The sequence below is a fragment of the Myotis myotis genome, unplaced genomic scaffold, assembly GCF_014108235.1.
Source record: "Myotis myotis isolate mMyoMyo1 unplaced genomic scaffold, mMyoMyo1.p scaffold_m19_p_11, whole genome shotgun sequence".
NCBI lineage: Eukaryota > Metazoa > Chordata > Mammalia > Chiroptera > Vespertilionidae > Myotis > Myotis myotis.
The window spans coordinates 26,420,820-26,564,998 of record NW_023416315.1 but is presented as its reverse complement, the minus strand read 5'-3'; the positions used below and the strand labels follow the sequence as shown (position 1 = coordinate 26,564,998).

Below are 144,179 nucleotides of genomic sequence, written 5' to 3'. Positions count from 1 at the left end.
AGCTTAATTTTTTTGGTGCGATGGTAAACGGGATTGTTTTTATAATCTCTCTTTCTGAAAGTTCACTATTGGTGTATAGAAATGCCTCGGATTTCTTGGGGTTAATTTTGTATCCTGCTACATTGCCAAATTCATGTATTAAGTCCAGTAGCTTTTTGATGGAGTCTCTAGGGTTTTGTATGTATAATATCATGTCGTCTGCAAATAAGGACAGTTTTACTTCCTCTTTTCCAATTTGGATGCCTTTTATTTCTTCTTCTTGCCGAATTGCAATGGCTAACACTTCCAGTACTATGTTGAACAGGAGTGGTGAGAGGGGGCATCCCTGTCTTGTTCCTGTTCTTAGGGGAAATGGTGTTAGTTTTTGTCCATTGAGTATGATGTTGGCTGTGGGCCTGTCATATATGGCTTTTATTATGTTGAGGTATGATCCTTCTACTCCCACCTTGCTGAGAGCTTTTATCAAAAATGGGTGTTGAATTTTGTCAAATGCTTTTTCTGCATCAATTGATATGACCATGTGGTTTTTTTCTTTCAATTTGTTTATGTGATGTATCACGTTTATTGATTTGCGGATATTGTACCATCCTTGCATCCCTGGGATAAATCCTACTTGGTCATGGTGTATGATCTTTCTGATGTACTGCTGGATCCGATTTGCTAAGATTTTGTTGAGGATTTTGGTATCTATGTTCATAAGCGATATTGGCCTGTAATTCTCTTTCATTGTGTTGTCTTTACCGGGTTTTGGTATTAGGGTGATGCTGGCTTCATAGAATGAGCTTGGAAGTGTTCCTTCCTCTTGAATTTTTTGTAGTAGTCTGAGGAGAACAGGTTTTAGTTCTTCCTTGAATGTTTGGTAAAACTCCCCTGTGAAGCCGTCTGGTCCTGGGCTTTTGTTTGCTGGAAGCTTTTTGATGACTGCTTCAATTTCTTCCATAGTTATTGGCCTGTTGAGATTTTTAGATTCTTCCTGATTGAGTTTTGGAATGTTGTATTTTTCTAGGAATTTGTCCATTTCCTCCAGGTTGTCTAGTTTGTTGGAGTAGAGCTGTCCATAGTATTTTTTAACAATCATTTGTATTTCTGTGGGGTCTGTTGTTATTTCGCCTCTATCGTTTCTGATTTTGTTTATTTGGGTCCTCTCTCTTTGCTTCTTGGTGAGTCTGGCTAGAGGTTTGTCAATCTTGTTTATCCTTTCAAAGAACCAGCTCTTGGTTTCATTGATTTTCTGTATTGTTTTTTTGGTCTCTATGTCATTTATTTCTGCTCTAATCTTTATTATCTCCTTCCTTCTGCTCACTCTGGGGTTTTCTTGTTGCTCTCTTTCTAATTCTTTGAGTTGTAGAGTTAGATGATTTACTACCATTTTTTCTTGTTTGTTGAGATAGGCCTGTAGAGCTATAAACTTCCCTCTCAGGACTGCTTTCATTGTGTCCCATAGGTTTTGGATTGTTGTGTTTTCATTGTCATTAGTTTCCAGGATGTTTCGAATTTCTTCTTTGATTTCATTGGTAACCCAATCAATATTTAATAGCATGCTATTCAGCTTCCAGGTGTTTGAGTATTTTGGGTTGTTTTTATTGTAGTTTATTTCTAATATTATGCCATCGTGGTCTGCGAAGACGCTTTTTATGATTTCAATTTTCTTGAATTTGGGGATACTTTGCTTGTGACCCAATATATGGTCTATTTTTGAATATGTCCTATGAGCATTTGAGTAGAATGTATATTCCCTGGCTTTCGGGTGAAGTGTTCTGAAGATGTCTATTAAGTCCATCTGATCTAGTGAGTCATTTAGGATTGCTATATCTTTGCTGATTATTTGTCTAGAGGACTTATCCAGTGCTGTCAGTGGTGTATTAAAGTCCCCTACTATGATTGTATTGTTGTCGATGTCTCCTTTGATATCTTCCAGGAGTTTTTTTATGAATTTGGGTGCTCCTGCATTGGGTGCATATATGTTTACCAGGATTATATCTTCTTGTTGTATTGATCCCTTTAGTATTATGAAGTGGCCTTCCTTATCTCTTGTTATGGCCTTCACTTTGAGGTCTATTTTGTCCGATATAAGTATTGCTACCCCAGCTTTCTTTTCCTTTCCATTTGCCTGAAAGATATTTTTCCATCCTTTCACTTTCAGTCTGTGTGAGTCCCTTCTAATGAGGTGGGTTTCTTGTAGACAGCAGATGTATGGGTCATGTTTTTTTATCCATTCAGCCACTCGATGTCTTTTGTTTGGAGCATTTAGTCCGTTTACGTTTAAAGTTATTATTGAAAGGTAGTTGTTTGTAGGCATTTCTGTTTTTGTGTGGCTGTTTTCTTTCTGAGCTTTTTATTTCTTATTTTTATACCAGTCCCTTTAGCATTCCTTGCATTGCTGGCTTGGTGGTGATAAACTCCCTTAGCCTTTTTTTGTCTGTGAAGCTTCTTATTTCCCCTTCAAGTTTGAATGATAGCCTTGCTGGATAGAGTATTCTTGGATTCAGTCCTTTGCTTTGCATCACTTTGTAAATTTCCGTCCATTCTTTTCTGGCCTGATGTGTTTCTGTTGAGAAATCATTTGACAACCTAATGGGAGATCCCTTGTATGTAACTTTCCGTCTCTCTCTTGCAGCCTGTAAGATTCTCTCTTTGTCCTGAACATTTGCCATGGTAATTATGATGTGTCTTGGTGTGGGTCTTTTTGGGTTCACCTTGTTTGGGACTCTCTGGGCTTGTGTGACTTTTTTCTTCCCCACCTCAGGGAAGTTTTCTGATATTATTTCTTCTAATAGGTTTTCTAATCCTTGTTCATCCTTCTGTTGTTCTGGTACCCCTATTATTCGTATGTTGTTTCGTTTCATGTTGTCCCAAAGCTCCCTTAGGCTCTCCTCCTGTCTTTTCATTTTTTTCTCCAATTGCAGTACATTTTGGGTGTGTTTTGCTTCCTTGTCATCTAAATCACTAATTCGGTCCTCCGCTTCTCCTAGTCTACTGTTGATACTTTCAATGGAGTTTTTCATTGCAGCTATATCACTCTTCATATCTTCTTGGGTCTTACTTAAGTTGTTGATTTTTTCATCTGTTTCTTCTAGCTTCTTCCATATGTTATCGATTTTTTCATCTGTTTCTTCTAGCTTCTTCCATATGTTATCGATTTTTTCATCTGTTTCTTCTTGCTTCTTGCTGAGGTTGTCGATTTTTTCCTCCATCCGGTTTATGCACTCTAGGACCCTTATTCTGAATTCTTTTTCTGTCATGTTGCATGCCTCTGTATTACTTAGCTGCTTTTCTGGAGAGTCCTCCTTCTCTTTCCTTTGGGGGTTTCTTTGTCTACCCATGTTTGATCTCACTGACATATCTAGACGTTGAGTCGTTCAGTGGCTGCTCCCTTGGTGGCAGTGACTCCTTGGTCTGCGGTTCCTCTTCGGGCGGTTGCGGTAGCAGCTGCTCTTCAGTTGGCAGCAACTCCTCTGGTGGGTGCTGTTCACAGCTGTGGTGGCTCTTCTGGCTGGTGGGGCGAGGTTTCACGTACAGCTGCTGTTCCTCAGCAGAGGGTGTGGTGCTCAGGAGGTTGCTGTTGCTTGGATCTGCTGTGTTGATTTAAAGGCACAAAATACAACACAACAAGGCACCACGTACCAGGCACTATACACAAATATATTCACGATATTAATAACCCCAAATAAAGGTGACCACCTGAATTAAGAGAATTAGGGGATAAGGAAGAAGGAAGAGAAAAAGAGAAAAGAGAAAAAAGAAAAGAAAATTAGGGACCAAAAAAAGGAGTGCAAAAATGAAAGTGGGAAAAAGGAGGGGGGAAAGTAAAAGCGAGAAAAGAAAGGAAAAGAAAAAAAAAGAGCGAATAGAGAGAATGAAGTGGAAGAGGGGAAGAGACTTTTTATATGAGGAGAATACTCCTATAGAACAGCCATTAATCCCAACAAATTCCAGCAACAGCTCCCTGGAGATAAATGCAAACTAGAAACAACCAATAATATAACGATGAAAATAGAATGGAGAACACTAATCCCAAAATAAAATAAAGAGAAAATAAAATGGCACTTTAAAAAAAATGGTAAAATGGTAGCAGTAATAATACTGGTTAAAAATAAGAAGGTAGTAATTAAAAGGGTAAAATCAGATGATGGAAAAAAGAAGAAAAAAAAAAAGAAGAAGAGGAAAAGAAAAAAAAAAAAAAAGAAAAAAAATTGGTTTCTTAGTTAAAAGGTGAAAAAAGAAAAAAAAAAATATTGCAGTAGTGAAGGTCCTTCGGTTCTTCTATTCTTCAGTGTGGCTCGCCTTAGACCTGCCAGGTATTCAGGAGAGTGTTGAGTTTCCCTGCGATACACTGTTCCTCTGTGTTGTAAACCACAGTCCTTATTTTAAAGCAAGCCGCATTTGTTTCCCAGACTGCCTTATTTTGTGTTTAGCAAAGAGTCAGTTTGTGGGTCAGCCTCTGGGTGGCAGTGTTCTGGGGTTGGCCTCTGAGGTTACAGGGCCTCTCTGTCCAGTGGAAGTTCACTGCCCAGAGCTGGCTGCGTAAGAGTTACCAGTGCTGTGTTGTTGCTGGGATTGAAAATCCCTCTATAGGCCAGACCCTGTTAACTCCCAGGGACTGATCAGGTTATTTTAATCCTTGATCTCCTACAGGGTGGAATCTGGGTGTGGCTGTGCTCCTTGCCTGGGGGCTGGGGGGAGGAGTCTCTCTCCGGAGAGAATGGCTGCCTCAGACGTGGGCTCAGGGGTGGCTCAGCACTCAATTCGCTGCCACCTCTCCCGGCCCCCCTTCTCTCCTCAGTCTCTCCCCAGATTCCACTCCTCCGCACACTCTCCCTCTCTTCAGCACAGGTGAGTGTCTGTATCCGAAATGTCCCATGAACAGGGTTCAGTGAAAACAAACAAACAAACGCCGGCCGCGGAAACGGGGAAGGTTTGGTTTCTGTAAGCTTCTTCTCTTACCGGGACTGCATGGTCTGATCAGCTCTTCAGGCTGCCCCTTTAGGCTCAGTCCTCTGTGATCACAGACCGAGCTCTCAATTCCCTCGGCAGCGCCAGGGATCCCGCGGTTCTCCTTTCCCCTGTCAGGGGCTGTGCCTGTCCCAAGGGACGCGGCTGTCTGCCACGCGGTCTCCCTCCGACTCTCTGGGCTCAGAGGTCTGGCAAACTTTCCTGCCCAAATCCCTGGTTTTTTTACCTTTCCAGGGGAGTTCTGCTCTTCCCGGCTGTAAACCGTCTCGCCAGCTGAGGAATTTCGCCAATTCGGGGTGGATGTTACTAGTTTCAGCTGCTCACTCCATTTGCTCAGGGACACGACCTGGGACGCGTCTGCCTATACCGCCGCCATCTTCCTGCTCCTATGTATGGACATTTAGGTCATTTCCAATATTTTTATATTGCAAATAATGCTGCAGTGAATAACCGTGACCATATATTTTTGTATTTGGGGGGATGTTATCTGTAAAAATGGAATTTCTGGCCCTAGCCAGTTTGGCTCAGTGGATGGAGCGTGGGCCTGTGGACAGAAAGGTTCCAGGTTTGATTCCGGTCAAGGGCATGTACCTGGGTTGCAGGCACATCCCCAGTAGGAGGTATGCAGGAGGCAGCTGATCGATGTGTGTCTCTCATTGATGTTTCTAACTCTCTATCCCTCTTCCTCTCTGTAAAAAAATCAATAAAATGTATACATTTTTTTTAAAAAATTGAATTTCTGGACAAATTAATAAATATGAGCATCTTTACAAATGTTTAAGGGTCATTTGTGTATCTTTCCCTGTAAATTGTCTCTTCATGTTCTTTGCATATTTTTCTGATGGAATTTCGTCTTTTAATCTCCTGATTTATTAAGAGCTCTTTACTATTGAGAGTAGTTCTAAGAGTAAGTTTGTTACACACTGGTGTTTTGTAAAAAATGCTCAAGCACCATTATATTGACAATTAAAAACTGAAATTGGCAGATGATTTCCTTCTTTTAAAAAAGAAAAGCAAATCCCTAGAAAAATAATACTCTCTATTAACTGCTTTCCAATCTAGCTTATTGTATAGAAGAGAAAAATCAGGAGTCATCGGCCCTCGAGAGAATTGCACCCACCCACAGGTAAGCCTTTCTTGTATGATGAAAAACAAACATACAATTGAACAGTTCTGTTCAAAATAATCCATATGGAATTTTTAAATATGTTCATTTGTATTTGGTTTACGTAGAGTATAATTCTCTACATATCACGTGTAGACTGATTTTCATGGTCAAAGCAGTCCTCTGTGTCCACATTTGACCAGAACACTACCTCCCTACAAACTGTCTGTGGTACCTCATTAACAGTGTCGACTGCCTTCCATATCATTCCTCAGAGCACACCTCTCGCATTTTCCCACTTTAAGGAATACATAAGGAATACCTTGGGAATCTTTATTGCTATCAGCCCGTTATTCTAACTCATAATTATCTGGATCAGAATTATATTATAGGATGCCCTAAGTAATATGTTTTACGTATTTTTAGTAACATATAAGTAATATCAGATAGCTTCTTTCTCTATGACTCGTTCATTCTCACTTTTTTTCTTTCCTGTAACATGTCCTTATATGTGTACCTGAACCCAAGTTTATACTATGCAAGGCCTTTCCCCATCCTGACTTCCTCAATTCAAAGCTATTTTAGCATGGTATGTAGACATGTCTGATTGCAGATTAAACAGAAGGGCCTGCAACTTGATAATCAGGTGCCTCTGTTTCCATCTGACTCTCCTACTTACTAATATTTGCATTGTCTGTTACCACACATTAGGGGTTCCATGTTAAAGCCTAAATGTTTCTGTGTTTGTGTATTTTATTTTTCATTTTGGAATTGGCTGGTAGATAACTGCTGGTGAAAACACCCACTTAGAAAAAATAGAAATCAACCCAGCAAGGCCAAATATCACATGTTTATAAACTGTTATTTTCACACTTTAGCAATTTATTACCCCTGCTTAAGTATATTACACTATCCTGAAGCCTTTTAATTATTATTCCTTCCATTTCCCCTTTTGCTACTACTCAGATTCATCCCCATTCTGATTTATAATTGAATAAGTTGCTTCTAGACAAACATAATTCTCAAGTCTGCAACCTGAGACAGAATTTCTTTCAAGAGGAATCCGATTATCTCAACAAATGAGTCATTAAGTTTCATTTCTACTGCCAAGTGCACATTATCTTTTCTTCAACATGATATGCCGAACTCAGAAACTTCCCTCAATGCCAAAATGTCATTTCTCTCTCTCCACACTCTTCTCCAGGGATCCATGCGTTTCTGCTCACTCACCTCAGCCTGATCCACAGGCCTGCTCTTTCCATCGCGGCCATCCCTTCGAACTGCCAATCACCTGCGCTTGGCCAGAAGGCTTGGAGCTTTTGAGTTTGTCCAGCCGACTATCCAGAGGCTGGGTTCACTCCACCCAGCGCTTTTGGATTTGGATTTTGGCATTATTTTACACGCAGACTTCCAGAAAGGAACAGTTGCTTTACCAAATCCCCATGCCACCAGGCTCTTCCTACTTATTTATATTGCATTTCCCCAGCTACACCGTAGCAACCACTTGGGAGGAGGCAGCAGAGACTCTTGGGGGTACACGGAGTTTCCCCCCAACTGCTGCCCAACTGCTGCCCAGGGGCCTTATTTACTGAAAATGTCACAATTTTGTGTTTCCTTCTAAGCCACCTCAGCAAGAGCTTTTCTGTCTTTCTTTTTAAATGTGTCTCTGTTGTTGACAGTATTGGAGAGGTCCCATTCCTCCCTCCCTCTCCCCTCATTGGCTCTCTCCACCGCACTCCCACCCCCTCCCTGGAGCTTTTTTTAAATTTCAGTGGAGACGGATGCTAGAATGATGACAGGTTGGGTGATGCCACTTTCCCGTTTGAGTAGAAAGAAGTTAAAGGTTTTGGACAACATATCTGGAAATAGCTGCACACCATTAGCTTTGAGAATGCTGACTGGTTCAGTTGAGTGAGTCTACACCACTGAAAGTAGCCCATTTGCTTCTCACAGTGACATTCTTATTCTTCTCAAAATTTGGAGTGAAAAGTTTTTGGAATTAGTACATTTTATGTCTTATCACCTTGTGTTTGATAATGCTTATTGTTGGGATATAAAAATTTACAAATACAAATCAACTTGACCAAAAGGGTTAAAAATATCATTTCATCATAGACAATTCATTACTTGCACCTCGTGAATTAAAAAACACACATTACATTTCTTAAATCCATTTCCCTAAAATAAGGGATTTATTATTAATTAAAACTATGTTCTCCTGTTCCAAGAGGGTAGTTTTACTGCTATTTGTTAAAAACAGGTGTTTAAATCATCACAGAAGCCAGTCATCACAGCCGCGGACCATCCTTCTCATCCAAGCCGAGAAATCAGAATGGCTGCACCCTAACCCCCAGTGGCACGCATTCGACACCGTTTTCTCGTCTGTACCTGGACTGAAACGCACCCTGCATTTTCCTCGGGTGAACACAGGAAGGTAAGGCTGCAGGCACTATCATGAGGGTCTCCATGGTGTTTCTGAGCCTTAATGGAGTCACCATAGCGGCCTGGTATTCAGCTCTCAGCTTTCTTTGTGCACGATTTCAGTATCCCAGTTCTTCAGTAAGGTCTTGGGAAATTCATGAATCTGATCATATATGCATCAGGCAGGCATTTATAAAGCAAATTTCAGGAATATGTATTTATTTGGGAACATACCTGGCAGTAATAAAAAAGATCGCTACCTGCCCCAGAGGACTACTACAGTCACCTGAAAAAGGAAGGTGACAAGCCACTGTAAGCCTGCAATCAGGAGAACATTCACGTGTGCATCTGGATCTTGGGAGTCTCCCTCCCGGCCTGCCACCCAGAGCCAGGAGGGGTGCTGCTCAGGTGCAGGGCCCCGGCAGCTGGGCAGAGGAGGGGAGGAAGGGACAGATGGGAAGCCAAGGCTCCCCTGGTGTGCAGAGGTGGGGAGGGGGAGGGGGTTGGGGGTTGGGCCAGATCCCCCTTTTTGTCCCCCTGCTTTCTTCCTCTCTCATGCCCAGCCCCCATGGCCACCCCCGCCCTGCCCTGTTGGTGTGATTATTTCATCTGTTAGATGTGGCAGTTTTTGCATAGCATTGGGTGCCACCCCTGCCTCTACCCAATCCCTGTGTGCACCCCCCTCTGCAATGTATGCCCCTTGCCCCTGACCCACAGTAATAATTTATATATAGAAAAATATCTATATGGTGCTCTTTAAAAACATCCCAACCAAAACCAACCAAACAAAACATCCTCATAACTCCCTCCCCCCCCCCCCAAAAAAAAGCTTGCTTCTATATTAGATAACCAACTCTCAATATGAAAGTACTTAGATATGAAATTAGCAAGCAGCGGTGGTTTGGGGAGAGTAAGATCACACAGAAGGACTGGAGTGGGACTGAACGTGTCCTCACGCAGCCCTTTGAACAATGTTGCTCTATCGGTTACTTCTTTCTGAGGGCCGGTCCTGACACAGTCTCACTCACATGCCCTCTTGTTCTCTTACTCTTTCTCGCTCTCTTTCTCCTCCTCTTTCTTTGTACAAGGTTTCTGATAACCACCAGTACATTTTTTTTCCTGGCATGCTCTCTTTGTCTCATTCCGTTGTAACTGGCTTTCATTTCTGCTGCAATAGCACCTTTCTTAATTTCAGCATACGTTCATGCTGTGCTACAATTCACAAGGGGATAGATTTTTTTCCTTTACAATTGCCCAGTGAGGTTACTATTTCTCGTTTTTAAAAAGATTAATCCTATCAGTAAGCAATATCAAGATACTTGTTTTTTGTGGGTTTTTTTGTTTATTTTCTTTCTTTTTTTTTTTTGTTGTTGTTGTTGTGGATGATTTTGGAGAGGGAATCCCATCCATCCATTGTGTACACATGCTATTTAGCTTCTTTACAGTTGCTTACCTTTCCTTTGGGAATCCACCTTTTTCTGGACTTTAAGCCTTATATATCCCCTAAATATCCCTCCCCAAATGGTCTTTTACAAGAATGGTTGGAATTAGAAGTGCCATCTGCAGTGAAACTACATGGGAAAATCAATTGGCTTTAGCCACAACCAATGATTGCATCAAAGGAGGAATGTATTAGTGGGCAATGCTGCATGCAGGACAGAATCAGTTCTCTTGTGAGAGATTTGGATTTGAACTACAGCTCCACTGCTACTGCAGCTGTGGAGCCTCGCGTAGCTGTAGTTTTTGTATTTGTAAAATATAGAAAATCAATCCTTCTCCCACTCCAACCCACTCTATCCCACACCACCACTAGGGTTGCCGCAAAATTTCAATGAGACCTTTTATTCTTGGAATAGTTACAGTGGCTTTGTTTTCCTGACTGATCCCAGGCTGATAGAGCTGGCTGTGGTCAAGTTCAGGAAGTTTCCAGAGAGTGGAATTCACTTGGAAGAGGGCAACTATTCTGTCCTCCATTGAGAGGACTTATTTATAGATTATTTGCATAATATTGTTCTCCCCCACTACACTGTGGCACCAAGTCCAGTGCTTGGCACAAAGTAGTTACTCAAGTAACATCTGTTGAAAGCCAGCACGCATGTATGACTGCTTCTGTTTATTCCACTGCTCATTCCTCTTCTTAAATATATTCTCTCCACCCCTCCTACCACAGAATGGCTGGGCAAAAGCCACATTTTCTTATGGATCCTACTCTTCTGGTCACATTGCATTGTTCCAGGTCACATCTGGTTAATCAAATGTTTCTATAGAGTTTTTCAAGTGGAAACCAGCCGAAGGACCTCTTTCCGTATCGTAATAGCCTGGCAGCGCCCAGCAGCCATTGTTCCAACAGTGTGGGGGAAGTATCTGGAGGAATGGAATGAACGTGGAAATAGAAGGCACGTGAGATGGTGAGGGAATTCTGCCAGTAGTCAAATCTCCTAGTTGGAGTAGTCCCCAGTGGGCGGCGTATTCCTCACCATTACAGTTAGGTCGCAGAGGATGATATATCACCTTCTTGCCTAAGCAAGTTTGAGTTGAGTTTTTGTCATTGCACCAAAAGATATATCTGTTCATATACCAGTAACTTTTTAATGTTTATAAATGAATGCATTCTGTTCTAGCAAAAGGAACCAAGAGCTGGTGTCAGGACAACCATTTAGTTTCCCATTACATGATCCTCAGGATCCATGCTAACTCACAAGTGCATTGAATCACATGCTTGCAATGTTACGTCACGATTTATCTGCCTACTAGTCATTCTCCTTCATCAATCTGTAATCGACAGGAAAGCAGAGACCATCTGTTATCTGTCTGCACATTCCCAGCATCCAGCATATTGCTTACTCCACAGTAGGTGATCAGTAATTTTGTGTTGGATGAATGAAATGTATTTAGACAAAGTATATAAAAAACAATGTCTCTGTTTTGAAACTCTTTTAAAAAGCATCAATAGGTACATTCATTTAAAGAAATATTGTACTTATTGTAGTTAATTAATAAGAAATTTGGACAGCTTCTGAACATTTTGATTACCTGGGGGAAATACAAACACACACAATTATGCACCACTTTAAAGTGTTTTCTTGAATTCAGAGTTGAAAAAAAAAAAAAAACCACTGGAAATACTATGAGGTAATTCTTTAGTGTCTTATCCCTATCTCCCTTGCTCCCTTTCTTCTTTCTGTGTGCCCAGCCATATGCTATAAGAGCTGGGGATAGTTAGATGTGCAAGCAATCAGTCCTTCCTTAAGACAGATGGTGAAATCTAGTAATAGAAAGTAGAGATAGATACCCTGACTATCTACCTATCATCTATCTATCTATCATCATCTATCTAAAATGCTTAGACTTAGCAGAGAGAAATATTATTTTATAGCCAAATGACTAGTACAAGACCCAGTAGCAATAATCATTTTGTTTCTTAGAGTAAAAATTGCCTGTTTTTCATTACTTAAAATATTGAAAATTGCTTAAAAATTTTAACAACTTAAACAAAAGTGGAATAAATATATGGAAAAGAGTACCTAGAGTGACTGCTTTAGAAAAAGAATAATGATGATAATAATAATAATGTCTAATAGTTATAGTGCTAAGTACCATGAACTCTGATACATGTATTACATATGATATCCATATCAGTGTATTCCTACAAAATCATATGAGGTGGATATAAGTTACCAGGTGGGACAGCCAACATTCAAACCCACAGGCCTCTCTCTGCAGAGCCAGCGTTCTCCTGAATATAGCGAGGCAATGTCCAAAACACGCACATGACAAAGAGGAAAATCACAATGTTACCACTGACAATATGGAATGTGGGCCTTATGAAGCTGGTGGAACAGAGTCTAGCACAGGGGTGGGCAAACTTTTTGACTCGAGGGCCACAATGGGTTCTAAACTGGACCGGAGGGCCGGAACAAAAGCATGGATGGAGTGTTTGTGTGAACTAGTATAAATTCAAAGTAAACATCATTACATAAAAGGGTACGGTCTTTTTTTTCAATAGTTTTATTCATTTCAAATGGGCCGGATACGGCCTGCGGGCCGTAGTTTGCCCGCGGCTGGTCTAGCAGAAGCCTAGTGATGAAAACTATGCAGTTAGGGGAGTTGGGAATGAAATTTAAATAGTTTAGAGATGATCTTATCAGGTAAAGGCAAAGGTTTACAATGTCAGAGGTGGGAAAATACTTCAATACACATGTACATGAAATACAGCATAAAAACACTGCTATAGAACAGATGATGATCTTCAACAGGTCAGATCTCAGAATTACCAAAGGTTTGATAGAATATTCTTGTATCCACTTTGTAATGTTTACTCTACAAATGCTTAAGACTCTGGGTCAATAAAGCTAGAAATATACAGATTAGCAGCAAGGTGCTCCTAGATTGAGGGACTGAGTCTGGAAGAGGCAGTTCACGGAGGAAAATTGGAGTATTCTTGTAAAAGCAAATGACACCAGGCAGGAAAAATAAAAGCAGATATTTGCTTCATGTCGCATTTGAAATATCTCTGAAATCTGTCCAGTATATCCAGCTGGAGCTTTGCGTCCACCTGTGCTCCTCGAGCCTCGACTCCACTACTTTCCCTTTCTGCGCTTGGCTTTGCCTGTGCCCAATCGCTACTGGCCTTAGCCTCAGTCTCGCATACAGGAGGTGAGATATTATGGTGGAAAGAGTACCAGATTGAGAATCCCGAATTCCAGGCAGGACTCTATGAATTCCTCGATTAGGCTCCAGTTCTCCAAACCTCAACTGAACTTGTTCTAATTCAAAGGAGATGAGTGACCCTGAGAACCCATTCACTTCTAAAATTCTATTGCTGTTTGCTGCTCCTCAGCCCTGAAGGTATAAAATCCCTTTCCTGTAACCTTCCCTCCTCTCCCCGCAAGCATCCCGAGTTGGTACCTTCTCTTCCTGTACACATTAGCATAGGAACTTGTGATCTCTGCCAAACAGGTTTTGTCAAGGTTGGAACATTTATTGATTTGAACATTTATTGGTCAGCTCAGCTCTGAATTATTTTTTAAAGGGCTATATATTATATACTGTGACAAATACAAATTAAAGGCTCAATATATAGTTGTTTAGTTAACTAGAAGCCTCCAAGCCAATTCACTATCTCTACAATAAAAAAAAAAAAAGTAATCTCTCTCTAAGAATTGTTTTCATCATTAGGAATCAGTCTGTACTGTTTTATTTTACAGAGGTATAATTTAAAATGAGGCAAAGCCAAGATTCATATCTAGGTCATACCTCATGTTTTGTGATTTCAAATCACATTTTCTTCCTTCTATATCACATAACTATTTATATATGTGAAAGGCTAATATGCTAAGTGTCTGACTGTCCGACCGGTCTCTATGATGCGCACTGACTACCAGGGGGCAGATGCTCAACGCAGGAGTTGCCTAGCTGCAGTGACTTGGCAGCAGCGACTTGGCAGCAGCGATTCTCGGGTGACGCCCCCCAAAACCAGAGAGGAGGGAGCCCGATTCCTCGCGGGGCCACGCAATTCCACCTTCAGCCGTGGGTTATGTTGTTGCTGGGGCATTGTTAGCCCTGAATCTGGTTTACTGCACACTTGTGTTTGCGTTGCACACCCTGTATGACAGCAACTTTGCAGAGGGCCTTCTCCCACTCCGGAACCCCTCGGGGGATGTCAGAGAGCCAGTTTCAGCCCCATCCCTGCAGGCCAGGCCAAGGGACCCCACCTGCTGGAGGGACACCCCCCCCCCCCCCCTCACTCCGCAGATGCCAGGGGGCGGGGGAGAGGGGCGGGGAGGGACCGCGGGAGGTTGGCTCCAGGGCGTGTCCGGCCCATCTAGCCCAGTCTCCCCGTTCCAGCCACCTTCTAATTAATTTCCTTTCAATGTGCACGAATCCATGCACTGGGTCACTAGTCTGCTATAAAATGTATGTTTGTAATTAACAGTACAGCAAGCTGATTCTGCTTCCAAATGCTCATCCATTTTTTCAGTCAATGTACGTTTTGTACCTACTGTGTGTCAGGCCCTATGCTTGGCATGTGCAATAGAAAGAAAAGTAAGCCAGTGATTGCTGTAAATTGACTTATGGGGTGGTGGTGGGTACATGAAAGCAACAGAATGACAACAATCTAGTGTGAGGAGTAAAATGAAGGGCCAGGACACAATGTAGGGGCACCTCCTCCAGACTGAATGGGACAGGGAAGGTTTTCTGGAGCTAATGATAGCTACATTACATCTTGACAGGCAATAGAAATCAACCAGGCACAGAAGGAATGAATGAACATTTTAGGCAAATGAAGAGGTATACACAAAAGCAAAAGGAGATGAAGATGCCTCATACCTGGGCCCAGGGGCAAAGAGAAGACTCTACATATAAGAATTCTTTAGTAAAATAATTAAATGGGTTTATACTATACTTAAAAGGAACCTGTAATCCATCACAAAGTGAAAATAGTTTTTTTTTAAGGTGTGACAATAATATAAGGGCTGAAAGAACAAGACCAACCCCAGAAGGAAGGAAAATGAGACAGAGAAGCATGAAAATAGCTCGACCTTTGGTAGCTGGGACACAGATGAAGGTCTTTCTGTGGTCTCCCCAGCACAGATCAAGTCAGCCAAGGTGCAAGTCACCTGAAGAAACAGACATAAGTCACCATGTGCATTTATTTTCCCCACCACAATCCAGGAGGAGGACGAAATCAATTCAGATCTTGTGGCTTTGCCGGCGTGAGTGATAGCAGGTCGTTTTCAGTGGGCCAAGTCCAGCACAGTATTTATTCAGTGTTGAAATGTAGTGAGGGAACAGGGAATTGGTTGACTTCCAGAATTATGAAATAAAACATTTGGCCTCAAAATTAACCAAATGAACAAACGTCTTTTGAGGTCTGTTGTGGTAGCTGCATTTTGCATCAAGCCTACTTTGGGATGTATAGGATTTTCATCTTATACTACATCAGTTTGCCTCAGCCAATGAAAATCATCAATGTCAGAATACATATGATATTATGTATTACAAAATCCCCGGTCGTTTCCTTGAGCCCCAACAGAAATTGATACCTGAATCACTCTAAAGGCCGCTTGCTTTCAACACTGGCCATCTCACCAGGGAGGTAAGTTTCTAATTTTTTTAAAATTCCCCAAAGCCAATATTAACACAGACCCTGAGGTTCTATTCACTTAAATTCTGCCTGTTTCCTTTGTCAGCTGAGGTTGAAATTGGCTACCCAACCAGACTTAATTAGGTTGTATTCTATTAACTCTGGATTTTATTACTATTCAGTAAATGCCTAATAAAATGGGCTGGGCCCACCCAGTCTATCAGAATCTCCAAACTGGGAAGAAATACATCAAATTATTTTCTGTATTCCATTTTGAGTTCTAAAGCATGATTTTAAACACAGTTTTGAATAAGAGCTATAAATTACCATTTTGTAATAGCAAAAGAAACTTCTTGTTTTGGCATAATAGAAACATCGCTGTGTTTAGGGATTAGAAAGCCTGTTTTCCCCCCTAGATCTGGAACTAACTACACTCTTTATATTGAACAAGTCAAACCTCCTCATTCTTTAAATTCTTCCTATGTAACAAAGGATATGGACGAAATGGCCCCTATGATTCCTCCCTATGATTTGTTGACTGTTTAAACAAACATAGTTCATTCAAGGCTTCTATTAAAAGAAATCTAGAAGCAAAAGATATCTTACCATGAAGTCACACCATTAAATGATTTTTTGAATAGGTGATTATAAAGCCCAATAGTGATAGCTTCAACTATCATGATATAGCATTTATCAAATGTCTACATGTTCACGTCACCATGCTAGACGCTAAGATGTATCAAATAAACTAAACAGATGTGGTCCTGGCTGAACTCCTAGGAGCACAATAGATAAAAAGAGAAAATGGTTTCCCACATGAAACTGCTCCCTCAAAGGAACTATTCTTCAGGCTTTTCCTTCAGTGTGATTCATGATGTGTAGTATTCTGTTCACTTCCAGGTTAAGAAAGAACAACCAAGAACAGAACTGACAAATTAAGTCAGTCAGTGCCACCTGCAGTTGGAACATTGACACAAGTCCTACCACTTTTTACAAGGAAAATCTAATGGGAACTGTTCAGAAGAAAATCAATGAAGTCATCAAATATTGGGCACTGGTTACATAGAGTTTTCAGAGGGAGGGAGAAGGGAGTAGAAGATGAAAATCTATACCTTAGTGCATTCATACTCTAGGTAAGAAGGCAACAAGTACAATTACAAATTAAAATGGACTCCAGAGATTATTTGCCATTTCATTGATAGTTAAAGCTTGTAAGTACGGAAATACTTATGAGCAAATATAGGACCTGATGATTGTCATAAACAGAAAATCATCTATGAGCTGAACACAGAATGACTGCTGTGCTCTTTCTAAACTCATTTGTGACTTGAATGGGGCACAAACATGGGATAACTTTTCATTTATTTGTGTCATCTTTAAATTATTTATCTCATCAATGTCTTATAGTTTTCAGTGCACAGATCTTTCACCTTTTTTGTTAAATTTATGCCTGTTCTACTCTTTTTTGATGCTGTTGTAAATGGGATTGTTTTATTAATTTCCCTTTCAGATATTTCATTGGTAAGGTTTAAATATGCAACTGAATTTTGTGTACTGATTTTTGTTTGCTGCAATGTAAATGAATTTGTTTATTGGTTCTAATAGTTTTTTGGTGGTCTTTAGAATATTCTATTATACAACATTATGCCATCTACAGAGACAATTTTACTTCTTCCTTTCCAATTTGGATGCATTTTTTTTTCTTGCCTAATTGCTCTAGCAAGAACTTCCTGTTCATTTTGAATAAAATTTGCAGCCTTGTCTTGTTCCTGATCTTAAAGGAAAAGCTTACTTTCAGCATTTCAACACTTAGTGTGATGTTGGCTGTGGGCTTGCATTTGTGGCCTTTATTATGTTGAGGTATGTTCCCTCTATGCCCATTTTGTTGAGTTTGTATCATGAAAGGATGTTGAATTTCGTCAAATGCTTTTTCTGTACGTATTTGGTGCTTTTTTAAAAAATGTTTCATTTTGTTTTTATCTTCCATTTTGTTAAGGTGGTGTATTACATTTATTGATTTGCCTATGTTGAATTATTTAAGCCCAAGAATCAATCCAACTTGATCATGGTATATGATAAATTAATTTGCTACTGAATTTTGTTTGCTAATTTGTTGAGGATTGTTGCAAATATACTAATCAAGGATATTCACCTGTAATTTTCTTTTCTTGTAGTGTCAGGGTAATACTAGTTTCATAAAATGAGTTTGTTAATGTTCTCTCTCCTCTTCAATTTTTTTGGGGAGAGTTTGATAAGAATCAGTATTAATTCTTTTTTAAGTGTTTGATAGAATTTGTCAGTGAAGTCATCTGGTCCCAGACTTTTCTGTTGGATTTTTGATTACTGGTTCCCATCTCCTTACTTCTAATGTCTGCTTAGATTTTCTATTTCTTCATGATTCAGTCTTGATAGGTTGTGTGTTTCTAGGAATTTATCTCTCTCTTCTAGGTTATACAGTTTGTTGGGATGTAGTTATTTATAGTAGCCTCTTATAATCCTTTGTATTGGTATAAGTTGTAATGTTGCATCTTTGTTTATAATTTTTTTGAGTCTACTCACTTTCCTTGGTTAGTCTAAGGTGTATCAATTTTATCTTTTAAAAATCACTAGTTTAATTTTTTCTATTGTCCATCTAGTCTACTTCATTTATTTCACTCTAGTTTTTTATGTCCTTCCTTCTGCTAATATTGGGTTTCATTTGTTCTTTTTATAACTCCTTGGGGTATAAAGTTAGGTTATTTTTTTAAGAGAACTTTCTTTTTTCTTTCATTTAGGCATCTCACTATAAACTTGTCTTTTAGAAGTGCTTTTTCTGTACCCCAGAAAGCATGGTGTGTTGCATTCTCACTTCCATTTGTCTCAAGATACTTTCTGATTCCCTTTTTTTCTATGATCCATTGGTTATTCAGGAGTATGTTGTTTACTATTCATCTATTTGTGAATTTTAAAGTTCTAGTTTCATATCATTGTGATCAGAAAATATACTTCTTATTATTTCTTAAATGTGTTAGGACTTGCTTTGTGGCCTAATATATGCTCTATCCTGGAGAATGTTGTGTGCACTTGAGAAGAATGTATTTTGCTGTTGTTTGACAGCATGTTTTTTTTTTAATTTTTATTTATTTTGGAGAGGAAGGAAGAGGGAAAGAGAGAGATAGAAACATCAATGATGAGAATCATTGGTCAGCTGCCTCGTGCATCCACCCTACTGGGGATTGAGCCCACACCCTGGTATGTGCCCTGACATGGAATCGAACTGTGACTTCCTCAATGGTCCACACTCAACCATTGAGCTATGCCAGCCGAGTGGGATGACATATTTTATATTTGTCTGTTAGGTCCATTTGGTCTACATTATTGGAACATTATTCAGCCTTTTGAAAAAAAGAAATTCTGCCATTTGTGACAACATGGATGAACCTAGAGGACATTATGCTAAGCGAAATAAGGCAGACATGGAGGACAAATACCACATGACACCACTTATATCGGGAATCTAAAATAGTCAAGCTCATAGAAACAGTAGAATGAGGGATGTTGGGGACTGGGGCAAGGGAAAAATAGGAAATATTACTCAGAGTACATCAATTATGTAATATGAATAATTCCCAGAGTTCTACTGTATAGCATAGTGGTTGGCAAACTGCGGCTCGCGAGCCACATGCGGCTCTGTGGCCCCTTTAGTGTGGCTCTTCCACAAAATACCACATGTGGGCGCGCACGTAGAGTGTGATTGAAACTTCGTGGCCCATGTGCAGAAGTCAGTATTTTGTGGAAGAGCCACACTCAAGGGGCCAAACAGCCGCATGTGGCTCGAGAGCCGCAGTTTGCCGACCACTGAGCATGTTCCCTGTAACTAATGATACTGTATTATATATTTTTAAATTTGCTGAGAGTATATCTTATGTTAGGTGTTCTTACCATTAAAAAATTCTACATGCTGTGTGCTTCTATAAGGACAGTCTACAGACAGGGAAGAGATCAGTAGTTGTAAAGAGGGTTGATTGCAAAAGGCACAAGAGAATAATTGGTGGGAGAGAGGACACTGATCTGTATCTTTTATTTCCCCCCCCACCCCCACCCCACCCCACCCCCACATAAAGCTTTACTGTTCCCATCTGGTCTAATGCATGAGAGGGCTCTAGCTTGGTTAAAAGAATAGCTAGTGATTTCGGGGAGAGGCTCAGGCAAAAGCCAGACACCAGGGGAAGCAGAGGTGCCCCTCAAAGGCCTCTGGGCTCCAAAGGCTCCACTGTAAATAAAAACCAACTTTTATCTGTTCTTCTGTTGATGGACATTTAGGTTGCTTCTATGTGTTGGCTATTGTGAACAATGCTGCAATGAACATGGGAGTGCAGTTATCTCTTTAAGATCCTGTCATGTTTGAGGGTGAGCCGCTCGAAGAGATCCTTACCCAGCCCCACCTGGGTGCCAGCAGCCTGCCGAGGTGAGTCAGGTGTTGCCCACCTTTTTGATGAGTTTCACCTCCTCACCCAGGAAGTGGTTCTCCTGGAAGTCCCAGAGCTGAGCTCTGCTCAGGTAGACCCCAGGGCGTGCAGCTCCAAGAGGGCCTGGTTCGGGTTCCTCTCCCAGGGCCAGGGTGGCTTCTCTGGCGTCCTGAGTTTTGCCCACTCATCTTAGGAAGGCTTCAGCACATCCTGGAAGAGAACGTGGCCACCACGCTGGTTTTGCATCTTTAAGAGTCGCTTGGCACCCTCGGCCTTCTCCTCGGCCTTCTCCTCGGCCTTCTCACAGAAGTGGCCCACGCCCTCGACAGCCGCATTGTCACGCTGAAGTAGAAGCCCAGAGAGAGGTAGGTGTAGCGGGCCCCGCAGATGCAGGTTGGCCAGGCGGTTGACGGCAGACTCCACCTGGGTGGAATAATGCTGACTAATTTGGGAGCCCATGGTTGTTTGGCAATAAGGTAAAACAACAACAAAAAGCCCAGAAACCCCCTCCCTCCACCAAAAATCCCCACAAAAAACAGTGTTGGCTGGTCTCAGAGGCTGAGGATGGTTGAGGTGGTTCCGAAGGTGGTGATTGGAAAAGAGGTTGGTAAGTGTCAGAGGCTGGAAGAAGGGGCATCCCTGGGTCTGTTCCGTCCAAATACTGTTGAAGCAGAGACAGATCTGGGGGAGGGAGAGCACTTGTTCTATATCTTGATTGTGGTGGGAGTTAATATTGCTGTATATATTTGTCAATATTCATAGAACTGTATACCGAAAAGGGTGAATATTATTGTGTGTGTGTGTGTGTGTGTGTATATTATATTTCAATTAATTTGATTTAAATACATATGTATATTACATATATGGAAATGAAGAGGAAATCAAATGTTTTAGTTAAAAATTTTATCAAACACAAAAGAAGGCAGTATTGAAGGAGATGAAGAATAAAAAAGATATAAGACATATAGAAAACAAATAGCAAAATGGCAGAAGTAAGCCCTTCATTATCAGTAATCACTTTAAATGTAAATCAAGTAAACTCACCAGTCAAAAGATAAATATTTGCAGAATGGAAAACAAAACATGATTCAATGATATGCTACTTATAAAAGACTTATTATAGACCCAAAACACAAATAGATTGAAAGTGAAAGGATGGAAAAAGATATTCCATAGCAATAGTCACCAAAGGAGACCTAGTGTAACCACACTATTATCACACAAAATAGAGTTAAAGTAAAAAATGTTTGCAAGAGATAAAGAATGAAATTATATACTAATAGAAGATATAAAAATTATTATAAACAAATACACATCAAACAACAGGGCCCCAAGATATATAGAGCAAGCATTGACAGAATTGAATGGAGAAATAGGCAATTTTAGTCAGACTTCAATAATCCACTTTTAATAACGGATAGTACATTTAGATAGAAAATTAATAAATAAGAGTTTGAACAACACTCTAAAGCAACTAGCCCTAACAGAGATATATCACCTAACAGTCACATATATAAAAGATCTAACATATACATATATGACCAAACAGCCACATACAGAGCACTTTAACACTACAAAAACAGGTACACATGGAACATTCTCCAGGTAGAAGATATGTAAGGCCATAAGACAGTTCTCAATATATATGAAAATAATGAAATTATGTTACAGGTATTCCAATTACAATGTAAATGAAGCTGGAAATCAATAACAGAAGGGAAACTGGAAATTTTGCAAATACATGGACATGAATCAACACACTTAAATAACCAGTGAGTTGTAGAATAAATCATTAGGAAAATAAAAAAATGCTTGGATATAAATGAAAATTACCAAAACCTGGGATGGAGGAAAAATAATGCTTAGAGGGCAATTTGTAGCTATAAATGCCTACATTAACAAAAAAGGGTGATCTTAAATTAACAACTCAACTTATATGTTAAAGAATTACAGAAAGAAGGGGAAACTAAATCTTAAATCAGCAGAAGTAAATATAAAGATTAGAGGAGAATTAAATGAAATAAAAGAATAGAAAAACAATGGAGTTAATAAATCCAAAGTTGGTTGAAAAGATAAAATTGACAAACCCTTAGAAAAAACAGACATAACTCAAAAAAATCAGAAATGCAAATGGGGACATTACTTCTGACACTGCAAAATTAAAAGGATGATAAAAATATTATGAACAATTGTAGGCTAAAAAATATATGATATAGATGAACAGACAAATTTCTAGAAAAACACAAATCACCAAAACTGACTCAAGAAGAAATAAAAATCTCAGCAGACATATAATAATAAGCAAAGACATTGAATCTGTAACAAATCAAAAATCTTCAGACTTAACATAAAATTTCTGGTTCAAATGGTACATGTAAAAATTAACACCCTGTTAATTTTAAAAGGCTTTTAACCAAGATTTGCTTATAATTAACAGGTTTTTGTTATTAATTCCGTTTTTAAAAAATTTAGCGACTAGGCCATATGTTGAAAAAACACTACAGTAATTTTGCTGACATAATGTTTCATACCTACAACTGTAGTCTATATATTTAAATGCAAGAGTCACCACTCTTAAACAGTGTTCAGGGAATGACTAGCAGGTGATCACACTGCATCTCGTGGTAATTGGTTTTGCTGTCCTGAGGAGTGGCTTTCTGCAGCAGTTTTAATCTGTGGGGCTGACGTTCCGACGTGCACTAAGCCACACTTCATTTGTTTACTCACAGTGACTCATGAACACACCCATTCACTAGACCTACTCAGTATAAATTTAAAATTAGAGTAATACATATAGAAAATTTTCTGTGAAATTAAACTTTTCATACATAATTTTAATTAAACGCACGTGTCTATATAAGTAAAAACAGGTCATTGAACTATTTTGTCAATTGTTTTAACATAAGCATTTGGAAAACCTGCTTTATTATATAACAGGCTTTTGGCTTTAATGGACACCCTCACCTGAATTAGTCTGTTACATAAAGGTTTTGCTGTATATTCCTAAAAGAATTAAAATCAAGGACACAGACAGATTCTTTTTTTAAAAAATATATTTTATTGGTTTTTTTACAGAGAGGAAGGGAGAGGGATAGAGCATTAGAAACATGGATGAATCAGCTGCCTCCTGCACACTCCCTACTGGGTATGTGCCCGCAACCAAGGTACATGCCCTTGACCGGAATCGAACCTGGGACCCTTGAGTCCACAGGAAGATGCTCTATCCACTGAGCCAAACCGGTTAGGGCCAGACAGATTCTTGTATGCCAATGTTCATTGCAACATTTTTCTCAGTAGCTAAAAGGTGAAAACAATCCAAGTGCCCTTCATTGGATGAATGAATAAACAGACGGTGGTATATGCATACAATAAAAAGGAACCATAAAAAGGAACAATATTCTGATACATATGCTACAATATGCATGAATCTTGAAAACATTGTGCTAAGTTAAAAAAAAAAAAAGCCAGACACAAAAGGTCATATATTGCATGATGCCTTTCATGTGAAATATCCGTACTAGAGACAAATCCATAGAGACAGAAAGCAGGTTCATGGTTGTCCAGAGACAGAGGAAGTGGGGGGTGGGGAGTGATTATTTAATGAGCACAGGGTGTTCTGGAATGACAAAATAGTTTTGAAATGGAGATTGTAGTTGCCCAACATTTTAAATGCACTAATTGCCACTGAATTGAACACTTTAAAAGGTTAATTTTTTTATGTTATTTGAATTATTCAATAAAAAGTTGTTTAACAGTTATATACATGAGTTCTTACCACTCAGCAGTTATAATGGCTTTAAATGTCATCTTTCTCTTTCCAAATTGTCTTTCATTACTAACTTAATCTTGGCTCCATATATATGCACAGAATGAGGTGTGGAGCTAGGGGAAATGGCCTTTTTTCTTTTTTATTTGCTTCATTCAGTGATCATAAGTTGAAATACTTTGAAAAGATAGGTATGTCTGGTGAGTGTTCTGGAGCATTTTAGTCTAAGTTGTGTGTAACATTGAGACACTTCAATGGTCGAGCCGTGGTTGGCAAACTGCGGCTCGAGAGCCACATGAGGCTCTTTGGCCCCTTGAGTGTGGCTCTTAAGCCTTAGGAGTACCCTAATTAACTTAATAACAATGTACCTACCTATATAGTTTAAGTTTAAAAAATTTGGCTCTCAAAAGAAATTTCAGTCGTTGTACTGTTGATATTTGGCTCTGTTGACTAAAGAGTTTGCCGACCACTGGCCTAGAGGTCTGAGCTGTGAGCCACTGGCTACTATTTCAGCATGCTTTCTTCCTTCTCATGCATAATTGGCGTTTGTGTTAGGATTATATCTGTGTTGCTCCTAATAATAGATCCTGCTCTCAGTCTACTGAGTCACATACAGGGGACATCAGGCAGAGAAATGCCATGGGCGTGTAATTTCATGACTGTCGAGTCCATGAATTCTGCCCCAGTGGCCTGAGCTTCCAGGGAGACCATCTGCGCCTGCTCTGACTTAAAACAGCATTGAGTAACTGAGAGGAGATGACTTTTGCTATATCCCAGCTAGGAATTATTTATTGTCAGCAACAGACTTCGTTTTGGTAAGTCAGGTATTCAGCATGATGCTTCTAACGCAATTCAGTAGCACAGCCCCATTTTCAAAATAATGCAATATATTAAGAACTATTTCTCAACACAAAGTCTGCATTATTGCAATGAATACATATATATACATAATGTAAACAATCACCAAAATGGCAGAGTGTGCCAGGACCCCTGCCTTTGAAGAAGAAACGTACACAATATAAAGGAAATTAAATACTACTTTAAGACAATATACCATAACAGCTCCCCAGGATTGGAGATTGCTTTCTTCTATTGAGGGTCAAGTGAAATATTTCTGTTTAATATTTGTTCTTAATTATACCTAATATTTCAAATGAGTCCTATCAAGTTCAAAATTTTAGTGCCCCAAATTTCATCAACATATACTAAAACCCCATTTTACTATTTACCCACATAAGAGAATTAATCTAGTTGGGAATGCTCAGTATAAAAAGGCCCCATACTTAAAGCAATACTCCACCCTGTGGTAGAGTATAAAAACGCATAGAAATTCTTTCAATAACAAAGAAATGATTGCAAATTTAATGCCTCTGAAATAGGCTTTTTTTTTCCTGACTTGGAGATAATGCAAGATTTTTTTTTATATAATGACTTCTGAAATAATGATTCAAAAGTATAATTTCCATCTAATTAGGAGAAAATAGACCTTTGTGATAAATAAACATGCTCTCTGTGATATTATTGACTAATTTTAATGTGCATATATTGATAAAAAACACATTTTAAATTTAAAATAGAGGTGTTGGGTTAGTTTTCTTTAATAAAAAACACAGCAGAGACTTTCTAAATTAGAAAAGTCAAATATAAAACTAAAATTAATATATGCACATGTTACACATTCATAATATAGGTGATTTTATAAATCATGATTCCACCATAACATACTTGATAACAAAAGAATTATGTTATAGTGAAGAGAAGCCCAAAGCTTAAAAAAAAGAACTAAAAATCCCGCCTATTATTCAGAAATCTATATGGCCATTACGGTTTCTAATTTAAAATCTGATCTTAATCATTTTAAAGTTTAGTAGTAAAAGTGTTTTGAGATTCTTAAGGGTATATTTTTCTCTGTGGCATTTTTGTTTTTGCTTTTTCAGGAAGAACATCTCTAAAGTATGTTAATACATTTTGTAGGAACAAAGTTTTCTTAGAAAAACCTGTGCAAAGCAAGAATTGATGTTTTAAATAGTTACCATTAGTCGTGGGCAACCATAGCTAGCCAATGGATCAAGTCTTTTTCCTTCACTACCTTGAAACCTATAACATCCCTACATGACAAACCTTATTGTCCCTACTTGAGAGGAAATAGGTTTAGAGTTAAGTAATCTGCCCAAGGATTTGGAACCCTAATAATGCCAGGGTTCAAACCCTGCCACTCCATAAATACCCTTCTCCTTTCCAAGGCAAGGGCAAACGGGCTCATTTATGAAACAAATTTTACAAGTTATGTGAGGACTGGTTTTGTTTTTAAAATATATATATATATATTTTTTAATTTTTTTAAAAATATATATTTTTTATTGATTTTTTACAGAGAGGAAGGGAGAGAGATAGTTAGAAACATTGATGAGAGAGAAGTTATCAATCAGCTGCCTCCTGCACATCTCCCACTGGGGATGTGCCCGCAACCCAGGCACATGCCCCCAACCGGAATCGAACCTGGGACCTTTCAGTCCGCAGGCCGACACTCCATCCACTGAGCCAAACCAGTTTCGGCTAAAATATATTTTTTAAATAAATCTCTATTGTTCAGATTATTACAGATGTTCCTCTTCCCTGCCCCCCCCCCCAGCTCCCCTCCACCTGGTTCCCACCCCATCCCATGCCCTTACCCCCCTCCACTGTCCTCATCCATAGGTGTAAGATTTTTGTCCAATCTCTTCCCGCACCCCCCACACCCCCTTCCCCCCAAGAATTGTCAATCCACTCCCTTTCTATGCCCCTGCTTCTGTTATATTCACCAGTTTATTCTGACTTAATTTTTAGATTCACTTGACGATAGATATTTGTTGTCACTTTGTTGTACATAATTTTTATCTTTACCTTTTCTTCTCCCTCTTCTTAAAGAATATCCTTTAGCTTTTCATATAATCCTGGTTTGGTGGTGATGGACTCCTTTAGCTTTTTCTTGTCTGTGAAGCTCTTTATCTGACCTTCAATTCTACGTGCTAGCTTTGCTGTAATGATTTCACAGAGAGGGAAACATCCAAGATGAAAGAGAATCATTGAGCTCTAACCAGTTTGGTTCAGTGGATAGAGCATCAGCCTGTGGACTCAAGGGTCCCAGGTTCGATTCTGGTCAAGGGCATGTACCTAGGTTGCAGGCACATCCCCCGTAGGGAGTGTGCAGGAGGCAGCTGATCGATGTTTCTCTCTCATCGATGTTTCTAACTCTCTATCCCTCTCCCTTCCTCTCTGTAAAAAATCAATAAAATATATAAAAATAAAAATAAAAATCATCATTCTCCCCTTTAAAAAAAGAAAGAAAAAGAAAGAGAACCCTTGATTGGCTGCCTCCTGCATGCCCCACACTGAGGATCAAGCCTCGGGTATGTGCCCTGATTGGGAATCGAACCTTGATCTCTTCACTCATAGGTCGACGCTCAACTACAGAGTAACACTGGCCAGGGTGTTGTGGGTTTTTTGTTTTGTTTTGTTTTAACAAATGGGAAATAGTATTAAATTTATATAAAACCAATGATTAAAGATACATTGCTATTATCAAAAAAGTTTCAAAAGGTAAATGTCAGACAATGTGTGAATTTATTGTGTGTGAGTTAACAATACAAGAGTTAGAAGTTTCACCTGAGATCAGGATAAATTCGCCTTTTATTAAAATGTCAGGTCTGATTTTAAATATGATGAAAATACAGGTGAACGAATTGAGGAAGATCCAACAGGAGTTATTTACTGTTAGCACATCCTGAAGTAACCGGCAGTGCTCTCAGTTAACCTAAATGAAATATCTTAAAAGTACTTAAGAGGAAGAGCTGAAGGGCAGAAACATTACTTAGGGACTAGACTCAGGGGTGGGCAAACTTTTTGACTCGAGGGCCACAGTGGGTTCTTAAACTGGACCGGAGGGCCGGAACAAAAGCATGGATGGAGTGTTTGTGTGAACTAATATAAATTCAAAGTAAACATCATTACATAAAAGGGTACGGTCTTTTTTTTCAATAGTTTTATTCATTTCAAACAGGCCGGATCCGGCCCACGGGCCGTAGTTTGCCCACGGCTGGCTAGACAAAGAACATATTTATCAAAATTGCCAAACATGTCAAAAATATGATATGGGATGGAGTATATCTCTAAGAATTATGATTCCTTAATTTCCATAAAGTGATTACTTTTAGGGAAATGGAAAGAAATGTGCTTTGGAGATGTTCTCAAAAGTTTGCAAAAACCATCCAGATGTACTTGCATCTCTGCTTTTTAAAGGGGCTTTTATTATTATTATTATTATTTTTTATATATTTTATTGATTTTTTACAGAGAGGAAGGGAGAGAGATAGAGAGTTAGAAACATCGATGAGAGAGAAACATCGATCAGTTGCCTCCTGCACATCCCCCACTGGGGAAGTGCCCACAACCCAGGTACATGCCCTTGACCGGAATCGAACCCGGGACCTTTCAGTCCGCAGGCCGACGCTCTATCCACTGAGCCAAACCGGTTTCGGCTTAAAGGGGCTTTTAAAGGCAGGAAGAATTCTCTTAGAAATGAGAAAAACTACAATCAGCAATCTTGGGGTCTTATGGTCCTCACTCAAAGAGCTGGTATCCTAAGCCTTTCTTATTTAGCTTGTATTTATCTTTATTATTGAGAATATTACAGATGTCCCCCGTTTTCCCCCCATTGACCGCCTTCATCCTGTTCCCTCCCCACCCTGTTGTCTGTGTCCATGGACAATGCACATACGCATCTAAGTTCTTTGGTTACCAACGGTTCTCAACCTGTGGGTCGTGACCCCTTTGGTGGTCGAACTACCCTTTGACAGGGGTCGCCTAAGACCATCCTGCATATCAGATATTTACATTACGATTCATAACAGTAGCAACATTACAGTTATGAAGTAGCAACGAAAATAATTTTATGGTTGGGTCACATGAGGAACTGTATTTAAAGGGCCAGAAGGTTGAGAACCACTGGGTTAAACTCTGCCTGCCCCACTTCCTCTTCTGAGATGTCTGTGCCATGCTTCCATGCCTCTGAACCGCTTTTGTTCATCAGTTTTATTCATTAGATTCCACATGAGTGAAATCATGTGATACTTGTCTTTCTCTAACTGACCTATTTCACTTAGCATATTCTCCAGGTCCCTTCAAGCTGTCTCAAAGGGTAAGATAAGAGATCCTTCTTTTTCACTACTATGTAGTATTCCATGGTATAAATGTACCACAGCCTTTTTATCCACTCATCTACTGATGGGCACTTGGGCTGTTTCCAAATCTTAGCTATTGTACATTGTGCTGCTAATGAACATAGGGGTGCAAATATTTTTTCTGATTGGTGTTTCAGGTTTTTTAGGATATATTCCTAGAAGTGGAATCACTGGATTAAACAGTTCAATTTTTAATTTTTTGAGTCAACTCCATGCTGTTTTCCTTAGTGGTTGCACCAGTCTGCATTCCACTAGCAGTGCACTAGGGTTCCCTTTTCTCCCCATCCTTGCCAGCATTTGTTTGCTGATTTATTGATGGTAGCCATTCTGGCAGGTGTGATCTCATTGTCCTTTTAATTTGTGTCTCTCTGATAGTGACTTTGAGCACTTTTTCATGTCTCTTGGACATCTGTATGTCCTCTTTGGAGAAGTGTCTATTCAGGTCCTTTGTTCATTTTTAATTGGATTGTTTGTCTTCCTTTTATTGAGTTGTATGAGTTCTTCACATATTTTGGAAATTAACCCCTGATCAGATGTTTCATTAGCAAATATGGATTCCCTTCGCATTTTGAGGATAGTTTCTTTAGCTGTGCAGTAGCTTTTTAGTTTGATATAGTCCCATTTGTTTATTTTTTTCTTGTTTCTCTTGCCCTAAGCAATGAATGCATCTATGAAAATTCTGCTAAAGTGAGATAGCTAAGATTTTGCTACCCATGTTTTCTTCTAAGATTAATAATGCATTTTATATATAGTACAGATGACATTTTATTAGGAAAATCATCCATACCCACAAACCACTTCAATAGCAGAAAAATCAACCTTTAGAAGTCAAAATAAATATGTAAATGTTATTTTGTAAGAGTTCAAATTAGACATAAGGAATATTGAATTGTTTTGAAAACAATTGATTTCAGGGAGTAAGGGAGAGGGAGAGATAGAAACATCAACGATGAGAGAGTCATGGATTGGCTGCCTCCCACATGCCCCCTACTAGGAATCATGCCCACAGCAACCCTGTCATGTACCCTAACTGGGACTCAAACCATGATCACCTGGTTCATGGGTCTACAATTAACCACTGAGCCACACCAAATGGGCTTTTTTTTTTTTTTTTTTTTTAACTCGAGTAAAGTTTCTAATAGGAATACGTTTGAACTAGATTGCAGTAGTTAAGATGCTTGAAAGAACTGTGCTTGGATCACAGTTAATTTGCACACACTATTTTGTACAAAAAGTCAAAGGGTCACATGAACTGGAAGTTATAAAATTTTATACACAAATGTATATTCATTCGAGAATTTGAATGTCTTAAGACACTGCATGTATTTTTTCTTATTTAAAAGTGTGTGCCAAAAGAGAATAAAATGTATAAGAATATATTGCATTTTAAAGGCACTAAGATTTTTAAATTAAATACTATGAAACTGATACCACTGCCTATCCATAACAATGGCCAGAAAAAAAGGGGGGGGAGGGGAGCTGACAGTACTAATTGCTGGAGAGGATGCAGAGCAACAGGAACTCTTATTCATTGCTGATGTGAATGTAAACTGAGTCAGCTATTTTGGAAGGCAGTTTGGCATCTTATAAACAGTCCAGCAATTGCACTCAGGTATTTGCCGAACTGATCTGAAATATTATGGCAGCCTTCTTCATAACTGCCAACATGTAGAGGCAACAGAGAGGTCCTCTGAAGGGTGGACACAAACCACGACACAGCCATACACTGGATACTCTTCTGTAATAAAAGGGGATGAGCTCTCAAGCCATCGACAGAGAACATTAAATGCATGTAGCTAAATAAAAGAAGCCATCGTTGTGTAAGTTAGCTGTTCTTCCTTTCTTTATGTATGTCCGAGTGTCTGAACTATTTTTTGTCTCTTTGAGTAACTTATTTTTTTCTGTAAAAGAACATTTATTTGATAAATAGAGGTAGGAAGAGTAATTCCTAAAAGCAATGGGCTTAGGAACAAGTTATGGAGGTAAAGGGCCTTTAGAGCTAGGGAGTGAGCAAATGGTAAGGTGCCTGGGGTGGGGAGGGGCAGGTAGGGGGAAGAGAAAAGAAATGCACTGGGCCCTCCACACCTGGAAAACTGCTGAGCATTCTATCGAGATATTCCCCCGGGATCTCCCCAAATAGTTTAATGTGGTTTTTTTGTTGTTTTTTTTTTGCAAAGCCAGTGTACTGGCAATAAATTCCCCCAATTTTTGTTTGAGAACGTATTTATTTCTCCTTCACTTTTGAAGGGTAATTTCACATGGTACAGAATTTTAGGTTGGTGGTATTTTTCTCTTATTTACATGGTTCCACGGGAGAAGCCAATGTAATTCTTACACTTGTCCCTCCACAGGCAAGGTGTTTCCCCCCTGGGTTTTTCTTCGATTTACTATAATTGGAAAGTGATATGCCTAGGTGTTGTTTTTGGCACTTATTCTGTGTTCCGAGTTTCCTGGATCTGTGGCTTGGTATCTGGGCAAATTCTCAGTCGTTACTCTTTCAAATGTCACTTTGATCTCTGTCTCCGTCTGATATTCCTATTATGCGCATATTATGCCTTTTGTAGTTTCTCACAGCCCTTGGATATTGTTTTTGTTCTTTGCGTTTCAGTTTGGAGGTTTCTATTATTTCCTTAAGCTCAGAGATTCTTTCCTTGACTGTGTCTGGTCTAATAAGCTATCTAAGGTATTCATTTCTGTCACAGCGTTTGATGTCCAGCATTTCTTTTTGGTCCTTTCTTTGGATTCCTATCTCTCTGCTCATATCGTCCATCTCTGCTTGCATGCTACTTTATGTATTGAAACAGCAATATTAACATAACTTTATTTCCTAGTCAGGTAATTCGAACATCTCTGCTATGTCTGGTTCTGATGCCCGCTATTCCCTCAAATTGTGGGTTTTTTTTTTCCTTTCAGTATGCCTTGTCTATGTTTCGTGATAGTTGGACATGATGTACCAGTTTAAGTACATAGGCTGTTAGCAATGTGGTAATAGGTTGTGTGTGAAGGGGAAGCATTCTGTAGTCCTATGAGTAGGTAGGTCTGTTTTGGTGAGCCTGTGCCTCTCTAGACTGTGACCTTCACAAGTTTATTTTGTCCCTCCTCTTAGGTGGTCGATGGCCAGAGAGGGCCGGAGTTGGGTTCTTCCCTTCTCTCACAATGCAACCTAGACCTGAATAGTATTTTTCCTTCCCGAGCTGGTCAGGCTCAGGTGAACCAATTTCTGAGAATAGCTCTCCTTAAGAACAGAGGGCTCTGGCATATTTCAGTGGTTCCCTTCCCTCCCCTGGCCAGAAGTACAAGGGGATTTCCCTCCAATATTTACGATAACCTGGTCACCTGGACAAGCTCCTGGAGGTAAATCTCTCAATAGTGTGCCCGTCCCCCCTCCCCCCCCATGACTGGGTTCCCCTGGAGTTTTTAACATTTAGACTTGTCTTTACTGATCCAGCTGCAACTTGTCAATGACAGCCCAGGTTTTCCTTCTCTGGCCCTGGCTTCTGCTGGGGACAGCTGGGACTCCCTGTATTTGCCTCTCTCCAATCTGGGGGGAGTGGTTTGCCCTGTGACTTCTCCCTGTGGATCCAAGAAGAGTTAGTTTTCTCAGCTTCTTGTCTTTTCAGCTTCTTTCTGTTAGGATGGAGTGTTGACTTCTAGGCTCTTCTCCTATGTAAAACCGGAAACTGGAAGTCCTCCCATGTGTTTCTAACAAGTTTTTCATAATTTAGGTACATTTATGGGGAGTAAACTAATGGGGAGGATGCCATGAAACAAATACCTATACTGCACATTCAGTAACTGGAGGGGATTTGAAGGGCTCATCTACTCCACGAAGGATTATTTCCAGTATACGAAGGACTCAGCCAGGAGATGTGAAGGGAAATGGGGGGGTGGAGAAAAGAGTTTCAGTGGAAGGATATGAGAAAGTGAGAAGAGTCAACAGACAAAAGTGAGAAGGGAGTTGTTACTGTACCCTGGGAGCTGTGAAATTGGAATGTTTCTTTAAATGCTCTACAGAAGAAAAAATATTAAAAGTAATGAAATGCAATCTCTCAAGTGCAGACATGAGAAATTAAAGATCCCTATTAACGGTCTGTCATCTTCACCCCATAGTGCTGGGAGAACCCACACACACTCCTCTTTCCTTGACCTCATTCTGCTCACAGAAACCTCAGCTATTAGGACTTGTTTCCTGGCTACCTTCAAGAAAAATTATATGAGGTTTTAAGTTTTGTTTTTTTTTAACACAGTTGACTCTTCATGAATAAATTCACTTCTGGAAGAAAATTTTCAGTTAAAAATTTTCAGTTAAATTTATCACTTTTTACCTAATATCACATTTAAGTTTTTGTCCAATTTTATACTATTATAATCAACTTAACTTTTACATGTTCAAGTTATTTTAGTGATTACTTTGTCATGTAGTTAGCTATAATTAAGTGGTAAAATTGAGTTATTTTAATCTTGCATACATCTCTCCAGTCCTTAGTTATTTCTATTCTTCTCAAAATAACCTTCAATTTGTTAGCCAGATCCATGTCTTTTATATATAGCATTATACTTTATAATAACTGCTTGAAAGTTTTTAAGATCTTTTTCATATTGAACTTTAGGACTGGACAGTTTTCATTAGAAAAAAATATGTGGAAATTGCAAAAATATGTCAAAATATCTTCCCCTGCCCATTCATCTTATCAGATTTGCAACCTGAGCAACAAATTTAGGACTGAAATTTAGGACTGCCTTATAGTATAAATAAAAAGTGAGGATAATTACTATAAACATTGTTTTATCTTGAAACACATTTATCCCTCACTTCATTAAGCAAACAAATATTTCTACATTACTTACTGATCCAATAGTTGGCTGACTGATGATTAAAAACACTGTTAATTCCTCCCTCCCCCATACATGTTTTCTGTTTGGGGGTTTGGTTTTTTAAAGAGTAAACTATATCTTTTATAAAATAATGTTACCGTGACTTCCAGATTTACCCTATAAATCTTGCCCATTTTGTGAAAAAGGTGACAATCAGTTTTCTAACAATGGTCCTCCACCATAAGCAAACGTTAACTCATTCACATTATTTGGCCATCAGAAGTCTGAACTATACTGACACAATCCAAAACATGGAACACTGCATTTTAAAAGATTTTAGTTCAAAGGTTCCTCTATAGGGGAAGGAACAATGTGGATACCACCTGTCAGTCACACTTGTAGCCTTCTTTATCCTTAACATGAAACCTGCAAATAGTACGTTTTCAATACACTCTTTTTTTTTTAATCTCATCAATGTTCTTTATATACTTTGGTCACTCTTATAAAATTGGAGGGAGGTAGAAGGAAAATTACATTTTCAAAATACTGAAAAACACCCATTCACAAGCAAATAAAAGTAGTTATAAGTCTAGATAGTTCCTCCAAATAGCGAACATGCCACATGCTCTCAAGTGTAGCTCTACAGTGCCCAAATGCAGCAGGGTAGTCACTAAACAACTTTATTCAGATGAGGAAGGAGAAGAGAAATGCCGTATTTATTTCAGTAATGGATATCTATCCGAAATCCGAGCAACTTTCTATCACATTTAAAGTATATTTTAAATACTGCAATAAGCTTATATAATTAACATAAGTCAAAGCCTTACAGTAACCAGTCCCTAATAATAAATAGTAAAAGGTTCTTTGGTTCCAAGAAACAGAACTCCCTCAAAAGGATTCAAATTAAAAGGATGTTTATCATATCATAGAAAATACTCTCATGGAAGCCAAAAGCAGGAAATACAGCCAGGACTTACATGAGGTAGACATTTGGCTGGCAGCCAGCCTCTCCGACTATCCCTCTGGGTCGTACAATCTATCATCTTCTCACAGATAACAAGCTGTGTGTGCAAGGCCCTAATTTTTGCTTGTTAGTAATTTAGCTTGCACCAGAATCTAGCTGACATTATCTCTGTTCTTCATGAATTTACAACTCCAAAGTCCATATAATATGCTGGTTCAGTTTCTGTTTTTCTACCCCAACTTCTTCCGAAAGAGAGCATGACTGTTTCAGCTTGTGTCACCGTTAATCCCTGATAAAATCAGTGTGGCTAGAAAACTGTAGGTGTATGATACAAAGTCCCCTACTGGGACTGTGGGCTAGACTTGATTGGGTTAAAAGAGGGTGTGCAAGGAAGAGAGAACTTCATTTCTAGTCATATCTAAAGAGCATTTCTCTTACCACTTATTTGTGATGAGGATTTTAAATTGTATACTTCCTTATGCTATTAAGTCATGTGGTTTCATTGCAATAGTTATTTTTATAGACTTTTAAGTATTATATATACATGCAGTCCTCAGGCTACGTCGCCATCTCCATTTAGTAAAAAAAGTTCCATAATTTTGACGTATGTACATATGTGCTTTATGTTTTTTATTATTTATTTACCACAAATAAAGATCAGGAATTGTTATCCTTCTTTTAAATGATTTTTACTGTTTCACCTCATTACTGCTGTGTATGTGCTTATGTAGGTGGGTTCCGACTTAAGGCGAAAATCGCGTTATGTCGCACCGTAGGAACGGATCTCCGACATAACCTGAGGATCTACTGTATCTAAGCATATAAAAAAAGCATACCTGAATCAATAACTTAAGCTTACTGGAAGATAAAATAACATCTGAAACCTATCACATCATCTGTTAAACAGGAGTAATATAATTGATCTAATTATTACATACAGGTTGAAAACCATGAATGAATATATACATATATGTAAATTTGTAATTTGAAACCCAAACAGGTAAAACATATTTCATGTGACACATAACATTTTAATTCTTTTTTTTCCCCGATGACAGGTCTTTACTTATCCTTGATATAACTAATACTAAAACAATTATTGGGCAACACCATTAATTCCTTCAAAGTAGTTTCTTTAGATTATTGGTCAAGGTTAAATCATGTCAAAGATCAAGAAGATGTAACTTTATTTGAACTCATCATGTCTCATTTTTCTACCTTGCTCACTCTAGTTTAGCCACACAGTTATCCTTGATCAGGAAATACTTCAGAAATCTGAAACCCACACTTCTCCCATCTTTAGGCCTCCACTGAACTCTAAAATTCTCTACCTCTAGAATCGATCGCCTTAATTTACTATCCTATTAAAAACGGTAAACCTCCCCACACTAACGTCTTTTGCCTTATTTTTGTCTCGTAACATTTATCATCTGACATATTACCATGTACTTAAATTTTTGTCTGTGTCCTCCACTAAATAGGCAGTTTTGTCTCTTGTTTTCTGACATAATTCTAGTACCTAACATCTAAGTCTGGCACATAATAGGCATTCACCAAGTATTGGTTGCAGGAATGAATGGCTTAGCCCAGTGCTTGGCAAACTGCGGCTCGCGAGCCACATGCGGCTCTTTGGCCCCTTGAGTGTGGCTCTTCCACAAAATACCAACTTCTGCGCGTGGGCCATGAAGTTTCAATCGCACTGTATGTGCGCGCCCGCACGTGGTATTTTGTAGAAGAATCACACTCAAGGGGCCAAAGAGCCGCATGTGGCTCGCAAGTCGCAGTTTGCCAACCACGGGCTTAGAGGAAAAACCAGCAACTGTCTAAATGTAACAAAGCAACTGACCTTTTTAAGGTGTGGGTATATTCCAAGGGTGGGCAAACTTTTTGAATCGAGGGCCACAATGGGTTCTTAAACTGGACCGGAGGGCAGGAACAAAAGCATGGATGGAATGTTTGTGTGAACTAATATAAATTCAAAGTAAATATCATTACATAAAAGGGTACGTTCTTTTTTTTTTTTAGTTTTATTCATTTCAAACGGGCCGTAGTTTGCCCCCCCCCCCCCCCGGCAGGTATATTCACATTCTGCCTCACAAAATAACTGTAGGCCTTGTGGTACGCCAACATGTGATATCAAGTAGGTTATGTAGTCTGAAACCAAAATTGACAAAAAATGCAATGTTAGCCCTGGCCGGGTGGCTCAGTTTGTTGGAGCATCGTCCCATGCACCAAAACGTTGCAGGTGCCATTCCAAATCAGAGCACATACCTAGATTGTGGGTTTAATACCCAGTCGGGTCCAAACAGGAGGCAACTGAATGATGTTTCTCTCTCAAATCAATAAAAATAATTTCCTCAGAGGATTTTTTAAAATGCAATTTTAGTTTTAAAAAATCCATGTAAAACATTAAATGCAAAGCTTTTCAATTTTATTGGTATTATATATGTTTCCAAGACAAATTGATAGAAACTCCCCAGCTATGATTTCTGGAACCATCCTGATCTCTACTTGAAATTAGAGCTGTCACTTTTACGATCTGAGTTGTTTCGGTCTATAAACTCTATTTGGAAAAAATTCAAAGTCCTTTAAATGTAGGTGGAGGAGTATTACTTATTACTCCAATCTTCTCTTTCCTCTTTAAATCATAAGTGATGTTCTTAGAGCTGACAGAATAGAGAAATATGCATAGAAAATACATTTTAGAAACTTGTTTCACTACATAATTACTTTTAAGACATAAAAAAAAAAAAAGATGTCCAAAAACAAAGCTGGCCTTAGACTTTTTTTTCTTTTTTTTTTTGAGCTTTAGTCCCGTCTGGTCCAAAGTGTTCATTTTGGACATTTTAGAGACCAAGGAAGTTTTCACCATTTATTTTTAAATGTGTTGGCAGAACAGGTTTTCCATATTTTGAAATAAATAAAACTCAAATGCAGAGACAGTTAACAAAGGAACCCAAATCCAGGCTGTTCCCTCCCTGTCACATGTGGATTGGGAAAATATACAGAATCTCTAACGCTAGGCTGGATGAAAACAAGGCTGCTCTTGGCTTTCCTTTAATCTGCTGACTACACCCACAAAGGCACTTTGGCATTCCTCTTTCTGTTTTCATTTGTTTTTCTTGCACGGAGCAATAAACAGCATGCCAGCACCACAAGCCACAGCCTCCAGGGCAATGAATGTGGAATCAAACAATGAATGGCAAGACTGGAATAAACTATGCTGCCCCAGGCCTGGTTAAAACTAATGAGTGACCTAAAAAACAAATGGCTTCTTTCCCATTTATTTTAATTTATGATTTTTGAAAGGAGGAAATGAATGAGCCTAGGTATTTCACAGAAAAAAAAAAATACAAACTTCCAGAACTATAGCTTACTAAATTTATAAATGCCTCGCCTAATCCTCCCACCACTTATGACCCCTTTGTGATGACACAGGCATATTACCTCTGGGTTATAAAAACAGAACATACATCTTCTCAAGGCTGTATGTTCCCAACTAGGATGATTCATTTAGCAATAGCCTGAGGTTGCAATTTGCTGGTAGATTCAGATGTTAATAATGTATAATTAAGATGATTCTCCATGACTAAAATGTTGCTACTTCCATCTCATTACTTTTTCACTGAATAATAGAAGGTGCAACTCAGTCAAAACTCTACATAGAAAGAAAAAAAACAAAAAGTGTCACCATTTCAAAAATTATTTAATATGAAAATACTACATTTATTGAGTACCAAAATGTAGAAATCACCTTTTGGAGTATCTGCCAGAAAACAATGATTCCTTTTGGGGGGAAACTTATTTTAACAAGTCCTTACAAGTTATCATAAGTCTGAGTGCCAGGCTTATCTTGGTGCTACCAGGAATGCACAACATCCCTAAACTGGGCCAGATTCTTTCTGCTGAAAATTGGCCAGTGGGACTAACACTCTCCAAATGGTTGGGACTGCATGTCTGCAGGGAAAGCCTATGAGTGCTCAAGAAAAACTCAGCCCTTCCCAGTACCTTCTAATATTTCTTGAGGTCCAGCTGCATTCTTGTCCTGGAATCCCTATGGCAGCCCTGAATTTTTACAACCAACTCTTATTCCCACTTATGGTTTCCTTTGCTTGGAAAAAAATAATTCTAAATTATAACATGGGATTATGGGAAGATGACTCAATAAACTGAAATTCTGATGTGCTCCAACAGACAGATACAAAACGTCAATGCGATGGGTCAAGACAATGTAGCTTTGAAAAACAAAGCAAAACAAAAATGTTATTGGCATAAACTAACTCTAGAGAAGGTAAAGCTCCCCTTCAAACCATATTAGAATTAAGAAGTACTCTTCTCTTCTCTCTACAGGTGAATTACTCAGACCACTGGCCTGCACTCAAAAGGGAACAGAACAGGGATTCTGTCCAGTGCATCGCCTGGACTGAAGGATACACGTTCCATGACTGTCCTATATACTCTGCAATAATCGGTCTTAGAGGGTAAGAGGGTACAAGAAGAATTAGAGTGTTAATTGTTTTCATAACAATGCATCGTACCAGATGGGTACTTGAATTATCAGGGGTGAGGTGGGGGAGGAGAATCACTTTGTAAATAATGTAATTGACTTAACCATTATGGTATATACCTGAAACTAATAAAATAATGTCAACTGTAATTAAAATAAAATTTTTTAAATTGCCAAATATATCATTAAAAAAATAAAAGGGTTGATGTGGTTAAGGTTAGGGCCACCCAGATAATTTCTCTTTCTTAAAATCAACTGTGCCATGTAATTGTAATCATTGTAATTATATTATTATAATTATATTATAAAGAATATAAGTATATATAATAAATAAAATTCAGCATCTACAGTTATGAGAATAAGGGTGGGACATATCAGGGGCCACGTAAGAATTCTGCCTACCATATTAGAATAATAAATAGTACGGTCTTATAAAAGAATACATAAGTAAGTCTTCAAATCTGTAGAGAAAATATGGGTTAAATTAACAGTTTGGAAATGTGAACATTAGTTTGGGGAAAAAGTAAATTCCTGCATCAAACTACATACCAATCCAGATGGACTAAAATTTTTAAACGTATAAACATAAAAAGTATCTGCCCAGCCAGTGTGGTTCAGTGGTTGAGCATCAACCCATGAACAAATGGTTCAACTTTCGGTCAGGGCAGGTACCTGAGTTGCAGGCTTGATCCCCAATAGGGGGCATGCAGGAGGCAGCCAAGACAGATGATTCTCTCTTATCACTGATGTTTCTATCTCCTCCTTTCCCTCTGTGAAATCAATAAAAACGGTGTGGGTTTTTTTTAAAGAAAATATGAGTTATAATCTTGGGATGTCAATGCCTTTATAAGAAAAACAATGAAATAAAACTCAAAAGAGATCATTGATTAAATAAATATCTGAACAGCAAATGATAATGCTAAAACAAATGACAAATTACAAAAATTGAACATATGCAGAAAAAAAACATCATCCCAATTATGGAGAGAGCTCTTGAAAAAGTTACAAATGGAAAAACACCACACAAAAATCAAAGGAACAAATGCATAGACAATAAGTGGTTCAAGCTCACTAAAAACCAAATCAGTATCAATTACACAGCATAATATTTTCACCTATCAGACTGTCAAGATTTACAATGACCGGTAATCTCCGTGTTGGCATGGCTGCCAACCACACACTGTTCATAGGATTGCAAACTGGTACAATGTCTTGGAGGACAATCTGACGATCTATATCAAAAACTGAAATTTATTCCTTTAATATAATTTCAGTTCTGGGCTTTTTATCAAATAAGGATGGATATACACGTATGCTCAATGTGTGTGTTTAAGAGAGAAAATAGAAACCTAAATGTTCACCATTAGGAAATGAAAAATTACATATGGAAATTCTGCCAACATTAAAAATAAGAATACCTTTATACATTCATATATCAAATGAAAACAGTAGGTTCAAATTCTATGAATATTTGAGTGCATTTATATTTTTAAATATTTTAAAGTCTAAAAACAAAATCTAAAACTGTATGTGAAACTGACAACAGTAGTTATTTCTGGGATATAGATTGTTACATGGGTATGTTGGGGTGGGGGGTTGTGGAGATCATAACTAGAAGAATGGGGAGCTACTTTTGCATTTGGAACTTTCATAAAGGTGGATACATACTAATTTTATAACACAGTGTGTCTTCTTTGTGGATGAAAAATGTCCAAGGATGATCCTAGTGGAATGCGTAAAGCAAGTGAGAGGCTCAATTTTGACCATTTGGAAGTTTTCCATCTAAGTTATCACTGACACACTGATGGGATAAAAAATAGTGGAAAACCACATCAGATATAGGCAAAGCACTTAATGAATTAATTGAAATAATGTGAAAACGTTAAAAATATCACATCAGAGGCAAGGTAATGCCATTTGAAACTGTGCTTTTCATTTTATCAATTTAAATGGACCCTAGTGCACGCACTGTTAATGGGAATGCAGACTGGTGTAGCCACCATGGAAAGCAGTATGAAGTATCCTCAAAACATTAAAAATGGAACTGCCTTTTGACCCAGCAATCCCACTTCTGGGAATGTATTCTAAGAATCCTGAAACACCAATTTGAAAGAATATATGCACCCCTATGTTCATAGCAGCAATATTTACAATAGCCAAGATCTAGAAATAGCCCAAGTGCCCATCAGTAGATGAGTGGATACAAACGTTGTGGTACATTTACATAATGGAATACTACACAGCCATAAAAAAGAAGGAACTCTTACCTTTTGTGGCAGCCTGGATGGGCTTGGAGATTATTAAGCTACGTGAAATGAGCCAGTCAGAGGAAAGCAAATACCATATGATCTCACTTACATGTGGAATCTAACAAAACAGGTCCAGAGGCATGGAACAGACTGACAACTGTCAGAGGGGAGGTGGGAGGAAGGGGATTGGATGAAAGAAGGTGAAAGGATTAGCCAAAGAACAAAAATACCAATTATTTTTAATTGTACAGAACATGAATGAGAAAAGCACCAACTGAAAATATACAAACATCATGTGGAAATTTGCTTATTTTGCTAAGCCACAATTTATTTTTCCATGAATAACAACAATTTGAAGCTTCCTTGGTATAAAGGGGAAATTGTTTCACAAAATTTAATTTTCTACATTAAGTCAGACATGATTTCAATTATGTATTCAAAAAATTTTAAGGAAGCATTTATAAAACATTTTCAGGGCATGCCACTATATTAAACCCTGAGAATATAGCTTGTTTTAACCCTTTTTCAACTCATCCTTCCTTTAAACCAGTGTTGTTTAAAACAAAGATAATGTGAGTCTCATATGTAATTTTCAGTTTTAGATCTTTTAGCAAAATAAAAAAAAAAACCAAAAAAAACCTGAAAAGGCTGAATTTTAACATTTTATTTAACCACCAAAAGTATTATAATTTCACCAACATACTAAATTGAGATATTTTATATTCTTTCTTTGTACATCTTCAAAACCTGGTATGCATCTTCTACTGACACCACATCTCAATTTGGACTACCCACATTTTAAGGCCTCCACACTCATGTGAAACTAAACTGTATGGGAAGACACTGGCTCGCACACCTTGCCACTGTCTGGCACATCTACCTGTAGACAAACATTGCAAACTCTGTATTCTATCATTACAGATTTGGATCAAGAAATACTATGAGCAGAATTTATACAATAACGGAAATTAAACAATGTGAGACCAGTACTATTTCTAATACTACATAAATGGCAACAAAAATGGCTGCCATTTGGAGTTCAACCCATTCACCCATGTACGCATGCTAACACAACCAACAGTGAGAGGAAAATTATTTTTCTTTGTAGCACTTACCAGTTACTAATTTTCTGTATGTGATCTTACTTTTATTGTATGGGCATCTGTTTCTCCTGATATTCTATGAGGGAAGGAGCTGCATCTGCCTTGCTTGCCATTATATTCCTGGACCTTAGTAGAATGTGTTGCACACAGTAGATGGTCCAGTACCTGTTAAGTGAGTGAAGACTGCCATGTATTGGTTATCAACCTGAACCGGCTGATCATTTCATCACTCAGTTATCCAATAGTTAAGGTCTTGGACATGTTAATGCTTGGCATGTTCTCAGTGAAAGCAATGAACAGCTGTTTGCTCTTCAGAACAATTTCTAGCAGTCTAACCCAATTATTAAAACGTAATTGGGAATTCCCCACTAAACAGAATCACGTTTTTCCTGTCTTCATCCAATTCTACTTCTCAACACACAACAAAAACAGAATGGTTGAGGCACAAATGAGTAGGTACCAGTGAACAACTCTCCACTAACCTCTGAGACTTAGATATAAAGAAAATGACACCACACATGCACCTGGAAGGAAAGAATAGTGAATACTGTTTCTACTAGTCCAGCTGTGGGCAAACTACGGCCCGCGGGGCCGGATCTGCCCGTTTGAAATGAATAAAACTAAAAAAAAAAGACCGTACCCTTTTATGTAATGATGTTTACTTTGAATTTGTATTAGTGCACACAAACACTCCATCCATGCTTTTGTTCCGGCCCTCCGGTCCAGTTTAAGAACCCATTGTGGCCCTCGAGTCAAAAAGTTTGCCCACCCCTGTTAACTAGTCAGTACTGACATGGCTCTCCTAGGAGTGCTGGAGATTGCAGGAGCTCCTGTGGCAAACCACTCCAAGTTAAACAACAGAAATACTGTACTGGCCATGATAAAGGGAAATCTGAAACTGGCAAATGCCTTGAATTTTTTAAAAAGCTGGTGATTTCATGATAAAGGTAAAATCCATTTTTAAAAAAAGAGCAGTATTTGACCCAGTGATCCCACTTCTAGAAATACATCGTTAAGAATCCCAAAATACCAACCAGAAAGAATATATGCACCCCTATGTTTATAGCAGCACAATGTATAATAGCTAAGATCTGGAAACAGCTCAAGTGCCCGTCAGTAGATGAATGGATAAAAAAAGATGTGGTACATTTACACAATGGAATAGTATACAGCAATAAAAAAGAAGGATCTCTTACCCTTTCAGACAGCCTGGGGGGACCTGAAAGTATTATGCTAAGTGAAATAAACCAGTTGGAGAAAGACAAGTATCACATTATATCACTTATATGTGAAATATAATGAATAAAATAAACTGAAAAAATAGATCCAGAGACATAGAAGCATGGAACATACTGAGAAATCTCAGAGGGGAAGGGGGGGGAGGGGCGGGCAAAAGAGATTAACCAAAGAGCTTATATGCACAACCCATGGACACAGACAATAGTGCAGTAGGCCTGGGGATGGGGATGGGGGGGGGGGGGAGGGGGAGAGGGGACATGGGGACATGTGCGGGGTTAAGGGAGTTAATGGGGGGGGGGAAGGGAGACATCTGTAATACTTTCAATAATATAAATTTTCTTAAAAAGCAATAAACCAAAAATCCAAGCTCAAATTGACTCTTTAATGATATAACACTGTATTATAAAGTCCTTTTGCTGGTATTGAGTTTATAGAAATAATTTTATTTAGAATGTAAAAACTGGAAAAATGCCAAAGTTAAGACTGAGAGATCTTACCTTTCACTCTGTATACAATAAAATGGCAGTTTAATAGTTTCCTGTTTTGAGAATTATTTCATATTATTCAAACATTTCATCTACTGTGTATAAATCGATCTTTTAAAACAATCGTATTTACAATGTACTAAAGAAAATCATCTTTTCCTTTTCTTTTTAGGAGAGTGTTCCAAAAGTGGGGCCAAGTCAGCCTCCTCACTGTGCTTTCTTTTCTTTTTCTTCTTTTTATGGTCACTTTGGTAACCACTGGAGTCACTGCCCAGAAAAACAGGGTCCTGGTTCTGATCTTCCTGGTGCTTCTTCTTTGGCTCTTCCTCCCAGAGGCCACTGTTCACATTATCAATCTGCAGGTCTGTCTCTTCCCTCAAGGCGACAGCTGGGACATCTGCTAGCTCGGTGATACCGCCCTCTACTTCATCTGGCTCTGGGTCTTTCTTCTTTTTCTTTTTCTTCTTCTTTGGTTCTTCCTCCCAGAGGCCATTCACATTCATGGTGTTATCCACCTGCAAGTCTGTCTCTTCCTGCATGGCGACTTCTGGGACAATAGCTAGCTCAGTGGTACCACCTTCTACTTCATCTGGCTCTGGGTCTTTCTTCTTTTTCTTCTTCTTCTTCTTCTTTGGCTCTTCCTCCCAGAGCCCATTCACATTATTATCTACCTGTAGGTCCGTCTCTTCCCTCCCGGTGACATCTGGGAGATCTGCTAGCTCTGTGGCACCACCCTCAACTTCATCTGGCTCTTTCTTTTTCTTTTTCTTCTTCTTTGGAAGTTTTTCAACAGCTTCTTCAGTCCCAGTTTCTGTTACTTCTTCGGAATTTGCAGGGCACTCGGTTTCTGAACTAGAAATGAACAGTTTAAAAGTTTGAAGAGCAACAAGCAAAAACAGAAGAACAAAGAGATCAAGAGTATCCCAACCTGCTATCATTTTCCTAAGCGACAGCGTAGGCTGCATCCTACAGTGTAAATTTCAAACGGTCTTTCCTATCATCCTTCAGCCCTTTGAAATGTTAAAATTACTGTTTCCCAAGAACTTCTCCCAGACTGCTTTCACACATGTGAACGACATGAAAAGGTTGTCAAAACATGGCTCCTAAATTCTGGTTTTGTTCACAAAAAGCTGGTCCCTAAATACTAAACATCACAATATCCAGGCTTATTAGCCAAATTAACATAAAATAGAGAGAAAACATACTTCTGTTACCTATCAAAATAATGGAGTTTCCTGTCTACTTTCTCAATCCTTGCTTCAGATAATTTCATTGTTCTTCCTAACCTCTGCTGAAGCACATTTCACAGTTGTGAATTATTTTATATCACTAAGATAAAAACAAGGCTCAATGAAGCCGCCTTCTTTCTAGAACTAGAGAGAGCACTAGCCACATATCTCACTGAAATTACTTAAATTTAAATAGTTATAACTTTTAAATTTAGCTCCTCAGTCACACTAGTCATTTTTCCAGTGCTCAATCGTGAGGCTACTGAATTGCACAAATACAGCACATCTCTATCATAATCACAGAAGTTCTATGGGACAGCTGCTCTAGAACTTGAATCCACACTCTGGTTCCTTATCAAAGCAGAATCTAGAAAATTGTTAAATTAATATTAGCAGTATTCCAAAAGTTTCCCCGCTCCCAAAGTGAGCTCCTATAGAGCCAAGCTCAAGATTCAAGATCAAAGTAATTCTTATAAGAATTTCAATAGAAATTAAATGGTCTACCTGGCATAATGACAATCAAATTATTTTTGTTTCAACCATGTACAAATGAAAGCAGGCTAATAGTTATACAATATGATTAAATTGTTAGTTTCAAGCTCAGGTATCAACTATTTTAAAAATTAACAACTAGAAACTATACAGTAAAATTGAGTTATTAAAATACAGACCATTTAGCTAGATGTAGAGCTTTAGAATATTTAATGCATTGTCTTAGCACTTAAGATAATGATTTACAATGACTTTCTGGTTTGAAAGCATAAATATTATAATAAACATTTTTAAAGAGGACGTATGGTCTCTAAATTCAGAATTAAATAGAAACATTTCAATATCAAAATGACAATAATGTGAGTAGGAACTGACCTGGTGATATTTAGTTTTCCCCGAATGCAGAATACTCCAGCAGCGTCTGAGTCTAAACGAAATACTTCAAATTCTAGTTCATCGCCCACATTTATCTCCAGGGTCTGCCACTGCTCAGTTGGCATCTGCTCAGGTTTAGGGATGGAGGCATTGAAACACCCATGTACTAAACAGCCAATGTGGCTGGAAGACACTTTATTAACTATACCCTAAGAAGAAAAAAGAAAAAAGAACATCAAGAAGGGACCCAAAGAGTTAACAGATAAATCAAACTTTATAAGCTTCAAACTGATCTTCAAAGTGAAAACATCAAAATAGTATAATTTGGTATGGAAAATATTTATCTCAAAATTTACATGTTATATTAAAGCATTGCTTTAGAACACTGTAGAAAGCTCAAACTTGGTTAAATAAGTAACTGAATAGCAACTGCCTAACTGGATAAACAATTACCCTCCCCTTTGCCCCCTGACAAACCCACCTTAGCTCCCATCTAAGATTCCAAGGGGAGTGGAGCACTCTGCAACCACACTGAACCAAGCAGAAACTACTCTTTGATATGACCTACATGTAAAAAGACCGCAAGGCAGGAAGCATATGCTTTTTATCACTAGGATCCACTGTATTTCTATAAACAGTCTGAACTTCAAAGCTTGAAGAGCATTCTTTAATGGCTAAATTGTGCATGATGTACTAGTAAGCAGTCCTATTAGAAGACAGCTTACCCTTTATATGTAAATCTTGAACAGTTGTTTGGACTAAATTACAAAAACACTAGAAGCTTAAAAACTAAGATAAAAGGATGTTACTATAGAATTTTAAGCTTGAAATAAAAATTTCCAAAAAACGTAGTTTTCTATTCTTCCTCTAGGAATCAATATAGGTAAGGTATATGAATAAAAACTCAAAATAGTTTAAAAATTCGTATTTTTTAATTATAGATTTTTAAATAATATTAACATGTATAATGTCAGCAACTCCTTATACATATGATAGAATAAAACTTCCTTTTCAGTCATTATCAGGAGGCAGGTGTCCACAATGGTACCTTCCGCAAGGTCTGGGAAAATATGGTACATCTGTAAAATGGAGTAATATTCAGAAATAAAATGAAATGAGCCAACAAGCCATGAGAAAATATGGAGAAATCTTAACTGCATAAATGGTAGGTGAAAGAAGACAATCTGAAAAGGCTACATATTGTATGATTCCAACTATATGACATCCTGACAAAGGAGAAACTATGGAGATAGTAAAAAGATCAGTAGCCCAGGGTTCCAAAGGGAGGGAGTATGGATGATTAGGTGAAGCACAGAGGATTTTTAGGGCAGTGACCAATTATTCTATAGGACACTCTAAGGGTGAATGCATGTCATTATACATTTGTCAAAACCCATAGAATATACAACACAAAGAATGAACTCTAATGTAAGGTGCATTATTGGTTCAACAGCTCTAACAAAATGTACCACACTAACACACAATGTCAATAACAGAAATAGTGTGTTTGTTCCCTTTTTTCTGTACCTCTAAAGCTGCTGTAAAAAATCAAGTCTATCAATTCAAAAATATCCAATAGGGAAAGGAAAATCTTTTCAATATGTGGGTCTGGAATAACTGAATAGCTAATGGGCAAGAAAATGGATCTCAAAGGCCTACCTTACACTATACACCAAAAATTAAAGCTTGAATATAGACCTAAATGGAAAGGCTAAAACTACAAAAATTATAGAAGCTTCTAGGAGTAGACAAGTTTCTTAGATAGGATCCAGAAAGCAATAACCATAAAAGTATACTATGCTGAATCGGACCTCACCAAAATTAAAAGCTCCTGGAAATGCTAATTAAAACCATTATGAGAAGCTACTATAAGTAAAAGACTGACAGCACCAAATGTTGGCAAAGATGCATAGCACCTGGAAGTGCTGTATGGGAAGTTAGCCTAACAGCAGGTTTTTCATAAAGTTAAACACACATCTACCCTGCAACCTAGCAATACTGCTTCTAGTTTTTTACCTAGAAGAAATGAAAATGTACGATCACAACAGCTTTATTCTAATAGCTCCGGACTGAAAACTACCCACATGTCCCTCAATGAAGATGGATAATCAAATTGTAATATCTATAATAATAAAAGCATAGTATGCTAATTAGACCAGACGTCCTTCGGACAAAGCCAGGGCTGCAAGGGAAGCCTGGGCCGGGGTGCCAGAGGGAAGCCGGTGCTGGCAGCTGGAGGAAGGGAAGGCCGACTCTTGCACGAATTTCATGCATCAGGCCTCTAGTATTCATATAACTGAATACCACGAGTGTTAAAAAAGAAACAACAATACACATAACAGTATGGACGAAACTCATGGTGAGCAGAAGAGGCTATTTTAGATTTTATAATGAAAAATCCCACTACTATGGAATTCTAGAACAGGCAAAACTAATTTATGGTCAATGAAATCACAACAGTGGTTGTATCTAGGATGAGAGAAAGGACTGACCAGGAAAGGGCATGAGGGTCATTTCTAAGGACACACAATGGTATATGCCTTTGTCAAAATTAATTTAGTTGCACACCATGATCTATACATTTTATTGCATGTAAATTATCTCATATTATTAAACATAAAGAAAACCTGGAAAAAGTTGATTGGTCAAGAGTATTTAAGGACTGGATATTGTTGTAGAAGATAGAGTAATAGGGATAATTTTACTTTTCATTTCATATTTTCTTTACAATTAGAATGTTATTTCCATGGACATGTTTGCGTTTGTGATAATTTAGACAAAACAGATGACAGTTGAATTGGGGGAATTTTTAACTACAAATCTACTGCCAACTTTAATAGTTGAAGGCTGGTTGTAGGATTCCAGTTTGGCAGTCCAAGTATACTATTTCTTCCAGTTTAATGGATACTGAAAAAAAAATTTTTAATTAGAAATGCCATGTAAATCTTGTCATAGTAAAATCTAAGCTATATTTTTATTAACAGTATCAAGGCTGAGTTATTGTCATTAGATTAAACAATTCCTCTAAAAAAATTTTAGGTAAGAAAAAATTATATACAAACATATATATATATATATATGTATACACACACACACACACACACACACACACACACATGAACATATACACACACAGAACTGCAAATGAAGAGGATAAATGGATATAATTCAGATTTCATGCCAATTTTTGCATTTCCAGCTTCTCAAGGCATAGTACAAGTAGTCTCACCACCCCCCATCCTGGACTCATTTTTATTACCTGCCTGGCCCCACAACCATTTGAATTTGCAACTCCTGTTTTATATACTACTATATGGTTTGAATCTTTTATAAAGAAACCATATTTATGTATAATTGGGAAATTTAAAAATAATAAAAATTGATTTTTTTTTTTTAAAGAATGTGTTCTTTTGTGGTTTTTTGTTTGTTTTGTCACTCCTCACTCGAGGATATTTTTCCATTCATTTTTAAGGAGAGTAGGAGAGAGAGGGAAAGACAGAGAGAAACATTGATGTGAGAGAAATACACTGATTGGTTGCCTCCTGCACAAGCCCCGACCAGGACGGAGCCTGCAACCAAGGTATGTGCCCTTGACCAAAACAGAGCCTGTTGGCCAAAACAGGCCAACACTCTATCCACTGAGCCAAACCAGCTAGGGCTGATTTTTTTTTTTTAATACCTTAAGTTCACTTTGGTGCTATATGAAAAGAATAAATTGGAGGGACACATACTCTACATGCATGTGAGTTTTAGGATGGTGACGTTTCAAAACGTACCTAGGTTGAAATGATGGAAATTAATTTCCTTTTATCTTTTAAAATAATTTTTAGTTACCCACAATAACAGTCCAAAAGTATATAGTTTCTTAAGTTTTCAAATTACATAATTATATAAAGAAAGCTACAAAAAAGAGACATACATACCATAAGCTTCTGCCCTGGTTCAGGACAGAAAATAATGAAATCGGCTTCAATATTAAGATGAATGTGTCCTTGATCATCATAAATATCTCCCAGTTCACCCACTACTTTAATGTTATCATATGCAATGGGGACACCTAGAAGGCTGTTAAAAAAAAAATAAAGAAAAGAAAAAATTGTATTTTTTTACCTTTTTTTAACTAGCATTGTCATACTGTTTAGAAATTCTGAGTCCAAAAAGTATATCTCCTAAATATAACCAACCAAACCAAAAATACCATATAGCATATTGGTTAGCCTGTAATAATTTTAGTAGTCCGATTTCACAATGTTCCCAATATATTGGCTAAGTTAAAACTGATTTAACCTAACTTTAAGATAGGTACCCAGTAATGTCCAATTATGCATGAGCAAAAAGTTGACCCTTCTTCTCTATTTGCTACTCATTTGGATTCTAGTCATGCTAGAATGACAGGAAAACCTGGCCGGTGTGGTTCAATGGTTGAGCATCTGCCCATGAACCAAAGGTCACTGGTTCGATTCCCAGTCAGGGCACATGCTCAGGTTGCAGGCTCGATCCCCACTAGGGGTCATGCAGGAGGCAGCTGATCAGTGGTGTTTCTCTGTCATTGATGCTTCTATCTCTCTATCCCTCTCCCTTTCTTAAAAAAAAAAAAAAAAATCAATAAACATATTTTTTAAAAATAGTAATGAAAGGAAAAAATAGGACTTGGCAAGAAAAAATGTATTTTTCTAAGTATGACTGAATCAAAGAAATTTTGGCATTATCCAGCATTACCAAATTTCTGTACTAGATGGCACATAGCAAGAGAAGTATTAAGGTTAAAGCTGAAGCCCCTGAACATTAAAGCCAATGACTTTTAGAGAAAAATTCCAAACTGCAACTATTGCTTAGTAATGCTAAGAAATACAACTATATTATTGCTGAGAATGACTGACATTTTAGTCTATACGCTTGACAATCAGGATTAGGGGGCAGCTACTACTGCAAAAAGTCATTTCCAGGTTCTTAAGGAATTATTACTAGAGAGGCAGACCTAGCGGCTTCCACTACCACACCCACAACTTGTTCCAGGAAAGTTTCCAGGCCGAAATCTATCACTCCTTTACTCCTATAGGAATCCATGCACAGCATGATCATGGTTCTTAATCTCATGTATTGAATCTATCTGTATATATGTTTGGATTCCACTAAGACCCCTTTCAGAGATGAGAACATTTTTGAACTCAATATTCTAGAGTAATCTATATATATAAAAGGCTAATACGCAGCATCCCCTCGGGAGTTTGACCGGGAGTTCGATTGCTCGCTACGACACACGCTGACCACCAGGGGGCAGCACAAAACAAAGGAAAGCCCCAACTGGTGGCCAGCAGCCCTGGAAGGGAGGCCCTGGCCAGCAGGTGGAAAGCCCCAATCTGCCCTGATCACCAGCCAGGCCTAGGGACCCTCCTATCCGTGCAAGAATTTAGTGCACCAGGCCTCTAGTTTATATAGAATAAGAGAAAGAATTTCTCCTAATAGCAGGTGTTTAAACAAAAACAGCCAGGAGCCACTGGAAAGGAACTTTAATAACTACTAAATTAGGGGGGGGGGAAACTCAGAGACTACTCCAGAAAGCACAATTTTGAGTTGTTAATTTCTGCATGTGGCTTTCCTGAGCAGGAACACCACCACTGAGACAGCATTAGGGGCACAGAAAACACAGAGTTAGAGAGCAAGGTGCTGAAGGGGAGTAGCTGCCATATTAGACAGAAAAACAAAATTAAGACTTTGTTTCCCCTAATCAATTATTAGAAGGTGAGTCTCTAGTGTGGGAGGAATACTGCTGTCCCTTAGGAGGCATTCGGGGATTTGTGGTACTGACCATGGTTGTGACAATCACTGGCTAAGGCCAGAGATATGAGACATTCTACCCTGTGCAAGACAGTTCTGTACAATGAAGAAATGTCCCTAGCTCTGCATAACTTTTGAATGAGGGGATAGATTGATTTATAAATAGCTGGGCATATAATCTAATTTAAAAAAAAAAAAACATTAACATTAAAGTAATTTTTGCATGGTTTTAATGTGCATTATAAATTCCAGGAATGTAGCTGGATAGATTTAAGGCTAGACTGTTTTGTGTGGAACTTTACTGAGAATTTCCCATTGTTTCAGAAAAGCATTAGACTACTGGAGACACTGTGTGTGTGAGGTGTCAACTCAAAACCCCTGCATCAATGTACGTTTGTAACTGACACACAATGATTCTAGGTGTAGGTGTGGGAGGCCTCTAACTACTTCATTCTTCCAGGTAATCATGCTTAAGCATTTCCACATTGAAATGCATTTTACTGTACGGTATTAGAGCACTGCATGTGTATTTCTTTGCAATTGTGTAGGTAGGTTATATTACCTTTTAATTTTCATTTCATTTCGGCACAGTAAAGAGTGTTTTCATTTCATTACAGTAGAACGGCAAACTATTACAAGGAGGTTATGGGGTTCTGCAGAATTCAGAACTATTGACTACGGAATGCAACCACAGAGCCTAAGCCCAAAAGGACTTGTATAAATCTATCCAACCTTTGGGAAAGCCAGCTCCCAGCAAGAAACTCACTAAAGTCATCAGATATACGATGACAAACCCCTTAACCATGTTATCACCTCTTTTACTTTTGTTTTCCAGATACCATCCTAAGTAGGTTACAGGTCTGGGTGGTAGCCTTAAGTTTAAATAGACGACAATTAAATCAAGTTTAAGGGCTGCTTAGACTGCACATTTAAGGCTTCTACAGAACTAGTGAGAAGGAACATTATTTACCACCTTCAACTAACTCAAGAGAGAAAGCGAGAGAAACATCGATGTGAGACACATGGATTGGCTGCCTCCAGCATGTGCTCCGACCAGGACGGGAATCGAACCTGCAATCCAGGTAGGTGCCCTTGACTGAAAATTGACTGGAAATTGAATCCGCAACCCTTTGGTGCGAGGGCTAACACTAACCACTGTGCACACCAGTCAGGGCAAGATTTTTTTCTTAATGGCCTCTCAAAGATATAACTTAGAAATTACGTGACTTAGAAAACTACTTTCTCTAAGTAAAATTTTCAAAATTGATATGAAATAGCTTTAAAAAAATCCTGTCACTGGGGAAAAGGGTGGAGTCTGTCAAATGGGGGATGCTGCTGAGATAACTTCGACACTACTGAGAGCCATTCTCAATTCCTTCCTTTCCCTCATTTGCTAAACAAAGAGAAGCAAGTCCTCTTGCCACTACATCAGCGGTTCTCAATCTTAGCTGCATATTAGAATCACCTGGGAATCTTGTTAAAATCCTGATTTCTGGGCCTCATCCTCCGGAAATTCTGTTTCTTTGTTATGGGGTGGGGCCACAACATTAGTAACAAAGAACCAGAATTTCCGGAGGATGAGGCCCAGAAATCAGGATTTTAACAAGATTCCCAGGTGATTCTAATGTGCAGCCAAGGTTGAGAACCACTGCTCCACAGGATGGCCCCAGTCGGGAGACAAACAACTACACCTGATGCATGGTTGACTGCTATTACAACTTCCTGCCTGTGCAATGTTTTGCCCCTCATTAGTAATGCACAGTTGAATGTGTGGTGCCTGACTGCCCTGAATACACTGGAGTCTTCAGCACATCCCGCAAGTAAGGTGTGTGTGTGGCAGGGTGAGGAGTGGGTGAGGTAGGGTGGGTGGGGAGCTGTTCAGAGCACAACCTGCTCTATAAACTGACATGGCAACACTGTCCAATTCATTTAAAGGAACTACCATCCAATCAGTTCCTAGTCTCTCTGGTGGAATGGCTCCTATTGGAGACATGTGGGTGTTTGCCCTGCCTAGCCTGTCAAGTTGAGACATTAATTGGTTTCAGAAAGTTGTAAAACACATCAAACAGTTGCCTATGTTTCCACATTTTCTGACCACCTTGTATGTCCATCTTCTCTGAACTGGTCTTCTGTCTACTGTGTCACCTCCCTGAAACCATCATCTAATACTACCAAATCATAACCAAACTTACAGTTTAAGAAATTTCCCATGTCAATTTTCTTTACGCCACAAAGATCAGGGATGTGTACTACTCTCTCAAGAGTGTGCCAAGTTTCAGAGTTAAGAGGATATTGTGCTATTCCTGGTTAAGCAAGAAGTAGAAAAAACACACACACAAACAAACAAAAACTGGCAAAGGCAGGAAAGAAGAGCAAAATGGCCATCCTCTCTGGGTTGTCTGTCCCCAGCCTGTCTTTGACCCACTGCCCTCCCCTCCAACTGTACCCATCGTCCTTCCCGACATAAACCTCACTCTGGCCACTTAATACGTACAATTCTCTGGTCAAAGCACCCCATTTCCCATCTACCATCCATTTGTTTATGCCACTCTTTCTGCCTGTAACGCTACCATCTCCTCCTCCTCCTGGTAAGTTGTTCTCAAAGGTCCTACGAAGGAATTCGCCACTCATTATAAATTAATAGACTTCTGCCAAATTTTAACACTTCGCTGCATTTGGCTTGCCTGTATACCTCTAATAGAGCTTAAACTTCCTTAAAACACAGATCTTGTTTTTTCTCTGGTTTTTATTTTCTTTCTGTTTTTACACCCCAACTCCCTACTATACAAAGTAGACATAAGGTGTGCTGGTGCTTGGAGGAAGCTGTATGTTCTATTTGACTCTTAGCCTGTGTTAAGGTTCAGGGTTCTTTGAGAAAGTGGAGAAACGTCTGGATACTTTGATGATGAAAAGTGACATGGGCAAGTCCTGCAATTTCCAGAGGCTCATGAAAGTCCTGAAGGGGGGCGAGCAATCGCGGGAGAATCCACTCGGCCGTTTTGGGACCCTTGCCTTGGAGCCCAAGCAGATTAGAAGAGCATTAGATCCACCTCCCACCCCTCCCTGACCTCTACCCCGGCAACTCAGCGTTTCCGTTACTCGTCAAGGCCTTAGTTCAAATGCATCAGCAGCGGCAGGTGTTTGGTGATTATATATATATTTCCTCTCAAGAGCAATAGGCGGGCCAGTTAGACGAAATAAACTGCTCTTCAAAATAAAACTAATAGTACTTCTCTCATCCCCGATCAGATCCACGGCCATGACAACAGCATAGCCCTTCACCGTTCACAAATAAAAACTGTACTAAGGCCTCAACTTTCTATAGAATGGGCGAGAATCCACTGAAGGGCCACCTGGGCCATAGGGGTCTCCAGGCCCCCGCTCCATTCTTAGCCCGACACCCGGCTTCTGGAGCGAGGTTCCCTCCGACCCTCCGCCGACACAACCCCGCCACCTTCACGCGGCCCTTCTGGCCGGGGACAGGGACCCGCACGCACCCCGCCCCGGAGGCACCGCCTTTCCCGACTGCAGGCGCCGGGGGCTCAGCGCACGAGGCCGGCGCGCTCTCCCCATGCGCCCCTCTCTCCCGCGCCATCAGCACCTCCACCCGCGGACCCCCCCCCCCCCCGGGGCCCAAAGGAACGAGGGTCCGCGAAGGAAGAGGCCGCGACCTTTCGGAATAGCGCAGCAGCTCCGCGTCCAGCTGCTCCCGGATCCCCGTGCGTTTCCGGTGCAGGTAGCGCGGCGACAGCGCGATGTGCCTGCGGTGCGGCCCCGCCACCAGGCAGGAGTAGCGGCTGCTCAGCAGCGCGCACGCGGCGGCGTAGGTCGGCAGCTCCAGGCAGGGCAGGACACCCGCGGGCCCCGCCACCGGCCCCTCCGAGGCCGCTTTGGCCCGCGGAGGCTCCGGACACCCGGCGGCCATGCGGCTGGTCAGGTTTCCCACGGCGCGCGCCACTGACGCACACGTACCCGCCTATTTCCGGTCGCCGGTGTGACGCAACCCACCAGCCGCCACGCCCCTTGTAAAGGGCTTTCCTTGAGCTGCAGTACCCAGCGCTGACCAGCAGGGGGCACCCGCCTTCGCTTCCTGGGACGACTCCTGGAGCTGCGTATTGAGCGTGCTAGAAGGCTGACTGACAACCACCAGGTTTCTCAAGGGCTGGCAGACCTGTGGATTTAGTATGTAGATTTAATAAGAGTTCGCACGTGGGTCATTTCCAATAGTAAGGTGGTTTGGTGGATTTTATAAGCATATGGAATACATCTACTAGTATAGGCAGCCTAGATGCCTCAAATGAAACAATCTGTAAAGCCCCCCCCCCCCCCCAGTCCCTCATTCTGTAATTGCTAATTCAGGAAATCTTACTGCTGGCTTTCCAAAGGGCTCATCCAGCTGTCCTCCCTGGGGGCGCCTCTCTTGTTCTGTTGTAGGCAGCAGAACGGCACCAGGGGTGAGGCCAGTGGGGTAAGATGGACCTGGGTTCAGCGACCTTGCACTTGAGTTCTGGCTAGGGAAGAATTCAGAGCCAAGACCCAAACTATAAGAGAACATGTATTTGGAAAATCACAGAGGTAGAAGAAGTAACTGATAGAAGAAATGGGCTTAGGGAATAAGTTATAGAGGTAAAGGCAGGGCCCTTGGAGCTTGGGAGTGAGGAAGCGAATGGTAATACCCTAAATAAGGGGAGAGAAAGGCACAGCCGTGGGCCGGGTCCTTTATCCTAAGGGTTTCAAGGGTGGAGATTTTAGGGGAGGTCCCAGGGAGAGATCCTAATAGAATATTCACAGCATTCCAGGTGTGTCCTTCCAGGGTCTGGGTCTCCACTGACGGATTGCTCAGCGCCAAGGCTGCGGGTCATTTTTCAATGCAGCTGGTCCTGAGGTCATCTGTGGCTGGTTTTGTTGCTTTTCTGGGGCAGCAGCTGACATACAACTTTGGCCTAGATGTTATCTCTAGGGAGGGAGGGTCAGGAGGGTCCAAACCGAATGACCAGTGATATTCTAGGGGAGGAAGGTCACCCTGGGGGCCCGGTCCCACCCTACAGTGTCCATTGCTAGGTATCTGGGGCTGTCCACTAATTGCCCACCACAGTCCTCCCAAACATCAAATCTGCCCCAAGGCCTGTGGGGACAAAACCAAAACGTCACTCTCTTGGGACACTTCTCTCCATTCTAGCTCTAAAACCACAGAACTGCATGTCGAAACTTATCCTAATGGCCAAGAGGGCGCTTTGGAGTAGCCAGATGTTCTCTGAAACAGATATGAACATGACTTTCCCCGTTTAAAGCCCCACACAGCTGCCCCATTTTCTTCAGCATAGTACCCACTCCTCAAGTGTCTATTATATGGCTCTTCAGTTACAGGGCCACTGTACGACCCACCCCCAGCAGTTTCATTTATCACACTTCATCTGCTAGCCAGCACCCATGCTTCTTGATCTGCTTTCATTCAGCTCTCTCTCCTTTCTCTCTTCTCTTCTCTTCTCTTCTCTCTCTTCTCTTCTCTTCTCTTCTCTTCTCTTCTCTTCTCTTCTCTTCTCTTCTCTCTCTCTCTCTCTCTCTCTCTCTCTCTCTCCCACTCCCTCCCCAGACTTATTATATTCCTTCTACCTGGGAATATGGAAGCTTCTCTCATATGGGGAAATTCTACTCCTGCATCAAATTTTAGCTTAAAAAATTTCTAAATACGTATTTTATTTCAGAGAAGAAGGGAGAGAGATAGAGTGAAACATCAATGTTGAGAGAGAATCATCAATTGGCTGTCTCCTGTATGCCCCTTACTAGGGGTTGAGCCCAAAATCAGGCATGTGCCCCACTGGGAATCAAACTGTGACCTGGTTCATAGGGTCCATGCTCAACCACTGAGCAACACTGGCTGGGCTAGCTTAAATGTTACATTCTTCTCTGCAGAGTTTACTACCACACTATCCTCTTCTCCCATGAAAATTGGGTAGTTTCCCATCTTTGCAAATTACCACCATCAAGAACTTGTTTTATGTTAATTTTATGTTAATTGCCTGTTTGCCGGTTCCTTCACAAGACTCCAAGTTAAGGCAGGGACCATATCTGTGTCCTTCACCACTGCAACCCCTTGTATGACTAAAAAAAAAACACCACCAAAAAACAAAACAAAAATATCTCTGTGATAAAGAAGTCACAGTCTAAGTGAGGAAATAGAAACTAAACTAAATATAAACACAGAACACAGATTACACTGTATAAGTGCCAAGAAAATTGTATAGCAATTAGTGGTGTGAGTACTAGCACACTTGTGCATCCCGTAGCTCCTGTAAAAAGGCTCCCACCTCTGTAAACCTGTTTTCACACTTGTTAAACAGGGACAATGATGCCGGCTCTCAGTTCTTGACTTCTTGCAGGAAAGATCTCACAACATGAGTCCAGGTGATTTTGAGAGTATGTTCATTAAAGTTGAACAAAGGAAGGTCTTAAGATAGAAGAGGCAAGGCATAGCAACAGCAGTGAGCCTAGGTGGAGCTGCCTTGGCCTTTTAGAAAGTCATAGAGGCAGAAGAAGTGAGCCATCTGGGCTGCGTGGACTCATGAACAAAGTTACTGAAGCAAAAGAAGGGTCCTTGAAGAAAGAAAACAAAGACCCGTGCCTTAGGAAAGAAGGGGGAAGGTGAAGAGTGGTCCAGAGAGAGAGAGAGCTGGAACTGGGTCCATTGCCTTAAGAGTTTTTAATGTTTTCTAAAGGCAGGAGTTTTAGGTGAGGTCTCAGGTGAGGATCGAAACAAAATATTCATCAGCTTTCCAGGTGTGGTAGGCAGTTAGACAGGAGCAGAGCAAGGACAATGGGCCAGATCAGAAGGTCACCAGGGTGGAAAGCCCTGGGTGCCTAGCAAACAACAATTGTAGGGTGGAACCTTGACTCCAGGGTGACTTTTGCTCCCCTAGGATATTGCTGGACATGAGGTTTGGATCCCCCTGACCTTTCCTCCCTAGAGAGAACATCTAGGCCTCAGTTGTATTTCAGCTGCAACACCAGCCACAGAGGACCTCAGGACCAGCTGCATTGAATAGTGACCCTCTGGTGCTGGCCAATCAATGAGTGGAGACCTCAACCCTGAGAGGACACACCTGGAAAACTGCTGACTATTCCAAGAGCTCTTCCCCTGGCACCTCCCCTGAAAGCTCCATCCTTAAAACCCTTAGGACCAGGATGCAGAGAGCTCTCACTCTTGGGAGCATGCCCTCCCCGTTCCTTTTCCCTTTCCTCTTCCACCTCCTCCTCTCCCCAGGTGTGTTACCACTAGTGTCCTCACTCCCAAGTTCCAAGGGCCCTTCCTTTCCTCTATAACTTGCTTCCTAAGCCCATTTCTTCTAGGAATTACTTCTTCTACTTGTAGGGTTTTGTAAATAAACTAGAGGCACAGTGCACAAAATTCATGCATGGTGGGGCGGGGGGCGTCCCTCAGCCCAGCCTGCACCCTCTCCAATCCAAGACCCCTTGGGGGATGTCCAACTGCTGGTTTAGGCTCGATTCCAGGATCAGGCCTAAACCAGCAGTCGGACATCCCTCTCACAATCCTGGACCACTGGCTCCTAATCGCTCACCTGCCTGCCTGCCTAATTACCCATCACTGCCCCCCCTGCCAGCCTAATTGCCCCCAATTGCCCCCCCCCCACCAGCCTGGTCACCCCTCATTTCCCCCCCTGCCGGCCTAATCGCCCCCAACGGCCCCTCTGCTGGCCTGGTTGCCCCCAACTTCCCCCCTGCCAGCCTGGTCACCCCTCACAGCTCCCCCACCAGCATGGTCACCCCATGCAGCCTGCTTGTTCAGTCGTTTGGTCGCCCCTCACTAACCCCCTTGCCGGCCTGGTCATAGGCAGCCATCTTGTGAGGGTGTGGTGGTCAATTTGCATATCACCTCTTTATCATATAAGATGTTCTCTTATTGTCTGAGCCTTGGTTCTGAATTCTTTCCCAGCCAGAACTCAAGTACCGAAGTTGCTGAACCCAGGTCTAGTGTGAACCACGGGTCTAACACCCAATGTCCTTTCAGGGTGGTGACCTCTACTGATTGGTCAGTGCTAGGTCAGGGGTCATTAATCCACGCAGCTGGTGTCGCTTGGTCTGGTTTTGCCACATTTCTGGGCCTGGAGCTGAAACACAACTGAGGCCTAGACATTAATTCTAGTTCAACCAAAACTCTATGTCTGTGGTCAATAGACCTTAGGCTTTATTCCTAAGACTTTCTGACGCTGACCAGAGCTCCTTGTCCTGAGGACTGAATGTTTAAAGGACTGGCAGTGCATGAGAGGAGGAGGCAGGTGAGTCAGGGTGCCGATGGGGCCAGTTTGAATGGGCCAGCTGTCTCACTTTCCCCATTCCACTTGCCAAGGACCTTTCCTAGGTTTTACTCTCCTGCCTCAATAATACTTGCCCTGGCTACTATAGAGAAGACAAGAGGTTCAAATAAGATAAGTAAAAAGCATTTGCTGTGGTATTCTTTAATTGACTTCAAATTCAGCACAAGATGGTAATGGGATATGACGGCTCCCAAAGCCTGGTGAGAAACATGTTAAGCTCATAAATGGGAAATGTACAAGCCTTTACCTTGATTTTTTGCAAAGTCCTGCAACAAACCTGTTGGAACTTTAAAAGCTAAGGAACTTTAAAATCTCCTGATGCCTTGATGGCACCCAAACCATCTAAATCTAAACCTCTTCTTGTAGTCAAGCCTCTAGAATACCTGTGAGTAATTTGAAATAAAATAAATTGTCCAAAAGCAATTAAGCAAAAACAACAATAACAACACAACACAAACAAAACCCCAAGCTTGGAAATCAAGATAATTCTGTTGAAACAAAACTTACCTGAAATTGCCCAGCTGGTATGGCTCAGTGGTTGAGCTTTGACCTATGAACCAGGAGGTCATGGTACATTTACCAGTGTGGGGCATGCAGGAGGCAGCAGGTCGATAATTTTCTCTCATCCTTAATGTTTCTGTCTCTCGCCTCTCCTTTCCTCTCTGAGATCAGCTAAAAAAAAAAAAAAAAAAAAAAAAAAAAAAAAAAAAAAAAAAAAAAAAATCTTAGCTGAAATCGATGATCCCAGTAATGATTTTCTGCAAATTGTAAATATGGAGTAGTTTGTAACGGTTTCTATGTTCATAAGCAATTTAGAAATTTGCCTGTTTTATTTTGAAAACTGTGTTTTAGTTTTCTTAACTCTGGCCTACTTGCTAGCCACTTTCCATACTCGGCATAATTTGGAAATGAAAAGGTAATTCAGCCTACATTCACCATTATGAACTTACTTTACCAAATTAACCGTTTCTACCTATCACCCAGGGGTGAAGATGGCAGAAGAACCATGAGATTTTTCCTACTAATCTCCCATTTCACAGACATACACAAAGTTTATTTGATCAAGGACCCATCACCCATCGTTGGACGGCACCATTCTCTTTTCTCCTAAAATTTAATCAGAGTGTCACATACAGTCAGGCATTGGTAGTCCTGTCTCTGGAAAACCCTGTCGAGCCAAAGGTAAGTAAATATATGTGAAGAAAATCTCCTTTCTCCAAGGTGAGGAGAGAAGGTTCAAAACAACTTTGACCCTGTGTCCACTGACCCCTGAGACAATGTTCCTGGAATACTCTGTATTATTATTTTTTAACCATTGACCTCTCCCTCTCCAACATGCACATAATTATGTTAGCATGTTTCTATTCCTCACAATCAAAGAATCTCTGGAATAACCACACGTGCAATGATTAGTAGTTTGCTGACATAAATTACAAAAGAGTTTGTGCTACATGCTCCAATTTTTACAGGTAATACACACACTCATATAATTAAAAAAGAATCTGGATGTATAAATCCCATGAATTCAACTTCCTAATCTGTAGTGTAGAGGTATGATGATAGGGAGAAGTTGTGAGGATTAAAGAAATAATGACAGTGCAATACTAAGCACAATGACTGGCCACTATTAAATGATCTATAAATGATCAATATAAATGATCATATATAAATAAATGATCAATAGTATATCCCTTTTTGAGTCCACGACCAGCACTTCAGTTATAATATGCATGATTCAGCCTAATTAAGGCTGTAAAAGCTAAACTTGGGAGCAGGAGCATATGACCTCCTTGAATAAATAGTAAGGTGGAGCCCTGGACTTAAGAGGAAATTTTTGGAAAAGAGTGAGTATGAATAAAATCTGCAGAATGCCTCGGCCCCATCTCTCGGAATGATGTTTTGTTTTGGTATTATTAGCATGATTAATTTCAACTCCACTTCAAGGTACTGTTATTATAAGCAATTGACACATATAAACATTTGATTCAGCTTAAAACACAGATTTCAATATAGTATCCTCTTAAAATATTTTATTGATAAAATTCACTGTATATGTGCAGTAGGTATACTGAGATACAAGTGTGCAATTTTATTTTTCAGTAGCAAGAATTAAAATAGGTTCAACACAAACTGGTTGTTTGAAGTAATTTGTAAAATAGAGTGCTTCTGGGGGAAACACACGTTTAAAATTTGCCTAATGGGTTTGGAAAATGAAAAAACAAACAAATATCTGAACACAACACAAATCAGTATCCACCAGCTATTGGTTGATGCAGACCCCTTGTAACTCACAAATACGCCAGCAGATGGCAAACATGAGCTATAAATTGGTAAATTTCACTTACCGGAAGTACTGTAGGAATGGCAAGAATTCAGGCAATTATTTACTGACGACTTGTTTTGAACTACAATCCTTCAAAAGAGGACTTAGAATCAACTTTTGACTCTGAAAACTCTTCTCACTTCCCCATTAGATTGTTGAACTTAGAGATGTACGCCATGCTCACAAATGTAGAAAAGAACTATTACATTTTATTAAACAGACTGTTACTGGAAACACACAGAAATGAAATAATTCACATGTATCTGTCTATAAGGTAAGACCCAAATCCTTTCATTAGGTTACGTTTTCTTGGTGGTGCTCAAAGTCAGGCCTCCGACCAGGGCCCTGGGTATCGCCAGGGAAGTGGTTAGAAATGCACATTGGCAGGCCCCTCCCAGGCTCACTGACCCAGCACCTGGGGTGGAGCCAGCACCCTGTTCACCAAGCCCTCCAGGCTATTATACTACCTGCTGAAGGGCGAGAACCAGCACCTAAAGAGTCCTGACTTATAGGACAGGGGCCCTGAGTTGATCGTTTTTATTCAGATTGATGTAAATGCAGTGATAATGAACAATACAGTTGATTATTTCTTTCATATAGTTCAGGGTGCCAACTCAGTAAATTTTGCAAAATAAGGAACATAAAACACCGCACAATTTATATAGAGTCAGAAAGGTAGAATGCTATTATGTAATTTCCACACATTTCTTATGCTGAATGAAGAATTTTACTTTGTATTTCCCTTTGGAGTACACAAAAAGGGACCACATTATGGTAAATTTTGCATTAAAACTTAATGAAACAAGTAAAACTGAAAAAAAAAATATGATTCTTTCCAAGGAGTACAGAACAATCTTCAGGAAGGAAAAGAATTCTCTATAAAACATGTGTTATTCTCATTTGTACTTGCACACATGAATGCTCTACTCTTTCTTAGGCATAGCCAAATTCTCCTGTAATTCTTCTGTCACTGAAATAAGACCAACGACTGTTTTCTATGAACAAAAAATGCTCAGGCCACATTTCGCTTGTAAATAAGAGAAGGTATACAACAACTGTTTACCTATGTGGTAACTTTATCCTAAACACTACTCTTTTTGCCTCAATTATCTTATTATTTAAAATTTCCTTTTTATTAATTCAGCATTTTTCAAGGAACACATAACCTACCAGTTCCCATCAAAGTGTTTATTCTTCTTCAATCCAGAAGCAACCTTTCCACTTGTCCATAATGTGTAAATACAATTTTTACACAGTTTTAATAAACAGGTTATTTGTGTATCACATTAGGGCAACGGTTCTCAACCTGTGGGTCGCGACCTCTTTGGGGATCAAACAACCCTTTCACAGGGGTAGCCTAAGGCCATCAGAAAACACATATATAATTACATATTGTTTTTGTGATTAATCACTATGCTTTAATTACGTTCAATTTGTAATAATGAAAATACATCCTGCATATCAGATATTTACATTACAATTCATAACAGTAGCAAAATTATAGTTATGAAGTAGCAACGAAAATAATTTTATGAGAGAGATATCAATTGGCTGCCCCCCACACAAAAGCCCCAACCAAGGCCAGAATTGAGCCTGCGACCGAGGTATGTGCTCTTGACCAGAATCAAACATGGGACCCTTCAGTCCACAGGCTGACGCTCTATCCACTGAGCCAAACAGGCTAGGGCTATGATGCCATATTTATGTAATTTACCAGTGGCCCAGTACATGAAATTCATGCACATTAAAAGGGAATTAATTAGAGGAAATATTTTAATATTGCTATTTGCCCTTTCTCTATAATAGAAGTGTCAGTGATGAAAGAAAATTAGTAAAATGTATATGAAAATTTCCCTCTTGTCAGAGACTGGGGCGTGCCACAGGACCCAGAGTCAAGTCCTCGCCCACCCGCGCGCGCATTGAAATCATGCGAGACCCAGACCCGGCTGGCCCCACCCCCATCAAGCCCCGCAGGGCAGGGGGTGCAGTCTCAGGTCCCCCATCAAGCCCTGCCAGGTGGGGGGTGCAGCCTCAGGTCCCCCAGCCCAGCCTCAGCTCCCCTGACCCGGCCTCAGGCCCCTCAGCCCCAGCGTGAGGGCTCGAGGGCATGATGGCACAAGGGCGTGATGAACATTTGCATATTAGCACTTCATTATATAGGATACTGTCCTTTTTAAAAACATATATTTTTTTGATTTTGGAGAGAAAAGGGAGAGGGAGAAAGAGATATAAACATCAATGATGAGAGAAAATCATTGATCAGCTGCCTCCTGCACATCCCCCACTGGGGATCCAGCCTGCAACCTGGGCGTGTGAGCCTGGCCAGAATCAAACCCAGGACCCTTCATCCACTGAGCCAAGCCAGCTAGGACCTATCCTGTCCTTTTATGAAAACTGGGGTCAGCATTTCTCATCAGGCCCTATTTCCTTCCCAATTAAATCTGACTGCAATGGAGTTTCAACACCCCTCTTTCAAGGTTTTCAAACTCCAGGAATCTGGCCAATAAAATTAACCATGGTGCTTTCAAGGGTGCCTATGAAAATTCTCATTTACTTCCATGTCTCTAGCTCAGTGCAGTACAAAAATAGAAAACCATTTTCTTTTTTATTTTTGGAATATTACTTTAAAGCTGGAGTTTAATAAGCCACCTGCTGGCTGCAGAGTTTGTGTGGGTGTAAACTCACAGGTCCTTGACATTAAATGTATTCCAAAGAACATGGTATGGGAAATTTGAGGGTGAAAAGTAGATATGAAATTTAGACACGGTGCATTCGGATATATAATTCATTCTCAAGTCATTAGACAAAATGCAAATTAATGGATCAAATTCTAGACTCCCTCATAAGAGTCCACAAGGTGTTCTTAATACTTCTGTGCTTTGGAAATTATTACAATAATGCATCTAACTTTATCCAGTAGCAAAGACTGGACCTTCCCAGCACAAAAGAATGCAACAGCCCATGCTGTGTGGCTCATTGGTTGGGCGTCGTTCTGCACACTGAAAGGTTGCCAGTTCAATTCAGGTCAAGGCACATGCCCAGGTTGCAGGCTCGATCCCAGGTTGGGAGTGTGCAGGCATCAGCTAATTGATGTTTCTCTCTCTCATGGATGTTTCTTCTCTCTCAAAATCAGTTTAAAACAAAATTATTTTTTTTTTAAAGAATGCAACAGCATGTAGAACTTGACCAGGGAAGACTAGATGAAAGCCACATTTGTCAGTAAAATAAAGGTCTAGACCAAGAGTCACGCTGAAAAAGGTATTCTGGGTGAGGAGGACCACTAATTAGTGAAAGCAACTCCCACTTTCCCTTGACATTTCTCACTGGGATCCCTGCTGTCTTGTACCATATCCATTTAGTGTGGTACTGAGAGTGTTATTCTGCTTGAATAAAACCTTTTCCTTTGATGTCTTTTATGCAGGTAGGAAGACTAAACTTGGCATTTCAATAAAAAGAGACAGGTATTATAAGGAGTAATCATATCTCACATACAAAGGAGGAATTTTGTTCATGACAAAATTAGTTTTCTCTATAGCTTACTGACCCGATTCCCTTCTGAAGCCCAGGGTAAAATGGTCTTGCCCCAGCTTCTAACTGACAGCTCCTGCCTATCACCAATGACCTCCTAGACTTTCCAACCTTTTTCTTTTTACACTAGAGCAGTGATGGTGAACCTTTTGAGCTTGGCGTGTCAGCATTTTGAAAAACCCTAACTTAACCCTGGTGCTATGTCACATATAGAAATTTTTTGATATTTGCAACCATAGTAAAACAAAGATTTATATTTTTGATATTTATTTTATATATTTAAATGCCATTTAACAAAGAAAAATCAACCAAAAAAATGAGTTCGCGTGTCACCTCTGACACACGTGTCATAGGTTCGCCATCACTGCACTTGAGGTATAGGAAGCTCAAGCTTTCTCTTTAGGTATCTGAGATCCTTCCTTTGAATTCCTATTTCCGATTTGAGTTCATGCCTGTTTGCAGGTGACCAGCATTGCTGGAACTGATTCTGTCACTGGGTGCTGCTGGCTTGGTGACCAAGGCTGGACTTCCCTGGCTGATGCAGGTGGAAGGCAGCTGTGAAAGTCCTGAGTGCCTGGAGGAAAATCAGTGGGTGTAGTGGTCAAAGCTTGGCAACTAGAGAGATAAAGTCTCAGGTTCAAGTTCCAGAGGCCAGAAACTGAAATCAAGACAGCACCACAGAACCAGAAACTTGGATGTAAGGTCAGAAGCAGCAGAACAAGCAAATAGGGGATGGAGTTGTGGTTTGTTTTTTTGGATACAAGTGTATACAGGTGCATGGTTCGGTTGAATGGCCTTAAAATACATGCCTACAGCCAGAAATTAGTTCACCTATTAGGTGAAATATTGATGTACTTACTTCATATTAAATAAATGTTATTACTATCATAAAGGGATACCTACACTTATAGACAGACAACATATGTTAAAATAGCACTTGATAAATGCTTATGCTTTATCTGCTGCACCACTGTCCCTTTTACTGATAGATAACAATAAGCTAAAAAATCCTATCTAATAAAAGAGAAACATGGTAATTGGCGTACGACCGCTACCTTCCCATTGGCTAATCAGGGCAATATGCAAATTAACTGCCAGCCAAGATGGCGGCCGGCAGCCAGGCAGCTTGAAACTAACATGAGGCTTGCTTGCTTCAGTGACAGAGGACTCCAACGTTCCCCGCCTGCCGCTGCAGGCCTCTGAGCTGCAACTCTAAGCAACTGTGTAACAAATATAGAAGCTAAACAAAACCCCAGAAACCTGCTTTAGTCTGCCAGGCTTCAGCCAGCAGGATCGCAACATTGTAAGCAAAGGCCAGAAACCTACTTTCAGCAGCGGAGGCCTAAGAGCTGGAGCCAAGCCTCAAAGCTAAAGCTGGCCCAGAATAAAAAAAGAAAAAAGAAAAAAAGGAGCGGTTGGGAGCTTCAGTCACCCTCAGCCTGAAAACAGCCCTCAGCCCCTCACCCAGACTGGCCAGGCACCCCAGTGGGGACCCCCACCCTGAAGGATGTGTGACCAGCTGCAAACAGCCATCATTCCCTCACCCAGGCTGGCCAGGCACCCCAGTGGGGACTCCCACCCTGATCCAGGACACCCTTGAGGGCAAACCAGCTGGCACCCACCCGTGCACCAGGCCTCTACCCTATATAGTAAAAGGGTAATATGCCTCCCAGCACTGGGATCAGCGGAGCCGCGAGGCCTCCCGGCACCAGGATCAGCATGACAGGGGGCAACGCCCAAACCCCCTGATCGCCCTGCGGCTGTGTGTGTGATAGGGGGTGGGGCCACAACCTCCCTATCCACCCTGCTCTGTTCATGACAGGGGAAGGCGCCCCAACCCCCTGATCAGCCCTGCTCTGTGCCTGATAGGGGGGAGCTCCCCAACCTCATGATCACCCTGCAGCTCTGTGTGTGACAGGGTGTGGCGCCCAAACCCCCTGATTGGCCCTGCTCTGTGTGTGACAGGGTGCAGCGCCCCAACCTCCCCCACCCACCCACAGGCCCTGCTCTGTGTGTGACGGGGTAGAGCCATAACCTCCCCATCATCCCTGCCCTGAGTGTGAGAGTGGCGGCGCCCCAACCCCCTGATGGGCCCTGCTCTGTGCGTGACAGGGGGCAGCGCCCCAACCCCCTGATTGGCCCTGCTCTGTGCGTGACAGGGTACAGAGCCCCAACCCCCCTGATGGGCCCTGCTCTGTGCGTGACAGGGGGTGGTGCTGCAACCTCCCCATCGACCCTGCCTTGAGTGTGACAGGGGACGGTGCCCCAACCCCCCAATCAGCCCTACCCTGAGCGTGACTGAGGGTGGCATCGCAACCTCCCGATCACCCTGCTCTGTGCATGACAGGGGGCGGCACCCCAACTCCATAATCGGCCCTGCTCTGAGCCCGACCAGGGGCTGCACCTAGGGATTAGGCCTGTCCTCTGCCACCCGGGAGCAGGCCTAAGCCAGCAGGTCGTTATCTCCCAAGGGGTTCCAGACTGCAAGATGTCACAGGCCGGACTGAGGGCCCCCCCCCGCCCCCCCCGAGTGCACAAATTTTTGTGCACCGGGCCTCTAGTATAAAAATAAAAAGGATAACAATAAGCTAAAATTACCACTATTCACTCTACCGTCACCTGGAAACTTGACTTTCTCTCCCAAAGTTTGCTTTATTTGAGAGAACATAGAGCCTTTATTTTATTTCATTTTTCTCTGAGGTTGATGTAAAAGTATTACTATACTTAGAAGGCAGAGAAGACAGAGAAGCTCAGATCTCAAAAGACTTTGAATTGTAATGAGGGCAGTGGACATCTAGACATCATAGGGCCTTTTGACTATCCTATATAATAAAGAGGTAATATGCAAATTAACCCTCATGCCCTCACAAGATGGCTTACTATGACCAGGCCAGCAGGGGGGTTAGTGAGGGATGACCAAACGACTGGACAGCAGACTGCGTGGGGCAACCAGGCCTGTGGGGGGCCATGAGGGGCAACCAGACTGGTGGGGGGGACAGTTGGGGCGACCAGGCCAGTGGGGGCGGGGGGAGGCAGTTGGGGATGATTAGGCTGGCAGGGGGGGCAATTAGGAGTGACCAGGTTGGCAGGGAGGGGGCCGTTGGGGGTGACCTGGCTGGCAGCAGGGGGCAGTTAGGGGCGGCCAGGAAGGCAGGCAGGTGAGAATTAGGAGCCAGGGGTCTAGGATTGTGAGAGTGATCCCAGAATGGAGAGGGTGCAGGCTGGGCTGAGGGAACCACCCCCGTCCCATGCACAAATTTCGTGCACTGGGCCTCTAGTGTTTATATGATAAGGTTGAATGTTACCTCTTTGCTTGGCTGATTTATTATGAAGGAAAGAGTGAGGGATAGTATTGGCTGGTAAAGCCAGCCACAAAGAAAAATGTAGCTTTAAAAAAAAATCTGGGCAGTGACCTTGGAGGGCCCAAGACATGCATTCCTTCCAGCCCTCCTTACCTCTGCCTGAGTAAGGTGGGGACCAATAGATTAATAAAACAAGGAACAGTCATGAGTCCTGATTCCTTGTGGTTAGAGAAAGGTTTTTTGCAAATTTGACAAGATTTTAGCTTCTTCTGTAAAGCTTCAGCCAAGATCTAGAGGCAATTTTCAGTAATATAGCACATTTTGAATTGTTGGGGTAGGGCTTGCAATATATTGTATGGCAAAAAAGCAGAACTTTTGGGTGTTAATGGATAAAATATTTTGAAATCAATAGTTTGTAGTTGATGTGAAATAAATAAATATGGATCCTGGTTCTTAAAGATTTCCAATTAAATAAGGGCTATCTGCCTATAATTAGTTGATATAGATAATATTTAACTGTTAAAATATTGAAATTTTTTTATTAGTTCTGGAATTTGACTTTTCAAAATATATTGCTTGGGAAAAACATTCTTGATAAAAAGACTCGTATTCAGTAAGCAATTTTGCTGGCAAAAGATTAAAAAAAAAAAATCCTTCTCTGTAATTTTATGAGGCATCTACATTTCCAAGCAATTTCTGAATTGGTTTCCTCTGCTATCACTAACCGACAACCTGTGATTTATGGATTTGGAATAATTGAATTTCTTGGCTGTCATATACTTTGAGTAAGAAATATTACATATGTTTCCAGAAAAAAATGATTTAAGGAAGAAAAGATTGAAGAGACGCCAAGTTCTGAAACTGCATTTGGAAACTGTGTTCTAACCAAATGGTACTTAAGATGCTCTCTCTGACTTTCTGACACATGTTTGCTAAATAATCTTTGAATAATTTTTGAAAGTAGGTTTGAACATAAGGTTTCTAAGCATGCTACTTTTGAGCTAAAATAAAGAGCAGAGAGCAGCATATTGTTGTTCTCACCTTTCCAAGCACAACAAATGCAGAATTTTTTTCATTGGCGCATGGAAATGGGCTGAATAAATTTCTTCAAAAATTGGAGCTACACATCTCTTTTTACCTGTCAAACACAAAATATTTAGTGATTTAGTGATAGCTTGCCATGAATAGAATTTTTTTAAAAAAAACATGAACCCTCTAATGCAACTTCTCAACTTTATTGTGGTTTTGGTCTAAACTTTATTTTTGTGAGCTCGGTCCATGGATTGAACTGGTCCATCGACTTCAAGTTCCATGGAGTATCTTTTCATACGTTCTATTATAAGAGTCATTGGTTGACAGTGGCAGAACCTGTCTAAGTCCTGAAGGTTAGGAAGCAGTTCCCCGCTAGTGTTTTTGACTAGCATTGTCCCATACGACTTTCTGAGATGATGGAAATCTGCTGTAACTGTTGTCCATATGTGGCTATTCAGCCCCAAGAATGTGGCTAGTTCAACTGAGAAACTGAATATTTGCTTTTATTTTAATTACTTTCTATTTAAATAATCACATGAGATAAGATAGTGGCTATTGTATCAGATAACATAGGCCAACCTTAGAACAGTGAGTTTACGACCCTGAGCAGTTCAAGTCTATATTTGTGGGTAGCGTTAACATTGGCCGCTCTGGGTAATGTTCAGAGGTTTACCTGGGTGATTCTAAATCATGGGGCAATGGTTCCCTATCAAAGAGATAGGTAAAAATTTGCTAGGATATTTTTGGTTGTTACAACTAAAGAATCCTCCTGGCATTAGAGGGTGGGGCCCAGAGGTGATTAATGGCCTGAAATATATAGGACAGTCTGCCAATGAATTACTGTCCACCTCAAATGCCAGTAGCAACCAATTTGACAAACCCAAACAGATTAGCAGAGTCCTCTAAATACAGATATTCCTTGACTTACGTTGGAGCTACATTACAATAAAACCCTCATAGGTTGAAAATATCATGTGAGAAATGCATTTAACATACATAACCTGCTGATTATCAGAGCCCTTAACCTACCCTACCTTAAATGTCCTCACAATACTTAGATTATCAGGACATAATCCCACCGTAAGTCAAGGAGCTGCTGTACTTGCCTTCCTCTTTCTTCTCACCAGAAGCAAGAGACACATTGGGCATTTTGTAAACATGATGGGATGAAAAACACAAAGCATAATATCTAAAAACACTGGCAATATAGTACTACACTGTAGAGTATTGGTTGTTTATCTTCAGAACCACCTGGCTGACAGGGAGATGAGGGTTACTGCTGCCCAGAATCTCCAGAGAGGATCTTCCTGCAGGAGAAGGGCAACATTCAAACCTCCAAGTACAGTTTCTAACGAACGCCTATAGCTTTTGCACCATCGGAAAGTTGAAAAACCCAAAGTCCAACCATTGAAAGTCAGGGACCATCTGTACTGTGGTTTCAGTTGTGAGCTCTCCTGTGATCTCAGTCCTACCTGCTGTCTCTTGTGATCCGATCTTGTTTTCTTCTGCCTCCTCAGGGACCTCACTTTCTAATTATGCTCATTTTGTCTTCTATATCCAACCACTCCCTCTCTATCTCTAGCACATTCTAATCTATCCTATCTCAAATAATATTTTTTCTTAATTCCATATACTCAGGCTGGGACCATCCCTGCCTTCTGTCCCCTGCCAACCTCAGAACAGAACATTTATTCACCTAGCTATCGGAGGAAATTACTCTTTTGTTGTTACTGTTAATCCTCACCAAGACGGTATTTGTTCCATTGACTTTTTGAGAGAGAGAGAGGAAGGGAAGAAGGGAGGGAGAGAGAGAAACATCTATGTGAGAGAGACACATTGATTGGTGCGTCCTGCACACTTGCCCTGATCAGGGTAGGGAACAAACCTGCAACCCAGGTACGTGCCCTTGACTGGGAATTGAACCCAGGACCCTTCTGTGAGCAGGCTAATGCTTTATCCACTGAGATAAACCAGCCAGGGGTAAGAAAATACTTTTTGTATTGTGATGAAAAGAAAATCCATACCATATGTAGTTTCAAAAGATGCCATTTTTATTACATAGACATATCAATAGAGTCATCATACCATATTCTACTTTTAAACAATTGTATATATTTGTGTGTAGGTGTGTACATACACACACATATATGGTTAAAAAATTTCAAGATGAGTCCACTTTTAATCTTCTATGCTTATAATAACTGCACCTTTTGCAGCTAGTCTCTACACCACCACACCAGTTTCACATATTCTTTTTCTATTTTAGGATCACATTACTTTTTCCCAAGGGTAGGCTCATAGTAAAGCTGTAATGCGGTCACTTAAAAATACTCTAGTTCATAGTTCATTGTATTGTGAAAATTAAATTTTCAAGTACTGCAACAATGTCTTCCTAATTTCCCCTATCTATCTCAAAAAGAATGACTACACGTCCCAAATATATCACTCTAAGAAACTGAGCCCTGAAAATGTTGGGTTAAAATAACTTACATTTAAAGATATAGCTCTACTTGGTTAAATACACTGTAGACTATTTGGAAAATTGTGATGATTGTATTTCTTCTTAACTCTATGTCAAAGCAGTGGGATGCCTACTTTTGTCCTTTAAGTGTGATTTCATAAATTATTTCAAAGGCAAGAAAAGATCTTACTGATGTATTATAACTGCGTATTGTGCAAACATGTCTATGAAGAAATGTAACCTAAAGTTGAGTTGGTGATTATTCTTTCAGTACAAGACTGCATCCTTGGATAAATTCAGTAGGACCACATTCACACAAAATATCTGCATTGTATAGTTTAGATTTCCAGAAACAAAGATCATGCCTGCTTGTGGCATCCAATGAACAGTGCTAATGTTGATTCACTATCTGAGGTTGCATTTATGGCAACTTCTATAATCTACTGGATAATGAAGTTATCCAAATGAGTTGGGAGACTTCAAAAACTACACTGAACAACCATAGTCCAGTTATTTCTTTTGACTGGATACAGCCAGACATTTTTAATGAGCTGATTTAAATATGGTAGGTCATAATTATGTTGCTCTAAAACTAAAAGACCCTCAGATTTCCATTAGCTGGAATTATTATTTTCTTAGCACAATTAAAACCCATATTTTGCTTTTAATTTATAATATGTTCTCATACTAGATATTAAAGGTGTTAATTTACCTAGGGTTCAGTAGGCAAGTCATTAAAAAATCAGTTGAAAATGTATTAGCTTTGGGGAAAATAAAAGTATGCAATACAGTGAGAGTTTTATATTTTAAAATATGAGTTCTTTATCTGCTGCCAGAGGTTATGTTCTCATAAATATTTTCAAAAACCATGCTATTTTCTTGCCTATACATATTGTCTCAGGTTGCTATTTTAACATTCCATCATGGAAATATTGAATCTTGCTATGTAAATGTGAGCCTATCCTCTTATTTTCTTCTACAGAGAAGTCTTTCAGGTTCTTTGTATATATGCATTCTTAAAAAAGATTTGTCTGTATTATTCTGGAATTATAAAGCAAACAAAATACTAAATTAAATTATAGCAAAGCTAATTGTAACTTCATCATTTGGGCATACTTCTCCCATCCTTTCATATAATTTAATTGGGCTGTAGAATGTTTAAAATGTAAATATCATGAATAATCAACAGTAATTATGTGGAAGTACATAATTTAAAGTTATGCTTATAAATCAGTATTAATAATTGTCATTACATAAATACCATAATAATAATAATAATAAAATAGCCAAATAACTAATAATTTATCTTTATATTACACTGTTCAGATCACTCAACTCTATAAATCTCAACCGCAATAATTTTTACAGCAGACATAATAAAAAGAATGAAAATGAACAAATTAAGTAGAAATTAAAATGTGATTTGGGGGTATAGAAAAGCCTTGAACAATTGCTTTCTCATCTCTGTGGGAATGGAATCTTGATAACACCCCACAATATTACAATTTCTTTTCTACTACCTACTTACATTCATGATGCTATACATATGTGCTGTATATATTTTCAATATTTACAGTATACAGTATATACGCACACACACACAGTTTGTTTTATTCTTAGGCTCATTCATGAACATGCAGATCAATCTGCACAGTATGATCAATACATGTTTATTTGCCTTAAATGATATTTATTCATTTACAACTTTTCACTCTTGTGCAAAAATGCAAAAATATCATACAGATTAGTGTTCTCTCTCTAAAAAAAATCTTTTTTTATGGTTTACGTTATTTTGTCATTTACAAATAAATTATGAAATATAGTACATTCACAAGTTGAAAATAATTACAATGTGTTTACAACAAGGCATTGCTGAGGTTTTGAATCATGGCTTTCTTGAAGCCACCGTCTTTCAAAACAAAGACATCAACAAGTTACTGTTATTTTTGATACTTGTACTTTTTGAATACTTATACGAAATAAGTGATAACAAATCTAACATGCTAGTCAAATAATGTTTGTATAGAAGAGGAATCTTTCAGTTTCATCTTTTCCTCTTTTTTCCCTCCCGAAAAGACTTTTTTAGAACCATCTGGAAAGTGTTGAAATTACTGTCCTAGAACATTTCTGGAAAGTTTTCACCTAATAAAAAAAGCTGAAGACACAAGTGAGGCAAAATAGAGAAATAATAATTGTAGTGGGTGCCAGGGAGAGATAACAGCAAATGCAAGAACTGTTTCAGTTTCATCTCCTAGTCCTTTGGTATTTCCTTGCCTCGTGAAAATCCTAAAAAATGTTCAGCTCTTTAAAACATTAATTATACTCTTCCGTTAAATATCAGAGGTGGTCCTCCATTGCTCATGTTGTCTGTCATTTCCTGTTAGGAGAACAACACGAATTAATTAACATTTCTTTCAGAGTCAGACATTGATTTGGCTAATGGGTTTGCAAAACAGACATTTCAAGCCATTGAAAAACTTGCTGAGTTCTGGGGAAGGTCAAGGGTTGATATTGGTGTTGCATTTGAGGAAATGAAATTTCATGGCATCTCGGGCACATGAAAATGCTGAAGTGACAGCCTCTGAGACCAAAGTCTTCTGCCCTCAAAAACAGTTCAGTCTCTCCCCAGCCCCGAGTTTCCCCGTTCGTTCCTTAACTCTCTTTTGGGAAGGCCTACCTAGAAAGAAGAAGATGGTTATATGCCCACATTTCTCCAGTGCAGGCTCCTTTGCTGAGCATGTCAACAAAGGGCCAACGAGGGTTACCTTCATTCTATAGAAAAGCCCGTGGCCTTTTTGCTAAGAACTGAGAAAGGCCCACGCGAGGATTGAAGCTTATTTGTAACTGTAAATCACAGGGGAAAGAGTATGTTCACAACACTGTTACTCATTCAGTTAAAAAAATAAAATTCTTAATATGTGTTTTTAGGGATCAATTATTAATAAGGAAAACTACATGGGAAGGCAATAACATTTAAATATAAAAGATGACTCAACATAATAAGTTCCATTTGCAGTGATAGAAAATATGTTCATTTGAGAAACATTTAGAAGCTTTCAATTTGTGTTTTATTAAACTCTTCCCTACACAATAAAAGGTAGTGAGGAGGTGTGAGGCCCATTCACATTTATAGTGGCTAATGCACCAGATTATAAAGAATATTTTGGCAAAACTATCTAAAAGTAGATGACGACATCTTCCCTCATTTGAACAAGCCTATTTGCAACAACGTGGTAAAGAATAATTCAAATGGAAATTATCTTCTCAATGATTTCAAGCCTATCAGTTATATCGACTTTGGTTTAGATGAATTAACAATTACAAAGTAAAGCGTTTGCTATTATAAACTTTAGAAATTCTTCCAAATATTGATTTGAAAATGACAAGTCATCCATACCTCATTTTTAGTCTTTATTTCTTTGAAAATTCAATACAGAAGGTAAAAGAGTGAACAGGCTTGCTTTTTTTGGATTGGGTGGTTTTGAAAGTTGCTTAGGAGGAGCAATGAGGGACTTGAAGTTAAGAATCGGTCTGGTGTTTGAATCTTACTTTTTAAAACTTTGCTGTCTTTTAGAGGATGGGTATAGAGTTTCTTCCAAGAAGATTGTGGGAAAGGAGACACTATGCATTGCAGTCCTTGCCTCTCACATCAAGACCTGTCTTTGCATGTAACATGCCCCGGCCCCTTCCAGGCTCTAGGGGGTTGGTTATCTTGTTCCTGGGCAGCCATTATGTCTCCCCCCATAACATGGCAAGAAATTACTAGAAAAAAAAAGCCTAAAAACTCAATCCCCTTTAGGATAAGGCTCTGATAGGAAGTAGAGAACATCACTCGAGCCAGCAGCTAGCCTCTATGGTCTGGTGATGGTTCAGCTAATTGAGGGGCCGGCTCTGTTAGTGATATATGAGGTGGAAGTAGGTCTAAAAATACACTGAGATTATTGAGCTGTGGTTAAGTTAGTGGATAAGAAACCTGATTTGAGGCTTCATTCAAGAACTCAGCGTTGGTGGCAAGATAAGTAGAACTAATCCCTACAAAACAAAACAATCTTTAATGAAATTTACTCATACACCTTTTTCTGCTTTTCCTACTAGAACAAAAATACAATTTCCTAATGAATTTATAAGAACTAAGTTCCTTAGATTTCCTATCTTCTCCTAAAATGAATTTGCATTAAAAATGTAGCTTCAAAACTATTTAAAAATTTAATCTAATTATAATCTTTTATTGCAGGATTTAAAAATCCAGTTTTTAGAAATATTACCCCCCCAAAAAATTTTCTTAACTAAATTCATCATACAGATACAATAAAATTATCGATAAAAAAATAACAGTGAAAATCAGTTTTTAACTGGATGAGTATCTTGAGCTTATTTGCAAGTAGGCACATCCAACTTAACAAGATTATACTCTAACTTTGGGCCTGGCCAAATGGGAGTATTTGCAAATGGACATACTTTCTGCAGTTGGACCACGGTAGCAATGTGACCTTCTGTAGTTCCAATTCTATTGTTTAACCAAACCAAGAAAGGCGACTGCTTTCAGCAATCCAAAATAAGGGAGCTAAATTTGAAATGCATCACAGCAGATAATTTTACAAGAAGAAAGTTTCCCTACAGAATGGTTACTGTCTTTGTGCCAGACTTATCTGCTCATGCAATGTTGGCAGGAGGCAGATGCAGTTTGTCTTGATCAGATCCGTCTATGATTAAAAACAAAACTCTGGTCTGTGAAGGATGAGACTGAGTTGGAATCATGATGTAGCAGAGAATAAAGGAGTCGGGAATCATCCAAGCAGCAAGGTGTTTGGATGCTTAGAGGAGGCTGAATATTTTAAATACTCAACCAAGTTTCAAGCTGCAAAATCTGCCATGTAGGTTATGGCAGGTCCTCAAAGTCGCTCTCATGAAAGCGGTACTTTGAGGCACCACATCCAGCATCAGTCGAGGCTGATCTGCTGACACCATGGCTTCCTGGAAGAGGCAGCACTTTGGGCAGTGACATTACAACATGGCAACTCCCTAGAAATTCGCGTACCTTGTAGGTAACTCTGGTGTCGGGGGCACCACCGGGCAGCTGGGCAAGTCGGTTATTTCAATAGCCCTCAATCTCTAATATAAATATAACAATTATACAGTAAATATTGCACACACATATACACAAAAAACTACATCACACTAGCATAAAAAATAGAGCAGGAGATAGCCACTATCCAAATCTATAGTAATAAAAGGATAATATGCTAATTAGACCAGGAGATCTTGGGGAGAGTGGCCAGGGAGGGCAATTGGGGGCCATGAGGCCAGCTGGGGAGGGCAGTTGGGGGCTATGAGACCGGTAGGGGAGGGTAGTTGGGGGCGAGAAGGCTGGTGGGGGCGGGGCAGTTAGGGGCGAGCAGGCCGGCAGGCAGAGTGGTTAGGGGTGATCGGGCAGGCAGGCAGGTGAGTGGTTAGGAACCAGTGGTCCCTGTGGGATCAGGCCTAAACCAGCAGTCGGACATCCCTCAAGGGGTCCCAGATTGGAGAGGGTGCAGGCTGGGCTGAGGGACACCCCTCCCCCGTGCACAAATTTTGTGCACCTGGCCACTAGTATAAAATAATAATCTACTTTGAACAACCCATTTCTGTACATGACCAGTCTCCCTATTAACTCTTTTTTGAAGGACACATGTAAATCTGTTTAAAACTGCTTTCTTGAAACAATTTAAGAGCATTTATTCAGCTTATCGGGATGTAAACAAAATATAAACACATAAAACTACAGAAGAAATACTTTTTCTTCAAAATAACATTATATAGAAATACCCAGCACTAATTGTTGCAATTCTTTCCTCTATTCTGTGGTCAAGCAGTTTTATTTCCCTGATATCAAGTAAAATATGATGTAGCCATTATCTTAGTGAGTTTATGTCACAGATACTTGACTTTTCCTTAATAAATCCAGTAGCAGGAAGTACATTTTAAAATATATGCAAATATAGTAGAAACACAGACAGCTCACTATATCATTTGTCCTTTTCTGTGGTAAATGTAACTTCCTGTTTGAATGGGTTTCATGAAACAATTATGCAAGGACCACTGTTTAAATTACAGGCAAAGCTACCCAAATATGCATGAAGTATAGATGAGAATTAAGTGAAGCTTTATGTGAATTGTAATTTCTGTACTGATAGGCAAGGCTTTTTGTTGCCTTATTAAAAGGCCCTTTTATGCTTGAAAGTCTAATTTACATAATCAAATGCATCTCCTTACAAGCACAAGGGTGGGCTAGAAAGGCGAATTCATCCGCTTTCTAAAACTGGCGTTATTGAGTTGAGAGTGTATTTAGTGTTTTTCCTCAGTACAACACATAAAAATCCATATTTATTAGGCATTGAATATTTTATGAAATCGTATTTTAGGAGCTGTGTTTTTTGTATAGAGAGGCTACAAAAGTAGGTTGAAAATAAGTGTATCCAGAATTGCAGAGAAAAAAAAGTAATAAATTCCTATCCTTAATCCAATGGGACCAACATTTCACAAAATCGAATTTCTCACTTTCTCATCTAAAGCAACCAGTTGGTTCACCTAGATTTGCCTGCGGTCTTCATCACATAGCAGCCGCGAGAGGAAAAGGTACGAGACTCACTTTCTCAGCCATCTCATGGGAGTGATGCAGGGAATGCTCCCTCTCCGAGAACATCCTCCTCTGTTCATAGCTGGCCAGGCGACAAGTGAGCCATGAAGAGAGGGTGCAGCCCCCAATCCCAATGCACGCAAGGGACATGGAGGCCAGATGCAGGGGGTAGAGGGGAGAGGTCTTCCTCGTCACAGCCCGAAGGAACTGAAAGTTCAGGATGCCCCCGATGAGGCCACAGATGCAGCAGGCGGAAAAGAGGATCATCTGGTGAGAAGAAGGGAGTGTTAACGTTGAGAAAGGACGGTTGAACTACAATAAAGATGTTTTTGGTGCTTCCAACAGGACAGGAGCTGTGCTTTCACCGAGATTCTATGTCATCGGACTGAATGGAGAGGGTATAGATCACAGTGTTCCCAGAATTAAGCACTGACCATACAGAAGCCAGGGACACATCTTATGAAAACTCTGAAGTAGCAGAACTTGTCTTCTAGGTAGATTCAGATTGAACTAATATCGATTTAATATCTACTATGTGCTACTATGCTAGGAACTTGAACAGATACCTCAATGAACCCATCCAGAAATCCTCTGAGAGAGGCAGGTAACAATCGTACTCAGGGACTGTGCCCATATTTTCTGACTCGAAATCCAGTTTCACTATGTGAAACCCCCTCGCCCCCAAAATATCTAAATACCTTTTCATTGAACTGCCATTAGTTCCACAGGCTTCAGATCTTTATACTTCTTTAGTTTTGTGATTTGAGGAAATTGAGTTGATTATTTCATTTATAAAAATTTTATTCTGTGTGTATTTATTTCCCCAACAGGAGCTTCAGGAACTCCCCATGAACTGACTCTTCATCTTACAAAACTTGTGTTACTATGTGGCACCTCAGTGAAGCCTACACAGTAGGTATTCCCACAATACACTTGGACGGGCTGCTTTGGAGAAACTCAGAATGTGGCTTTGCTTTTGATCCTCCTATTGGCTTGATGTGGGTCTCTATTAATAGAACCAAAGTGTTTTTTTTTATTCAAAGTAAATATCACAAGGTCTCTGGTAGAACTAAGTATAATGCCTGCTGTGTAGCAAATGTTTTGTGAATATTTAATAAATTTAATAGAATATTCTAATAGCTTGAATAATTTTATTTTATTTTGCACGAGTATCTAGGGTTTTCATGATACCTTACAGTATGATGCTAATTTAATTATCTAAACTTATTTCCATATTCTCCTGGCATAGCACCTGTTCCTGTCACCTCTCTTATCCATTGATGCAGCTTGTACATTCCTACCTCAACAATATGTTCATTTCCTGAAAATAACTTTGCTTTTTTCCCTTGGACTCTTAGATGGAAGGCCCAAATCCTGTCCTAACTTTCTCAGAACATTTCCATGACTTTACTGATCTCCTCCTTTGACATAAATCCTCAGAGCAAACAGCTAGACAACTGGCTTGAGCATTTAGTTCTACAATATCAGGTATTTTGGCTGCTGACAGTTGAATCTAGCGAGCACGTATTAAGTACCTAGCATCTGTCAGGTCTTGAGTGAGGTAGCAGTTGGCATTACAAAAAAGAACAGCTCACAGTCATTCCCCTTGAGTACATTGCAGTCTTGGAGAAGATCCAACATGTCCACATGGAGGTGAATGGGTTGCCCTCAGAGTAGGGAGCAGGGCAATTTAGCCCAACCGGTGGTTTTAGACAAGACTTCCTTGACCATATGTCATCTCAGCTAAGTGCATGTAGTTCCCAGTAAAGGGTAAGGCCATGGATGCATGAAATAGCACAGTAAAATAGCATGATAGGCAGAAGGAACTGCAAGTAGTTCCTTTTATTTCTCTAACTTAATTCAGCATTCTTTATTGTCTGTCTCCTGGTACTTATCACCAAGGCTAAAAATCTAGTGATGGATGAGTAAAATATTTTTATAGTGATTAATTGTAATACTGAGTATCAATTACCAAATAATTGAATCATCCCAAGTGGGAACCTATAGCTTCCAATTCAGGTAGAACCAATCAGTTATATTCCATTTTAAAGTATATTCAGGAAATGCAGTTTCTTGATAATATATTTTCATGTTTAGTCATTCTCAGAAAACATGAAAAGATATTAAATTTTACCTTTTTATGCAGTCATTACTGTTAATTAAGAAAAATGGCAAATTCAATTGTCTATTAGAGGAAAAGATATTTCTTCTGATGTTTTTCTTAGTAATTTTTTTAAAGGCACCAGACTTTATTAACAGGTGCAGATAGAGCATTCTCCTAGGAATTAAAATGTAAAAACTAAATCCAAATTTATGCACATTTGCATATAAATTATTTGGTTAATATCATCCTGTACCCCGCCCCCCTCTTTTTCTCTGAGATTCAACAGTCTGTTTCATGGATCTATTTTATTTGTCAGTATATATTGTTCAGAGCAGGGAGCAGGGGAATTTAGCCCAACCAGTGGTTTCAGACAAGACTTCCTTGACATGAATGAGATCATGTGATACTTGTCTTTCTCTGACTGGCTTATTTTACTTAACACAATACCACTCTTAAGGTCCCACATGTCTAAGCAATGGGGCCTTCATCCTTTTTGTCACAATAGATATTCTCACAGAGAAAGATGTGATTAGAAAAGGAGTTAAACAAAAAACTGCACTATTGCCCCTTCCCTGCCCTCCTCAGATAACTGGTCTCCGCTTGGAAACCCCATTTAGGCTCAAAGATCACTTCCTAGGGTCCATGTACAGTATTTGTTTCACCAAACTTTAAAGGTGTATTTTCCTATTGTTCTCAATAAAATAAACCATGCCTTTTCCTTCTTTCCAAACTCTCATAAAATGCTGTGGAAGGCAGCGGGGAAGCCACATTCGAGCACGCAGAAGCTGTCCTCCAGCCAGCATCGGAGTTAGCTGGGAGCGAGTTCCATACCCCGATGCCCAGGACACACCATAAAGCATCTGAAAACACTTACATTTGCATTCACAGTAATAAAAAAATAAAAGAAACATCTTTGTGAATTAACTGTCACTATAACAGCACAGCTGTTTTGCTGCTTTGTAAAATTAACTTGACAGTCAAACAAAGCCAGCAATGCTTAGGCCCAGTTCCATATTTAAACAGTTAAATTTCCCATGAACTCAAGTTATGTCTTTTTCAGTTTATGGAAGGATTCCTGCGAATGTTTAGGAGCCTATAAATTGGAAAAGTGGATACTGTCATCCACAGAAGTCATAAAGGCTGCATATTCATGCATTTAAAGAGTATATCAAAGCCTTTCTTTTTCTCTCTTTCTTTCCTTCTTTCTTTCTTTACTCATAATCTTTTTTTTAATCCTTACCCAACAATATTTTTCCATTGATCCCTAGATAGAGTGGAAGAGAGAGGGAAAGACAGATAGAAATATCGATGTGAGAGAAACACCTCAATTGGTTGCCTCTTGCACAAACCCCTACCAGGGCCTGGGCCTGGGGAGGAGCCTGCAACTGAACTACGTGCTCCCAACCGGAATCGAACCCGGGACCCTTTGGTCCGCAGACCAACGCTCTATCCACTGAGCAAACTGGCTTGGGCACTAGTAATCGTGATGTTTTTCTTTGAAAATAAAAAAGCCAGGATTTATTTGTCAGTCCTTTTTCTACCCTAAATGAGTCACATTCAACATATGAAAGTTGACTAGTCACCATTTCCATTTCTGAGTTCTGACATTTCAAATACTTCAATGCACAACGCAAACAAGGCAGAAACTTACGATAAGTCCAGACTTTTTTTTGGCGCACAATATTCCACATATGCCACAAAGAAGAAACTGAAAAGGAAAAGAACAACAATCATTTCACATCCAAAGGTAAAAGAACGCCCAGTTTTTAGCTTATAGTTCACTCATGACATTTGCTCCAGGGAAGCTGGAAAAATTTATGCTCCCATTTAAAGCTGAAAAGGAACACCCTCCATTCCAGAATAGGAAGGGATAAAAGTGTAAACGCAATGAAAGTTTGTTTTTGCCAAGTTGATATGGGTAATTGTGGGATCGAAGCAAAACTTGAGTCAGTTTTACGAACAGGCAAAATTAGGAAGTAAATGAACTTAGAGTCTGCTCCTCCTATTTCCATTCATTGTCTTATTGTCCTTTCCCACTTTCTCAGGGAGAGCAGAGGTGTGATACAATCATTCCCACTAAGCAATCAGAAAGCAATGGGCTATCCTACAGGTAGGGAATCTAGCACGAATGAAAAGATATGGCATCAGACAGGGACATGTTTTTCTACAGAGACATTCTTTATACCTCTCAAACTATGTCAGGTAAAATGGCTACCCCCTCCTTCTATCAGAAATACTGTCCTTGGAAATACGTCAGAAGAACACAGGGGATGAAGCTACAATAGTCCCCCCATCCACTGGGGACACATTCCAAGACCGCCAGTGGATGCCTGAAACCGCAGGGTTCCAAACCCTATATATACACTTTATTTTGTCCTATTCATACATACCCATAATAAAGTTTCACCTATAAATCAGGTGCAGTAATTTATAACTAATAATAAAAGAGAACAATTATAATAATACTACAGGCCCGGTGCACGAATTCATGCACTGGTGGGGTCCGGCCAGCCTGCCCCAATCGGGGCCAATCAGGCAGGGCTGGCCAGGGGGAGGGGCTGCAGGTGGTTGGCCAGCTGGCCTCACCCCCTGGTCAAACTCCTGGTTGAACTCCCAGTTGAGGGGACAATTTGCATATCAGGCTTTTATTATATAGGATACTGTAAAAATTATGCAAATGAAGTCTCTTTCTCACTCTCAAAATATCTTATTGTACTATACTCACCTTTTCACTTAAAGGAAGCACTTTATAGCTTCTCTTTGGCATATCCGAATTGCCAGCATCACTACTCTGGTGCTTTGGGGCCATTATAAAGTAAAAGAAGGGTTAGTTGAACCCAAACCTTTGATATCACAACAGTTAATGTTATTTCATCACTTTACTCAGAATGAGGTGTAGATTAAATTTATAATCTTTTTACTTTTGGAATTTTCCATTTAATATTTTCGTACAACAGTTTTCCACAGGTAACTGAAAGAGCAGAAAGCAAAACCATGGATAAGGGAGAATATTATATTGATGGCATCTAATTTCTTGTAAGAAAATACATGGCTGACCTATTTGCTTTGCAAAATTAACTGCATCAATTTACTGATCAATGACAGTTGTCAAAAAACAGTAAATTGTTTAAGTTAGATAGAAACAGGGCCATTTAAATTGCACATTTATGTATAATTCTGGTTGAGAGGAAACCATGTAAATAAAATAATCATTCGTTAATAAATAGTAAGCTTACTAAGGGCTTTCAGATTAGCAAAGAAAACTTTGAGTTGTTTTAAGACAGCTTATTGAATTTGTTCCCCACATAACGTTTACCCACCTCAGATGAAATAATTTTCACTGAAAATTACTTCTACAGAAATACACTCATTAGTGAATAGAAACGAGCTTACATTTTCCCCCTCAAGATAATGAGCTGAATCTCAAATGAACTTTAATTCTTTGATAATCTTTAAAGATTTTTATATGATTTTATCAAAACCAGTAAATTTTTTAAAAAGAAGCATTATGCTAAGCGAAATAAGCCAGTTAGAGAAAGATAAATATCACATGATCTCACTCATTTGTGGAATATAATGAACAACATAAACTGATGAACAAAAACAGATCCAGAGACAGAGAAGCATCGATCAGACAGTCAAACCTCAGAGGGAAGGCAGGGGAGGGTGGGGGGGAAAGGGGAGAGATCAACCAAAGGACTTGTATACATACATATAAGCCTAACCAATGGACACAGACACCAGGGGGGTGAGGGCATGAGTGGGGAGTGTGTGTGTGTGTGTGTGTGGGGGGGGTATTGAGGGGATAAGGACACATATGTAATACCTTAATCAATAAAGGGAAAAAAAGGTGTAGAAAAAATAATAGGAAAACACAGACAAATGTGAAATGTTGACTAATCGATACGGGAGAAATCTATCTCTGGTTCAATAGTGCATTTTCCTTGTGTCTGGATTAACAGTTTGGTGATTTACTTTGCTACCACCAATTCTTGAATGTTTTTATTCTACTTCAGTCACCGGTTAAAATGACAACTGGACTCTTTTAAAAGTGTTATTTTGTAGTTTAGTTCACAAAATGCCAGTGTGCTGAGCAATTTCTTCTTTCTTCCTCCTCCTCCTCCTCCTCCTCCTCCTCCTCCTCCTCCTCCTCCTCCTCCTCCTCCTTCTTCTTCTTCTTCTTCTTCTTCTTCTTCTTTTTTTTGATACTGTGCTGATGGGATTGTGATTTTCTTACAAGACACTCTGGCTAGACATCTAAGACCATCCTTTCTGCCATCGGCTTCCTTCCATTTGGGATCTCATGTCTCTAGGGATTCCAGTATAAATTATCTGTGTAAAATGGGGAAAGTTTATCAAGTTGGAAAGCCTGCCTGATGACAGTGATTCTTGGCTGCGTATTAGCTTTAAAAATTCCTGCTACCTTGACCAATTAAAAACCAGAATTTCCAGGTTGGGACTCAGGCATCAGTGTTTTTAAATCTCTCCAGTATTTTAAAACCTTCAGTGTGTTCTTAAAGTCCAGCACAGCATGCAGGGTGCTCGCCAGTGCTTTATCAGCAGAACTGCTCACTTCAGAGCTCACCGCTGAGGCATCGATGTTCCCCTTAATTACTCTCAGCCAGATATGTACCAACGCGAAGCTGCGTAAAGTGCTCTTCAAGGGAGAAACATCAAGTGCTTGTTTATGACATAAGGTCAGAGTGTCAGAACTGTTTGGTCTCTAATGGATCTTAAAAATAGAGATCCTTATTTCATTATCTTTTAACTTATTCTACCCAGTGCCTTTCTTTCATTATTGTAAACATGTTTTTCCCCTAGGCCCCCAATCTTTTCAAATTTTTCTTCAATATTTAGTTAGTTAGAGCTAGAATTGGGCAGGACACACTATTATGTGGAAGAATCTGACTAAATTTATATTGGGAATTGAGAAAGTAGGCATAAGAAGTCACATATACAAATAATCACCATTGTAAAAAGTATTGGAAAGGAATAGATTGAAATCAAGCAAGATCAACGACAAGGAAATAACAATTAAATTAAAATATGGGCAAAAGGTCTGAACAGACCTGACTAAAGAAGATCTGCCAATGTCAAATAGAAGTAAGAAAAAATATTCAACATCATTTGTCATGAAAAATTATGGAGTTAAACAACAATGAAGTGGTACCACACACCTATTAAATGGTTAGAATACAATAAAACAACAACAAACAAACTGGTGATATCAATTGCTGGTGGTGTAGAGCGACAGGAATTTTCATTCCTTTCTTGTAGGAATGGAAAATGGCACAGTTACTTTGGAAGTGAGAGTGGCAGTTTCTTACAAAGCCAAACACAGACTTTCCATATGACCCAACAATTGTGCTTTTCGGTATTTATCCAAAAGATATAGCTGCATGTCTGCAAAATGATCTGTGTTGGATTATTTATTTTAGCGTAGTTAGCAACAATGCAAGGGGAACAATCCCAAATGTCAATCAATAGACAATTGATTAAATTCAATGGATTTCTTTGTATCTATTAAAAAATGTGAGAAAGCTCTCTATACACTGATCTGGAAAGTTCTCCAACCTATCTGTTTAAGTGATAAAAATAAGCTGTAGAACTGTGTGCGTAGCAAGTGGACTTTTTGTGTAAAAATGCAAATATAATCTACATACATATTTGCTCTTACATGTATAAAGTAATTCTGGAAAAATATAAGAAACAATGAGCTGTGATTACCCTGTTTGGAGAAGTGCTGGAAGCTGAATGAAGGTAGCTAAATTTTCATCGAATACTTTCGGTAACTTATGTTTGAGCCATGTATAAGTGTTACAATTCAAAAAGTTCAAGAGTAGCCTTCTATTTGTTCAAAACAAAACTATTTTTGAGGTATTAGGAAACAATTGCCTGTCACGATTCATCCTTACTAGTGAATGACTCCCAACCTTGTGTATAGGCAGGCAAGAGAATGGCCTTAGGGCTGAGATTGAAGAAACACCAGCAGAACTCCTTGACTCCAAAGTACAGGCTACCGTCGTCCTGGACACATTCTGAAAAACGTATAGATTGGTGAATGACTCAAAGTTCCATACTCCTTGTGGGTATTTACAAAGAAAAAAACGAATGAAAATTCCCTACTCTATATGTTTTTATTTATTTTTTTAAAATATATTTTTATGGATTTTCGAGAGGAAGGGAGAGGGAAAGGGAGAGAGAAACATCAACAATGAGAGATAATAATTGTTCTGCTGCCACCTGCACATCTCACACGGGGATCGAGCCCAAACCCGGGCATGTGCCCTGACTGGGAAGTGAACCGTGTCCTCCTGGTTCATAGGTCAATGCTCAACCACTGAGCAGCACTGGCTGGGTATCTGTTTTTAGAATGTGTCTTTGGAAAGGAGGTTGGCCGGCCATATTTTGGCTGTCTAGGAGCTCTGATTAGTTTTCTTCAATCTCAACATGTAAGGCCATCACCTTGTCTGCTTTCACACAGGTTGGTTTTGCATGTTTAATGGAACTGAATTTGGAACCTGCTAGGGGCAGAGCTTTCAGGCACAAATCCAAAAGTGCCATAGAGTAGCTTACAGGAATTGAGGTCATCCTTCTGAAATACACAGAGCTTCTCATGGTGAATTGAGATTGAAAGCTGAATGTGGTTTATTCTGAGTTAAATATGACAAATCACAAACCACTACATAGTAAAGTAGATGTGGCTTCATCTTCCATGACCAACATACTTCATCTTTATTCAAAAGAGATTTTGTAGTTCTATATGTTCTTGATAGTAGCAGAAATAAAGCTTTTCTTGTCCAAAGCATTATAAGTCCCTCAACTCTCTGGAAAAACACAAATGGATTGAAAAAGGAAATTTTACTCCATGAGGGGCAAATCAACGAAGAAAATAAATTTTGGAGCAAAGAAACACTTTTGAACCTCACATTACACAGAAATACAATTGAATGTATTATTTCATTTGCCATAATTGGTACTGTTATGGTGAGAGAATTTCTATTTTAATATATAACTCTGCTACAGCTACTCAGACAAAGTTGTGCTGTTGAAATAAAGTTTCTAGATGACATAATGGAATTTGAAACTGAATGAATGAGTTAGTAGATGGATGGATGAATGTGTTTACAATATACGTGGGGAGGGAAAGAAATTAATCAAATTTAGCCAATTTCAAGATACATAACTGGCAGTAATTAGTCTTTTCACTGAATAAAATCCAATTAACTTCTTTTTTGTTTTTCTGAAGTACTCATGGTTGATCAGATTAAGCTAATTCTCTTCTCAATGGTAGCATTTTAAAATAATTTGAATGGTATTGACCTTTTAAATGTCACAATCATAGCTTTCTGGGTTTCAAAATTTCCTTCTCAAACCTCAGACGCTCTTTATATGTCAGCATTAGACCTTTGACACAAAAATCACTGACAAAGATCTTACCTTGGCACTGAGTGATCATTGCCACATTCTCTTTGAAGGTGAGAAGTCACTTCCCAAACTAGAAAAGGTTATGATCTTTTAAAAAAAATTTTAAAAATTTTTACTGAGGTATAATTGATATACAACATTATATTAGCTTGTGTTCTTAATTATGTGAAACAAGATGACTTGAGAAAGTTATCTATGGGTATATTTCCCAGCTGTTGATTCATTTTCTCTGAGAACACCAGGATTGGCTTCAGAATAGACACAAAATAGCCTTTTCCACTTCCTGAAAGTAGAAACTGGGCAGTGTCTCAGCAGCACCCTCCTCTGAATGCTACTGCCTCGCATTGGCTGTTCTGCAGCAACTGTGCTTAATGACTATAGTTCCATCTCCCCTATAATCAGCCTTTAACCTTGATGCACGCATTACATCCCAATCCCACTCAAAAATTTGATCTTGGAAGAAATTCAGATACTTTTTATTCAGTCAAGATCAAATAATGTAAAACCAATCACTAAAAGCTTTAGGGCGTTAAAATGTCAGAATACAAATTTTTAAAAATTGCTTTGTTACTTTGTGGGTGTTTTTCGTTTGTTTGTTTGTTTGTTTGTTTTTAGCCATTAGGTACTATACCTGGCAAATCAAACCTGTCTGAAAGCATAGGACTGACTTACTTTTCTAGTTTGGCTTAATGAGCTGGCCCCACCATAAGCTGCTGGAGGTGGGACCCACCACGGGAGCAGCAATGGACATTTGATATCAGACCTGAACACCAGGCTTAGCTGATGAACCCTGTGTTTTCTCTTTCCTGGAGCGTTTAAACTCTCATAGAGAACACTTATTTCTCCATCCCCAGGGACTAAGACAGTTAACAGAAGCACCCTAGCAGAAGTAAGAGTGTTTTGTTCATACATATTTCCATCAACTACAGGAGAGGAAGTTGATGTTAATTTTTCTGGATCCTATTGTAGACATTTTATGCCTTTGCCTGGCCAGTTTTACGTGGTTTATCTTTGACAGGTTCATTTTCCCATCATAGCACTGGGGGTATATTTGGACTTTAAAGATCCTTTAAGCATTTTTCCCCCTTTTGTTCCCATGAGGGTGAATCATTTTTGGTGGCCAGAACACCAAGATTTTTAAGTGAAGGTGGGGCTACCAGTATTCCATATGGAGCCTCCAAGGAATGAGAGAATTGCTTCTCTAAAGGGTGTTAACAAACGGGAAGTTTTCTTCCCCAAATGTTTCTTAGTCGTCTCTTTCTCTATCTGCCTCCCTCTATCTTGTAAGAAAGTCAGGACCAGTTGATTAGAGTCTTGCAAAATAAACACAGAAAATCTTTAACTGCACGGTGTGATTCAGCATTATAATTTATATTCTTTAGCTAGGCTTCCTCTGTCCCCAACAGTTCTTATAATAAATATTTTGGATCAGGTAGAACATTATAGTTTTCTTTTTGAATATATTTATGCCAGAGCCTGTCAGTAAACATAAAGGGACTGTGAAAACCAAGAGGTTGGAAAGAGTCAACCAGAATAAGGTGTTTCCAAACACCAGGGGTAACCAAAGAGTTGCAGAGCATTATTTATAACTCACCTGATATTTCCTAAGGGAAAAGTGTCCCTTCTCTCCACAAAGCTATTTAGTAGTAGTTAAGTTCAAATTGGTTTTAAACAAGGGCAAACATGCATTGCATCTTTCCCGTACCTGGTTCAGGTAGATTGCCTAAAAACTTGACAAGGCAAATAGAGACTTGTAAGTCAAATCTCAAAAAAGGTCATTGGAAAACTTATAAAAATTGAAACTGATCATAAATTTCTCATTGCCTTAGTAATCTGAAAATATCTTACAAGAACATGAATCAGGCTGTTAAAACAAGCGTATTCCGGGAAATGAATCTGGAGAGCGGTTTTTGAGGCCTAAGTTTTGGAAGCAATCATTGTAATTGAAGTGCCATAGTGGTGGGGAAGATTTATAAACGTAACCTGATAAAGGATCCAGGGGAGATGCCGAGTTTCTGAATTGTTCAGAATACCTCTGAATGGTGGTTTCTGAGCCTCATTGATTTGTGTTGTTCACACGATGGCTTTCAGCTTTCTCTGGATAAAGAGGACCATCATAAACAATTGGAACCCACCTTCCAGGCTTCCACTCATTCATTTCTTCATTACTCAGCAACTTCATTATGCCAGTGTAGCTGTACAGTCACGTATATGATTTGGTAGTATTATGAGGTGATACTACAGTGTATAAAAATAACGTCTACACACAAAAGAGCCAGACAACATGCTCTGGCACTTAAAGGAGCAAAAAGATTTAATCTGACAGGTTTCCTATTTCCTGGATTTAAGGTGTGCTTTTACTGAAAACCGCACAAAGATTTCAGGAAGAAATAATAACGTGGCAAAAAAAAAAAGAAAAGAAAAAAGAAAAAAAAAAGGAATTTTGGAGCATAAAGATACACTTCGGATATAGTCCGTGAAGGAAGTATGAAATGCTGCACTCTCCAGCACAAAGAGTATTTGCCTTCCTGGAAGAACATGCGCAGGAGGTCTTAGCAGATGGCCCTCTCCCTTCACCATCCAGTCCCTTTTTTGATTCTTATTTACTGTAAAAATGTGACTCTCTGCAATTTATCTCGGATGAAACAGAAGACATTTTAATTTGAGGCTCCTCGGTGTCCGGGGCTATTTTTCCAAACGGAAACACTTTCTTAAGTATTCTGTTGAGATCAATTCTCAAATTTCCGCAGTTTACTTTTGCAATAGTTTGTAACACTTATTATTTGGGTTATCCCTGTCAGTATTTCTGGGAAGGCTGGAAAAAAACACCCTCTTTAACATTTCCATTCTGTGGATATAGGAATGTGCCAAAAATCACACAGTACGTCAGTGGCCTAAGTTCAATGAGAACTGAAGATTGGGGTTCCCAAATTATTGCTTGTTTTGTGCTAACACCCTGTTTCACAACAGCTCTCCGTATATTAGAAACATCTCACCAAAAATATTCTTTTGATAGAGAAGACATAAAATGCTCCCAAGGAAATGCTTTGCGAGAAACCTTTCTGGAGAGAAGAACAGCTATACAAGCGTGCCTGTCACCTGAGTTTTAACCTTCCCCTTGAAATTCTGTCCTGTCTTTCCTCACAGTCACTCTCCTCCTATTCAGCCTCAGGTTATGGGCTGTATCTCCAGTTCCATTGTGGATAAAGCCTAACATTAAATAAATCCTTTTCTGTTTATCTCCTCAAGACAACTAAGATAAGCTGACATAAAAAAAAAACAAAAAAAAAAAAACGTGTAAGATGCAGGGCGATGGTCCCCTCCCTGCTGCACAACTCACCCAATATGCAGGCTGTGTTCTTACCACATCCTGTCTGAAGGACCCAGTACTGATGATTTCAAGAGGCTATCAAACCTGAGGAGACAAAGGGCCACAGGCCTCTTCCAGGATCACCTGCTTCCAACTGAAATCACCCTTTGGAGTATTCCATGAGTTGATTAAATGAAAATGGTGACCTCTTTGCTTTTCACACTGATCTCTATCCAGAGTTTTAAAAATTGAGTACCTCAAGGTTCTTTATTTTTATTGATTTTAAAGTGCTGAGAACATAAAAATCCCTGTCCATTTGATCACATGATTGGTCAAAGATAAGCTATGCAGAACAGGTTACCTTTTGTGCTGTAGCGTGTACCAATTCATAGGATGAAGGTAATAGTACCAAAAGTTGGGTTCTTTGGACTATCTGGGACATGGGGGTACTCTAGAATGTTGACAACTGTTCTTGGATTTATATTCTAGAACTAAGAATAATGCATATGAGTTACATGGAGGGAATTTTTCACTCGCTACCAGGAAAATTTTTCTAATGAATAGACCTGTCCACAAAGTAGCTTCGGGGGGCCTCATAAAATTAATGAAGTCCCTTTGGAGGTGTTCAGAGAGTGACCGAATGACCACCTCTTGGGGTACAGAAGACAGGTTGGTATAATTCTGATCCTGTGAACTATACTGACGTTCCGGTTGAGGGTAATATACCGCATGGCTAGATGATCAATTTTCAAAGAATTGGAGTTTAGTGACAAACATGTGACTCTATGCAATCCATCTCTGATGAAACAGAAGACATTTTAATTTTAGGCTCCTCAGTGTCCTGGGCTATTTATTTTTCTGACCATAAATTAGTCAAGACAATATATAAATGTATGGAAGTACTGCTTAATTGAGGCTGCTGAAAATAGAATGTCAGATAACACTTTACTATCACTGCAAAAATAGCCTCGCTATTTTTACCTTTCCTTTTACTTAAGGTTAATAATAGATGACACTTTATGGTTCCTAGTGTATAAAATTATAGTTGGCATCCATATATGGGTTTTATTTTGCAGGCAACTTTCCAAAGAATTAATTAATTCATATTCTTTAGAGCACAGTGTGAGTTAGGGGAACTAAAAGGGGATTTACTAGTAATTGCCTTGCCCAGAACCTCAGTAGAAAGTAACTACTGCCAGAACTGATTGAGAATGTAGAGGGTTTTTTTTTTTGTTCCTGTCTTCTCTCCTTAGTTCTTCTCTCTTTGGAATTAGAGAAATCATATAACATCCCTCTTACGGTTGGCAAAGTTTGCTGCTGTGTTTATTTTACTTCCTTAGCTCCTACCTCTTTAGGGTTCGGTTGGATTGTATTGACAATTATTGTATTTACAATAAATATTTAGGTTTAGGGAATGTAAATGTAGTGTAATAGGCATGGTAATAAGAATGGGCTAGCCTGGTGGGTGTGGCTCAGTGGTTGAACATCAACCTACCAATCAGGAAATCACAGTTCAATTCCCAGTCAGGGCACATGCCTGAGTTGTGGGTTTGACCCCCAGTAGGGGGAGTGCAGGAGGCAGCTGATGAATGATTCTCATCATCGATGTTTCTCTCTCTCTTCCTAGCCCTTCCTCTCTGAAGTTAATAAAACTATATTAAAGAAAAAAGAATGGCCTAATATTTACTGAGCACTTGCTAGAGACCAGGCCCTGGGCTAAACATGGTACATACATCATCTAATTTAATCCTCATATTCTACTTAGAAAATGGGTCCTGAGACCAATCGTTTCACATTATGCAGCTGATAAGCAGCAGACCAAGTATCCAAGCATTGGCCTTTCTAACTCTAGAGACTGAACTAAATTAGGATTTTCCAATCATTGTTTCATCTCCAAGTCTCTCAGCATTCATTGCAGTCACGTTGCTTTTTCCTTTCTGTACAAGAGGAAGCTCCTGAGACAAAGATCAAAATAAGCCTTAGATTTCCCTTTTGACAGGAGAATATTTTGGCAGCGTGGTAACAGAAACCAAAGACAGCTTTCCATTTAATGAAGATCACAGCTTGGGCGGATATGATGCAATGGGAAGAAATGGAATAAGGGTGGGTCCACCATGTAATCACTAAATTGTGACAAGGGAACTTTCCCCCCGAAAGGCTATGGATTCCAGTCTCTAAAAAAGCATTTTCCTACCACTTGGTGGCAGTAATTACCAATTAATATACAGGATTGTTTTTCAATTTACCACTAAAATACCGGTCTTTATCTCCAGCTGGGAGAGATTTTTAAAAAGATTTCTCCCTTCAATTAATCAACCCTTTAATGAACCGCATTTGCTTCTATGAGTTCCTCTCCCAAGCATATTTATAATGCCCTCCTGCCTCTCCTAAGTTAAAGTCCTCTGCTTCTCTTTAGAATAACGACCATACATAATTACAATAGAAAAGTTTCTGCCATTCAAACTTATAGCTTTAGAGGTGTTGATTGTGTGGCTGACCAAAACATGGTGATGAGAGATCTTGGGGAAAAGGGATAGGAGAGCTTATCAAGGCATAAATGGGAGGGAATTTACACTCATTGAGTACTAACTTATAAGTATTGGTTTATAATAACCAAGGAACTTCAAGAATGTTGTCTCAATCGATAAAACCAGTTCATTTTACAGAAGAGGAACTAAGGTTCAGAGAAAGGTAAATGATCTTGTCCAATCTATACTTGGATGGTGTTCATAAATGGCAGAATCAGAATTTAAATTCAGATCCGTCTGACTCTACAGCGTGTGCACTCTCTGCTGTCTCATGCTGACTCTCTAATAATGGTATTATCATGTCAAAGGAGAGAAGCAGTTAGGAAAGACATCTAATTTTCAAGCTCGAAAGGGAATATCAACATTCTAAGGATGCTCAACTCTCTAATGTAGAGACAAGAAGAAATGAGTTTATCTTGATAAAGAATACATTTTGTTTAGCTTTGAGGTAAGGTAGGAAGTTGGAGAGGTCTACTAAAATGAGAAAAAGCAAATATTTTTTTAGAAGGTATAGATTGTATGGAAGTATCCTGAAGAAGAAGGCTGGGCTAACTAACTAAAATTTAGTCTTTAAAATCATGTTTTCTTAGAATGTGTTAGGCTATGATAAAATGCTTATAACACTTATGTTATAAACACATTTTAATGCTTATAACACTTATGAACACATTTTAATTTTAACATAACAGAATACAAAATATTATGTACTTTTTTATATTGCAAAAATTATTATTTTCATACTAACAAAGCTAAGGCAATATATCACAACATAAACAGTGATTATCTCTGAGTAGTGGAGTGATTTCTGACTTTAACGTTATTTTTGCTCTTTTTTATTTTCCCAATTCTCTATAGTGAACTATATAAAATAACAGAATATTTCATTTACTATTTCGAGAACTCTGTTCTGGTTACATTATATAAACCAATGATTATGGCTTTAGCCTTTAGAGGAATTAATGAACATGCACAAGATGGAAAATAAGCCAGCAGAGACAACCCTTCTTAAAAACACAGAAGGACATAAAGTGTAATATGGAAAGAACTAATCAAATATTTCCCTCTCTGGTTTTAAGTTCCCACCATGTGAATATATTTTTGAATTAAGTCACAGAATCCCCAAAGGGCATTCACTTAAATTCCAACATATCACTTGGGTGGGTTCTACACACACAAAAATTAGTATCCATATAGGGGAAACAACATTTTCTTGTTTATATGTACGTCAGAACCTTGGTAGTCCTCCAGGGCAGTGCAAAATGTCCTAGAAACTTCTGTTTCTAATGAAAGAGAAGGTCAAGGGGTTTGGGGAGTTGGCTTTGTATTCATTAACCGCTCCTCCAGATTCCTCTCTTCCATTTATCTTCCTTCCTTTGTCCTACTCCCTGTTCCTGCTTCCAAATAAACAACATTCACAAACAATTCTCCTACTTAGTAAGCTAGGATGTCAGTGACTCATAATGTGACCAACATCACTATATTATTTGCATATACTTGACAAGATTCTGCAGTTTGGATCAATCTTGTCCATTAAGAAAGGCAGTCCTTTTCATCTTTAAGTAACTCTGATCATCAGAAAGTTCTTTCTTCTATTAAGCCGGAAGCCTTTATCTCTGTGTCTACCCATTGTCCACATTTTAAGGCAAGTACGCCTTAACCTGTGTTTTCTCTGGGGCAAACGTGCCCTGGTTTCTTGGCTATCTTCATAATCATTCCCGAATGTTCTGTTGTGTTTCTCCTTAAGAAAAAAGTAACTGTCTGGAAAGCAAATAAATAAATTGGCAGAACTTTTTCTTTCAACAAGATATTTCTTTTAGGCAAATTTCCAGATCATTGAGGTCCCTAATGATCACTATGTCTAGTCCATCATATTTACCCTCCTTATGGATATTTGTAGAATTAATACGTGTCCTAAACTAGTGGAACTTTGCTGGTGGCTAATAGATATTTTTAAGCAGTGGCCTTCTGTTGTTAGATATTCCAGGCCACTTTCTACTCCCAAATAGGACAACAGAGGTTAAAATATATGAGATCTACAATGCTTAGACCTTTATAAACAAATACCATCCATTATCCAATTCCCTTCCTTTACAGATTGTTCTATACTTTACAGAACTCAATCAAATTAATGTCATTCCCTCGGAAATAAAGTGAGGCTTGCACAATTTACACCCAAAATACAGCTTCAAAATCTCCAAAGGAGGAAACGTCATGTATTATATTATTTTAAATATTTGTTTTAAAGGTTACAGTTTCCCAAAGCTCATTTCCTTGAATAATGTTTTGTTTTCAAAGGTGTCTGAGAGACGTAACTCTAATACTTAGAACAAGGTGAGGAGAATGGTTAAACGTGCAACAAAATTTTAAGATTTACACTCATTTCTTGGGGAAAAATAGGAGGCATCTGAATAGAGAAAAACAACATCATCATTATTTTGGGGTTTAGGGTAGAACTAGGAAGAAGCAGGTTGGCATGTTTTTTCCTAATAAATCATATGAAGAGGAAACATAAATACTGGAAGGAACCATATAGCAGACAGATAGCATGGTGGTTGTGCACTGACTAGCAGATGAGATTACAATGGGAAGAAGGGGACTCTTGGCTTTTCAGGTAGAGCTGATGGCTACTCTGAAGCCTTAGAGGAGCCATGTTTATGCTTCAGGTCACTTCTCACCCTAAATAAAGGTCAATCTATGGGTGCTGTCCACTAAGGCCTGGGTTGTAGAGCCAGCACTGCCCTTCATAGACAGGATTTAAAAGAAATGAATCCCGCCCTAACCAGTTTGGCTCAATGGATAGAGCGTCAGCCTGCGGACTCAAGGGTCCTGGGTTCAATTCTGGTCAAGGGCATGTACCTTGGTCGCTGGCACATCCCCAGTGGGGAGTGTGCAGGAGGCAGCTGATCGATGTTTCTCTCTCATCAATGTTTCTAACTCTCTGTCCCTCTCTCCCTTCCTCTCTCTGTAAAAAAAAAAATCAATAAAATGTATTTTTTAAAAAAGAAATGGATCCCTATTAAAATACCAACAGCATATTTCACAGATCTAGAACAAATACTCCAAAAATTTATATGGAACCAAAAGAGACCCCAAATAGCCATAGCAATCTTGAGAAAGAAAAACAAGGTTGGAGGGATCACAATACCAGATATCAAGTTATACTACAAAGCCACTGTTAACAAAACAGCCTGGTACTGGTATAAGAAGAGGCATATAGATCAATGGAACAGAACAGAGACTTCAGAAATCAACCCAAACCATTATGCTCAATTAATATTTGACAAAGGAGACAAGAGCACATATTAGCAGTAAAGACAGTCTCTTCAATAAATGGCATTGGAAAAATTGGAGAGATACATGCAAAAAAATGAAACTAGATCACCAACTTTACACCATACACAAGAATAAAGTGAAAATGGATAAAAGACTCAAATGTAAGTCATGAAATCATAAAAATCCTAGAAGAAAACATAGGCAGCAAAATGTCAGACATCTCTCGTAGCAATATGTTTGCTGATACATCTCCTAGGACAAGGGAAACAAAGGAGAAAATAAACAAATGGGACCACATCAAAATAAAAAGCTTCTGCACAGCAAAAAACAACAACCCATCAACAAAATGAAAAGGGAGCCCACTGTATGGGAGAACATATTTGCCAATGATAGATTTCATAAGGAGCTAGTATCCAAAATATATAATGAACTCATACAACTGATTAAAAGGAAGACAAGCAATCTAATTAAAAAATGGGCAAAGGGCCTAAATAGACACTTCTCCAAAGTAGATGGCCTAGAGACATATGAAAAAATGCTCAAAGTTACTAATCATCAGAAAGATGCAAATTAAACGACAATGAGTTATCACCTCACACCTATCAGAATGGCTATCATCAAATCAACAAATGACAAGTGCTGGCAAAAATGTGGAGAAAAGGAAACCCTAGTACATTGCTGATGGGAATGCAGGCTGGTGCAGCCACTATGGAAAGCAGTATGGAGTTTCCTAAAAAAATTAAATATGGAACTCCCATTGGACCCAGTGATCCCACTTTTAGGAATATATCCTAAGAAACCCTAAACACCAATCAGAAAGTATATATGCACCCCTATGTTCATAGCAGCACTATTTATTATAGCTAAGATCTGGAAACAGCCCAAGTGCCCATCGGATGAGTGGGTAAAAAAGCTGTGGTACATTTACGCAATGGAATACTATGCAGCAGTGGCAGCAAAACAAACAAACAAACAAACAAACAAACAAACAAACAAACAAGGACCTCTTACACTTTGAGACAGCATAGCGACCTGGAGAGTATTATGCTAAGCGAAATAAGCCAGTCAGAGAGAGACAAGTATCACATGATCTCACTCACATGTGTAATCTCAAGAACAAAATAAACTGATGAACAAAATAGATCCAGAGGCATAGAAGTGTGGAACAAAGTGAGGAATCTCAGAGGGAAGTCGGGGTGAGTGGGTGGGTGGGTGGGAAGGGATTAACCGAAGATTGTATATGCATATATGCATAACCAATAGACACCAAAAATAGTGTGGGCAAGACCTGGGGCAGGGGGCAGGTGCAGGCTAGAAGGGGTCAAGGGGAAAAGGAAGGGGCTTCTGTAGTACTTTCAACAATAAATATAATTTTTTTAAAAAATATATTTTATTGATTTTTTTTTCAGAGAGGAAGGGGGAGGGATAGAGAGTTAGAAACATTGATTCAGCTGCCTCCTGCACACTCCCTACTGGGTAGGTGCCTGCAACCAAGGTACATGCCCTTGACCGGAATCGAACCTGGGACCCTTCAGTCTGCAGGCTGATGCTCTATCCACTGAACCAAACTGGCTAGGGCATAAAGATAAATTTTACAAAAAGAAATGGCTGGAGGACAGCATGACTGTAAAGAGTACAGACTTTGGAGTCAGGAAGGCACGGGCTTTAAATCTGGCTATGCAACATGTTAGTGGGGCCTCAAGCAGCTCCTTAAACTTCCCCATCGATAAAATGATACACTACAGGTATCCTAATACTTATAGTGCTATTAGAAGGATTGAGCTAATGCTCATGTTGAACTTGTTATGATTTCTAAATACCCAATAGAGCATACATAAATGAGTTACTCATAATTATAAAAACTGTATAATATTTTTGAGCATCTGATAGAGACAGACCAGTGTCTGAATTACTGAAAAATTAAAAAATATATTTTATACATCTTTTTTTTTCTTATTTATAGAGTCTTGCCTTATGCCAATCCGTGTGTATATTTGATTACATTGTCTCCTTCATGGAGTGGGTTGTTTGACATCAAATCAATATGTATCCAGGGATCTGGGTATTATAATTCCCTCCAGCTTCTTCTGGCCCTGCTATGCTGAGCTGCAATGATGAAGACTTTAAGGTTTACAAGTGGACTACATTCTAGAAAGTAATGATCAAATGTATTAATTTCCATTTGATACAAGGGAAACCTTTCAAGTGTTACTGATATTACTTGCCTCTGAATGTGATATTTCAAAGCAAAATGTCATGTGCAAAGTGGGTTCATGTTACAAGATACCAGAGAATGACACAGGATGTTGGTCATCATGAAAGCTTCGTCTATTTTTAGCTCAGCCTACAATCAGGCTGCAATTCAGTGTGCTCGAGCCAGAAGCTCAGCGTCACTGAATAGATCCACAGGGATTACTGTCAGTTCCAAACACTCAGAAAATACCTCTGAAATCTGCTTCTACTCATGACTTTTTATTACTCTTACTACTATTCTCTCAAAACCTCAGAGGCACTTTGGATTCTGCCCCCCTTTCCATAGCATTCCCATCAAATCAATGACGGTGTGCCATTAATTCTACATCCACAGCGACCCTGTTATTTCGTTCAGGCCCTCACCGGCCCTGGATTATTTTAGAGATTCTCCCTGGCCTCAGATGCCCCTTTGTCATTCTAAGTTCATTCTAAGCATGATTTTTCCTTCGTTCATTCTTTTCAATGTCTGTACACGCTTCTTGGCCTGTAATCAGGGCCCAGATGGCTGGGTCATAAACATTTTCCCTTTTTATTCCCATTCCCACTGGAGTTACCCTTCATTCTGATTCTAAATTTTAACATTAAAGATGCACATAAAACCCCCTGGCTCTAACTCTTTGCACTGCTGACTAGGCAATTATTCCTAAAATACTCATGTTACTCCTATCCGCAAAGCCTTTAAAACATGTTTAGTACCTGTCTATTTCTTTAAAAAATATATAATTCAAATTTCATAGCATAGAACTCAAGCTCCTCACAGGTCAAGCCTACCTCTCCGGGCTCTCTTCCTCCTACACATTCTGTGCTCAGAAACCGACATTCTCTTTACCATTCTCAAGCTTTCCGCGCACCATGCCTCCACCCACCTAAATGCCTTTCTCTCCTCACCTCCCATCAGTCCCTCTCTACTTCATTTTCCCAAGCTTACCCCCAAAGAGGCATCCTCCATGAAGCCATCTGTCCCCCTCTTCCCTTTCCTTTGTGCATCCATGGCATTAGCATACATGACGTTCTATATTTATTTGTTTTTATTTTCTTTATGCTAGTGATTAAGAGAGGCTGATCTAGAGTCAAAGTGGCTGGGTTTGAGTCATGGCTCCATCATTTTCCAGCTGTGTTACTTTGAGGACATTCTCAATTTATGGTATCATGGTGTTCTCTTTAATTAGGTGCATGAGAGTACATCTCTCATAGACTTGCTGTAAATATTAGAGAAAACAACAGATGTAAAGCACTTAGAAGAATTTACGTGCTTAATATGCAAGATCATTTCCCCCACCAGCTATAAAGACCTTAGAGTCAAATTCCAGGATATTATCTATCTTCACATTCTTAGCAAAGTGCTTCATTTAAAGTTTACCATCACTATCTCAATGAGATCAGTCCTGCTAAAGGAACCACTAGGTAGGAAAGCAATGAAAAGAGAGGGAAAAGCACCAGAATTTTTAAAAAGGGGAGATTATGTGATAAAAGTGTTAGTAATATTATAATTGTGACTCTAAACAGTAGGGCACAGAAAGGAATCTTGTACAAACCAGCTGACAAGGCTCTGGCTACACACTATTGAGAAAAAAGTTCTGCACTGTAGAGCGGAACCCCCAGGCTCCCATTCAGCCTGCCTTTGCCATTTACTTACATTAGGCCAGTCAATGGGCTTGATCTTTAAAAGGAGGGAGTTGGATGGATGGGGTTTGTGAGGTCCTCCCAGCCCTGACATTCTCTGATCACTGATCTCCATGGCCCTGTTTTCCTCCTACTCAGACATTTCTCTAGTGTCTCCCCTGACACATATCATAGCGCTGTGACACTAAATACATATTTATTCCTTTTATACAAATGAGGAGATTAATTCAAATACCACACGATTATAAATTTAAAAGAGGCAACCATGTGAGAGTGCTTAGCTTTGGCTGTGGGACATGGCAGCTGCCAATAAATGTTTACTTTTTCATTCCACTTGAAAATTCCTTTTTTTCCCTATTTTGAAAATTCTTTTTTAAACATCAATTTCCAGTGTAAATATTAACTTTTTTTGTGAAGTACTTTTCAACTTCACTATACATTCCTAGTCAAAACCTAACAAAGTATATGATACTCATGTCTGTTGCAACACTGATCATATTTTATGGTAATTATTCACTGTATATTTGTCACTCCACAAGGTTTTTTTTTTTTTTTTTTTTTACCTTTAGCACTAACACAGGACCTTGTATATATAAGAAGTTCAAATGAATATTTGTTGATAATCAGATAAATGAATGAATGAAGTTCAGGTTAGTAGGAGAAGTCGGGGGAAAAACCTTTCCTCTCCCAAAGCTTTTGGTACTTGCAAAAGGACAACTGAAATTCTGTTTTAAAAAGTCAAGCAAATGCCCTAGCCAGTTTGGCTCAGTGGATAGAGTGCTGGCCCTCAGACTGAAGGGTCCCAGGTTAGATTCCAGTCAAGGGCACATGTTCGGGTTGTGGGCTCGATCCCCAGTAGGATCGTGCAGGAGGCAGCCAATCAATGATTCTCTCTCATCATTGATGTTTCAGTCTCTCTCTCCCTCTTCCTTCCTCTCTGAAATCAATAAAAATATATTTTTTAAAAAGTCAAGCAAAGTGCAAACATCACATGATCTCACTTACTTGTGGAATCTAATGAACAAAATGAATTGACCAATACAATAAGACCCAAAGCAGGAAGACAAGGAACAGACTGACATACTTTGATGTGGGGTTGAGGGGAAGGACTTATATACCTACTAGAGGCCCAGTGCATGAAATTCATGCACTGGTAGGGTCCCTAGCAGCTGCTGGCTGGGTATTCCCTCTCTTCCCCCAGCCACCTGCCCCCGCCTCCACTCCCTGGTTGAACTCCCGGATGACCTCCTCATCTAGGGGACAATTTGCATACTACGCTTTTATTATATAGGATAGGCATAGCCCATGGACACAGGCAATAAAGTGGTGAAGATCTGGGGGGCTGGTTGGGGGAAGTAAAGGAGAGGTTAACGGGAAACAGCTGTAATACTATCAACAATAAAAAATATACCCCCCCCCCCCAAAAAAAAAGAATCTGTTTTTTAAGCCTTCCTGAATTTCCTTCAAAACCTAAATTGATCACTAGTTCTGTGGGTTTGGAAACATTAGCAAACTTTAAAAAATTAGCTTCAATTTCTTTGGAAAAGCACTGTGGAGAACACACGACTATTTTTGTAGAAAGTTGTTTCCTTGAAACGCCAACTGGAAGGAAACCCCTCAAATCTGTTAAAATGCTTATTAAATCTCTGTGATGGTTTAGCGGTGCCAGTAATTTGAGATCATCCGTATTCAGTTCAGGGCAGCAGCCAAATAACTGCATTTTCCTTTTGGCTGAGCACTTATTTTAAGGATCTGTAATATTTTGAGGCATCTGTGGAAATCGTGTTGGACCAGGACTTGGACTCGTCCCGGTGCTGTATCAGCTGTGCTAGTTTCTGGGCTCCAGTTTGCTTATCTGTGAAGTGATGAATTCGGAACAAATTATTCCTAGGTCACGATCCAGATTTATTGTGCAAATTATAATTCGCAACCGAACAGGGAAAGAAACATTTTAATGAGATTCTCCTCAAACCCGACTTCCATCTCTTCTTTGCCCTAGCTATCAGATCTCTGATGAGTCAGAAAACACAGGAGCCATCAGAAAGGCCTCTCACCACTCACCCTGAAGTGTGAAAAACTCCACATCTTCACTCATATTCATCTTGCTCTCTTTTTATTACAATAGAAAAAGATAAAACTTATCAACATGAAACCTCCACTTCAGCTCTAAATTCAATCACACTTCACCTACTCAGAGTTCCTCTCTCTTTGTGTTTTCACTTTCTACTCCATTATTCACCAGCATTCAAAAGTGTTCCAAAATCTCCCTTACGTAAAAACCTTTCTAGATTCCAAGTCTTTTTACAGCTGGTGCTCTGTTTCTCTGCACAGGCCCATCTTCCCTTCACCAGGAGGCGTCTACACTGAGCTATTTCCATGTTCTTATTCCCATTCTCCCTTTAGCAGTCTTCAGGCTGCTTACACACCCATTGTTTTATTGTAACTACTCATGCTAAGGTAGGCCATGACTTCCACCTTTCAGTCCTCATCTTACATGGAAGCCCTCTCCTTTGGGCTTCTTGACACCACCACACTCTCTTGGTCTTCAACGTATTTCTCTGGTCAAAAATTCCCAGTCTCTCTAGTATCTATATTCTCATCAAAACTTTTAAATAATATAGCAATGAAAGGCTTTGTCTTGGGTGGTTCAGTCAGTCACATGGTTCTAAATACATTTACATGGCCTGGCTGGTGTGGCTCAGTGGTTGAGCATTGACTCATGAACCCAAAGGTTACTGGTTTTATTCCCAGTCAGGGCACATGCCCAGGTTGCAAGCTCAATCCTCAGTGGGGGGCTTGCAGGAGGTAGCTGATGGATGACACTTTTTTCTTTCCCTCTCTCTCTAAATACCAAGAAAAACATTAAAAAATACATTTACATGTATTTAATGTATTTATACACTACTCCCATATTCCTATTTCCAGCATAATCCTGTCTTCTGAGCTCTGGACCCATCTAACAGTCCACAGCATCTCTCCATTTGGATATCTCACAGACACCTTTAACTTAACAGATCACAAATAGATCCTTGATATCTCCTCCCCTTATAGAGTTACCCCCATGCCCACTCCACACACACACACACACACACACACACACACACACACACACACACAGGAGTTTTCCCTTCTCTAAGCATCTAATTTTCAAAAGAGTAAGTGGGATCCTATCAGTTGCTGGGTCCCAAAATCTGAAACTCATTCTTTTCACTTTACAATGGCATCTAATCAAACACAGAGTCTTGTTAACTCTGTGCCTCAAATATCTGTGTTTTCTCTATTTTTATCTTATTCTCTCACTCTTATCCATGTAACCATTGTATCCTACATCCTAGTAGCCTCCTAACTAGACTTGTGACTTCTTAACTTGTCGGGCTCTAAAATGTTTTTCTAAGCGGCAGCCCCAAGTGGCTCCTATTATAATTAAGGGGAAAATGAAAGTGCGGTAGCAGGTGTCCTATTTGAGTGTTTCCCATGGGCCTCCCCACCTCCACTAGGGCCTTCTATATTTTCCTGCTTACTTGCCATGTTCTAGCCACCCTAGTCTTCTTTCAGTCTCTCAAACACACCAAGCTTTTTCTATCTCAGGGTCTTTACCCATGCTGTTCCCTTTGGTTACAGTGGTTCTCAACCTTCTGGCCCTTTAAATACAGTTCCTCATGTTGTGACCCAACCATAAAATTCTTTTCGTTGCTACTTCATAACTGTAATGTTGCTACTGTTATGAATCTTAATGTAAATATCTGATAGGCAGGATGGTCTTAGGTGACCCCTGTGAAAGGGTCGTTCGACTGCCAAAGGGGTCGCGACCCATAGGTTGAGAACCGCTGGTTTAGAACAAAGATCTTCCTCCTCCTCATCTGGGTAATGCCTCATTCTCCTTCAGAAAGTATCGTTTTCTTAGCAATGCTTCCCCTGCTCCTCTTATTATTAATACAGTTAAATTATTCATAAGCCTATATTTCTCTTGTTTTACAAGTCACAACCTGTACTTATTAATTTGTGCATTATTTGTTCATTGTTTATATTCTTTTTTAAATTAAGCTTAAGAACAGTGGTTCTCAACCTGTGGGACGCGACCTCTTTGGGGGTTGAACGACCCTTTCACAGGGGTCGCCTAAGACCATCGGAAAACACATAGATAATTACATATTGTTTTTGTGATTAATCACTATGCTTTAATTATGTTCAATTTGTAACAATGAAATTGGGGGTCACCACAACATGAGGAACTGTGTTAAAGGGTCGTGCGGCATTAGGACGGTTGAGAACCACTGCTTTAGAAGGTCAGGGATCACAGTTATTGTATTCACTGCTAGATCCTCCAAATCTAACCCAGAACATAGATTATATGCTCTGAGGAATAATATTTGTTGAATGTATTATGTCTTTAGTCTTAGCCCTGGAAGTCCTGGGTTCTGAGCTGCACTATCTCACAACTCAGCTCTTTGGACTTGCTCTGCCTTTGTTATATTTATTGTTCTCCTCAGTGGCCTCTGCTCTCTCCTAATTGGATCTCCTACCTCCAATTCTTCTGTCTTTTTAGCCTAGTGTTTATCTTAAAAAGAAGTAACTTTTCCTAAGTAGGCACTTCTCCAAAGAGGACATACTGATGGCCAAGAGACATATATATGAAAAAAATGCTCGACACCATTAATCATCAGAGAGATGAAAATTAAAATGACAATGAGGTATCACCTCACACCTGTCAGAATGGTTACCATCAATAAATCAACAAACAACCACTGCTGGTGAGAATGTAGAGAAAGAGGAACCAAAGTACACTGCTGGAGAGAATGCAAACTGGCACAACCACTGTGGAAGACAGTATGGAGTTTCTTCAAAAAATTAAAAATGGAACTGCCATTTGACACAGTGATCCCACTTTTAGGAATATATCCCAAAAAAACCAATCAGAAAGGATATATGCACCCCTATGTTCATAGCAGCATTATTTACAATAGCTAAGACCTGGAAGCACCCAAGAGCCCATCAGTACATGAATGGATAAAAAAAACAACTGTGGTACATTTTCACAATGGAATACTATGTAGCTTTAAAAAAGAAGGAATTCTTGCCATTTGAGACAGAATGGAAGGACCTGGAGAGTATTATGCTAAGTGAAATTAAGCTAGTCAGAGAAAGAGAAATACCACATGATTTCACTTATTTGTGGAATCTAATGAACAAAATAGGTCCAGAGACAGGGAAGCCTAGAGCAGACTGACAGAGGGAAGAGGGGAGGACTGACGGGTAGACATTAACTAAAGATCATATATGCATCTATGCATAACCCAAGGACACAGACAATAGTGTAGTGGGGTGGGGCACGAGTCAGGTGGAGGGGGTTATTGGGGAGGGTGGGAATGAGGAGCATCGGTAATACTCTCAACAAAGAAGATAAATTTTTTAAAAAGTCACTTTTCTATTTATATTTCTCTCTTTCCTTAGTCCATGGAAAACCCTGCTAATTATGCAGTGTTCATTTTTCCTCTTAAACTAGAACAATTTCTTGTTTTCTACCCCCAAAAAGAACATTGAAGTAAAGCAAGGCACATAGATCCATATACCATGTTTCTGCCACTCCAGAGAATTCTGAAAATTTCCAAAGTTTAACTGGAAAAGGGTAAATGTACATGTTTATCAATAGAGCCACAACATCTCACAAATACAATCACCTTCACAGAAAAATACCAAGAGGATAATATGTACAACAGATAAGTTTGTGTGATAAGCAGTCCTCCATTACTACCAGGCCATCTTGGTGCTATAGCAGATAGCATGGGCTCAAAGGCAACCACCGCAAACAAAGAAATTAAACCAAAAGTACTCAAGGGAGAGAAGGAAATAAAAACCCCACAGTGGTAAACGGATCACAGCAGGTACTGAGAGAACCCTTTTTAGAGACTGTAAAGTAACTGAATGAAACCAGCAACACACAAGAATGTATTTTAGAAGAAACTGTCAAACATGCCTGGCCATTTCGGAAAGCAGGCCAGTTATGGAAATGAGCTGCAGGTGATAGAGGGGCATGGCCTGTAGCTGATTGGCCTGCCAAGCTCTTCTAAATGAATCCAAGTTCAAAAATCTCAGGACCTTTTCCTCCCTCAAGACCCAGATCTTTCATTGCACAGAGAAAATCAGCCCTGATCCTCAGAATGCCTTTCCTTCACATGTCCCCCTCAGTGTTCATGGAACCCAACCTTTCTTGTAGTTAATTCATGATGCATTGTGCCCAGTTCAATTCTGGGTTACGATAGTTTTTCTTTTTAAAAAATAATCTGTTGAATATTTGAGTATGCTCACTAAATAGGTTCTTTGCTGTGAGAGCTGTGTCTGCTCCAACAGTAGCAAGGAAAATTACAACTAAACTTGTGAATTTGGGTCAGTGGGAGTTTGCATTTGAAGTATGTTTAAGTGTCAGTTGTCCAAATAAATCTTAGGTATAGTCATTGCTCATGTTAGTCCTTAAAACAAAACAAAATAAATGTCTCCTAGACAGCAGTAACAGAATCAGAAGAGTTTATCTCCTGAATCCCAATTTTTTGTTATTTTATTTTAATTATTGCCAAATACAATAATTAAATAAATTTAAAAATTCAAACTTACTTAAACATTTACTTTGAAAGGCAGTAAAGGAGGATGCAACCAATATGGAGCCTCCAGGTATAGATAATGTTGTCAATTACATTACCTTTACTGAAGTAACTTAAACATTTTATATACATTACACTCAGGACCTGTGTATGATATATTTCATAATTACAATTCAATATAAAATAGTTCTATATAACTTAAGGTAACTTTACAAATTATATTTTCCCAGTTTGCATGATTTTGTTTATATTTTTATGTTTAAGATTCCTTCATGTCATATATGAGTAAAATTAACTTAGATTTGTCATATATTTGGGTAACATTAAAAAATAACGCTGACAGCTTGGTACATGTGGAAAATATAACCAAGTTTACAATGTGGAAGATGGATTTGGTGAAGAGGATAGAAAAAAAATAACCTTTGGGCACATGCCAACTATGAGTATATGACTTGTGACTGGTCCTCCCAGAGTTGAAAATGGCCAGGGACTCCAGGGGACTAGAGGACAGAGCTTCTGCTCTCCCCAGGAATTGTCAACACCACAAATGAATGTCCATCCAGCATGCTTGGCCATTTCGGAAAGCAGGCCAGTTGTGGAAATGAGCTACAGTTGACAGAGGGGCCCGGCGTTGTGAACACGCCCCCAAGTCAGGGCACCAGCAACCTGAAGGCAGCTTATATTGCAGATGAGTGACAATTGTGAACTTCCTCCAACGAATTGCCTATCTCTTCATCTCCCCCTCACTTACACACATGTTTTTTTCCAGTGGTTTAGGTTCTTAGCCTACTCCTGTTGTCGATATCACTTTCAGATCTTAAGTCACTAAATCCTAAACCCTTTAGGTTCTCATCCCTCAGTGAGAACCTCATCTGCTGAAATAGCATGGCATAATGAAAGCAGATGAAATTCATAGAAAATGTAGTATGCCATTAACATAAGCTGCCATTTCTGTTATTATTGACATCATAATGATCACTATTATTTTAATTCCTCAGAGTAATTCATGCAGGAAAATACTTGGCAGGAAACAAGTTAGAGCAAGAACTAAGATATCCAACAGCCCAGCCAAAAATAAAGAGAAAATCAAGCACAAATCTCTATTTAGTAAACAATAATTATTCTTCTTTATCCCAATATTGACCTGGAAAATATCCCTGGAACACTAAATCGCAATTAACTACTAATTCCCCAAATTGGTTATGAAAAGTACATATTTTCTAAGAGAGAGTACATGACCTAAATGTTACCAAATCTTGAGTCTAAGGTCAATTTCATCAATGGTCTCACAATAAGCTTCCTTTTAGATATGTATACAAATAAAATGTCAATAATACAAAAATAGAAACCACATCCAGAAAATAGAGAAGTATGGCAAAAGCATGCAGTCATTGTTGTGGGCCACTCGTAGTTATTGAATACCTAACATATATAAAGCCCATATAAGTATTACACTTGATTTTTAGAACAACTCTGTGAGATAGGGAGTAGTATTGCTATCTTACAGATGAGTTAGCTGATTGCTCAGTGAGATAATGTAACTCACTTAAACTTAAAAAAACTAGGAAATTCTAGAGCTAGAATTTGAACCCAAGTCTTCATACCTCCACAACCTATTTTCATTTCTTTGTGTCATGCTGACACCTCCAGTGAAATAAATGTCTCTTATTTTCATACTAGAGATCTGGTGCATGAATTTGGGGCTGTCTCGCACAGTCCTAATTGGGGCTGATTGGGGGAGGGACCGCGGGAGGTTGGCTGTGGAGTGCACTGACCACCCAGCAGGCTTAGGGAGGAACTGTGGGAGGTTGGCCAGCCGTGGGAGATTGGCTGTGGGAGTGCACTGACCACCAGGGAGCAGCTTCTGTGTTGAGCGTCTGCCCACTGGTGGTCAGTGCACATCATAGCCACTGGTCAGTCATCCAGTCATAATGGTTGCTTAGGCTTTTATATATATATAGTTGTCAGGCAGCTATAAGAGTAACTGAACAAAAGGAACTTACGATCTTACAAATCCATTGTCAAACAAGGAAGTCACTTGAAGTTGGAGTTAGATTTATGATGGTAGATTTACGCTTCCCTCAAATTTCAAGATTTCCTTCAAGTAGTTCTTTTGATCCAGGATACACATCTTGGAACCAAAGGCTGGTGTTTTGCCTTAAAACTGAGCAGCAGTGCCTGGCTTAACTGCCTTCCCCTCATGATTATCAAGTTTTACCCAGCAGAGCTCACCAAGCTTAGTCGAGAATCAAGAGCATACTCTTTAGTTGTTGTTGTTAATCCTCATCTGAGGATACTTTTCCATTGATGTTTTTAGAGAGAGTGGAAAGGAGGGGGAGAAACAGAAAGAGAGAACAACGATGTGAGAGAGACAAGTAGATTGGTTGCCTCCCACACGCACCCCAACCGGGGCTGGAGCCCGAAACCGAGGCACATGCCCCTGACTGGAATCAAACTCTGGACACTTCAGTCTGCAGGCTGATGCTCTATCCACTGAGCTAAACTGGCTAGGGCTTTCTGGATACTTTTAAAGCTGGTCCCATTCTATTTAAATGAAGTAGAACCTTACCAGTTTTTATATAAACATGGCTTTGCCCTAACAAGTCCCGTCTCCTCAATTCCCCACAAACTATTTTGTTGTCCCTTCCATGATCTTACACATGGTGATAGCAATCTTAGTGCATCTTATCTCTTCTGCCCACTGGAAACCTTCCCTATCTCCAATGCCTGGAAAAAGTTCTCCCTGCATGAGGGAGTCATCTTTGACCGCCACTGATAACCTCTCATTTTGAATGAACTATGTTTAAATATGTTGTTTTGGCCCTGATCGGTTTGGCTCAGTGGATAGAGCGTCGCCCTGTGGGCTGAAGGGTCCCGGGTTCGATTCTGGCCAAGGGCATGTGCCTTAGTTGCGGGCACATCCCCAGTCGGGGGTATGCAAGAGGCAGATGATCGATGTTTCTCTCTCATCGATGTTTCTAACTCTCTATCCCCTTCCCTCCCTCTCTGTGAAAAATCAATAAAACATATTTTAAAAAAAATATGTTGTTTTGTGTCTTCCTGACTTGCCCTCATAATATTTAACAATTAGTTGAGATGTATACGTTAGTCTTATTTTTAAAGATAAAGCTTAAGCTTCAAAGGTAGGAACAATTTAGCTGAATATCTCACTCTCTTCTAAGAACAGGGGTTTGAGTTTGTTGATCAGCTGACTATGCCATTCTCTTCTGGAAAATGGATACAAACACTGATCAAGACCTGGCCTTTATGCCATCCTGCCTGACTCAGATACTCGGGAGTGGGAGGAAATAATGAGAATAATAGCTACATTTCCAGGCCTCAGCGAATGACTTTTCCTTAAAAATTTCCACACAATGCAAAAGAAAAAGCACATATTTTGAAATAAGACTGCCAGGCTATAAATACTAATTCAGCTGATTAAATAACAGTGGGCACTAGATAATTTCTTTTTTCTACCCAGACTTCATAAAAACTAGCTTCTTCACAAAGCGGGTAAGATTAGAAATAATAATGTATATGAAAGCATCTGAACCATAGCTAACTACTAATAAATCCTGCCTGCTATTATTTCTACAGGAAAAATAGCTCAAGCCACCCTGTTTCCCAAGGTGATCTACTTAATCACTAATATTTTCTTTTAGCTTTGACCACATAATTTTGTCCAATATTTAATGGACAAAGGGAACTTAAAATTGCTTCTCAGGAGTCTAATACCAGAGCTAAAGATCATGGACACTAATTAACATTATAAGAATCATTATTGAAATGTAGATACTTCATTGATATACCTGTTAATAATACAACATATAGTAGGCACTGCTTCAAAAGCTACATGGGTAGTTCAAGCAAAACTATACAATCCTCTAAGACAGGGGTCCTCAAACTACGGCCCGCGGGCAACATGCAAATACAAATATTGTATTTGCTCCCATTTTGTTTTTTTTATTTCAAAATAAGATATGTGCAGTGTGCATAGGAATTTGCTCATAGTTTTTTTTTTTTTAAACTAGTCCGGCCCTCCAACGGTCTGAGGGACAGTGAACTGGCCCCCTGTTTAAAAAGTTTGAGGACCCCTGCTCTAAGATATTAGGTATATTTATTAGAAGTATTAATTTGTACATTTATTTTAACATTATGACAAGATGTACACAGTGTTATATGTTTTTTGAGGACTTTGTTTTATGAAATAAATAGTAGTTATGATATCCCCAAGTTGGAGTTGCCTAACTTAGATAATTGGCTCATTTATCCAATTACTGAGTGTTTTTATGATAGAGTTTCTATCCCCCCTCCACTTCTAAAAAGAAAGCAGCTATTTGTCCATTCAGTTTTATCTGATGTAGATATTTTGGTACATTTTTGAAGTTGCTAATGCATTTACCTGAATTGAATCAAAAGTTAACTAGACAAATACTATACATGAAAAAAAAAAAAAAAAGGATGAGTCAAACTAGAGTTGATTCAGGGGGTTGGAGAAATGTTGAGAAGCAGTGCCCCACTGGTGTGCTGTGGGTTCCAGACAGTCATGGATCACATGAGGACAGGAGACAAAAAGAGCAGCTAATGCTCCCTCGCTCTGTGCCAGCGTGGTCCTGCCAGCTTTGTAAGCATTGCCTCAGCTTCACTGCAACTTCACAGCAGCCCATGAAATCATGCTGGTATTGCTCTCCTTGACTTAGTGAAGATACATAAATTACCCAGTGCCACAGTGACACTGAGAGAGATGTATGAATCCCAACTATCATTCAATTTGAATAAAGTGTTTGTACATTAGATCTGTATGCATGAGGACTGTATGGTTTCGAACATCACAGATTGAAGTAGTCACATAGTTTCTTCTCCTTGTCTGTCTCTCTCTTTCTCCCAGAAAGATGATCAATCAGAGATCTTATATACTATCATCTAATTATTCTGGCATTGTCTATTTGGTGTGTTGAAATACAGATCTATCTGCAGAGTGACCATCTGGCAATTTGACTAAATTACTAAGAAAATGAAGTATTTTGAACAATTCTGTATATATATATATATTAATAAAAGATAAACATGCAAGTTGGTGTCACTCTGCTACACCCACCAGCCAATCAGAGTGACTATGCAAATTAACCCAATGAAGATGGCGGTTAATTTGCATACACAGGCTCGGAGTGAAGACTGAAGGCTCCGGCCGGAATGAAGACTGAAGACTGAAGAGGCTTGGCTTCTCCACTGCAGCTGCAGTGGAGAAGCCAAGCCTCACTACGGCTGAAGGGGGAAAGCCTAGCCTTGAGGCTTGGCTTCTATGCTGCAGCCGGACCAAAACCGGTGCCAGCAGCCAGGGGAAGGAAGGCCTATTGCATGAATCTTCATGCAACAGGCTTCTAGCATATATATAAAAGCCTAAGTGACCATTACGACCTAACTACCAGAACAACCGGACGTCTGGCTGGTAGCTATGATGCACACTGACCCAGACCTTGCTGCTGGGGCCCTGACAGCCCCGAATCTGGTTCACCTGTACCCAGGACCCAGACGGGAGGGAGGAGGGAGCCTCATTACTCATGGAATCAGCCGTTGGTTAGCTTGCTGCAGTAGTAAAATAAAAGTTTGCTCACCTCAGAATTGAATGACCCAACATTATTTGAACATAACCTAGATTTTTTTTTTCCTGCTTTGGTGGGTGTATTCTAGTTTTTACTGAATTTTCAAAACAAGCACTTGAGCTGGGATGTCTGGGCTATGCTCTTACCTACCAATCAAATTAAGTATTATCTCAGGGCGAAGTAAATGTACAAAAAGTGAAATTGCTTGGCCATATTCAAAGCACATAATGGATAATCTGACTAATAATTAAGTCAATGCAGAGAGCCAGTTGAACATTTTACACAAAACCATCCACATGAAAGACTGGCTTTATTTAGATTGTTTGTATCAAACAAATTGTCAACAAGTAGAGGACTGAAGCTGACTGAGGTTCCTTGAATAATAACCACACTTCCTAGTAGTTTGGCTTGGCTAACTTATTTAATTGCCTATTATCTAATTTCCCTAACCTAACCCCAGTAGATAACAAGTAGCACTTGAGAAGAAGAGTGTATAACAGATGAGAAAGAGATTCTTTACCTGAGCTCAACAGTGTTTATAAATAGGCTTTATTATATCCAGAAAATTGATCAAATTGGTCCATATGTTCAAACAATACTATTTATGCATGGAGAAATATCTGTAAGATTATACACTAAATTTACAAGTGTGGCTAGTTTAGATAATATGATAGGAGAAAGAACTTCAGTTTTAATTCTTTCTAACCCTTTGAAATGAGAATTTATTTATTAATTACTTGCATAGTTAAAATTAATTTAAAACAAGGTATAAATATACAATTGTAATTTTTTCTCAGGATGGGATAGTGCTTTTATATATATTTTGACTCTGGCAAATGACGATCTATTATCTGGTCAGAGACACACTAGCTTCAAATTTTGTACATTTGAAGTAACTGAGGGATTTCTTTCACTTGATTGTTGTTTTTTTCCCCCTTAAACGAATTGGGCAGATTTAAATATTAAAAATAAGACTTTGAAGCATCTATAATTCATATATGGCACATCATCTGTATTGCTATGGTATGGATCAGAATGTACAGTAGATAAATTTTATCACAATCTTAAAATTGGTTGAGTTGTTGCCATGGTGAATCGGGAATCTACACAACAGGCATGTGCCTTGGTTATGTTATATATTTCACTCACCTAAATTATCAGATTTATTAAGCAGATAAAGTTATGATACACAAAGCAAGTATGCTCCAGAAAAATAAGCAATAAAAAGTACTCAAACTTTATATGATGTAGATAAAACATTTTGGATGTTATAAAAGACTATGTTTATATGTGGGGTGAACAGGGTTTAGAAAGTTCTTTTAATAGACTTAGTTTCTAGAATGATCATCAGATATACACAATGGAGTTTACCAGGGGACGTATCAACTACAACTCAGAATTTTGACAGGTTGTTCTGGGCACGGCCCTCTGAATCTCTAGATTTCCAACTGTCAACCTAGAGCAACAAAATAAAATTCTCTCGGACCCATGAATCTGTGTGCTAGTAAATACAGTCCACTCCCATCATAGATAATGCCCTGGAGACTGAGAAAAGTATCTATCAATCACACAACAGTGTGGACACATAGCCTTATCTATTCAATGCCCCACTACTATATCTTACACATAAATTCTATTTCACATGACAACGTCTTTTCCAAAGCAGTTCACTCAATGGGTCATTGTTATCTGACAGTTATGTCTTCTTTTATGCTTTTAATGAGGTGACTGTTTATCAGCTATAAAAAACAATCAAGAAGAAGCAACATACTACAAAGGCATTTAAAGCTTTCTTTCTCTAAGTCTAAATGATTTTTTTCCCCTTCCAAGTGCCCACATCTTTTAAACTGATCGCAGATGCACCCTTTGCCTGATTATAAAATAGTGACTGAAAATAGTCTGTATAAGTATCAGTTTCATTGATTTTATTAGTAAGTCCTTTATCTTGGTACTACTTTATTTTTAAGCCATATTTTATTTATTTATTTAACATTTTAGGGGCATATAATCAAAATAGTATCCGGATTCTTAGTGCATTTGACCTAGACAAAAAGCTTATGATGTTGGGTTCTCTATATAAGAAGCAATATTTTCATAGGACAGTTTTTATTTTCATTGACTTCCAAAACTTAAGTCAGAAGTCTTGTAATAATGGTATGAATGTGTGAAAAAACTTCATGGCACCAATCAAAACACACTCTGATTATAGACTATGGTTATCCTGACAGGTTATTATAAAATATCATCCTGTGCTCATAAATAATACAGCCTTTTAATTCATAAAAACCAGAGAGATTCATAAGTTTCTGTCTAGTTTTCCTTTGCATCTCCCTGGAATCTTTTTAGAAAGTAAGAATTGCTATTATTATTATTTTTTTTTAAATATTAAGAAATAAATTCATTGCCTTGAACTGGCGAACAACCTCCCATGATCTGGCCCCAACCACTCTTCCCAACCCTATCTCTCCCTCACAAACCTATGATCCAGAAAAACAGCGGAGCCTGTTCTTCCTGGGACATAACCCACCCCATCCCAAGGTTTTGCCTTCAGTCATGCTGCCTGAAAGGTTCTCCTTCCTCATGCTCTTCTCTGCCAGTCTGTGCACCCGGTATTAGCTGCTCACATCTATTCAGTGCTTACTACATGCTGTGCTTTTTACTAAGAGCCTTATTTCACTTGTGCCTCCTCACAACACGATTTTACAATGTCTGAGGAAACTTTGGCTAGTCAACCAGATAGTAAATGGCAGATCCGGGATCTGTACCCAGGTAGACACCAGCTTTCACACTGTGCTACATTACTCAACACTGTGATACATAATTACCAGTAAAGTTGTAAGATCAAGAGAAAAATAATCATTCTCCTATGGATGTTTCATTGGCCATCCCCAGCTCTCTTCCCTTTACCTGCCCCTGCATCTCTCTGAGGCCAAACTCTAATGTGTCACTAACAAAGTTAGTGATGTATCTGTCCATCATGTGTCCTTTACTAGGCATTCTGAGTCATCTCAATAGTCTTTGTGTTATATAGTAAAATGCCTTGCACACGGCAATCCCTCTATAAATGTTGGTTATATGAATTCATCATTGGCAGAATGAAGAGATAATTCAGACTGTATCAGAAATGACCTCTGAAAAATAATTTAGAAAATCAATTTAGCAAGCCTATAATTTGATAAACAACGATGACAACTTGCTATTGATTCCTTCACAAATTTGCTTTTTTAACTTGAGTTCATAAAAGTGACCAACTGTTTGGGCATTCTAGTTTCAAATCCATTCAATCACATGTATTTTTTAAATTTTTTTACTGAATCAGAGAATAGAATTCAAAACTATTGTTCTAGGATCATAGGTGAATTTTGGCTACTCTAAAGAACCAGTTAACATGGAAATAATTCTTTATGATAATGACTATGTATATACAACTGTTTTATTTGCTTTTCACTAATCTGATTCAAATTTTCATTTTCTGTATATACACATATATCAACTCATCTAGGTAACAGGAAATAGTTTGGGAAGAGGGATATAAATCATTTAATTATTTTTCTTACATGATGTCAAGTAAATGTAACTATTTTTTAATTCTTAAATACAAACAGGATACTTCAATACTATTTAGAGACAACTTAAGTTTGTTCACTCAATCTCTTACATGTCAAAGGGGAAGTGATTTGAAAAGTAGTTGAGGCTTCTCCCTCTTAAGCCATCAAATGATCACATTTTTTTCCTCTTGCTTTAAATGTTGACATTGCATTTCATTTTGAAAATTGTCTGATAGAAGTTTTAGAGTATGACTATTTCTGTCAATTATAATAACTGCAACTCTCAAAATAATCACTACTACATATAAGACATAATGTCAGATTTAAGATTTGCCTTTAGACTTTCATACTTAAACTTAAAATATGCATTGATAAACTTGTATAATAAAGAAAAAGGTAATTATTCAGAGGTTGGTAGTAAGTTATTATTGAGTTTAGAACAAGGATTTTTGGAGGAATTCACCGTTAGAATTGAACACTATTTTTCTTTTAACTCCTGCAATTTAAAAACATTCACTTCACTTTGAAAAATTACAATATTAAAACAAATTTTCTAAAGCAGAACGCTTCAAGAATGCTAGAATTTTAAGAATGCTAGCATTTCCCTCAAGAAATGAATTACTTTGGAAAAACTTATTTGAACTCATAAATGATCATCTTTTTCTCAGTAAATTAAAGCACAAGTAACTAAGCCATGATTGTTAATTATGCCCATGGATTATTAGGGGCAGAATAACATCCCATAAATTATCTAAAGTAAGATGGAGCTAGAGACCCCAAAGAATAGAGCAGCTTTATACATTAAAGGAGAAGAAAAGTTCATTTTCAAAATTAGGCCCATACTAGGAATAGTGCTAAGTTACTTTATTGATTCTTGGTCGAGGGATGGGTCTCCAAGGCTCTCCTGGAGACTCACCCAAAGTAAATAAATAACAAGCAGCGCTTTGGGTCAGCCATCTGACCTAGAGAAGATGATGACATTTTCTCTGAGCCTTAGGCACTCTTTGAGCTAAGTTATTCTCCAATTAGAATGCTGTTAAATGCCACACCATTTGTTGTTGAACTTATTGCCTAGAACTTGCAAGAGAGTTGTTAGAGATGAAGTACAGAAAGCTAGCATGGGGAAATTCAGAGCCGTGTTTTGTTTTTTGTTTTCTTTTTTGGGGTGGGGGTGGGGGTGGGGGGATAAAGTGCTCCTTTTACTCACACCACATTTCTCTTGTCAGACTGATGTTGCCTTTAGTGCACTCAGACATAAATGCACAAAGCCTACCCTTGCTTGTTCCTGGCACACAACAATGATGTAACACCTTCATTTTGATTTCCCTTGTCAACGAAACAATCTGCCCTGACAGGTGTGACCCCGAATCAGCACTACTGGGCAGTCTTCTGCAGACTCAGCTGGTGACAAGCCCCCCCTCCTCAACTTTAAACAAAGGCATTTAATTTGGTCTTGAGCCCAAGGTAAGGAAGACAAAAAAAAAAAAAAAAAAAAAAAAAAGGAAAAAGAAAACAATTGCTGGGCTAAATAAAAAGACAGCGTAAAGAGGCATAGCCCGCCAACATGAACCTACATGCAAGCCCGGGAGCTTTAGGATTTCCTTCCCCGGGGAGGAGGCGACTAACGCACGCACACTGACCATCACCTTACGGAGGTAAAGAGAGAGTGAAATGGCTCAACGTACACACACCCCGCTCCATACCGGGGACGAGTCTCCGAGCTGCGGCTTGTGCTGTCGGAGGGCCAGGCTGAAGCTGACCGCCCCCACGGCCACGCTGGACACCCCCAGCCCTATCTCCAGCACGGAGAGCACCAAGAGGCTCCCAATAATCTGGCCGCTGGTGCACATCCTTCCTCGGTCATCATTCCTTCCAGCTCAGCGTGGGAAACCGACCATCCACCTTCTTTCTTCCACTACTCCCTCCCCCTTCCTCCCCCTACCAGACCCCAAAACTTTTCCTTCTTCACCAGCGGAGCACTATCCACAAGGACTGGATGTCCAGGACCGGAGACCCGCTTCCTTGACCGGGCCAGAGGCAAGACCGCCGCTCCACTCCCGGCCGTTCGGACAGGGATAGCAGAAGGAAGGATCCGATCCGTGGTCGGAGTCCAGGAGGGGAGAGGAAACAGGTCGCAGGGTTTTTCCAAAAAGGAGCCGCCGGGAGCTCCCAGTGCCGCTGGCTAGGCGCTGTCCAGAGTTCTGCCGCGTCCTGGTCTCCGCAGGGAAGCCTGCTCCCTCCTTCGCCTCCAGACGGCCGGGCTCCCCTTCCCTTTCTTGCCAAGGAGATGAGCTTTGCTTCCCGGAGATGCAGAGCCAAACTGCTCGGAGCCTCTCTCTCTCCCTTGCCCGCCCGCCCCTCTCCTCGCCTTTGTTTTCGCGGTAACACCAAGTGCTCCTGCCAGTCCCAGTCCCGGGTTCCCCAGGCTGAGCGGGCGGAGGAGATTCAGCACCACGTGCCTCGCAGTGGCTGTGCGGCCAGAAAAGGCGACCTTGTCTGATGGCCTTTCCCAGTCTGGGCTGCTTCTCCCTCCTCCTCGTCCTCTCCTTCCCCCTCGCTCTGGATCTGCTTCTCTCTCATCGCAGTGACCTCATTGGGAGTGAAGGGGTTGATGCAGGAGGGAAACGCTTGGTCTGTTGGTGGGTGTATAGAACCAATACTCTTGGCTGGCCCTAAATTGGTCTCGTTCTGGGACCCTAAACTCAGGGACAGGAGGGATCCCCACCTCCGCATCTCCCCCACTCGCTCCCTTCTGGGCTTCTATCCAGATGGGATGGGAGGGGATGCATACGTCAGTGGGGCTCCTTCAGTGTAAAACACTTCTACGCCTACGCTGATGGAGGGTAGAGTGGGGGTGCAGTGGGCAAAGAGAGAGCACAGGGGATGGAGAAAGGCCAGACCCCTAAATTCAGTAGGACTCAGGACCCTCACCATGGAGCTCCTCTCTCTGGGAGAACTAGACTCAAGGAGCGTCCACTCCCTGTCACCTTTCTTGTCTGGGGGTGAGGGACATACAATTGGCCCGGCCACACTTCGGTGGGGATGTGGCCCGCAGACCCTTGCTGTCCCTGTCCCCTGTGAGCACTGCTACCGCTTCTAGGATGCGTTCCCTGATGGAGCAGGGTGGGCACTCTGTGGGCTCACTGGAATTTGAGAGATGTGTACATTTAAGTACTAATTATATTGGAAAGGATGCTGCTAAAAACAGACATCTGGCTAAATGGCAGACAACTGTTTGTCTGCCCTCCTGAGAAGCATGTGGGCAGGGGCTCACCTGCACCTGGGTATTTGTGTGATGTAGTCTGATGCATAGGGGACTCTAGAAGCCTGCAAATCACTGGGTCAGGAACCTGTTTTCCTGTCTCTGATTTTACCCCATGTAAATCACATGGTATTTCATCAAGGAGACCTAGGACAATGGAGGAATGAGAAGGTGTTTTGGGGTGTGGATCATCTTTCTCAAAAAGTGGGTGCCCCAGTGGGAAATGGATTGAAGGAACATAGTAGAAAGGAGGATTGATTTAGACACATTAGCAAGACCAGGGTAACTTAACCTCTGAATACATGCAGACCAGTGCAGTGCGGGCACCTTTCTCTGGAGCTTCTTTTTAAAAGCCCCAGTGGCGAGAACACTAAAGCTGAGTTATATACCATCTATAGCAGAAGCAGCAGCTTCTGTTCTCTTCCATTGGAATGCATCGGGGCTTCTTTCATATTTTAATTCAATTTTACACTATAATTTACTTTTCTTATGTGATGCTTATATTCCACATTTAAAAAACTGAGTTTTCTTCCCTTACAAATAAAATAGAAAGGATGGAAGAATTATGTTACTAGGCCTGAAAGTGTCTTCCGTTATTGTGATATTTGGAGAACAACTAATACATTGATGTTGACTAATTAGTGGATTCACTTTTTACTTCTTAACAACTAATTCCACCAAGCAGTCAATTGTTAGAATCCTTCAAGTGGTTTGTGACTTTAATGAAGCATATATTATTTTATTTAAATCTTGTAGAAGTCATCTAAATGATCCAATTTATATGTGCAAATCATGAAGCATCTCACTACCTAACTTTGCTTTGTCTTAAGTCATTGCTGTTCTTCTTCTTCTTTTTCTGTCTTCCCCATTAGGAAGAGAATAACAAGATATACTTATTATTAAAATAGAACACAGACATACAGAAATAAATATAACATATAAAGAGAAATGAATTTTGTAGAAAACATAGAGGTAGTGTTAACAATAGATGAATTTCAGAGAGAAAGAAATGAGCAAATCATGTATTATGGCTGAATTTTTGTCTCTGAATGTGATAGAGGGAATATATTTACTTAAATACCCCAAAGTCTAGTCATATGCTTCAATATAATCAATCTTGATTGATCCTTTATTATTGGTACAAAATGTAAACCTTTTGAAAATCGAATGTACATGAAAGAAATTAAATTCATCTTCATGTATTACTTACTACCAATATGTGACACTAAAATGAAAATATTCATAGGGATAAAATAAAAAACTATCACCCACAGAAGAAAGTACTGTTTTGTGTTTAAAAACATGAGGGTCAATGTTGTTAAAACTTTCAAAAGAATATGACATTGCCTGCTCTGGGAGACAAAGTATATGTTGCATGGTCTCTTAAACGATGTAAAGATTCCCCCTCCCACGGTAAATGCAAAAGCAGCTAAATTTAGCTCTTAATGATGGAAATCACAGCAAAAATAGGTTCAAACTGGCATCATACATGTCTCAAAACTATCTATTAGAGAAAGAATTATAGGATAAAATAGTAACTCAAGAAAAAACTAAATAAGTACATTGCTATCCAAATACCAGTGGCTCTACAATGAGAGGTTTTAAGTTTTCTTATGCTAGGGCACACTGAAAGAGCTATTCTTGAGACTCATTGACACATTGTTTAATGCATCTTCAACAAGAGCAATAGTACAAAAAATCTCAAGTTTGCCACCTGCTGGCTTATATATGACACAATGAATACAAATGTGTGGATAACTTCAAAGTAATTCTTATTAAACATAGCAGTTAACCAGAATAAAATCCTTCACAATTTCTCTCTTCAAGGACCTAAATTCTGCCAATAAATATTTAAGAATTCTGAGATCCTTCTGTACCCACTTTACCCAAATAAAATTTATAGACATTTTAACATATGAATAAAGGAAAATCTAAGATTTGATAAACAAATACCACCTGTCTTAATATAGTGAAGTAAATTGGTGAAATAATTCAATCACTAATACAGGATTAGTGACTGAGAAGGTCAACATTTGAAACTGATTAATTCTGAAATCTGAATTAGTGTTCAAGCTATTATAAACTAAATTTTTATGGTGACCATAAGCACTGGACTGAATGACCAAAGTAGTATTGAAGATTAAGGAAAAGAAAAATCACAAAATTGTTGCAAACCATTTAGCTCTTTATAAGTACTATAAATATATTTAATATTGTAATACTACTAGAGGCCCAGTGCACAAAAATTTGTGCACTCGGGGAGGTCCTTAAGCCCGGCCTGTGCCCTCTCGCAGTCTGGGACCCCTCGGGGGATGACCACCTGCTGGCTTAGGCCCGCTCCCCAGGGGATTGGGCCTAAGCTGGCAGTCAGACATCCTTCTGGCAGCCCAGGAGCCCTTGGGGGACGTCCACTTGCCAGCGGGAAGCAGGCCTAAGCTGCAGTCGGACATCCTTAGTGCTGCTGAGGAGGCGGGAGAGGCTCCCACCACTACCGCTGTACTGGCAGCCATCAGCCTTGCTTGTGGCTGAGCAGAGGTCCCCCTGTGGGAGTGCACTGACCACCAGGGGGCAGCTCCTGCATTGTGGGTCTGCCCCTGGTGGTCAGTGTGTGTCATAGTGACCAGTCATTCCCAATCATTCTGCTATTAGGGTCAATTTGCATATTACCCTTTTATTATATAGGTGGGGTCTGGCTGGTTTGCCCTGAAGGGTGTCCCGGATCAGGTGGAGGTCCCGCTTGGGTGCCTGGCCAGCTTGGATGAGGGGCTGAGGGTTGTTTTCAGACTGGCCACACCCCCTTCAGGGAGAGGGTCCCCGCTGGGCTGCCTGGCCAGCCTCGGTGAGGGGCTGAGGGCCGTTTTAAGATTGGCCACACCCCCTTCAGAGAGCAGGATCCTGCTGGGGGGCCTGGCCGGCCTGGGTGAGGGGCTTATGGCTGTTTGCAGGCTGGCCTACCCCCCCAGCAGGAACCCTCACCCCATGAGGGTGTGGCCATCCTGGGTGAGGGGCTGATGGCTGTTTTCAGGCTGGCCACGGCCCCCAGCCACCCAAGCTCCCAGTGGAGGCTAGCTGGAAGCAAGTATCTCGGATTTATTTATCTTCTATAATTGAAACTTTGTTGCCTTGAGTGAAGGCTACAGTCGGTCAAGGCAGGCAGGAAGCTTGGCTTCCTCCATCGCTGGGGCAACCAAGCCTCCTGCTTGCTCCAGCTCCGTGGCTGCCAGCCTCCATCTTGGTTGGGTTAATTTGAATATAGTTGCTCTGATTGGCTGGTAGGCATGGCTTGGGGCGTAGCGAAGGTACGGTCAATTGGCATGTTTCTTTTTTATTAGATTAGACTAGTAGCCCTGTGTATGAATCCATGTGCCAGTAGGTCGCTGCTGCCCTCCTGTAGCTCTCCACCTGTTGCCCCGCCTCCTGTAGCTCCCTCAGCCCCCCTCCCCGCCATAGCTTGCTGCCCTGCCCACTCCTGTAGCTCTCTGCAGCCCACTTGTACCTCACTGGCCCACCCTCCTCCTGATCTGTGATCTGGTCATGACAAGCTTGGTCGTTAAGCCTCAGGGCGTAATGGCTAATTAGCATATTCCTCTCTTATTATATAGGATTGTCACTGTGGTTAAAAATGATTGTACCCGCCCTGACCGGTTTGGCTCAGTGGATAGAGCGTCGGCCTGCGGACTCGAGAGTCCCAGGTTCGATTCCAGTCAAGGGCATGTACCTTGGTTGCGGGCACATCCCCAGTATGGAGTGTGCAGGAGGCAGCTGATCGATGTTTCTCTCTCATCGATGTTTCTGACTCTCTATCCCTCTCCCTTCCTCTCTGTAAACATCAATAAAATATATTTAAAAAAAAAATGATTGTACCCAAAGACTTATCTATGCTTTAATAAAGTGATTCAACCAAAAAGGGGAAAAAAAGAAAACAAAATATTGAGGATTTTTTTTCTTAATTAAAGATCAAGAAGCTGAGATAACAAAATCTGAATTTAGCTTCTGCCTTTTTTGTCTTGTAGTAATAATGTAGTTTAGAAGTTATTATCTAATAATAATATCAGTACTTATGAAAATAAGAGAAAGTAGAGTACTTGGTATTATAATTTTCCATTTATGTCTAAATATCTATTTTTATTATTAATAAATTTTAAACATGGAGAAAACTCAAATAATTTTAAAATTATTTCTCTTATTTAATGAAGACTGTGGATATTTCTACTCCTGGCCATTCTGGAGTAATTGGGATTGGATTTACTCTCCTACTATATACAACTAGAGGCCCGGTGCACAAAAATTTGTGCACAGGGGGGTGTCCCTCACCCCGACCTGTGCCCTCTCACAATCTGGGATCCCTTGGGAGATAACCACCTGCTGGCTTAGGTCTGCTCCGGGGTGGCAGATGGCAGGCCCAACCCTGTGGTGCCTGCCCCGCCTCCCCGGGTCACAGATGGCAGGCCCAGATCCCACGCTGGATCGCAGATGACAGGCCCGGATGGCTTTGGGGCGGGCGGTGGATCACCCTGCTGCCCGCGCCACCTGCAGTATGCAAATTTAATGGCCATCTTTGTTGGGTAAATTTGCATACTCTTCTGATTAGCTGATGGGTGTAGCAAAGGTACGGTCAATTAGCATCTTTGTCTTTTATCAGTGTAGATACTAGTATCCTATATCAGTGGTCGGCAAACTGCGGCTCACGAGCCACATGCGGCTCTTTGGCCACTTGAGTGTGGCTCTCCCACAAAATACCAACTTCTGCACATGGGCCATGAAGTTTCAATTGCACTGTACATACACACCCACACGTGGTATTTTGTGGAAGAGCCACACTCAAGAGGCCAAAGAGCCACATGTGGCTCATGAGCCGCAATTTGCCGACCATTGTCCTATATAATCCTATCTAATAAAGAGAGAATATGCTAATTGACCCTCACTCCATTGCAAAGATGGTGGCACCCATAGCCAATAAGGAGGGAATATGCTAACTGACTGCCCTGACCTCAAAGATGGTGGTGCCCACAGCCACAAGTTGGCAGCACCCACTCCCTTGCTGCTGAGGCAGCAGGTGCTCCGCATGCCTGCCTCTGGAGACCCCCAGTCCCCTCAGCTCTCCAGCTGCTCAGGGCCGACCCGAGGTGCAGGCAAGCCTCAGATGGTGGCTGCCCAGCCGCCCAGGGCCGCCCGAGGCTTGTGCTGCTGGCAGTGGCAGCAGCAGAGGTGTTATGGGGTGTCACCTTCCCCTGATCGCCAGGTTGCCTCCCGCCCCTGAAGGCTCCCAGACTGTGAGAGGGGGCAGGCCGGGCTGAGGGACCCCCATTCCAGTGCATGAATTTTCATGCACTGGGCCTCTAATGCTATATAATAAAGAGTTAATATGCAAATGGTCATCATACCCTTACACCCTCACACCCTCACACCAGAACTGCTCAGACACTCAACACTGGGGAGAGAGGCATGGGGACCAGCCAGGCACAAATGAGCTCATGAGAGAGGGATGGGGACCAGCCAGGCACAAATGAACTTACAAGAGAGGAATGGGGACCAGCCAGGCTGCGACCCAGGAGAGGGACAAGCCACCCGCACCTCAATCCCAGGTGCCAACGGCTGGAACTGCAGTCCGCCCCACGGTCTTGGGCGCTGGTGGCTGGGGCTGCAGCCTGGGAGAGGGACAAGCAGCCCACCCTGAGGTCCCAGACACCAGTGCCTGCAGCTGCGGCCCAGGAGAGGGGCAAGCCACCTGCCCCGTGGTCCCAGGTGCCTGCAGCTGTGGCCTGTGCAAAGCACCCACCCATGATCCCCTGCAGCTGCAGCCGGCCTGGGTGAAGCTGGCCCGGGTCCTGGGTGCCTGTGGCCAGCCAAAGGGAGGGAAGGCCAGGTCCTGGGTGCCTGTGACTGGCTGGAGGAGGGAATCCTGGATCCCAGGTGCAGGGTGAGGCAGAGGTGGATAGGGGCAGTCAGGCAGGCAGGCAGAGGGATTAGGGGTGATTAGGCAGGCAGGCGAGTGGTTAGGAGCCAGCAGTCCCAGATTGTGAGAGGCAGTCGGTCATCCCCTGAGGGGTCCCAGATTGGAGAGGGTGCAGGCCAGGCTGTGGGCCCCCCTGATGCACGAATTTTGTGCACCGGGCCTCTAGCACTTAAATAAACAGAGTTAAGAATCCTTGTTGAACACTCAGCCTTCAGTGGAGAACACAGGTAGGGCATACACAAGTAGTGGGGCTAAACCACATTTGGAGTAAAGACAACTCTGTATTGTACCTTCAAATGCTATAAAACAGATCCCTTAAGTATGAATTTTTCTTTAAGTAACTTATAAAGTCTAACAACTATATATTGAATACAAGATATATACTTTAAATAAAAATGCAGATAGAATTAAAAAATGGAAGGAAATAATATTTTATGCAAACAGTGGCTACATTAATAAAGGATAAAATATATTTCAAAACAGAAAGAAATGGACATAATAGGATAAAAGGGTTAATTCAACAAATAGATTGTGGTAGTTAGCTTCTGACCACAGTGATTCCTGCCTCCTGGTATTCATATTCTTGAATAACATCCTCCCCTTGATTTTGGTATAAGGGATGTATTTCACCTCTCTAAGTTACAAAAGACTGACTACCATCTTAAGCTCCTCTCTATTGCCACCTCTAATTGTGTGTTTTAAGAAAGCATGTTGATATGTTGTAAGGCCCACAAGACAAGGAACTGAGGGCAGCCTCAGACTAATAGTTAATGAGGAATTGACACCCTCTGCCCAACAACAGGATGAGGAACTGAATCCTGCCAATCATCACATGAGTTTGGAAGTAGGTCTTTGACCAGACAAGCCCTGAGATGACTGCCCATCTAGCCGACATCTGACTGCAAGAGAAGATCCACCTAAGCTGCACTTGCGTTTTTGACCCCCAGAAACAGAGAGATAACAAATGTTGTCTCAAGCTATTAAGTTTGGCATGATATGTTACAGACCAATGGGCTAATTAATACAAAGACATAACAATCATAAATGTGGAAACTCCCAACAACTATGTCAAAACTTGAGGCAAAAATTACTAGTGATAGAATTTAAAAGAGAACTGGCAAATTTCATAATCATACTTGGAGATGTTTAATACCCAACTTATAGACCAAATAGAGAAAAAATTGGCAAAGGTATGGAAGAAATAATCAACCCTACTAACCAGGGATAATAATGCCTACTGAGACTTGCTTTCTATGTTAAAAAGAATCTGCTGACTGGCTATTGAGGGTCAGTGAAATGCAGTGTTGTGCCTAAATTCTTGCCAGAAAGAGACAGTTTCACACCATTTCTGATTTCTGATACTCTCTTGAATACTTTTAAAAATGAGTGCTAAGTTATTTAATAATTATTTTGTTATGTATTAACTAACTGAGCAAACTTTTACAAAATTATTTCAGAGACAAAGAAATCAATGACAGAAAGCTATTAGGTTATATTAACAAATATGAAAAATAGATTAGCATAGAATAGTAAAAATGATAGGGTCATCAGAATGCCTCTTGTTAGATTTCATCCTATATCTATATTTAAAGTTCAACATTCCTGACCTCTTTCTCAACTCTTCCAGTAACCAGAAACACACTACATTAAACAAACACCTACATTTTTATAAATCCCATCCATTACACTCAGTTCTATCTTCTGAAACAACAGAAAACAAGTAAAAACTATTTTTGTCATCATAGTCATTCAAATATTTTATAATTTCCATGCCTTCTGTAGAGTCTGACGTGACAGGAGAAATTTCCCAGCCCCTTAGAGAGCATATCAACAGGTCCAGGTCATTGATACTAGTGAGTCTTAATTTGTCCCTGTTTCTCTAAAGCAGCGGTTCTCAACCTGTGGGTCGCGACCCCTTTGGGGGTCGAATGACCCTTTCACAGGGGTCGCCTAAGATCATCGGAAAACACATATATAATTACATATTGTTTTTGTGATTAAACACTATGCTTTAATTATGTTCAATTTGTAACAATGAAAATACATCCTGCATATCAGATATTTACATTATGATTCATAACAGTAGCAAAATTACAGTTATGAAGTAGCAACGAAAATAATTTTATGGTTGGGGGTCACCACAACATGAGGAACTGAATTAAAGGGTCGCAGCATGAGGAAGGTTGAGAACCACTGCTCTAAAGTAAAAACACAACTGTCAAGTACAACTGCTGTGTTCTGAGCAGAACCAAGTACTGGAGGATAATTCCTCTGTAAGTACATGTTTTTATAAAGGTGCCTTGTAGTGATGTGACCATTTTTGGCCACACTCTGAACCACCGATTCATGCTGAATTTTCAGTGAAAACCCAGAGTATTTTTCCTGGCTCCCCAATCTTGTACCTGTACAGATGATTTTCCCCCTGTATTAAATTTATTAGGATGACACTGGTTAATAGTACCATATAGGTTACAAGTGCACATTTCAATGTGCATGATCTGTATATTGTACTGTGTGCCCACCACCCAAAGTCAAACCATCTTCTGTCACCATATATTTGGCCCCCTTTACTCAGTACTACCTCTCCACCCCCTTCCCTCTGGTAACCACCATACCTTTGTCTGTATCTATGAGTTTCTTACATATGAGTGAAGCCAAATGGTTCTTAGCTTTTCCTGACTGACTTATTTCGCTTAGAATAATATTCTCAAGGTCCATCTAAGCTTTCACAAATGGCAGCATTTCATCTTTTCTTATGACTAAGTAGTATTCCATAGTATATATGTGCCATATCTATCAAAGGACACTAGTTGTCTCCACGTCTTGGTCACCATGAATAATGCTGCTATGAACATACGGGTGCATATATCGCTGCCAATAAATGTTTTTGAGTTTTTCGGGTAGATACCAATTTGGAAGGAGAAGTAAAAGTGTCACTTTTTTGCAGATGAGATGATTCTCTACATAGAAAACACTAAAGACTCCTACAAAAACTGATTAGAAACAATGAACAAATACAGTAAAGTTGCAGGAAACAGCTAATTTTTGTTTAACCTAAGGGCAGGTTGATTTATTGATCACTAATTTCATCTTGCTGGGTTTGACCCTTCATTTTTTCCTGTAGAGATCATTTTGAACCCCTTTTCTGTCATCTGATGCATTAGCTATTCTTTCCAAAATTATGTCATATGCCCTCAAGCAATGGGCCTATTCTGGCCTCATTCTTTTTGTTCTGAACATTTCTAAGCCTTGTCACTTCTACCATCTTTGGCATTTTTAACAAGCCTCTGCTCATTAATCCCTCTTGCATTTCTGTCTCTATTTCAGATTCCTGCCACTCCAGGGTTTTTCATCATGTCCCTGTCCCACCTTTCAGTTTTTCATATTTCCCTCAAAATACTGAAGTCGTTCCTGGGCAGGCACATGACTCAATGGTTTTTGTCTTATAATTTTCCCTCAGATGGCGAATTTATAGTTATAGTCAGAATTTTGGTTTCAAGAGATTTTCTATCCAATTCAGCTACCTTAAAACTAAACTATCTGGCCAGGAGCTTGTCTTCCATGATCTAGGGATTCGGTGACTATCTCAGTGTCAAAGCTGTTTTCCCTGTTTTGAGTCTACACTAACTTATAAACTCACTGAACAAATACTTAATAAATATCTGTCAAACAAATACATAAAAAGGTAAAAGAATTGATGAAAAACCAAGATATGGTGTTATGTTTCCAAGGTTTTATCTACTTCAATTTATTCAACTGCTTATATTTTATTACCAAAATCAAATCAGCATAGTGATTCCTCTCCTTACTACTCTCACTGATCCATTTAAAAATAAAATGAAAGAGGAAAAATATAAAGCACTTATGACAAAATGACAAAGTTTCTTTATTCATATATAAATAGCTATTTCAAACCAAAAAGAAAACAACTTGATTGAAAAGGTCACCCTCTATGAATAGGCAATTTTCGTACCCAAACAAAGTATTAGAAATGGCTAGCTAACATGTTAAAAGGTGTTCAGACTCAATAGCAAAATGTGAAATTGGTCATTAATTCTCACATTGGACTGACAAATATTTGTTTAAAAATGATCATTAGTATTCATAGGAAAATGCCTGTGAATCTCAATACCTCCAGAGACTACCATTATATTAAAATTTAATTTAATAATAATGTTTGGAAAATAAAGTTGTATTATGTTGACTATTCCCAGTTGAAGAAGCCAGGGGAATAAACCACAAGTTTTAAAATGACTTTTAAAATAAGAAATCTTTAAGCTTTAAAAAAATGAATTCTTCTGCCCTTTAGGAATGAAGGAAACATTGAAAATCCAATAATATAGAAGGATTTATCCCTCCAGTGATAAGTTATAACTATAGCAAATAAAATACCACAGGGGTTGAATAAGCATAAAGTTTCTGTGATTTCTTGGAAACCCTTTCTGCTCAGCCAACACTATATTCTCTCAGCATGGATGACAACTGATGGGAATAAATATAAAAACATCAGAAGTTCTTGCCGTAGCTGGTGTGGCTCTCACTTGGTTGGGCATTGTTTTCTGCTCTGAAAGGTTGCTGGTTCGATTCCAGGTCAGGGCACATGTCCGGGTTGCAGGCTCAGTCCCCAGTAGGGGGTGTGCAGGAGGCAGCCAATCAATGTTTTGCTCTCAAATCAAAGTTTTTGATAACTTAGGAATGGTTCTTAGTTCAGAACTCTATGTAGCCAATAGCAACAAAAACTTTTGGGTTTATTGATTGGACTATTGCATTGTCTGAAAAGAAGTTGGTCAAACTTTATTTTAAGGGGCTTGGATTAGGAAGAGATATAACATAACGTCAAAAAAGTTTGATTAAATTAACTTTTCTTCTCCTAATTAGTTTTCCTTCGCCCACACACCAGACCTTGACTTGGGGTTCTATGTATCGTCTCAGACCCTGGAACACTTTCTGAGCAGGGGGACAGGGTAATACTGATTTATAAGATAACATTAAGAATTAATAACAGCTAATATTTATGGAGTGTTTACTATGTACAAGACACTATTCTAGCCACTGGAGACACACCATAAATAAAGAATATTTTCTTTAAAACAGTTTACATCTGTGAGGGATTCATCAATAATAAAATCAACAAATAATTATATGATAAAATGTTAGATAGTGGAGTAAATTAAATCAAGGTATGGGAAGGACGTGATAAATGGGTATTTTACACAGTGTCCGGCAGGCAGCCTGAATGAGGTGAGTGTGTGAACCTGAGGAAGAACTGAAGAGAAAGCATAGCTGGCGAAGGGCAGAGATGAGCACTGCATGTTCCTAGAATGGTTAGAGCTTAGTGAGTTAGGGGGAAAATGGTTGGAAATGAGAGTGCAGAGATAGCCAGGGACTAGATTAGGTAAGGCTTCTTGACCATGGGAATATTTTTAATTTAATTCTAAGTGAATAGGTTAAAGGTTTTGAGAATGGAAGTGGCATGATATCCTTTACATTTTAATAAGTTTTCCAATCTGCTGACTCCAAATATAAACCACTGAAGGATGGGGTGAAGATAGAAGCAATAGGAGTCTATTACAATTAATTATAAATGAAGGCGTGGACGAGAGGGGTGATGTTGGAGGCGGTGAGAAGAACAATTTGACAATAGCATGCAAGAGAGAAATCTGAATAAAAAAAAAAAAAAGTAGAGCATTGAGCTGCAGGCTTATTTTGCAGTGCTGGATTGAGAAACTGAAACCAGGCCAGGGAACTGAAGAGGAGGCGATTAGGAGGAGTCACTCCTGTAAAATCGCCTAAGGCAGAGGTTGGTCCTGGTGTCCCACCACTTTGCAGCATGGTAAACGTGTTCCCACAGGTGCCAGGAAATATTTGTCTTCTGAGTCTTTAGAGTGGCTGGTGGGGTGGGGTGTTGGGTGGATGCAGCCCTTCCTCCTTACCCTCATCACCTCCCCCTACCACTGCTGGATACTTTTCGCTGTTAGATGAATCTGCAATCTGCAATTGCAAAGGCAGCGATGTGTTCAGTATCCTCCAGTACTTGCCAATGTGGTACTCTATCATTTGGGCATCTACTTCAGTCGCAGGTGCAAACATGCTTCATGGAAAACGTGAAGGAAACCTTATCCCCAGGTGCCTAAGGGTCACGGGAGCAGTACAAGGAGACAGAGTCAGGGAAAGGGAAATAAGTGGCCAGGTAGAAACTTCTGGAGGGTGCAGCTTTAGTAATAGTGTCTTCATGTTTCTGTGGGTCTTGTGCCCTTTTAAGAGCCCTGTAAGCCAGTTGCAAGCAGTTTTGAGATTCCTGATGATTATTAGAAAAGACTATATTAAAAAAAATTCACTTGAATGTGAAAAGCATTCACATTACTATAAGAAACTTTATCTTATTTTTATTACTATAAATTTTAAAAGTACAAAATTGCAAATTACAGAAAAGAAATAGCTTTTGGAATTTTTACATTTCAAATGTAATCACTTATGATGATTTATAGTAATGATATAAAATTATTATAAACTGCTGATCCAAATATAGTTTCTTGTCAAGAATTTGAAATATCATTTTAGCAAAGTTTTAATTGGGGATTATGTATCTATTTCATGGAAAAATAAACTTAATATAATCTTATTTTCCATAAAAAATTTTGTTAGATTATATTTGGAAATCTTATACAAATTCAAAAGGTAATATTTTTCTAGTACTTGATATATTTTAAAAAATAATTATGCTATATAATGAAACTGTAATGATTTTTAAAAACTAAAACCTCATAGATGTCCCTAATTTTCCCCAATGGGCCATACATTACCCATTATTTTCTCTATGTGCAACGAATTGAAGAAGGGCAGGAAGCTCAGGAAATACTGCAATACTGCACCTCAGGAAGGAACAGTTAAGAGTATAAAGCCAGTACAGATGTTCATGTTTAAATCGGCTGAGAAATGATCTTGCCCTGTTGCTTTTTAGGCTCTTCATGAAAAAATAGGAGGCAATTTCTCTTTCGTTTTTCAAGAGGGCAAATTGGTCATGAGACTTCCTTTGCTCTAGTAGAGAGCAGGAGGTTTTGTTTTGGTAGAGGGAGAACTGGAGGGCTCTTGGAAGGGTTGAAAGAGAGGTTGGGGAAGACTGGATTTCCTAGGATTAGGGGACAGTGGAGGCGGTAATTTCTCTGTGAGTGATGAAATCTGGCCTCTGGGAGCTAGAAGAACATTTTATAGAGCTACTGTGTTTGATTGCTGGTACAGGGTCCTTGGAGATGTTAGAAAGTCCCGGTGGCCTAGCGAGTAATGGGTGCTGTAAGTAGTCAAGGAATGGAATTAAAATGGACCACATGGATTCAGACCACCTCTTCCCAACCAGGTTCTAAAAAGAATTAAACTTACTAGGAAATGAACATTTTTCAGTTCTCCCAGGAATGGTTGATATGTAGTACAGGTAGAAGCATAAGAAAAAATTAATTTATTATAGACAATGAACGCCTTCAAGTTTTAGGGCTTAATTCTTACGGAATCCTTGATTGAGAAGTGCTTATTTGGACAATGACCTTCTCAGGGTGGACCATGATGGATCAAGGACAAAATAATTTTCCAACCTTTTGGATTGTGTAAAATCTTTTGAACATTTATATAACAACTAGAGGCTCAGTGCACGAAATTCGTGCACTTGGGGTGGGAGGTCCCCTCAGCCGGGATTACAAGACAGTGCAGGCCAGGCTGAGGAACCCCACCAGTGCACAATCGGGGTCAGGGAGGGATGCGGGAGGTTGGCCAGCCAGGGAGGGACCCCGGGAGGGCTCCAGGGTGTGTCGGGCTCACCTCGCTCAGTCCTGATCGGCCAGACCCCAGCAGCCAGCTAACCTACCAGTCGAAGAGTCTGCTCCCTTGGTGGTCAGTGGATGTCATAGAAAGCAGTTGAGCAGCCTTAGCTTATCATTAGCATATTATGTTTTGATTGGTTGAATGGCCAACTGGATGACCAGACACTTAGCATATTAGGCTTTTATTATACAGGATTCTTGGGTGGAAAACATGCCTCCCCAGTCCTCCATCATAATTACTTTTAGTAGAAACTCTGAAGATGGTGATTTAAGTCAAAGTATTTAAATTAAAAAATAGAGTGATGTTTCTCATATATAGCTTTTAAGGAAATTGTTTATGCCATTTTTATGTAATACACAATTTATAAGGCAGAAGAGAGCAAAGGGGTGAACAAATGTTGCTTTCATAGGAATCAATTATCCCATAAGATATAAATTGATCTTAGATTCTTACCATCATACTTTGTATTATATGGATAACATTCACATACAGAAGGAGACAGAAGAACCTGGCAAAACAGGTTTACTCTGTGGGGAAAAGTGGTATTCCAGCAAAATAGTAACTTTTTCACTTCATCTAGTACAGTTATCTTTATTGTTCTCTCTGGTCAATGATATTTAAAATATCACATGATCTCACTCATTTATGGAATATAATGAACAACATAAACTGATGAACAAAAACAGATCCAGAGACAGAGAAGCATCGATCAGACCGTCAAACCTCAGAGGTAAGGTAGGGGAGGGTGGAGGTAAGGGGTAGAGATCAACCAAAGGACTTGTATGCATGCATATAAGCCTAACCAATGGACACAGACACCAGGGGGGTGAGGGCATAAGTGGGGGGAGGTGAAATGGGGGGATAAGGACACATATGTAATACCTTAATCCAGTGGTCGGCAAACTGCGGCTCGCAAGCCACATGTGGCTCTTTGGCCCCTTGAGCATGGCCACGAAGTTTCAATCGCACTGTACGTGCACGCCCGCACGTGGTATTTTGTGGAAGAGCCACACTCAAGGGGCCGCAGTTTGCCAACTACTGCCTTAATCAATAAAGAAAAAAATAAAATAAAGATTTGTAAGTTGAACTTGGTATAGTCAGAAATTCTTATTGTAACTTAATTTGTACATAGGAAATCTAATACTGTATTATGCTTTGACCTTCAAAGAGCTTTAAGGAACAAGAAAAGATAAAATAACAGATTTCCAAATACATGGTGGGGCAAAAGTAGGCTTACAGTAGTGACTACACAAAACACAGTTTATTCTGGTATTGTTTATTAATTATTGTATTCCATAGAAACTGTAAACCTACTTTTGGCTCATCCTGTATATAAGGATTGAACACTGAACTTATTCCATAGCACTTAAATACACTACCAGAATCTGGTATTCAATATGGTACTGAAAATTGAATTTGGCATGGCATGATACTTTGTCCACTTTATATTTAAATACTGAGCATAATTTAGGTCTGTGTAGTTTCCTCTAAGTTCAATCTTTTCATCATTTATCTGAAAAATATTTACTGCTTGCCTGCTAGGCACTGTTTTATGAGCTGAGAGTAGAAGAGGAAAAACCTGCTTTTTTATGGGTCAAAACTTTTAAAATATCATTAGTTTTAATGACACCGCAGAGACACGTTCACATCTTCCATAAAATAGGTCTTTTCTCTTCCTTATCCACCCACTCAGAGACAATCAATAACAAGACAAGCTAAAAGGCAAAATATATACATCTCTGAAATTAGATATCTCTTGGTATATATTTAAGCGAGTCTAATTCCAGTATTTTAGATGCCAAATCAAACCAAATTCTTGTCAGCCAAGTACTGCTCCCCGTAACTCATCGTCTGGCTGCTTGGCCTGCTTGTGCTTGCACTGTCTTCAGAAATAGAGCTTACATTGCCTCTTCTAAACGAACATTCCATAGTCGAGCAGCTCTTACTCTTGGAAGGCGTTTCTTTCTGGAGTTTAACCTACATTGCTCTTTTAAAAATGATATCCTACATAGATCTACCTTCTTCCACTTGACGACAGCCATTTATCCTTCTCTTATTTTAGAATTGATTCCTTTCCCATATTTCTGAGCTATTATGTTCATTCTCGCTGACAAAGCAATACCAGATGCATTTTTAGCTCACCTTTTTTTCCCCTTACCGGCATGGAACTTCACAGATTCTTTATACCAACCACTCCCTAGGCTTCCCGCCACTTTCCCGGCTGCTGGAGGCTCCTTAGCTGCCACAAATTTTTTTAAAAAAAAGTTTTCCAGGTGCCATCTGAACACAGTGATGTTGACAGTGCTAATATTCCTCTCACTATGCCACTGCCTAAAATAGCGTTGGCACCCTCTGACACCGGGAGGAAGCAACTTTTATTTTGTCTTATTTCATTTTATATCCACTTGACAATCATGCCATGTGGCACAGGCTCATTAACACAGGAACCCCCTGGATGATTGAGCTTTAAATAATCATTCTCTGGATAAAGAATAAAGAAAGTAATGAAAAATGAATAATGTACCACTCATTGCTTCCCATGGGTGGTACTGGTAATTCAGCAGTCTGAAATCCATTGCATAGGCAAGTGTGGTTAATACTGGTAGAGGAATTTTTGGGGGGTGTGTGTGTGTGTGTGTGTGCGCGCACACACACGCGCATGCAATGCTTGCACATAATTTATTTTAGTGAATCCTCCCAATAATTCTGTTATATAATTTAAATGGGTGAACTCAGTTTCAGAAGTTAATTTGCTTGGGCTCTGACAGCTGTTATTGACAGCTTTTATAAATGCAGTGATCTTCACATGACATCCTAGTGTCCCTCTTATTTTCAACTACCTTTATGTTAAATAGAAATACACAACCAGAAAAGTGCACACAAATGTACAGACATATGGGGTTTTGCAAACCGAATACACTCATGTAACCGGCACCCAGACCAAGATCCTCAGAGCTGCCCACACATTTGGGCCTGCTTTTGTATTTGCTATCAGTGGAATTGTATTTATACTCCTTTGTATTTGGCTTCCTTAACATTTTGTATGTAAAATTCATCCATATTGTAATTCTCTATCCTTATTCTAATCGCTGCATACCATTTCATAAATTGTAAATATACCACAATTTATCTGTCCACTGTACTATTGATAGGCATTTGGATATTTCTAGTATGCGGATATTGCAAACAGAACTATTATGAGCATTCTAGTACATTCCATATGGTGAAATATATACACATTTCAGAAATACACATACACACACACCCACCTCCTGGAAATAGGATTGTTGAGGCAGAGGCTGCACAAATATTCTTTGGGAGACATCACCACTATCATTTTTGAGTAATAATTATGAGCCAGACACTGTACTAAGCACTATATATATAAAAAATTATAAATATGTAATTACATACTAGTATTTATATGTAATATAAAGTTAATGAATAATATACACACTATATAATAGGTTATATGTGAATATATTTTATCAATATAAATATTATACAAAAGCACTATATTATAGATACATATTATTATAAATATTATATATATATATATATATATATCTATATATATATATATAAGCCTAATATGCAAAGTGTCCCCTCTGGAAGTTGACCTAATGCGAGTTTGATCGCTCACTATGACGTGCGCTGACCACCAGGGGGCGGTGCAGAACGAAGGAAGGCCTGGCTGCCAGCAGGCAGTTGGGGAAAGGAGGCCCCAGCTGGCAGCTGGCAGCTGCTAGGGACCCTACCGGTGCATGAATTTCATGCACTGGGCCTCAAGTACATATATAATGTAAGAACTATATTATATATGTCATCTATAATATAAGCACTATATTATATGTGTACATATATACATATATTATGTATAGCAACTATAACAGAGTTATACTTCCTAAAGGTTGTAGTATATACTTTTTTTGAGGGTGGAGTATCTATATAAATTCTTTGAAATTATTCTGCATTAGAGACTTGTCTCTTTTCCCTGTTTATCTATTCCTCCATTCATCATCCAATCATTATTTAAAAAATGTTTTTATTGATTTGAGAGAGAGAGGAAGGGAGAGGGAGAGAGAGATAGAAACATCAATGGTGAGAGAGAATCATTGATCCATCAGCTGCCTCCCATACTCCCTCTACTGGGGATTGAGCCTGAAACCTGAGCATATGCCCTGACTAGGAATTGAACCACTGAGTCACACGGACAGGCTCAATCTTTCATTTATATCAGTATAAATGTATGGATATTTATTTTATACTTCAGGTTATAATACAATACTAATTTTTTTCTCAAATTGTTCTCATTTTGGCTCTTAAGAGCTCTTTCAATGGTTCCAGTCTCATTCCTAGAATCAGCAATTACCCACGACCCCTGGTTCTTTGGTTTGGAGTATGGTATTAGAAACCAAGTTCTGGATTCCTGGTGTGTTAGTTGCTACTGAGGTGTCATTGCTTGTAAGTCCTCTCAGCTGACAGAGCAAATAAACAAACCAGGTTTATTCCAAACTGTGTATATACACATCTATAATATTTCTATATGTAACTTCCAATATCCAAGTTAACACAAACATAACTTTATATTGATATTTAACTCTAATCCATTTCCATATGGATCATTTTTCCATAAATTCCTTATCCATAAATTCCTATAACAGTGAAAAATACAACTGAAAAACATTATTCCCACCATTCTTTTACTTCATTGTTCAGTTCTAGTATATATAGTATGTACAACAGTATCAGAATTGCTAACCAGTATTGCTGGGGGAATAAACTTTATCAACTAAAGTGCTTACTTGCATTTCCTTTTGCCATTATTCTTACAGAATTCACTTGCTTTTAAGGTTACTTAGGTGAGCACCTTTTCCCCCCACTCAGTGAAGTTGGTTCCTACATTTGTGATACAGTTAGATGTCTTGTCACAATTGGCATTCGTTCCTGGGATCCCTAGCCTCCGAAATGATTTTTATAATGCTCACAAACAATGTTAGCTCTTTGCTGTTATGCTCTATTTATTTTGACAAATCCAAAATGTTATGTATTTACCATCAGAGTAACATACTGAATAGCTCTACTATTCCTAACAAACGCCCAGGTTTCACCTATTCAATTCTCCCCCCAAACCCTTAGGTACCACTGATCTATTCACTGACGCTACAGTTTTGCCTTTTCTAGAATGACATATAATTGTAATTATATAATCATATAGCCTTTCAAAGTGACCTTTTCTCTTTCATTTAGCAATTTGCATTTAAAATTCACCCATGGCTTGGGTATTTTCATGACTTCACAGCACATTTCTTTTATCACTGAATTTCCATTGTATTAATGTACCAGCTTGCTTATTCATTCACTCGTTAGAGGTTGTATCTATCGCTTGGCGATCATAAACAACACTGTTATAAACATTTATGTGTATGTTTTGTATAAACATAGTATTTTAAGCCAGGTGGATTTTCAAATCAATTGAAATTGTCAGTCTAAGCTCATGGAATATTTCTTTATCTCTTGAAATTTTTAATTTGAATTTCTTAATTCTTGAAATTTTAAAAATCAGAGTTGTAGAGTTAGGTGCAGCTCTGGTTACAGATAGATCTAGGAACTCAGCAATAACTTCAAGAAAATCTCTCCTTTTCCCATATTTGCGTGCTGTGCTCTCTGCATTGGCTCTTTTCTCAGATTGGCTCTCTCCAAACAATGGCCGTGGAAAATTCATTTATTTTCAAGTCGTTTTGCAACATCCAGAGAAAGAGATACCTTTTGCAAACAGTGAAATTTTAGGGTGGGACTCATTGTTCCCTGTGCCCATTATGGCCATTCACAGTTACTCTGATTGGCTAATGAAGCTAGGGGATGATGCCAGACTCATTACAACCACACAGACTGAGTTTAGAAGACTTGTCCTCTAATAGAAAATTAGAGTTATCAGAAACAGGGTAGATTATTGATGCTGGCCAGGGAAGAGTCTACCACAGTGGGGAAGTTTTACATCTAGTCACAATCTAAACATGCATGTTTATTTGTTTGTTTTTTCTCTTTTCTTTTTAGGAAAGAGATTGGGGTTGTGCACATATAAAGAAGTAGTTTGAAAGAGGGAAAACAGTTACTATGATGGTTAATCTGTATGACAATAAACAACTGAGGTTTGGCAGATTTCTATTCTTAATTGGTTTAATTATCATTGTAAAATATGGTCTTAGATTTCTATCTGCTCATGATTAATTACTGATTCATAACCCTGTGTTTACTGACAATTTGCCTTCAGCAATTTCCCAGTAAATATGAAAGCTTGAGAAATGAGTATTAGCTAATTTGAAAAACCTAGAGCCCAGATGAAGGAAAGAGAGTCAAGTTATATAATAAGGCCCTAATTTATTTAACATTAAAAGACTATATAAAATTTGGGCTATTGAATTTTTAAGAATATGGTTTAGACTTGGGTTTGAGAGTAAATATCCACATTTACATTTATGATGCATCATTATTACTCCAGCAGAAGAGATGAGGTCTAAGAGTTTTTTAGTTGAGATATGATTGACATATAACATTGTATTAGCTTAAGGTGTACAACACAATGATATATGTGCATGTTGCAAAATGATTGCCACAGTAAGTGTAGTTAACATCCATCACCATGCATCATTGCAAATTGTTTTGCTTATGATGTGAACTTTTAGGATCTACTGTCTTAGCACCTTTCAAATATACAATATAGTATTGTTAACTGGAGTCACCATGATGCACATTATACCCTTTGTACTTATTTATCTTACAACTGGAATTTTGTACCTTTAGACTAACCTTCGCCCATCCTCTTCTCAACCCCCAGGCTTTGCATCTATGAATTTGCTTTTTTTTTTTAGATTCCAAAGTAAATGAGATCACATATAGTATGTATTCATTGTTCTCTGTCTGACTTATTTCACTATGCATACTTTTTAAAACAAGTCTTGCCTGTTCTTCCTTAGGAGGAAGCATAGATTGAGCACTAGTCTCTCCTTCATAAGCAATCATAAGTAAAAATTTTATAACTGTGGTAGAAAAAAAAGAGTAGTCAACTAATATCTAATCAAAGTAGTGTTACTAAAGATTAAGAGAGCGGATATGGATGAATCAGAAATAGTCTAACTAATGAATGAGCGAGTTCATTTTGGAAATGTCAATACAAATGTTCTGTGTGTGGCAGACTCCCTTGAGCGTAGGAAAAGTCAATAGAGAAGGAGGCACACATTTAAAAATAGCTCTCATAAAATGTGAATTAGTCAAGAGAAGGAATATCACATTATTTGTTCAGATGAAATTTTCATGGTAAACATTCCATCACTCATTCTATTCCCTTCACTCTCATTGAGCTCCTCCAGGATCCTTAGGAGGGAGAACACTCTGAACATGCTGTTTTTGTAAGAGTCCAGGTTACAGAACAGTTTACAAATCAGAAATAATCTGAAATGGAATACACACATTATTTTTTCCTCTGGCATTATTTCCACTCTTTATCTAAACCTATATAATAAAAGTCTAATATGCAAATCAACTGAACGGTGTAACAACGGGGTGGGACAACTGGTTGCTATGATGCACACTGACCACCAGGGAGAAGACACTCAACTCAGGAGCTGCCCCCAGCCCACAGGCCCCAGGCCAGCCAAGGCAGGTGCCAGCAGGGGCCCCTAGATCGCCCTGTAGGTCACCCCACAGATTGGCCCTGATCGTGGGTCAGGCCTAGGGATCCTACCCTTGCACATAATCCGTGCACTGGGCCTCTAGTAATAATATGTTTTGCCAGGTTCAAAGAATGGAGCAGCGATTCTTTTATCTCATTAAATATTCTTCCCTGGATTCAGGCCTGAGCCTTATGCTTGGGCAAATAATAACTCTACCCTGTTGTGACTATTAACAAAGTAGCTTCTTTCCCATTGTCTTCAAAACCATATTTCTAGGAGGCTATTACTGTGGGGTCTACAGGGGCCCTGGTCTAGCTTTCAGCTACTTTATGACTATGGTGCCTTTTAAGACTAAATCCAAGACACATCATAGGGGGCAGGTCCATAAAAACATAACCCAATTAGGAAAGCGTGTGGCTATTGAGAGGGTGTAGTTCACTCTTTCCAAAACCAGGTCTTGATATTAGGCATATTTCAGCTCACAGTCCTTAACTCTTCCTCATGAAATATGAGTCATTACATCTTTGATTTACTCTATTCGCGGATGCTTAAGAATGCAGCAGAATAGAAGGGATGGTTATTACAAGAAGACAAGGCCTTTCAATGAAATTTCACTGCAGCTTTAATTTAGTAAGACAAAGGGTCTGCAACCATTGTCAAAGACATTATGGGCTGACTCTTTCTTGAGGTTTCGGGTTTATAAGCATAATGAAAATCAGTCACAGATGCAACGTTTAGAAAAGAAGAGCAGAAAACGTGATTTAGAATATAAGGTAAATAAAAATAATTATAAATTAAAATATTGCTAGTCTGTTTATTTAAAACTGATATTTTTTCCCCTTCTCTGGACCATTTCTTTATACTGTTGCATTAGAGAATAGAGCCTGGAGGAAAAGAAAAAAGAGAAGCAATGCAGGGGCCATGAGCAGTAAAAAAATAAAAAATAAAAAATAAATAAATAACATGCAGGATTGTGCCTGCTCTGGGTCAGCAGCTACTTAGACCTTAATTTAGTCCTAGAAATGTCTGAAGAGTAGGTATTGTGATCCCAGTTCCCACAGGAGGAAATGGAATCTGAGAGGTAAGGAACTGCTTGAGGATGCTTAGGTCTAAGCAGGGAGCATGAACATAGACCTCTTTGGAGTCTTCCCTCTACTAGTATTCCTTAAATAAACCCTTCAAGAGTTAGAATTTGTTCTGATAATTCAGTTCATAAAAGGTGAGAGTTACAGTCAGTCAGGGATTTGTTTCAATGACAATTCTATTTGTCAACTTCAGTGGGATATTGCCAAGAGATATGGTCAGTGTCAGAGCTACTATTCTATTTGCTTATGGCAGAGTCTGATTTCTTGGTGGTCTGTTCTAATTGGCTGCTGCCAT

At 39.6% G+C, this 144,179-nt stretch overlaps 2 protein-coding genes and 1 long non-coding RNA gene across 7 annotated transcripts; all 3 read right to left on the bottom strand.

The window, feature by feature from the left end:
* Nucleotides 1-36,867: 36,867 nt before the first annotated feature.
* Nucleotides 36,868-43,672, bottom strand: LOC118666150. 2 transcript variants are annotated; one of them, XR_004970866.1, is made up of 4 exons: nt 42,650-43,672; nt 41,553-41,691; nt 40,954-41,086; nt 36,868-38,436 (listed from the first exon to the last, which is right to left on the bottom strand). It is a non-coding gene; the product is annotated as an uncharacterized LOC118666150 (long non-coding RNA). The 2 variants fall into 2 exon arrangements; XR_004970867.1 differs by lacking the exon at nt 40,954-41,086.
* Nucleotides 43,673-44,237: 565 nt separating this feature from the next.
* Nucleotides 44,238-56,203, bottom strand: POLR1F (RNA polymerase I subunit F). Its single transcript, XM_036327960.1, has 4 exons — nt 55,907-56,203; nt 50,381-50,522; nt 46,458-46,666; nt 44,238-45,213 (listed from the first exon to the last, which is right to left on the bottom strand). The coding sequence occupies exons 1-4, from the start codon at nt 56,158-56,160 to the stop codon at nt 44,511-44,513; spliced, it is 1,308 nt and encodes a 435-aa protein (XP_036183853.1). The 5' UTR covers nt 56,161-56,203; the 3' UTR covers nt 44,238-44,510.
* A 16,609-nt stretch (nt 56,204-72,812) lies between these two features.
* TMEM196 (transmembrane protein 196) lies at nt 72,813-120,716 on the bottom strand. 4 transcript variants are annotated; one of them, XM_036327956.1, is made up of 5 exons: nt 119,782-120,716; nt 83,586-83,642; nt 79,843-80,097; nt 78,253-78,326; nt 72,813-75,591 (listed from the first exon to the last, which is right to left on the bottom strand). In XM_036327956.1, exons 1-5 carry the CDS (start codon nt 119,944-119,946, stop codon nt 75,585-75,587), a joined length of 558 nt encoding a protein of 185 aa, XP_036183849.1. In that variant the 5' UTR covers nt 119,947-120,716; the 3' UTR covers nt 72,813-75,584. The 4 variants fall into 4 exon arrangements, with proteins under 4 accessions (XP_036183849.1, XP_036183850.1, XP_036183851.1 ...); XM_036327957.1 differs by having other exon boundaries at nt 119,800-120,714; XM_036327958.1 differs by lacking the exon at nt 78,253-78,326.
* Nucleotides 120,717-144,179: the final 23,463 nt, after the last annotated feature.

What these genes read in the sequence shown, in the direction of transcription:
- POLR1F (XM_036327960.1), bottom strand. Translation starts at nt 56,160, where the DNA reads ATGGCCGCCGGGTGTCCGGAGCCTCCGCGGGCCAAAGCGGCCTCGGAG. An exon ending in AACCAGGGCAGAAGCTTATG is followed by an intron (nt 46,667 to 50,380) that starts GTATGTATGTCT and finishes TTTTCTTCTTAG; the next exon opens with GGTATAGTTAATAAAGTGTC. An exon ending in GGAAAACTAAATATCACCAG is followed by an intron (nt 45,214 to 46,457) that starts GTCAGTTCCTAC and finishes GTTCATTTCTAG; the next exon opens with TTCAGAAACCGAGTGCCCTG.
- TMEM196 (XM_036327956.1), bottom strand. Translation starts at nt 119,946, where the DNA reads ATGTGCACCAGCGGCCAGATTATTGGGAGCCTCTTGGTGCTCTCCGTG. An exon ending in AAAAAAAGTCTGGACTTATC is followed by an intron (nt 80,098 to 83,585) that starts GTAAGTTTCTGC and finishes TCTTCTCACCAG; the next exon opens with ATGATCCTCTTTTCCGCCTG. An exon ending in CCCATGAGATGGCTGAGAAA is followed by an intron (nt 78,327 to 79,842) that starts GTGAGTCTCGTA and finishes TATTTATATTAG; the next exon opens with AGATTGAGGGCTATTGAAAT.